The following is a 125,062-nucleotide window of genomic DNA, read 5'->3' as shown; positions in this document are numbered from 1 at the left end:
TATTTTTCTGCGTCATGAACATTTTGATTTCATTTATTAAATCAAAAAATCGTTTTAACTCAAATCCTCGACTTAACCATCTCAACTCATTATAATAAATCATTTGCCTATATTCACTTTCAATTTCTTCAGGCAATACAACAAATTCTGGATAATTCCCAGCTCGTTTCCACGTATAAAGTTTTTAGTTTTAACTATCGCTTCCATAACATCATCCGTTTCCAAACTTATGACACAAAGTGCTTCTTGACGATTAATGCATAGCACAAAAAGTGATCTAAAAATTTTCTTCTCTCACTATACTATACTTCTTAATTTTACCCCTACTCCATTTTCTCTTTTTTTAACAAGTGTAACAGCTGCACCATCACTTGTAAATCCAATCATTTTATTCCATTTTAATTTATTTTTATCTATTACAATTTTTAGTTCTGAAAACATTTTCTGTGCAACAGAAATCCTTTCATATGAACTATTTCCAGTAATTCCTCTACTAATTTCATATTCATTAGAAATTCCTCTTACGAAAATGGCCAAGCTGTGCAATACCTGTGATGTCAGTACTCTCGTCAACTGCGATTGATAATTCTGTAAAATCCATCATTTGATATAACTGACATCGTAAATCACTAGCGAAATAGCTAATACGTTCCGCTACTGTGTTGGCCAATATATTAATATTTTTAAAGAATTGTTATCTGTTAAGGATCTGTTAGGATGAAGTTAAGCAGATTTAATCAAATAATCTTTAACGAATTTACCGTTACTAAATGGGTTTGATCTTTTTGCAATGACGTGCGCGAGAGCAAAATTTGCATGAACTTCATTGAATGAATCATTGAATCATCGCATGTTGCTTTATTGAATTCATTTGCTTCTGTAAAAACATTCTGCTGTTGTTGTTTCAAACCAAATTTTAAATAGTGTAACTTTTATTAACTCAGTTTATCTTCCGACATTTAAAATTTTTCTTTATAATTGGTTTCGTAATGGCGACATAAGTTGCATTCTTTCGTAGCTAACATTCCCTTACTGCAAATAAAACGTATAATTGGTAAAGGTAAAATAATAATAAATAAACGTATAATAAACGTGGAATTAAAATGCAAACAACAACTTCATATCAGCCATAAAGCAACGGAAAAATTGAAAGGCTACACAGAACGTTGAAAGCAGCCATTGGAGCTCACAATACAGTCAAACGAAAAACTTACCAACTATACTCCTTGGTATACGCGATACCAACTGCTCCAACGCAGAAATGGTCTATGGTAAATCACTGAAGCTAACAGGAGAATTCTTTCAAGAACCAAAAACCAAATTAGAAACAGATACTTTCACCAGCGAACTCCGAAAACAAATGGAACAATTAAAACCATTTAGAAGTAAACAGATGTCATTTTTCCATGAGGATTTAAATTCGTTTTCTCGTGTATTTGTCAGAGTGGGAAGAGTGCAAAAAGGCATTAGAACCTCCTTATGAAGGACCTTTTCCTGTCGTTGCCAGAAATGGCAAATATTATACAGCAAGAATTAAAGGAAAAAGATGAATGTTTCCGTCGATCGATTAAAACAATATTATTTGTTAGCCTCTGAGGATGGTTCTCCAAACTTAGCAAATAAAGAAAAAACAAATATTCCATTAAACAGAGATGAAAATGGAAAGACGGATGATTTAAAATTTAAAACAACATGTAGTGGGAGAACAATTACTTTTCCAGCAAGTTATCAAGATTATGTGAATATTTAATGTTGTAAACTAATTTTTCATGTAATGATTGTAATGTTTTGTAAATAGCATTTATGTAATTTGTTGTAATGTAAGTATTTATGCAAGAACAATTATTTTTCTCCTTGTATCGCAACTATGTTGCTTGGAAGGGGAGTAGTGTAACCTCTACAAATCATTTAATAATATATCTATCATATATAATCTTTTCTTTTGTACAACTTTATGTAGACTGTGAGTGGCAACAGTAGAAACAAAAGTAGTCGTAAGGATGATGTTGTTTAAAAAAGAACGTCTTTAAAAAGTGAATAATAAATTGAATTGTTTTCTTTTAAATATAGTTGAGTTAAGCTATTCTTAAACAAGAAAAAATAACGTTTATAATGTAGCAACCGCTACAGAAACTACAGAATTGTAAATTGTGTGGTGTTATTTACCCAATAAATTAAAATGAATACTACATGCAGACCACATCACATAAGCTTTCAAAATGAATTGTCGTTATGTGTCATACTTTCTTATTTTAAGCGTTTACATATTGAGTTGCTTCTGTTTTTGAAGTTTTAAAACCTAGATGTTATTGTATTAATAGTGTGTTTGTGTTTCATATTCCGCTATAAACTATTTATTATTATTTATTATTAAAAGGCAGCTGTCATATCATTTTCAAAATTCTGTTGCAGGATGGAAAGATGGCTTAAAAAAGCATTCTAAAGCATTCTACTGCCGATTCTTCTGCTTTGGACTCAATAACTAGCTGTTTTACAAGGTATTTCTCCCGCTTTCTTAGCGAGCCTTCGTGGTGTAGTGGTCTGCACGCTCAGCGCGTAATTGAGAGGTCCGCGGTTCGATTTCCGGTGAAGGCGTTGATATATTTCATTTTGCCTGCTTCCAAAAATACCTAATGTCTGTACAGTTTTGCTAAAGAAGGTGATGGGGATGTGAGAGCTACAAATATACCTCAGAAGAAGTTACACCAGTTATTGCTTCTATAAGTAATCAAACCAGAGCAGTTACTATGTAAGTTATATGTTTTTAGCATTTATGAACAATAATGGTAGTCCTCAGTCTGTTATATGCAGCAAAGTTCTCCCAAACAGCTCTATGGCTCCAGCTAAAATGCATTGGCATTTGCAATTGGTTCATGGCGACTTCAAAGATAAAGATCTTCAATTATTTATTCGGGAAAAAAGTGGCGAACTCTTAAATTTAAAAAGTTTTATGGTCCAAACCACAGAAACGATGAACAAGCAACTGATGCTTCATACATAGTCAGCTATTAGATAGCTCAACGCATGAAGCGTATCAGTTGCGGGAACTGCCATGGAGATGGTAAAATGTATATTAGATGACGAATCAGCAAAAGAAATTGCGAAGATTCCACTTTGGAGTGATACGGTAGCTCAGCGCATCAGCAATTTAATAGAAAATATAACGAATGAACTTACTATTCTTCTGAAATCATGCAAATTTCTTTACAAATGGATGAATCTACCGGTATAGCAGGACATGCAATATTAATTGTCACTGTTAGATATCAGCACATAAACACATGGAGCATTTCCGTTCTGTAAATCTCTACTAACACGTGTTACTGGAGCGGAAATATCACATCTCTTCAATATTTTGGAAGCAGGAGAAGTGAAAAATGGTAAAATGTCCCATGGTATTTGATTCGTACTGATGTCTGTACCGATGGAGCAAAGGCAATAAGTGGCATCATTAATAGGGATGTACACTTAATTAAAAATATAGCAAAAACTGTTCTAGTAGGCACTTCATGATCTACAGGCAGGCACTTGCTGCAAAAAAATTACCCATCGATTATAAAATTGTTCTTGATGAGGCTGTCAAAATGATTAACTTCATAAAATCTTCTAAAAATACTAAATAATCGCGACACTAAATAATTTGAGCGAATCTTGACCACTAATAATGTTAGGATATGGGAAGTGAACATACATCTTTTCTTTTACATACCGAAGTCCGATGGTTATCTTGTAGAGACATTAGGTATTTTTAGAAGCAGGAAAGATGAAAAATTAGCAACGCCTTCGCCGGGAATCGAACCGCGGACCTCTGGAGTATTCGCTCAGCGTGCAGACCACCACACTACGAAGGCATGCCAAGAAGGTGGGAGAAACACCTTATAATCTCATGGAAAAATAGTAACCCGTAATTTTTGAGCTAAAGGAAGAGGTGCCCTTTGGAACATAATTTATAAGGTATTTCTCCAGCCTTCTTGTCGTACCTTCGTAGTGTAGTGGTCTGCGCACTGGGGGCGTATTACAGAGGTCCGTGGTTTGATTCCCGGGAAAGGTATTGCTCAATTTTTATCTTTCCTGCTTCAAAAAAATAAAAAAAAAAAATAAAAAAAAATAATAATAATAAAAAAAATACGCAATGTCTCTGCAGTGGCGCCCGAACTAAAATGGTAGTGGATGATGATTCTCTACACCCAGGATTTGGAGATTGGGTCCCGTAAAAACCCCAATCGCCCTTTAAAAGGGGGAAGTATATAAGGTATTTCTCCCGCATTCTTGACATGCCTTCGAAGTGTAGTGGTCTGCACACTGGGCGCGCGTATTCCAGAGGCCCGTGGTTCGATTCCCCATGAAGGAGTTGCTCATTTTTCACTTCTTCTGCTTCCCCCCCCCAAAAAAAATACCTAATGTCTTCACAAATTTCGAATTGAAAAACAGACTATCTGATAGAAATTGGCTGTTTACAGTTGCCTATATAAGCGGCAATTTTAGAAAAAATCAATGAACTTAATTTAATCCTTCAGGACAAACAAGTAAATGTATTTACTGCTGAAGAAAAGGTTCTTGCTTTTAAGAAAAATATAGAATTTTGGACAATTTGTGTGAGCTCCAAAGACTTTGATTGCTATCCAGCAATGAAGAACTTTCCGAAAAAAGAAGGTGTTGAAATAAAAGGAACATTTATTGAAGAAATTATTCAACACCCGAAAGTTTGAGTGAAGCCTTTAATTAATATTTTTCAATTGAAAAACAGATTAAATATCAAAATTCACTGTAGATGAAAACCCCATTTGTTGCCAATGCAAAACCTTCAAGTATGTCAGCAGAAGAATAAGAAACTTTTATTGAAATGACATGTGATTATTCGTTGGAAGAAACATTTAAATTAATGCCGTTAGTGGAATTCTGTTTCGATTTAAAAGATGAATATTCTAATCTGTCACAAAAGCATTAGCACTATTATCATTTGCAGCTAGCTATATGTGCTAGTAGGCGTTCTCAGCTTATGTGTCGAAAAAAAATAAATACCGCAACAGAATGGATGCCGAACCTGATATGAGGATAAAACTTTCATCCATAAAACCAAATACTAAATATATATGCGATAACAAAAAGCAGTACCACTCATCGCATTAAAATTTAAGTCCTTTTTAAATACCTTTTGTACGTTATTTTAAGATCTTTTGAATTCATTTTAAAATATTATTCGAAGCAAATAAATATTTTAATAAATAATTACCATTTCATTACACCAGGGGTTCCGCGAAAAAAGTAGACATTAAAAAGAGTTCCACTTGTCAAAAAGTTTAAGAAATGCTGCACTACACTAACTTGAATAATAAGCGAACTATTTTAACGCTATCAGTTAAAGTTTTACTTTCAGTTTAAAACATAATATCAGAAGATATGTCCATTGCCTTTGAAATAATAACTTACATGTATATCAAATGAATTTGATTTAATTTTATACAAAAGTACCCAGTATAGTCTAGAATGACTATGCCTGAGATTTCTAAGGGACGTTTCCTCAAATTACGTGTATTCTAACCATTCATATCTTACATACAGAAAGGCCCACCAGCGGCCGAGCGGTAAAGTCGCTGAACACTGGTAGTTCGGTCCGAGGTTCGAATCCCGCGAACAGGCTGGCTGCATGGGCGTTTTCGTGGCTTTCTCCATGTGTAACGTGTATACGAGCCAGTTTCCTTAGAAAGTCCTCCACGAAGGCATCCCTCCCCTTAGGCAGATAGCCCTCGAGGCTTTGCCATAATCACGTACATACAGAAGTATTGCTTTCTGTAAACATTTTATCTCTATTTTCTTGATTTTATTATAAGTGTAGACAAATTTATATTATTTTTGGTACGATATATAATTTCAAAAATTCCTCAAGTATAAATTTTAAAGTTCTAGTTAATTTTTGAATGATACTACAGAACATTATTATTCAATTATCTTTTTACAAGAGGATATGATAAACGTTCTAGCTAATTTTACTGCTAGCTAATTTTAGCTAATTTTTTGCTGATGGAAAATTCTTTAACTAAAAATTAAAACTTAATATACAAATACAAACCACAGGAAATAGCTGGTATGCAATAACAGAATACGAATTAAAATTAAAATTAGAAATTTATTTGAATTTTATTTAGCTTATTATGTATAAGAATAGGATTAACAAAATCAAACCCAAAAGAACTCTCAGTGACATCATATAAACTATATAATGTGTTAGTGGCACTGTATGAACTCCGGCATTCTGTAGAACACCTAAGGAATTTTATAGAATGCCAAAAACCGGCCGGCCCAACGTATGGAACGACTAAACATCTCGCACATTGCTTGGCATTCTATATAATGCCAAATGACAACCCGGCGAAGTATGAAATGCATCTTTATATTATATACAACGCCTACGGAAAGTATTTAATAATTCGTGCATTATGTTGGAGTTCTAATGAATATGACAAAGGTTAGTTTCTACCGACATGGAATTTCTGAAAAAATTTAAAATAATTATATACGAGATCAAAGTTCATTTTAAGTTCTAAGAACTTACTTAGAATTAGAGATACTCCTGACTACGAAATTCCTCTTTGATCAGTTGCAGTTGCTCAGTCCAATGGAAGTGGTCAAGGATTCGTCAAGTGTATGTGTTAAACAAATTATCGAAATATGAAATATCTTTGTATGAAAAAAGTAATGAAGTGACTTCAAAATATCACTCAAGCCTACCATGTTGCAACAAATGGGCTAATTTAAATTTATTTTTTTATATGAAAACTTTGTTTTCTTTAACAAAAAAGGCGCAAATTTTGTTTTGTACCGCTTTCGGTTTTCTTTATGTATTTTGAATAAAAAATTTTTAATGGTACTCTTTCATTATTCTTTCAAAATAACATTTGAACTTTTGAGGAACGAACGTTTTTGAGTAATGCCAGTTGCACTGAATGTGTAAAGATCTAATTAATGCATTCCGAAATTTTTAAAAAATTTTTTAGATTTACAAAGGCAAACTTACTTAACAAAGGCACATAGCTACATGCAACATCTGTATTAATAAAATATTAACTCCAGGCAATATGTAGGAGTTGAATATTAACTGCAGGTATTATCAACAAAAATTAAACTACAGACAGTCGTTCAGTCAGTTGGAGAACATATCTCGCTGTTCTCTGTATTTCTACTATAGTTTTGCGCATTTAGTTTATACAAGCAAGCCATTTACATAATTGAGCCCTCCCCGCTTACTATTTTCAGCTTTTTTCTTTTCTTTCTCCAATGTGATGTGCTGAAAAGAGGGACAATTTTAAACCTTTAATTCAAACGTTTTTTGTGTCAAAGATAAAACTCTATAATCTTAGCTACCTTACTATGTATTAAATGAGTAACAGCTGAAGAGAAGTAACAGTTTTAGCAAAGAAAGCTTTTCTTGGTTTCTAAAAATTGCATTAAAGGTTAAAGGAGTCTAGAAAATGAATACTAGGAATCTAAAAATAATTCGTTGCGATCTCCTTTAAGAATATTCGGAGAAATTCCATTTCTTTCAAAAACGGGAAAATACTGAAGCCATTTCCTCTTAAGTTGCGCTTGGATATGGAATATAAGTAGCTTTCTCCATATTCTTTCTGGTCGTCTAAAAGTGCTCTGTTGTATTATTTTTCACAATTTCGAGAATGATCGCTGCAACCGAAGGAAATTTTTATAAATCTTTGTTGGTTCATGGCTTTTTGAGTAGACCTGATATCTTACTGACTTCACATAAAGTAGTTTAGGACTTCGTAAACCAATAAAAGTGAAATTCAATAAAGGATTTTTATTCATGGGCTAGCACTTTTTGTCTCGTTCAGTTAAAACATTGGAATTGCTTTCCATTTTCCTGTTAGACTTCTCAAAAACTGCAACTTAAAATTTTAAGAAGTTGCAGCAAATGTGAAATGTTAACTAATTTTTTTTGTAAACGATCTGCTCTTCGTAATGAGCTTATAAGGAGTTTATATAATGAAACTTATAGTCTAAAGAAATGATGAACATTTTTAAAAAGAAAGAAAAAATTCATAAAAAGATTTGAAATTTAGGTAACGATGGCTTAATGATAACAAAATACACTGGTGTGCAAAACCTAAGCAACAGGTGTTCTTTTTGACATAAATCCACGAGATATCATCTGAGAGACATGATATTCAGAAATAAGAGACAGCATTTTATATTTAAACGATGACTAAACATAATTGCGCAAAAATGAATACAATGCATACAGTATGGAATTAAACAAAAACAGGCTTTATTGAACTCATAGTATCGTTATACATGATTGTCTGTATAAGAGAAAGAACAACAAGCAGATGTTCCTTGGTATGGGATATGCCATCCCCTTACTGCAATGGTTGCTTCTCACTGTCTCCCCACACTTAGCACCAGATTGTCCAAAAGATCTTGAGGTGAGAGTGCCGATTTCTCAATCAGCATCTGTTTCAGTTGTTGGGTGTTCGCCGGAGCATGTAATCGTGCCTCAAGGCGTCTTCCCAAAGCATCCCATACATGTTCTATGGGATTTAATTCAGGGGAGTACGCTGGCCAATCCATTCGAGTGATATCTTCACTTTTCAGTAGCTTCTGAACAGCAGGAGTCTGGTGTGGCCGTGCATTGTTATCCATAAAAACAAAGTCTGGTCCAATTGCACCTCGGAACAGATGCACATAGGGAAGGATCACGTCCTGACAATAGCGATCTCCGGTTACAGAACTTCTGTCGAAAATGTGGAGCTCTGTCCGCCCGTTCAGCATAATGCCTCCCCAGACGAGATCTCCAGAACACCGTAATGGTCTCTTTCCGTGATGTTACTGAGATTAAACCGTGTCCTTACCTCTCTCCAAATAAGTTTTGAGAATCGCTTGGGGCACTAAAACGACTCTCATCGGTAAGGAGGACACGACTCTATTGATGAGATGCCTAGTTTTTGCGCTCCTTGCACCACTCTAAACGGTGGCGTCGATGGCCAACTTTCAAAGGGATGCAGCACTCAGGACGGCGGGCGTATAGGCCATCTTTGTGAAGGTGTCTGGACACAGTAAACCACGACAATTGTCACCGGTTGCTGTACAGAGTTGCTGAGCTGTGGAGCTTGCTGACTGATTTTGGGCTCTTTTCGCCTGTAGGACGATACATCAGTTATCTGCTGCAGTTGTTGTCCTGGAGCGGCCACCACCAACCTTTCTAACCTACGGTTTGGAGGCTTTCCAAGTCCACGAAACGACACTTTTGTTGACTACGAAATCTTCAGCCACACGGGTCACACTACGCCCCTCCTCCAGCTGCTTTCCGATCATTCTTCCACTCGTGAAGTCATCCAGATGATTTCTTCTAGCCATATTTCACGAAAGATTTCACTTGCACTTGCAGCGAATGTCTTTAATTGCGACTTCTTCCTTCCTTTTATGGTAGTCTCGAGTGGAGCGCACGCGTTCTGCGTACGATCACGTAAACTGTGATGTTTCTATCCAGACATTTGCATATGCATGACCTTTCTACTGAATCGCGTGTTCATTGTATCGATAGCAAGAACCCCTTTTCTGCAACAGCATAGTTATCTGATTAAAATTTGAATTGTTGCTTAAGTTTTGCACACCAGTGTAGTTAAAAGGTGGGTAATGCTAATAAAATAGTTAAAAGGGTAAGTCTATTTCACATTGAGTAAACGGTTCTCTCGCTAATCTGGCTAGCTTCATCCCTTCCACTGTAATTTCGTTGCTATTTTCTGTAAAGACAGCCTCCAGAAGAATTAGAATCACTTACAACACTTGAACAGGCTGATAAGCAACATCCCCACGGTAATTAGCTGCTCTGTCGGTGAAGTAAGTTGATGCACATATCGAGCATCTATGAAATACTAACAAAACTTAGAGAGATTCTATATTTGTTAATGTGCAATTTATAGAACTCGCTAGTAAGAGGGTGACAGGTTTTGAAGGAATACTTGATAAGGAGATAGGAGACGACGACAGAGAGACAGGGAAAGAAAGAAAAAGAGAATGAGAGAAAGAAGGAAACTCAATAAGAAGGAAAAAGTAAGAAAAAGAAAATAAGAAAAAAGAAGAAAGAGATCTAAAATAATGTAATGGATTTAAGACAACGCCTGGTAAGTTGCAGGATGCTTTAATTATTGTGCTGCTAATATGACGGCAGCAGCTTTGGTGACTAATTTTTGCAGCCAAATTCCTGGTCCAAAATCACTGATACCCGAAGAATTGGAAACTATATTGACTGATATTGAAGCGGTGATAAATTGTCAAAACTTGACTTATATACAAGAATTGAGCCACAAGTTCTCTTACTTGCACATTTTCTGCTGCGACAGGCACTGCCTCGTGTAAACTGTTGAAGTGTGGAAATTCTTTTAAAAACGCATCTATATCGTGAAGAACTATTAGATAGCATTTGGAAAAAAAATCTGTAAACATTACTTGCTGAATCTGAAATCTACTAATTGTGTGACAAATCATCCTGAAAAACAGGATCTGAATGTGAACGATATCATGATAACACATGATGAACTCTTATCACGTAACTTATGGAGATAGGGAACAACAGTTCTGAACAATTTTACTGGTAGCGATGGACTAATTCGCAGTTGTGAACTAGCGATTGAAAAAGGCCTTTACAGTTATTAATTAAGTTAAAGAGACCTTTACAGTTATTAGTTAAGTTAGAATGCTAAAAATACTAATATTGTGTAATAGAAAATTGCTTACTGAATATATAATTTTAATATTTCACATTATTTATATGTACCTTTAATATTTAAAGTTGAAATGCATAATTATATTTAAAATTTAATTTAATTTTGAAAAATGTCAGGTTTTTGTTAATAATTTTAGTATTTTAGTTGCATTAATGAAGTGTTCCTTGTTTAATATTATAGAAATTCTTGATTAAAATTCCTGATGCTTGAACTGAAATGTCATGGGAATAATCCTTGATATAAATTAAAGTTCCTGATTACAAGTATTTGAATTTTTATTGAAATGCGTAATGATTTTTGAAGATTTTTATATATCGATGATAATCTTGATTATTCTGAACTACTGTTCAGCAGGGCCCAATGTGTAAGAAATTTTATAGTCTGAAAATCTATTTTAATTGCCCATACAGGGCGTAAATGCTTCATGCTTCATGTTTTTATTTTTTGGATATGGCAACGCCAGTAAATAATATTCATGATGAAACTGAATAAACCCTGAAGCTTGAAACCTGATATGTATATTCTTTGTCTTTTAATTATGCTCTATTTCGAATTAAAAATAATATTTCTTGAACGCGGATCGCATGGAACTTTTAGATTTACCATTTATTATTATAATTGTAACGTATTGTTATATTTATATACTTGCACAAGTGTACCAGAGTTTTGATATCGCAGAAGTATACACCATTTTTAAGTGCTTATCTAATGAATTATATCACATACCACACAGTATTATTTTGTTTGTACAAGTGTAATAGTTTATTGACATGTACCTATTTTCAAATGATTGCATGAGCATGTTTGTAGCAGTACTGTACTCCAAGAACCCCGAAAAACACAACTCTGTTTTTAAACCAAACGAACAACACATGCACTAGCCCCTTTAAATTAAGAGTTGGAACAATTAAAATAGGATGCTTTTAGCCTCATGGCTAACTTCATCCCTCTCACTGTACTTTCGTTGCTGTTTTCTGTAAAGGCAGCCTCCAGAACACATGTGTTCGGATTGTAAACGAAATTAGAATCACTGACAGGACTTGAACAGGCTGATAAGAAACATTCCCAAGGGAATAAGCTTCTCTGTCGGTGGTGTAAAGTGGTTCTCATATCGAGTACCTATGAGATACATACAAAATTTACAGAGATTCTATATTTACTAATGGGCAATTTATAGACGTCCCTAGTAAGACGGTGACGTGTTTTGATGGAATACTTGATTAGAAGATAGGAGATGACGACAGACAGACAGGGAAACAAAGAAAAAGAGAGCAAGAGAAAAAAAGAAACTCATTAAGAAAGAAAAAGTAAGGAAAAGCGAATAAGAGGAAAAAGAAAGAGGTGTAGGGTAATGCAATAGATTTAAGACAATTCTTGATAAGTCGCAGAATGCTTTCATTATTGCGCTGCTAATTCTGTAATAAGTTAATAAGTATTTGGAGTAGATTTATCATTTCATACTAAACTTTAAAACACATTTAAATGCAAGATTTCACATCACTTTTAAATGTAGTTTACTCCGCTTGATGAAAGCACAATGTATCTGTGAAACCTTTCTTTCGTAAGCGTAAATGACGCCAAGTAAAGATGTGGTTACCACTAATTTAAATGTAAAGTATTTTTAAGCTACAAATAAACAATCTATCAAATTAGACGAAATAACTCAAAAATTATACTACTAACGCATAACAAATGCATGAATGAAGTCATAAATACACAGACTATAAAAAGGATTTAATATACGCACAATTTAAATTCTACCAATGCGGTAGAATGTCCAATGCGGTTTTGAGAAAATAGTCAGCACATAATGCGTGCGAAACGCCTGATGTTCTGGAAGATTTAGTTGTCTTAGACTACACTGATAACAGGCAAAAAGACACCGATGTATAATAAGAAATGATGTAGTTATTTATTTAACATCTTAAAATCAGTTAAATTAAGAATTTTAGTTTTATTAATTAGTTTATTATCTTATGTTTTGACTTATACTTTTAGTTCTACTTTTCATTAGCTTTCACCAGGACGTAAATTATAGTATATAAAAACAGAATTCTTGGATGTTTGAAAGAGAAAGAGAGAGAGAGAGAGCTTTGGCAGTGACACTAACTTTTGTACTATTTCCTCGCTCAATTCTTGATTACGTTATTCGCCATTAGCTTTTCACCAGCTCAGTTACTCGTGTAATTAGACTAAAATTGAGCTAATGCTTGTTAAGTTGGGCATTTGTAAATCTCCAGCATCAAATTACTTTGCATTTTAACTAACGTTGTATGTTAGCTGAATTCCACAAACTACGGAGTTGACTTTTGTAAGCACAAGTCGTATATTTGTCAATATTTGTCAAGGTTACAGTTTAAAATAAAAAGGTTTGCTTAAACCTTCCCTTCTTAATTAAAAAAAAAAAAAAAAAAAAAAAAAAAAAATCTGAAATGTTTCAGATTTTAAATTACGTCCAAAGGTGCGTTTTTTAACATTTTGTGTGTTACCTTTCTTTATTAAATATCACGTTCCTCGCACTTAAACCATAAGATCCAGTGCAACAGCAATATCGCAAAATAGTTTTAAAACGAGCATATCTTTAGAATTTCCGATACAGAGACTCACGCGCTGGAGATAAAAATGATTTTTCTGCACAACGTTGCCATTGCTCGCTTTGAAATCCTTGAATTTGTTAATCAAAAATTCGTCAAAGTTTTAAAAAATAGGAAATCGATGATAAAACAAATTTCAAATTTCAAATTTGGTCTTCCACATGCTCATATTCGTTGGAGGATTACGTTATTCAAAATTCGATGACTCTATGTACCGTTATTTTATGACAATGTGAGAAATATACATACATTTACGCAGATTTTCATTATTTAATTTCTTCAAATATAATGCAGGACTCTAACATTTTATGGCAACAGTTTGAAAAGTGAACCGACATTTATCCGTCCGACGCAAAATGCCAAAACGAAACTAATAGTCCTTCTGGATTCAAATCCCTTTGGACTAAAAAAAAAAAAAAAGTTACTTTTATAAAGGCGGCGATAAGTTACCTGATAGCCTTAGTAGGGATCAAATCAAGCTATATAAAGGATGAAATCTTAAAAGTCTTCTAGGTTGAATGCATCACTAACATCTAAGCTTTCTTCTAATGTCGATTCAACGGACAGGATTTTTTTTATGTATTTAATAATAGATTGCAAGTGTAGAAAATATTATATTTTAAATTAATTAACAAAAATTGTTGCTGTATTTATTTTTTCATTATTGTCGTGTGAAATATCATGAGGCGCCAGCTGTATTGATTACTATGGGCGCCGAAAATGCTGCACTAAGAACCGAGTTTGAGTGTGAATATTAAGTTGAAATTCTCGAGGACTTTTATACGCTATAGAAACGATAGAAAACGTGTTAAATAACATAATAAAGTAATAAAAGAAAATTTTATTGCTAATCTATATTATTTCTTAGGAAATATTTGGCGAATATCTTATAGACCACTAAATATTAAGCTATTTTCATTTATTCTGATTCAAGTTCAATGCATCTTTGCCTTCTGTAATATTTACGATCAAATCTCTGTCTTGGCGGATCAAAAAATGCATTCCTATCGGGACTTTCATCTTTTTGTTCTAAGACTTCAATAAGGTACCTGAAAGTTAAAAACATTCGAAATAAGGAAACGGAAATACTTAAATCTCCAATATAAATGATCTAATATAAAAATCTATAATATCTCTAACAAAAAAATTCTATGATATGTAAATTAAATATTGGTATTTACAAGAAATGGCAATCTTGCTCCATACTTTCCAGACTTCACGTCTGAAAGCTGAAATACTGAGTCATTTAAATTTTGGCCGAAAAGTGCTTCGTCACTTTTGTTTCGTTCAAAAATTCTAGGAAGTTTTTCTTATTGTTTTAATTTTGATTTATGAATACGTTTCTCTCTTTCTCCAACTTTATATTGAAGGCTTGAGTGGAATTTCAAAGTTTTTGATATTTTACTACAAAATTTGTTTTATAGGCTTCTAGCCACTTGGCAAAATACGTTAGATAAAAATTTTACGGAGTTTAAGTTTTACATTTAAACTGACCTCTGTAAATATTTCTAATTTGTATTTTATCATTGTTTTAATTTTAATTTTTTTAAAATGTGCTGCATTATTTGTTTTGCTGCAGAGACTGAAATCCTGTCGGGCTAATCGATCGAATTTCTTCTTTTCCATAAAATTTTCCTTTCAATTTATGTTTTACTTTGTTACGAAATTTAATATTTTCTCTTCTTTAAATTCAATTTAGGGAACTTTTACACGATGGTATAATTTTGTTCTTCTAATTTATAAATTTTTTGTTTTATTAAAGAAAACTGTTGATTTTAATTTAGCAATAGTCTTTTTAATTTAGTTAGTTCTCCTGTTTGTTCTACATTTTTTATAATAATTTTTATAGACTACGTCTTTCCAAATTCATTCGTTACTTAATTTTACTAAATATAATTATGAAAAACTAAATCTTTTTATACCATAAAATTTTAATCATTTTCAAAAACAGTGTTAAATTTCTAAAATACGATTAAAAATATTACATATTTAATATTTCAAAATAATAAAAATGATTGGCAATTTCTATATGCTTATAGGATATAGTGTATATAAGGAAATAAAGAATAAAGGCATAAAGAAAACTACAAATTTTAATTTAGAAATAGTTTCCTTTTAACTCCTTATTTTAATTTGGTTTATCTTCCCCTTTCTATTCTAAATTGTTTGCAATAATTTTTATGAACTTCGTCTATCAAAATTAATTCGTCCATACTCATTCATTTCTGTAATCCTCTTACATTGCGGATGGCTTTCATTCAATCCCAGAGCTCGAAATTTAAACAAAGGAACCAAGTCTTTAAATATCACTGCTACTAATGCGCAGCCTCTTTTTTTTACTTCGCCTTGCTGCTAGCCGTGTACAGCTGTCTTTCCGCTTCTCCTTTGTCTAAGAATATTCAAGATGTACAAAAAACTGTGCGGTGCATCACTCACCCATAAATGAAACTATGTGAATCTGTTTATGCCTATGAAGCAATATGAGGTGACGAAGGAAAAAATAATTTCATCAAGTTTTTTCTTATCAAGTCACATAGTGATGTAAAATGTGCTGATATCACACGCAGAATGTTTCATGGGAACCTTAGATTTCCATTACAGTTTACATAGTTCATTAGTTATTAGTACTAAATCATATGAAGTTTAAAAAATATTCAAATTATGGGCTAAAAAACGGTACTAAACGTTATGTACACTAGTAGTCTCACAACGTACGGTACGTACGTCAATTATAGTCTCACAACATAAGGTGTCCTTCATATTTTAACGAGCAATAAAAAATTTGCAAGGCAACATTAAATAACCTTTGTATTTAAATATGACTGAATGAAGAACAAATAAATAATTTAATAAAAATGAAAGCATTCGGAAAATTAAATTTGGTTTTAAAAATATTCATCCTCGTTTTACTTCCTTGTTCGAAATAAAAAGTAATCGCGAAAAATTTCGGGTATCATATTTCAATTAAAATATTTTTGACCGCTATCGTATGCAGTTTTAAATTTTTACCTTGAAATCTTGCCTAAATCAAACGGCGAAACCTAGGTGTGCCCAGACTGGGTTCACCGATAATCTAGGACAACTGAGAGTCTGTATTCTTTGTTTCTCCGCATCTCATCGGTCAGTTCATTGACAACAATGCTCGTTTCAGCATTTCGAAGCTCTATTCAATCAGTGTGTCACTTTGGGCACACACACAGAATTAAAACGATAAGTGCTATCTTCAGAAAATTTTACTTGTGTACTCCTCTAGGCCTAATTAGACTGCCTACCTTTTTTTTTTTTTTTTTTTTAATCAAAACTTCGACTTTAAAAGGTAGTGTGCCAGAAAGGGTTAACGATGTTTTTGCTTGACATCTGTACCTAAGGACAGAATAAAAAACGACTCTTTCCCCCCCCCCAAAATTATAAAACTGATTTAAAATGAATTCTGAAAAGGTTTTTTTCGCGGCGTCTGTACGTACGTATGTATCTCGCGTAACTCAAAAAATGTGTAGCCTCAGAATGTTGAAATTTCGTATATAGGACTCCTATAATATGTAGATGTGCACCTCCCATTTGGTTGAACGCACCAAAAGTATATAAATAATATGTATAAATATATCCGCTCTGCTACTCGGCTCAGTGAGCTCAGTTTCTTTATTCTTATATGTTTGTAAATTGTGCATTTTTTGCTTTAAAAATGATTGAATTATGTTGTTCTTATCTTCTGGTTAAGGTTTTTATGCCTTTAGTTAACCTGAAGGAGATAATTGTGGAATTATCAACAATTTAAAAAGTTTTTTTGAAGTGAAACTATGCCTAAATTATGTTTAGCATGGCAGCCATATTTGTTTACATTTGAAATTTAGCAGAGTAGGGGATTTCTTGCCAATCTAGAGAAACTAAGCTTCACAACAACAAAGTAATGTCTTCTTCTTTTATTGCGTATTACATTATGCTTAATTCATTCTGGAATTATCATTTAAGTTATTAGCTTGTTTTTGCGTAGAAACTGTAATTTTAATAGTAAAAATTGTTTTTTTAATCATTTTAACTATTCTTGGCGTTTTATGTTTTTCTGTATTTTTCAATTTTTAATGAAAATATTTTGAATTTTTATGTATTTTTGCCTCGCCGCGAATTGAGAACTGAATTACTTAGTAGCGCATGCTCATTCAGCGCCGCTGTGAAAAACTGTTTCTCTATGTTTGAAAAACTGTTTCATTATGTGAAAAACTGTTTCATTATGTGAAAAACTGTTTCTTAATGTTTGAAAAACTGTTTCTTTATGTTTGGAAAACTGTTTCATTATGTGAAAAACTTCGTATGTGAAAAACTGTTTCTTTATGTGAAAATGTTTAATTTCTTTTAAACATCGTTTTAGATTTATTATAATATTTGAATAGAACATGTGGTGATTCTTCACATGATATAATTTTTGTTGACTCTGAGTTATAAAATGAATGAGATGTAACACTGTTAAGTGAACCTAGCGTCGAAGTGTCGCTATAGTAAATAAATATAGTGAACTTTAAATAGTGCATTTATTCTATTGTGGTTTATACGTTATGGACGAAGTAGACTTAATTCAAAATTCGTTAACTTTTAATTCAATATGTTTAAATGAAATGCAGTAAAATTGCGTATAATTTAATATTCCGTACAAGGAAGTCATGTGGTGTAGACATCAGATTTTTAACGAAAGAACGCAGGAAAAGATTGTTTCATATTTATTTGGCACGTCTTTTTTTGCCGGCAGATGTACCATGCAGGATTCCAAGCAGGATTACTTTGTTAGTTTTAAAGTATTAGATGTTTAGGATATTCACATGCAATGCTTTAGTTGCAGTTTACATTTCTTAACTCGCATTGATTCGCGGAGAAATATTATATGCAGATAAAGACAGTTATATTAAACGTTACATAACATTTCAGAAAAACATTTGAAAAAATTATTAGTTAGTTGACACGAAGAAATCTATTTTTTGTGATTTTTTTTAAATATCAGTGTAAGAAAGACCTTAAGGAAGAAAACCGGATCTAAAGAAACTTTTACAAACAAGAGCGGCCTATAGTGAGTTGAACAAAGGCTATCATGTCAAATTAAAAGCGAATTCCAAATTCCTTTCTTAAAAACTGTTTCCTGGTGATTTCGATGTGACTAAAAAAATGACATAAATTCTTTAAATCAGTCTCAAAATCACATTCTTAAAAACGTATGTATTGGGGCTTTAATCAGTGGGCTATGATAAATTTAGGGCTGGAACATGCACTTAAGAGGATAAAATGGGTTGAAATGGTTAGGAGGTTGAATGGTTAGGCCTAACGGCTAGTCTTATCAGACCTAAGGATTGGATTATTGGATTGGATTATTCAATTATCAGACCTAAGGAATTTAAGGAAAGGACCTAAGGAATCTAAGGCATATTAAAGAAAATACAGAATAGGAAATCAGAACAGTTCTGGCAGCAAGAAAAATCTTTAGCATCTCCAGTGACTCAATGTAGCTTTTAGAAATTAATCAAAATGTAAAATATTTTTTATTAACACAAAATTTCAAACTCAGCTTACATATCTTAAATACACGAGTTAAATTGATTTAAAATGGCAATGTTTCAATAATTAGGTCTTAAACAGCTCCAAAAATTTCAGCTCAGCTCCTCAACAATTTTACTTATAAGAATTCAAGATTTTAAATCACTTTTGACTTATTGAATCAATTCCTTTCTTTTCCTGTTTTTATTAAAAAGAAGGCATGCTTTTCTGCAGTACTAGTTTAGAAACAACTAATTTATGAAAGAATAGCATTAACAAAAGATGATTATGTCAAAACATAGAAAAGTTTAAAAAATATGAGACAATAAATCCTGCTGACAATAACTCTCCATTAATAAGAAAGAGAAAGAATGCTTTGAATATTAACATTGATTCGAAATATAGAAATACATGGCATAAAAATCTGCATATATTAAGGAAATTCAATCTATTAATTTAATGGAGGAATATTTTTAAAGTTTTAAAAGAATTTTGCTTTAAATTTTGTTTAATTTTCCTTCTGTATTTCGTTTCGTTTTCAGGCATTGAATAACGAGTAAGTGGTGTATTATTTATTTGCTCTGTTGAAACGAAATCTTATTGTAGACATATTTACCATGAATTTCTTAATCTGTGATAAACTGAAAGGTGCATTGGTCAGATTATATAAACAGATATGCTAACGATATTCATGTCACGTCGTCTAGATCACATTCACAAATTTTTAACTTTGAGTGTACAAAACCCTTTGGCAACTTATGAACCTCACTAGATAATAGTAATCTGACTATGCCACTGAGCTATTAAAGAAATCCTAATGAATTTATATTCCAGTTGGAGACCATTCTTAATAATGCATTTTTATTAATGAAGAATATGAACGTTAGGAATTCTACATCATTATAGTTGATCACGATACGTTTCATTTCATATATCAAAAAAGTGCAACGAGGGCAACTTGGCAAATTAAGTACCTAGAGTATTAATAACACCCAGGTCATATTTTCAAGATTAAAATTCTGAGTTTCATCTTTAAAGCAAATATCCTAAACCAGTTATTAGCTTCAGTAGATCAGGTGGTGAAAAAAGCTTGAATCAAGAAAGTACTGGGTTTAAATGGCGAAACGCTAAATATTAACAATTTATTTTTACTATTTTAATTAATTTCTTAATTTTCTTAAAGACATTTTTTAGCGTAAAATGTAATATATAATGATAATATAATTATAATGATAATTATCATAAATATAATTATTATGATAATTATCATAAATATAATTATAATGATAATTATCATTTGTTTGTTCAGATTTATTTAGGCTCGTAGCTGAAATTCAGTTTTTAATCAAGTTCCGATTTTCTTTAGATTTAAATTAGTTTAATTTAAAGTTATATTTTACAGAAAAATAAAGAAATGAAGAAAGAAAAACAAATACTTTGTTCCATAAAACATCCAAGCAATGCCCCTTCCCGTGATTATGACGTCATACAGGAAACGGAAACCAATTACAGCATAACTCAAGAGTACAATAATGGCCAATATTAGACTTGTTGGGAAAATCTTGGACAGCAGATAAGATAAAACCTATAAATGCAAGACAAGAAATCAACTCGAGTTTTGTTAAAAATTGCACGTCTTATTTCAAAATAGCACTTTTTTTATGCGCATGCTCGAAAATTAATAAAAATTTTGAAATGTAGAAAATATTGTATTGCACTCTTTAAGTGCACATTTGACAGAGCCAAAATGAGACTTCTAGCTTACTTAGAAGGACGTGATGATCGTCACTGATGTACACCAAAGCGCGTGTTGTGTGTTTTATCAGGTTGACAGCTTCGTATGATGAAATATGTATACGTAATAGCACGGTGAGATTACGGGAAGGAAGTATGAAACAATGAACCTATGAAAGATTTGAACTTACTAGTTGATTGGAAGTTCAAAATCAGACGGCATTTTCTAAAAAGAATTCTCCCGATCTATAAGTCTATAATATCTTTATAATGCAAAACTGCCAGATGGTACAGGCAAAGTAAAATAAAATATTTTTCTAGAGATTTTTTTAAGCTACACAAGAATTGAAGTTGTTAGGTATGCCGTATACATACATTTGTGGCTCTGAGCCACAGGCGTGCAAGATACATTTCGTTAATTACAGCCCATAAAACAGCATGCGCAGTTTTGTGCAGAAAATATCCGTTTGGAGATAATTATTTCTAATCAAAAACGGAGTTCTGAAGGTGAACCAACACTGAGCGATGCATTTGTTTATTTTGGCATTCTGGCCGGATCCATTAATTTTTTTTTCTCGCTTTATGATTGTTTAATTTAGAATCCTTCACACCTAAAACACTTTCAATATTATTATTAATTTTTTAGCACCGCCTGTTTTAAAAACTTATTCGTTTTAAAATATGATATTTTAACATAATTATATGACTAAATTTTATTTCGAAGTTGTTAAAAGATATTTAGTGGCAGCCACGTACCCTCACACAAGCTTGTTCGATATAATATATTAAAAAAAAATCTGAAAGCCTTCAGATTTTACATTACGTCTAAAGGTTTTTTTAACGTTTTGTGTGCTACCTTCAACAGAAATATCGCAAAATAATTTTAAAATGAACAAAGCTTTAGAATTTCTGATACAGTCTCGCGCTCTGGAAATGAAAATGATTTTTCCGTACGTTGTTGCCATTGCTCGCTTTGAAATAATTAAGTTTTTTAATCAAAAATTCGTTAACGTTTTACAAAATATGAAATAGATAATAAAACAAATTCGAAATTCCAAATTTGGGCTTCCAGTTGCCCATATTCGGGTGGAAACGTTCAATATTCAAAATCACAATGCGATAAACATACATACATTTATGCAGATTCTTCATTATTTAATTTAATTAAATATAACACGGAGCTCTAATATTTGGCGGCAACAATTTGAAAAGTGAACCGACATTTATAGTGAACCAATGCAAAATGCCGAAACGAAATTAATAGTCTTTCTGGGCAAACTGTCCCATTGGACTAATAAAATTTCTTTCTACGCAAAATACAACACTTAACTTATTGACAAAAATAAATGTTCTGTGTTCGCTCAGCTGAACAGTTTAAAATAAGTTACAGATAAGCATTTAAAGAAATAGAGTAAACAAGGAAGGATTTTGCTATTTACCATCTTAATATTAAAGGTAGCAAATAACTTGTTAAAAAAAAGAATCCAGAGTGCTTTTGACTGTTTTTTTATTTTTGGCACGTCTACAAATAAAGATATATTTCCTAGCGCAGATAAATGTTTACAGTTTACCGGATCAAATTCACTTAGCAAATGGTCATCCCTTCAGAATAAAATTCTGTGAGTGATAGCAGCGATGCTTTTCGTTATGCGAATTATAGTATTACACATACACGGAAGATTAAATAATATAGCTATATGATAGGTTTGCTTATAAATCAAACAATGTTACCAATTTCATAAACGAAGATTTCATAAACGCGATGGAAGATTATCACACTTTTTTCCCTCTCTCTCTATATATATAAGGATACACACACATAATATAAGCTAAAAATAACTATTTTTTTAAGTTGTTTTGTTGCTGTAGAAATGAACCTTGAGTACCATATTTATTTGGAAACAGTGATTTTGGCGAGGACGTGACATCGAGATTAGTGTGATCACCATTCTGTTCGGATAAAATTGGGAGAAAAAAGGTGCCAGTCAGTGGCATGAAATGTTTTCTTTGAGACATCTCTGACTTACTGTTATGGATTATCATTGCAAACATTACTTCATACAAATGAAATAGCTTGTTGCAGCGTTTATTTAATTATAAATATTTTATGATTTTCAAGTTTTTAAATTGCTTGGATTTATTTTAAAGGAACTTTTGCTTTATGACTCTGAGTGTATTTCACTCAAAAATATTATTTGTATTAGACTTACAAGAATCAATTGATTGAAAATTATGAAATTACAATTTTGTTTTATGTTTACTTATAAATCATGAGGAAAGAAAAGCAACCTTCATTACCAAATTTCTTAGAGCTCAGAATTCCTATTATGTGAAATTCATATATACAGGAAAATATTCCTAAGTTCAAAAAACATCCACTGAAATGTTTTCAAATTAGTTCCAATTGAAATATCGAAATTATTACGAAATGCACTCTCGAAAGACCATTCACTGGAACATACACACTTATTCCAATATTCTGACATTCCTGGAAACATTGGTATAGTTCGACCGCCTCATCTGCGACCATGAGCGCAAACACGCATGCGCCATTCGGACCGAATTATTCTCAAAATAGGGTGGAAGGAGGGGGACTTTCTTTTCCTCCAGTATAGTTCTTTTCGGAGAGCGTAATGGCAAACCGCACATTGAGTTGATCAATGTTAACGAATTCCGTTTAATGCGCATGCTCAGTGGTGTACCGTTGGCGTGGCAGGAAATACTGGCGACTATGCATAAGCAACCATTACACAAGCCTGTTCATCATGTAGGTCTTATCGACTATTTACAACACTACCGAAATTTATTTGTGCTTAATGCATTTGCTTCTGTTTCATTTCATTTCAGTTTATTTTGTTCATAAACGTTATATTTAATATCAGTTAGTTATAATAATTTCCTTGACTTTAATTCAGTAATTTAAACTGGATTTATTCTTTAATTTGCTAAAGTATATACACGAATGGAACATATAGTTATTTACCATACGCAATTGCTTTTATTCCTCACAAGTATATTCAGTAAAGATTTAGCTAATATATCCTGTAATGTTTCATTCTTAAACAAAAATGTTAATCATTCTTAAACAAAAATTTCAGTAGTTTACAATCGATAATTACCCTCTAAGTAATAAAGAAACTTACAACCTAACAAGTTTTAAACCCCGAACTGTTTACTCCCAGATAACAGAATATCAACCACATACTGTATTTATGTTCTTTTAAAATTGTACCAAAGTCGTAATTACGCCAAATTCTCTTCTGGGCATGCGCAGTATGCGCAATTCGTTTACCATTGATCAACTGGATGTGCAGTTTGCCATTACGCTTCCGGAGAACAGAAGACCTTTCACGTCGCAGCAAGTAATACCGGTCCTTTTGGACGAGTCTATGAGTTTTGGCAGAATGCCAACCAAGGTTGCGCTATAGACGGATAATTGCTTCGTACCTGTTCATAACTGACCGTCGCTTCTTGTTGGATAGCTTGAATTGTCTGAAAAAATTCACTTCGTAGAACCAGCTTGATAGAAAGTAATATAGTGTTTAAGGGGAAGAAATGTGACAAATAATATCATTGGAGGATGACACAAACCTATTTCTGATCAAGAAAACTTAAGTATCTTTCCTCTAATAGCCTAAATTCAAAATGTAATATCTCGCCGGATGGTTGTATGTTAAACAGACAACACAAACTAAGCTATCATGGTGTCGGTGTCGGTGTATTTAATTATGGCAAAGCACACTAGGGCTATCTGCCTAAGAGGAGGGATGCCTTTCGTGGAGGACTTTCTAAGGGAAACTGGCTCGTATACACGTTACACATGGGGAAAACCACGAAAACACCCATGCAGCCAGCCCGTTCGCGGGATTCGAACCTCGGACCGAACTACCAGTGTTCAGCGACTTTACCGCTCGGCCGCTGGTGGGCAAGCTATCATGGACAATGTCATTTCACATATACCTTGAGTAACATGCAACAGTGGAATAGAAAGAAAATTCAATCAGAGAAAAATTATCTATAACAATAGGAGGAAAATACAAGAATAATAGAAAGTTGATGATGATACTCTAAAATGAAATAACGAATTAAAAATGAAAAGTTATGCACGAGAAGAAACTATTTTATATTACTGGGAAAAATTATTTTTGCATTTGATTTCTTGTACTTTACCTTACCCTTCTCCCAAAAGGAATGCAAGAATGCTTTTTAATTCTTAGGAGTTAATCATACTTTATGCCAACATATTACGAAATTCACATTTGAAACATCGAAATCTGTATTTATCAGATCATCCAAGTTGTGTAAAATCATAACGAAACTTGTGTTTTGCTACGATGTTGAACACGTGGACCGTAAAATTGAATCACATAAACATATGTTATTCTACCAAAGGAGTTTCTTTTAATTATTTTTGATCATATACGGAATGCCTCTTGAACCCTACTATATTATCGAAACCTATGCATTTCTAATTAACTCTTTCTGAAGGATGAAGTTACCCATCGTTAAAGTTTGAAACTCTCTTTTATAATAGCCTTCTGAACTTCCACAAAAACTGTATTAAAATCGAATACTGTATTTAAGACATAAAAAGATTTCATCATCTGCTTGTAACGGCATAGCTAGGAAAAAAAATATATTTATTTTTGGTTCGTTATCATTACCGACTCATGTTTTTCAGTATTTTTCTACAAGCTTCTACAATGAAATAAGAGTATTATACTTCTAAAAAAGTAGTGTTGAGCACTTGGAAACATTTAACAATTGCATTTTATTTTTACATATACTTAATTATTTATTTTAAGCCCATTTAGAAACTTGTTTTATTTATTTATTATATTTTTTGTGCTTTGATATCTGAACTGATATTCTAAACTTCACAAAAACAGATCTCTTTCTTCGGCAAGGAGAAAAGTTTTTTTTCTTTAAATCTGTTTTCTGATTAAATTATTTCGCTGTAGAGTATACGTTTAGTTTCATTATCCAGTTGTTTTAAGTTAATTAGCTTCTCTGTCTTTCTCGCTTTCCATACTCTTGCTAGCATGCTAATTTTTAGTTCATGCGTATTCAAATGAAGCAGAAAAGAGAGGGCATTTAAAGGAAGGTTTTTAGATGTATAATCAGAGCATGTTCCGCTTGCTGAAGGCCATGTTTGCTAGTTTATTCTTTCGAGAGCAGTTTATCTACGGCGATATTCTCTCCATTTGGCGTGTCATACCAATTAGGGTTTTGAGCCAACTTGCGCTTATTGTATCTGCGTGGCCTTTTCGGTTAGCTTAGTTAGTATAATTACAATTCATTACGTTTTCGAGTTCAACCATAAATGCTGGCTAGTTCTGTAAGCACAAGACGTGTCTTTTATTACCTTTTGTCTGAGTTAAATAAAAGAGTCTTGCTGTAATTTTCAAGACATAAGCGATAGGTCAATTACATCTTAGGCACAGCTCTGATAGTTTTTATTACCAAAGAGAACGAGAATGTATATCACATAAAGAAACGCTTTCAGTTTTATCTTTTTTGTGTTAATTTTCTTTCAAGATATACGCCTTGCTTTAATGATATAAAAAGCGCTAAATTTTTACGTATACGGGTGAGTCAGTGAGTGAGTCAGTAATTATGGCGCAAAAACCAGAGATGATTATGACGCGCCAAACACAAGATGGGATGATTAAAATTGATGACATTAAAATTCAATAAATAAAAACAAGTAGATAAATGTACCAAATCCAGAGGATGAAGTCATATAAACACAAATTAAAAGCACACATTAAAATTCAAGACACAGTCTTCAAAACAAATTACATTGGTAATAAAAGCCAGTCTCTTTTAAATAATAAAATAAATTACAATTGACCTCTCTTCCGATTAAACGGTCGAGAGGTAAGTCACAGCCATTAAAACATTTCTGATGAAGATTATTAAAATATGGACACTCAATTAAAATATGTCGGACAGATAGACAAATATTACAATTTGAACAAACAGGCTCATTCTCAGCTTTTAAAAGGTAGCTATGTGTCACTCTAGTGTGACCAATTCTGAGGCGAGTCAAAAGAACTTCCTCCTTACGATGTTTGGTAGATTCCCAATGCTCAATTCTAGGTTTTACTTGTTTTAACTTGTTTTGAAGCTGAACATCCCAAATTTGCTGCCATTTTTTTCGGACCTATCCCTTGATGACACAGCAGATATCTCTAAAAGGGATAAGGCGACTAAAGTAGTTCAACAGTAGATTTGGCTGCGATATCTGCAAGCTCATTTCCCTTTATTCCAGCATGTCCAGGAACCCAGCAGTACAGGATTTCATATCCTCGAATCGTTAAGTTTATATGAATTTTGAGAACATCCACTACCACAGGATTCTGAGTGTTAGGAAAAGCTTCCAAAGATTTCAGAGCACTATACGAGTCTGTATAAACTATGAACTTTTTGTGGCAGAGCTTCGAGATGTACAAAAGACCATAATATATTGCAGTTAATTCAGATATTAGGACTGAGAAAGCATGGTGCAGGCTTCTGCCCTCTATGTAATCTTCAAATACAAACGCCATCCCAACATGATCATTTGACTTGGATCCATCTGTATATATCGGATAATAACTGCTATATTTGTGCCTGTGTTCAGGGAAGAGTTGTTTGTAAACGATCTCGTTTGTGCTTGCCTTCACGTGATGTTTGAAAACATCAAGAAGCTGGATCCGTGAATTTTCCCAAGGTGGAATTTCGAAAATCTGTACTGCTTGGGGGCGCATATCAGAGAGGGAATGTTCCTCAATGACAGGGCGAACTCTTAAAGCAAAGGTAGGAACGCAGGATGGACGCGTTTCAAATAAAACGTTACACGCATCATCGAGTAAGCAAAGCTTATTGGGATAGAATATTAAAATATTGCAAGAGGGACAATTGCTCACGCCTCAGATAAAGTGATGGTTCGTTACAGTCAACGTACAGGCTCTGGACGCGAGAGGTCCTGAAAGCTCCTGAACAAATCCGCAGAGCTTGATGGTGAACAGGATCCAGTTTTAACAATACTGATGGCCGAGCGGATCCATAAACAACTGAGGCATAGTCTAGTTTAGAGCGGACGAGCGCTCTGTAAATGCGAAGCATGGAGCAACGCTCTGCACCCCAGGAGGTGTTCGCCAACACTTTTAAAATATTTAGTGTTTTTAGACACTTCTTTCTCAGGTTTAAAACATGAGAAAGGAAGGTCAATTTTCGGTCGAACGTCACTCCTAAAAATTTTACTTCGGGCGTAACTGGAATAATTGTACCATTCAGATATAACTCAGGCTCAGGATGGAGACCTCGCTTCCTACAAAAGTGAACACACACAGTTTTCTGTTTGGAAAAAGTAAATCCCTGTTTGTTTGACTATTCTTGGATGTTATTCAGAGCCATCTGCAATTGCCTCTGTACGTATCTCATGTCTGCCCCTCGACAGCTAATCTGCAGATCATCAACATATAGAGATCCCAAGATGGTGGGAGGAAGTTCTTTTAGTACAGAGTTTATTTTTAAACTAAACAGGGTTACACTGAGCACACAGCCTTGAGGCACACCCTCTTCCTGTTCAAAAACATCTGACAGAACAGAGCCAATTCTTACTTGAAAAGTTCTAGTGTTCAAGAAATTTTGAATGAAAATTGGTAGGTTGCCGCGCAAGCCACTTTCATGAAGATCGCGAAGTATACCGTATCTCCATACCTTATCATAAGCTTTTTCAATGTCGAAAAATATCGAGACAAGGTGGCTTCTTCTTACAAATGCTTTTCGAATAGATGTCTCTAAGAGGAGCATGTTATCTACAGTTGTTCTTCCCTTTCGAAAACCGCTCTGATAAGGCGATATAATATCATTCTTTTCCAAGAAGTAGACTAGGCGGCTGTTTACCATCTTTTCAAACAGTTTGCATACGCAACTCGTAAGGGCAATTGGCCGATAGTTCGATGGATTCCTTGGATCTTTCCCTGGCTTAGCAATAGGAATTACAACAGCTCTCCTCCACGCACTGGGAAAAATACCCTCCTTCCACACTCTATTGTAAAGAGTGAGGACGGCAGTCAGTGACTTATAGGACAGATGTTTTAGCATTTCGTAATTCACGCCATCAAGACCCGGAGAAGACCTATGTGTCTGCAATAAAGCTCTCTTTAATTCCAGCATAGTAAATGCTCTATTGTAAGGCTCAGATTTGGACGAGTTGAATGCAATGGGATTTATTTCAGAGTGCTGCTTGATAGAGAGAAATGCAGGTGAATAGTTTCTGCTGGAAGAAACGGCAGCAAATGTCTCCCCGATAGTATTCGCAATTTCTTCTATGGAGCTAATCACTCGGCCATCTTTTTCCAAAAGGAAAGTGAGTGGTCTTTATATATCCCGCATGCTTTTCGAACTCTTTCCCAAACCCGCTTATTACGCGTGGAGGATGTTATTGACGACACATATGAAATCCAGGAATTCCTTTGGCTCTGCCTCCTTACTTTTCGTACATTTGCTTTGGCTCTTTTAAATGCAATGAGGTTTCGCAGAGTAGGATATCTACGAAAAATACCCCATGCTTTTTTCTGTTTTTTCAGTGCTTCATGACAATCGCGATTCCACCACGGTTTCGAATATTTCAGTATTTTTCCTGATGTTCTAGGAATGGAAAGCATAGCTGCCTCAATAATAGTATTTGTAACAGCTTCAACAGCATCATCGATATGCGCATCTTCTACCATTTCATCTGTGAGCTCTGCAATGGAAGAGAAGAGTTCCCAGTCTGCCCTATCGAGTATGAATCGAGGGGATCTCGACATGGGGTTTGCTCCTCTTCGTGCAAGAGATATAAAAATGGGATAGTGATCGCTGTTGTAAAGATCATTTACCACACTAAAAGTGCAAAATGGCAGCAGAGATGGTGAACAGATGGCAAGGTCGAGAGCTTGGAATGTCCTTGAAGGCTCATGGAAGTAAGTATTCTGCCCATTATTCAAGAGACAAAGGCTATGATCTTCGATCATCTGCTCAATTTGTCTTCCACGGCAATTTGTATCTTTACTACCCCAGAGCGGACTATGGCTGTTAAAATCTCCTATTATTATGAAAGGCTCAGATCATTTAAACCTTGCTGATCAATGTGCTCATTAGGAGGCAAATAAAGAGAAACGACTGAAAATACAATATGAAAGTTTACTTGTACAACGACAACTTGGAGAGAAGTCGTCAAAGGAAAGGAACTTGAGGGATAGTCCAGTGAGGTGAGGAGACATACACCTCCACTGGCATGCTCACCTGCAAGGTTATCCTTCCTGACGAGAGAAAATCTCCGAAGTTTTGCCTGTTGTTCTGGTTTTAGATTTGTTTCCTGTATTGCAAAGCATACAGGATGATACACATTAATTATAGATTTGATGTCTAGCAAATTTCGGTGGAAACCGCGACAGTTCCATGACACGAGGGTGGCCATTATGAATGGCTTTTGTTTTTCCTGTGCTGTTCTTTTGTTTTTCGTGGAAGTAGATGCCTGGGAACTTCCAGACCCTCTTCCACTTCCATAAAGTCTGAATCCGCAGATTCAGAAATCATCTCATCAAGAGAGCTATTGCTGCGACTTCTATTTTTATTTGATATTTTTTGTGTGGCAGTTTTGGGCTTACTTTGAATAACTGTTTCTTTTTTTTGTACTATATGGGTTGCATTTTCCTTTTTCTTGTTGGATGTAGACGGTTGGGTTTTATTTGGTAGGGTCTGTGTGCCTATTGATGTTTGGGTGGCAACTGTACGAGATGATTTAACAGCACTGGCGTATGATGTATTTGGTCGAAGCTGTGTGCTCTGGACTAGTCTTCTGGCTTCGGCGTAAGAGATGTTCCTTGTAACTTTTGTAGTCTGGATTTCTTTTTCCGATTTCCATTTTGGTCACAAGCGAGAAAATGCTGGGTGGTCACCCTTGCAATTTATACACAAAGGCACAGCGGTACAATTATCAGAATCGTGGCCAATCTGTGAGCATCGGGAGCACGTGAGGCTGCCACGACAAGACGTCTTAGAATGGCCGAAACGCTGGCATTGGAAACATCGCATAGGGCTTGGAATATAAGGTCTTACAGGAATATTTAGATATCCGGCCTTAATATTCTTAGGCAGATCAGGCGTGTTGAAGGTAAGGATCACGTGTTTCGTGTCTATCAACTTACCTTCTTTACGCATCTTGATCCGCCTTACACCGCAGACATTTTGTTCGGATAGCTCAGAAGCGATCTCTTCTTCAGAAACATACAGAAGGTCGAATTCTGAGATTACACCACGACAATAGTTCAGTGACTTATGTGGTGTTACAGTGACATTCGCTTGCCCAAGTTTAGTTATCTGAAGTAAAGAAGCAGACTGGGTGGCTGAGGTTGTATCAATAAGCAAGTCTCCGGAGCGGAGACGCTTTATATTTCTCGGCTCACCAATACAAGACTGGATGTATTTGTTTATTACGAAAGGAGACATCTTATGCATTTCGCCAAAAGGACTAGAGATGACTAGGAAACGGGGACTATTGTTATGATTTTTTTCCTTTGTATCTGTACGTAATTTTTTTGCAGTAGACTTTTCAGAACTAGGTTGAGTGACTGGTTTAGCAGCAGACGTTTCAGAAATAGGTTGAATGACTGGTTTAGCAGTAGATGCTTCAGAACTAGGTTGAGTGGCTGGTTTAGCAGTAGATGTTTCAGAACTAGGTTGAGTGACTGGTTTAGCAGACGTTTCAGAACTATGTTGAGTGACTGGAGTGACTTGAGTAACTGGAGTGACCTCGAAATCTTTAATTAATAATTAATCGAAATATATGTGATGAAGCCATATTGAAGAGAAGAAAGATTCGGGTCCGACGGCCCCGCCCACCACCAAAGCCCAACAAGGAAACACAGATTCGACCTATACGCAAACTGAAGCCCCACAGTCGGCTTTCCCGAAAGCAGGTACTCCCGAGAGCTTGACCCCAAGCCACTGACACAAGGACTAGTGACCAGCCGATTGACACCCGTGAGAACGACTAAGGTGCCTCCCGTTTAGCTGAAGCAGAGGCCAAAGTAGTGTGTTGGGGACAGTACCTCGCCCCTCAACTACCAGGACCCTCCTTTGCAGCGACATGGGTCTCCACGCACGGCAAACACGTGGGCAGTTTTCTCGCCTCTTGAAAACTAGACACAAGGTCTGTTCCAGTCTCTCGTGACGAGCCCCAAACTCCGTAAAGAGAAACCCCAAGGGAGAAGGGAAGGGAAAAAGTTCCAGCCAAGAGGAGAGGAGACAGAAAAGAGGAAAGATCACTGGGGCTCCAGGATCGTGACACCCGTCTCACCAAGAAGATGATCCCCTGAAGGGCTAGGGTACCTCGGGATTGCCACACCCGTACTCACAAAAGTGAGCCCCCCTGAGGGGTTTTACGTATACGAGGAAGGATAGATAAAGATGAATTGGATGTAATATTTAATCCTCTTAAGACTAAAGATGAAATCTGCCCGGGAAGATATTGTCCCTTTAGTCTCGAAAGGGTTAACACATTAAAAAGTTAATTAACCATGCACATTCTAATAATTAATATTTATCACAAAATGGATTTCTTGGATAACTCTTGCCGATTCAACAAGAGTGCTTTTCTTTTCTCTTTTCACTGAATTAGAGAGTTCACTTCTGGCCAAAAATACTGATGAATACTAGAAATTTCTCAGGTAATCTGTCCTTCGTAACAGGACAATATCCGCCTGCATTAACTTTTGTGGATTTTTCCATTCCTGACTTGAACAATTTACCAGGAATATTTTCATCTGAAGCAGATAGCCACGAATGCTACTCACTAATAAATAGTATTGGTCAAAAGAAAGAACAGGCTTTGCTTATGCATTCAAATGTTTAAACTTCCATATTTTGTGAACTATAGTACTTCGTAGGGTTACTCTCTGAAATTAATTAAAATTCTTAAATCCTACTAAAACAGTCAAGCGAGTTATCACTTTATCTGTGAAATTAACTACTGCATTTGGAGAAGATATATTTATGAAAAGGTTTACATTGAATAAAATGCATGACTTGGCCTTACAGTTTAATTCTCCGGACTTGCAGAATATCAGTAACAGAAAAGCTGAATTTAAAATTCAAGTTAATTCAATGCTGTAGGCTAAAACGCAAACAGTCTAACAAGCATTGGCTCAAATTATTGTGCGCGATTTGACTGCGGCTAACAAAATGGCTAACTCCGGATAATTAATTCAGAGACCTGGGTGAGAGAACCATACCATAGTGTCAGTGTTGCTGCCGAAAACTCTCTTCTAAACTTTTAAGAACACACTGATACTTAGATCATATTTAAACCCTAATGAGAGCTAACGAAAAGAAGTGACAGAAGTTCCAAATCATACGTTAATTAACATAGAATATACTTTACAATCTGATGACAGCGTTTTATATGACTTGTAAGAATATGACACAGGATCGACAATCTCTATGTCAGCCGACATTGACATGCCGATTCTATAAATGTGGTCTATAAATGTGGAATCTGGGTCTATAAATCGTATATGCATCCCTAGATGGGTTACAGTTATGTTACAGTACAATTTATGTTACAGTTTAATTTAAAGTGCAAGAAATGTTTTTATTTCTGTTCACGAACACATTTCATACTTCTATATTTCGTTTTCTTATTAATTGGAACCTCAAAGTAAGTTGTAATTCTTACCAGAAGAAAGAGATTCCCATCTGTGACATGAAGAGGGAAGAGGTACAAAAATTTGAAAGTTTTTTTATGAAGGTCTTAATTTGGAGAGTGATACAATAGATGTGATGAAATTAAAAAAGGCAAAAAAGTTTCTTTAGACCTTATTTTTGGGCAATGTAGAATTTTAATACTTTTTAATAATTAGCATATAGCACATCAAAAAGTATTACTTAGAACGAATATCAGGAAAGCTTAATGAAATGAAAAGAATATTTGTGGACTTATGAAATATTAACTGTTCTCTGTTACAACATTTAGCTAAGACTAATTAAAGAACTTTGTTACGAATATATATTGACTAGAATTTATATGCTTGGAAAAACAAATTTAGTTGTAATATCAGTAAAAGTACAATGGTGCAACTAACGACAAAGCAAATTCTTGCTGTATATCCACCAAGGTGACATGTGAAAATATTGTCAATACTTTAAGGCTGAATAAAGTTGTTAAACAAGTTGAAATGAAAGCAAAACAGAGAAATAAGAAACTAAAAAATTAAAAATTTATTAAACTGCGATGATATTTTTACATAAATCGGAAATTTTTGCTTAAAAGCGGAAAAAGACTGAAAATAGCTAGGCCTTGGACTAACAGGTGTTACGAGCATAATTTGTTAAAGAAACCTAAGAAATTCTTTTGCAAATAAAGGTAAGAAGTTAAAAATCTAAAATTTTCTTTCCAAAGCAATGCTTAACGTAATATAATTATTAGTCTATGTTCCGCGAACACTTAATTTAACTTAGGATTTTATTAAATGGTAGTGATATGATACGTGTAGGAAATAAGACTTAATGAAACAGTGGTTCAAGACAAGAATTTAATGTCCATTAAAAAAACTTAATAATGAAAATATTAAGAAGACTAGAATATTATTCATGTGAAAATACTTGGAAGTAACTAATAAATCTCTTTCATACCAATAAAAAGCAATATTCTTTTATATTTGGAGGCCCACCAGCGGCCGAGCGGTAAAATCGCTGAACACTGGTAGTTCGGTCCGAGGTTCGAATCCCGCGAACGGGCTGGCTGCATGGGCGCTTTCGTGGTTTTCCCCATGTGTAACGTGTATACGAGAACGCTTCCCTTAGAAAGTCCTCCACGAAAGGCATCCCTCCCCTTAGGCAGATAGCCCTAGTGTGCTTTGCCGTATTCTCAATACACCGATACACCACTTTTAAATTTGGAATTAAATATATGTAGCGACATATCTTTGCTCGTATGAAATAGATAAAAAATTAGGTATTCATATGTCAAGTAGAATTTAATTATTATAAGGTAAAAGTGATGGACAATTAATTATGAAATTTAAGCAGATGACGTATATTTATAAATACAAGTATAATTATAAATGTTTTGGAACCAGTTGTACTTAAAACATGTATTTGTGTTTATTAATTTACTGAATAATAATGCAGTAATCTGTAGTGAAAAATTTTTTTAAAATAATTTATATTCATAAATAAGCTAATATTAAGGAATAAATTGAAAAGCTAAAAAAAGCTTTCAATTTATTCCCTTTCATTCAACAGTGATACCATTTATAAGGTATTTCTCCCTTCTTGGCATGCCTTCGTGGTGTGCTGGTCTGCACGCTGGGCGCGTATTCCAGAGGTCCGTGGTTCGATTCCCGGCGAAGCGTTGCTAATTTTTCAATTCTCCTGCTTCCAAAAATGTACCTAATGTCTCTACACATTTAATGTATCACGAATGCATTTATAACTTTTTACAGTTCGTTCTAGAAGTAAAAGAGTGGAAAGAAAATGAAAAAGATGTAATTTAAAATGAAATAAAACAATAAGATGAAGAAGATAATAAAAATTTCCTCCCTTATCTTACTGCGAATAATTAATAGATATTTTAATTATTGTTATATCAATATTTGTAAATTATATTAACATTCATAAATTTAACTAATAAATAAAATAGTCATGAGTCTACAGTTCTTTAGTCTGCGATGCTATAATAGGTAGAAACTTACTAGGCACGAAATATGAAACTTGAACTTTCTGTTCCAAAAATAACTTTTATTTCAGACATTAAATTTCGATTGAATATGAGAATTATTTTAATTACAGTAAAGCTTACAGACAAAAGTACATTAAAATTAAATTTTCACTTTAAATTACATTGCGATAGGTATAGTTAATTTTGGTTGATAAATGTGTGTTTGCCAAGTCGTTCGTCAAAAGAGGCATATCGATTCTAGATTTATGCATTATGCTACTTATAACTCACCGATATCCATGTAATTAAAATATCAACACGGATCAGTTTCCATTCGCACTGGTGTCAGCCAGGACAAATGAATTAATCTGGGATGAGTACAGTTAAAACTGCTACCTTAAAATCTATATGTAGGGTACTCAACGAAACTATTCAATTAGTATGCAAATAAATTTTAAATATTCCACATAGCTGATAATCAGTACTTGGATATTTATTTAAATTGTCTGCTAAATGGATTGTATCTTATACAAGTTTACCTTTAAAACGATTAAAAAGAAAACAACGCTATTTTCTGTGAAGGATGATTCATTCGCTTCAAACAATGTACTAAATCTTTAATAATATAAAAAATGTAAATAGACGCTGTGTTAAAAGAGACACTAGGCAGATGTAAATTCAGAATCTGGTTCTAAATTCTCTTCTTTGTTTCTAAGATAACGCTAAGGAGAATTATATAGTATAAAAGAGATGAATAAATAAACAGAGAAAATTTCCTTGCTTCCCAAAGAGCATAATGTCAAACAAAAATTTCAGTAGACATAGGGGGCTAAGATGGCATCATAAAAGAGCCGAAGAATAGACGCGTTTTTATGTTTGAGAAGCGATTTTAATTTGCACGTTAGTGAATAACATGCGATTGTACATTTCAACGTATAATGTCACATTTTTAAATTAAAAAGGCAATCGGAAAAAAATCATAGGCAAAGTACAATGCGTAAAAAATTATTCATAAAAGAGCTTTGAATCTTCTTTAAAAATCATTACTTGAAACACAAGGGAAGTTTTATCCTATCTTATCAAAAAAATATAAAATAATCAAATCAAATCAAGAAAAGAAAATAAATTTTTATAATACTTGTTAAAGCGCGGTTTTAAGCATGTGGCATTTTTGTTTTGAGATTTATTAATTGTTAAAGTTACTGACTTGCTTCATTCCTGTATCTCTGGTTTCGTCACGTTCTCGCTGAGAATAATGCAAATTTGAGGGTCGAGAGGTTTAGTACAAACGGAAAGGAAGAAAGCAGTCGGACCTGCTATCCCAAGAAATAGTACATGTACAAGAAAGCAGCTGCTCTAGTGAATTAGAATTACCGGACATTTGCCCAGGCGGTAAGTTAATCTTAATTTAGAATTTAGTTTATACAACACAGAGTGTTGTAGCCTTGCTAGGAAATACTTAGACTGCAGATAACAGAATTTTACGTTCGGCTTTTCTTTGCAAACTAAGCAGATTACTATTTTGTCTTGTATTATTTTAATTTACGCTTCTAAGTCTTGAAGCAGAATAAAATTAAGTTCAATTTCACTTGACTGTTTATTTGTACTTTCACAGATAGATTAAATAAATTCCAAGCGATAATTAGCATCATAACTTTTCAGGCAATTCTGAGGAGTGAGAATAGGATCTAAGAATTTAAGTTAGTTAATTAGAAATAGCCCTTTAGCTGTTAAAATTAGATTAACGGGATGAGGGCATTTAAAAAGTCAATAAGTATTGTATTTCTTTGGTGACTTGCAAAAATGCATTAAAATTACTCAATGTTTTAAAGAATTTTGTTATTTAGGTCGCTTTGTTACAATTGTAGAAGTTGTCCCAATATAATCACCTGAACTCTGCACCGTTAGATTCCTTGTTTAGAATACATAAATAATGTCCAAAGAACCCTTGTACCTGTGACCTATAGTTTTCGAGATAAATGCAAACAAAAAGTATGACGTTATATTCATCACATCGCCTTTGAAGCAGGATGGTGCTCTGCCGCATTTCACCACTTCTGCACATGACTGGCGGGATATAGAATGCCCACGCCGCTGGATTGGATTCGAGGTCCGGTTCTATTGCCGCCAGCGTCGCAAAATCTGACATCTTCGAATTTTTTCCTATGCAGGCAATCGAAACCTAGTTACTACAGAAAGTAACATAGTTTATAGTTTTCATGCTACGTATGCTTTGGTGGACACGACGCTGCTGCAACGCGTGCAGTTGCCATTCCACGGTGAGTGTATGCATGCCTCGATATGCGCGGTGGATATTTCAAATGTCTTCTTATATAAAAATATTCTTATAAGGATGATCATGTTTCCAATAAAGTTTCATTATCCCTTGCACCGTATATGATGTAATACTTTTCTTTTGCATTTATCTAGAAACCTGTGTGTTTTACAGGTACAATTATTTGGGCAACTTTTCCTTCTGTAAGGAGCTGTGATATCCTTAACTCGTGGAAAGTATCAAGTGATAAGCCATCACTTTAAGCACGAATGACATTATGGATGTCTGTTTAAAATTCTGCAATTTTAAATTACTAAGCTGCCAGAAGTCACGAATATACAATTTAACTTGAATCGTAATTTTAAAAGAAATTGACACACAGCTATGTTATACACCTTTAATAGAATAACCGTTTCTCAGCTGAGCTTAGCAATAACGACTACTACCTTCAAATTTATTTCGAGTTCTTTTACGCATAAGGAGCCATCTGAGTTTAAATAACTTTTGCATGGCAAAATTCCTTGGAAAAATCTCATATGGTATCCATACGATTCATTTCTGCTTCATCTGCATCGTTATACTTTCTAAATTCATTTAATAGAGAATTATTTTAAAGATTTGCTAATTGTGTCATCGAACGTGTTTTTTAACGGTTCATTTTTCCACACATTAAGTATCACATCATTAAAAGATACATGACCTATTTCACTGATGACTATATCACTCATATTCAATGAGAGTGTCATATAAAATAACACACATATCCAAAATATTGATTTCAAAATCGAAGAACTGGTACATTCTTCTTGTTGAAAGACATTATTCACGTCTTGAATTGAAGCAGTCGTTTTGTATCCTATTAAATAAATAATCAGCCATAATCATTGCTTACTTTTGAAAAGAAGGATTGATACGCAAGCCTTGGAATAATTACTCCTTATTATACGATATATAAGCGAACTTATCATAGTATTGAATAATATCCCGTAGGAAATTAACTATTTAATAGGATAGTTATGTTGATTATGATCATGTTCAAAGTAAAATTAATATGTCCAATTAAATGGGCTATTAGCTTTCTTATGTGCTACAGAGGGTGTTGACACATTTTCAGAAAGATTTCGATAAAGAACCGAAAAAAAGCAAAATTTGGGAATAAAAATTTCTGGCAACAGCTTATGATTTGAAAGAGAAATATCTTAAGCAACATTATCAATCGGAAGGAGAAAAACCGTTATTGATTACATTTACATGGAAAGATGACTCCAAATGAATACCCGAAAAAGGCAAAAACTGTTTCTAATGTTTTTAAAGTTAAATCGTTGGTAACAAGAAAAAATCCACCGATGCACGAATCAATCACATCTGTCTTTAATCACATAAGTCTTTAAACACATCTGTAGCAACAATGAATAAAATAATAAACCAAAATTTACAGCTTTAGAAAGGTGAAAAACGTAATGTTCATCATTTTTTGCGGAGTCATATGGCTCAACGTAGAACAGTTTGCAGAACTCTTTATGAAAACTTTTTAGGAAGAGATAAATTGAAATACATTGTGACCCTTGGTGAAGCAAGGGAATATAAATCACTATAAAAAAGGTTTTTTATTATCGAAAACAAAGAGTAAAAAAATGTACAAATCTGGTTCCATAAGTTTCAGTAAAAGGTTTATGATTGTCGCAGGGTTCTTTTACAGTGGGAAATTAAAAATAAAATGAATGAAAAAAAAAATGCTAAAATAAAATCAACGTACTATGACGGGAATGTTTTCGTTCGAAATTTGCAGAAGAATCCCATTCTTTATTCTAATGACTTTAAAAGAGTGAAGCTTTATCAAGACAAAGCAACAAGTCATACTATACTTCGAAAATTTGCACTCCTTGAAAAACTGAAGACTGATACAGGTATTGAACATTTATTTTTTCAATGTATTTTTGCAAAGTCCTCTGATGTTTCACCTATAGATTATTGTGCCTATACTTTTCTGAAAAGAGCTCCTTCCAAACGCAAACACACTACGACTGATGGACTTTAATTTTTCCAAGTGGCAACAGTGCTGATTTTAAATAGTCAGAAATCCAGTATACAATTGAATGAAAAACTATTGCCAAAACCACATTTCTAAAAGAATGAAACTATTCAAAATGATGCGATAAAATCGATGCGGTGACTACGTTAGTAACTTCAGAGTGTTCAAGAGCAACGAGACACCCAAGAGTAAGATAGTTAGTACTGAAGATTAGGCAGGAATCAGTAGTGCACTAGATGACATGACAAAGGTCCTGTGCCAAAGCTACGACTGATGGACTCTGTAAAGAAAAAATTAATTAAACAGCCCTCAAAACCTTCTAAAATGCTGTATTCCTTCCTGATGGCTCCAAGCAGTGACACAGTGTCGCTTAGGGTATCATATAGTTTCAACTTTGCACCACTTTTATAAATAAGTAAGTAAAATTAAATGAATAAATTACTGGGTCGAAGTTGAAATAAATCTCAATATCAAAATACATTAAGGATTACTTTACGTGGAGTAAAATACTTAGTTTAAATATGATTTGAAATACTTAGGAAAAGCCGCTTCACGATTAATTCATAGCTTTTAATTAACATTTTTTAACATAATACTTCTTCCTCCTTAAGAAGTATTACTTCACAGTACGGCAATTCCTTGTAAAATCTAAATATCATGTCCTTATAATTTGAGTGAATTAATTAAGGCTAAGTTACATAGCCAATAAAATCATACTTCGTGTATTTTTCCTATGACCAAAAAATATAATTAGAATATAAATTCATTAATGATTTTGAAATATTTTTCAAAAATCGAATTACTTACATCAGTAATGATGATCGACACAGCATAACTCCAATGATCGTTTACATATTTGTACAATAGGAAACGAAATGTTAAGCTAAAAAAGAAAGATAAAATCGTTCGTGTAAGAATATGAGATGCATAGTTGGCGATGAATGCTGTTTCTGTGGCTCCAGAGACAAGTTTCCATTCGCTATTTTGACCCGATAAGAGGTGTAAAACGAGAACTATGGGAAGGAATACATCGAAAAAATTTTGATCTATACTAGTCATCGTTTTTGCTGGGTGAAAAAAACAATTTGGAAGCCTAGAACTGAATTTTCAGGGGATTTTGTAGTGATCTAATTTAAGTTAAATGAATGCAAACAATTTCTTTCCAGCTATTTAATATCACTGAATTTATCGCATTGTTTATTCTATTGCTCAAAACTTAACAACCTACTCTAACAGAGTAAAGCATATTGTTAAATTTCAAATGGATGCAAATACTCAGTTGAAACTCAGCGAAGAAAGAAAATTTGATTGTTGCAAATGCAAAGAAATGTTTAAGTGAATATCAACATTAACTTATGAAAAGCTTAAAGCTTTGAACAATAGGAGGGCAGTTAGGGATGCCAAATCTTTAACAGCAACTTTTCAACATTCAAGATACGCCATCGCCAACATTTTTCCCATAGTCTCAATTGCAGTGTTCCCACGATACGACTATACCTTTCATGCTTGTTCCCGTCCTTCTTTCAGTATTCATCACTTGCATTGCCAAGTCCCGGAGGACATTGCACTAAGATCTTTTTTTTATTCCATCGACGGGATCCAAAATGCCGAGAAGCACCTAAACCAGGGGCCAGCTATTTTGTCGATGGCGAAAATAAAATCAGTATTAACTTTGATCGAAGTACGCAGTGTAAGAAAATTAATGGAATACCAAGTTACCTTGCTTTTAATGGAAATTTTGAATAGAAATGTTAGGCCATTTGACTTTTATTTGATTAACATCAATTAATGATATTTTTATTCTAAGATGCAATTGTTAAGTCTTAATGAAGCTGAAAATGAATGAGAAAGCCCAAGCAAAGAGAACTAACTTCATCGCTCACGCTGTGGTTCTTAATACTGTTAAATAGTAAAAATAGGCCGTACAAAATGATGATTAGAAAATGTTTGACTTCTCTTTTATAGATTTATAAGAATATTAAAAGATCATAGCTGTTATAGACTTGCAAGAATGCTATCAGTTATTGAAATGCATGCGAAAACAGAAACAGAAAATAATTAATGCAATTCTTGCTCGCGCAAAGTATGAAAAGAAGTTTAAGAAGTGCGAGTTGTTATATCTGATGTTGATAAATATTCGAGTATAGCCTGAAATACGTGAGCATTATAATATGTGTTATAGGTTACACTCCTGATATATTAATTTTAATGAAAAGTATTTATTTAATTTATGAAAAAAATCAAATCCAGACTGAGAATTTTAATCAGAATACATTTCAATAATTAAGTAAGAAATTTAAATTTTATGCTCGCCATTTTTAAAGAAAGTTCCAATTAGTTAATCATTCCTTATCCTACAACAAAAATATTTCCTAAAATGCTCCTTTCATAGAATGCTAAAAAAAAGTCGTTTTCATATTATGCGAAATCTGTCGCTGAAGAAATTATCAAGAATTAAACATTTGATGTCATTTTTGCTAACAATAAAAGCATCTAATTTAGGTATTTTTAAAAGTGAATTACAAACTCGAATTATTTTTCAAATTTTCGTTATTCTACCAGTAATAATTTGAAACCAATATTTCTAAATTAATGTCTTTCTAAAAGACAACTTTTAGAACTTTTTATATTCGAAACTTTAACACGGTTTATGTCGTTTGGCAATGTTTGTATCTATTTTCTCTCTGATAATTTTGATTGTAGGAAGCTGCCATTAATTCGATTAATTTAGCTGTGAATTTTCTTTTCAACTTGACCATTCCTTTTCCATGCAGTATCTGCTTAAATGTTTAAGTTTCGTATTATTTTTACTAAAAGATGCTCCGTGACAAAATTTTCAAAATGAAGCCCTATCTTCTTAATTCATATTCATTTCTTGAACTAAAACCATGGGGGAACCTAACTACAAAAATCACCAAACTTTCAAGAGATGCTTAGTTGTGCTTTTTTGAAACTCCTATCTGTGTTCGTACCTTTCATTGTGTACGTCCGTCAACTGGGAGATAGTAGTGCACGAAATGTTGGCAATTAGTAGTGCAAATTAATACCTTTTTAGTTATTTATTACGTGTTCCTCCATTTGGAACTACACGAAAGAAATGGATACTCTGTGAAGGACCTTTTAAGGAAATCTGGATCGTATTCACGTTACATGTGGGAAAAACCATGAAAACACCCATGCAGCGAGCCCGTTCACAAGGACTCAAACCCCGCATTTGAATATCAGTGTTCAGCGGCCTTTACCGCTCGGCCGCTGGCGGACCCAAATTAATCATTTGATTTAAGTGTACGTATGCCAAATAAGTCTGCTCGAATGCCATTTGTTTTCATAGAATGCTTCGAAAACAAATTAAAAACAATTAATAAATACCTCTTTAATTGCTAAAACGTATGCTTCATTATATATTTTCTGAACCTTTAATCTGCAAATAAGTATTATTTTTTCTATTGAAAACCAATTTAGAGAAACGGATTTTTTGATGCTATAGCAATGACTTTGGGAATGCATTTTATTTAATTAAAGCCAGGATTAGCAAATATTATTTTGCTTTCAAAGTCAGCTGAACCAAGCTAAGTATTTTCCTATGATCAAATTAGATTCATACAGTCCTCTTTTAGTGGCTCATAAATATAAATCAATCTGTATATCTAATATCTATAAGTAATTTAAAAATTTTAAAAATGCTAAAATTTAAAATAGTATTTAAAAATTCCATTATTTTATTCATTTTTTTTTGGTCTTGAAAAAAAAAAGTCCATTGATTTCATATGACACATTGCTGGTAGTTATGGCTCTTAAACTGACGGGCCAGATTTCGAATTTCGGTAAGGCATGGAAATTTGTTTATTGAAGAAAAATTCAACCTTCGTTTGAAGTTGGTTTTAAAGAATAACTCTATGCTACAAAGAACACAACCAAGGGAGTCCTTATTTTTAAAGGAGCAAAAATAATCTGCTCTAGAGTCTGGTTTATGCCATTTAAACAGATGAAATAAAAACAAATAAATTGTAGCGCCATTTATCGAGAAAAATCGAAATCAAAATATTACAATTATGAGACAAGCGAAAATGGAAAACAAGCAAGTTGTCAGTGGATTCATTAAATAAAGCTGCCATAGTTTCGTGAAACAGAAGGAGTGAAGAAAATAAAATTCACCAATTGAAGAAATCTTTTAGATACATTTAGTGGAACTTAAATTAGAAGGATGGCATTAGTTTCATATCCATGAGAAATACTCTTTTGCTTTGGCTAAAGTGCGTTAATGACAAGAAATGCGATTTTTTCCAAGTAACATAAAATCTTAAGTATTTCTTGAGAATCAAAAAATGATTTTGTAACAGAGCAAACAAATGACATAGAAGTTGCATTTATGGAAAATCTGAATTATTTCAATTTTACATCTCATAGAATAAAAAAATAGGATAACAACAAAATTATTATTGTTATTTTAATGGAAGATCTTTCTTCTATTAAAATAACGATGGAATATGGCAAGTAATGGCAAGGGAAAAAACTTTCTAATAGTTTTAGTTTATAATCAAAGGATAAAAAGAAATCTTTCCCCTTAGACAGAATAACCTTGAATTAGAATAGAAGATAAACACACCAATGTGACAATTAAAATCGCGATAACAACCTTGTATTTAGCTTACATATGTACGCTAAATACAAGGTTGTCGCGATTTTAGTTACCCTTGAATTCTTTGCCATAATCAAATAAACCAAACCATCTTTGGTTTTGATACATTCTGCGGCTATTCTTGGTCCCTAGTGTATGAATTTTTATATAATGAATATAGTTTATTATAAAACATGGTATGCTAAAAAGGGTTTAAATTACTTTGGGCTTAGATTACTCTTTAAATCGTTGTTATGTAACTGTCGGGATACATTTTAATTGGAACAGAAAAGAAATGTACAATAGAAAAAAGTGTTTTCAATGTTACATATATATGAACTTTGTTTTATCTTTCCTGTCAATATAACAGAAAGATCATCGTTTCTGTGTTTTAGAAAACAAGATAATTAAAAAAACAAGGAATGAATTTTAACAAAATCCATTTGAGAATAAAACTATATAAAATTATTAAAGCTATGTTCACAGGCTTATAAACACTTCATCAAACTTTTCCATTTTGTAACTGCAGTTATAGTATATATTATTTATAGTATATAATTTATCAAGCAAAGGAGTAATTATAATTTTTAAAAAAACCAATTTTGGTCTAGAAAACATCTTGCGCAATATGCTGCAAAATAAGTAAAATATAAGAATTGTAGTAAGCTCGCCTAAAAGTTACCAAGAGCTGCTGCTCCAAAAGGTTCAACACGTTTTAAAAAAATTAATACATATGAAAATCAAACCATTAGACATGTAAAACATTAAAAAACAGAAAAAGATAAAAAGTAAGCGGAAAATGGTAAATTAGCTTGCAGGTCCAGCCCGTATGTTTTTGTATTTTTAGGACTAATAGCTCATCGCTATTTATTTTCGTTTTTATTTTGATTTTAATTTTCATTTTAGTCTAGATTTAGGAAGTTTAGGTATTGTTTAACATATTTTAACACCTTAATGTGTCATTCTGTGCGGACGCGGCGGGAAATTGGAACAGAGAATTGAGACTATTAAAATTTCCAAGACACTTTGTCTAAATTTTTAAAAAATTTTTAGCGAAAAAGTTTTAGTTGTCTGTTTTGGCGAAACGCGTAATGGGGTTAGCTTGATTCGACGTTCAAATAAATGAAATTTCCCTTGGAAAGCCAGTTTGGAAGTCGAATTGGGCTAATTTACCATTTTCCGCTTACTTTTTATCTTTTTCTGTTTTTTAATGTTTTACATGTCTAATGGTTTGATTTTCAGATGTATTAATTTTTTTAAAACGTGTTGAACCTTTTGGCGCAGCAGCTCTTGGTAACTTTTAGGCGAGCTTACTACAATTTTTATATTTATAGTATATATATATATATATATATTACTATTATTAGTTATAGTATATATACATTTCCATTTTGTAACTGCAGTTATAGTATACAACTGCAGTTACAAAATGGAAATATATACTGTCTATCTTCATGTTGCATTTCCTTAAAAGCGCATTTCTGTTATTTATGCTTATACCACTGTTCTTTAGGCATATGTTGTCTTCAGACATTCTGCATTTTATTATTGAGAATTATTATGAATAATGTTTGGAGATAAATTTAATAGGGCATGAAAATACTATTTTCCTTCTTATATAACATTTTAAAGAAAGAGTAAAAATACTATAGAAACAGATTATATTTACGGTTTGCATGTTATTTTATCACGAAAGATATTTCTTCGTCATCACCGTGAGTGTTTTCCGTTTTATTATATTCCTTCTATCAAAAATGAATGTGAAGAAAATCTAACAAAACTCGAAAAAATAGAGTGATCACTTTTAAATGGCTTTGCAATGTTTTCATCCAATAGGAGTTTCTTTACGTCACTGGTAAAGCTCCGCCTTTCGGATCCGTGTCTGAAATGAGAGAAGCTCAAGAGCAACGGATGCGGAGAGGAACCAGAGCTCTAGAGATCGCTGGGAGTAAAAATCATCTTTTCCTGCTTGGCCCGTAGCAAAGGGATAAAGTTCGGAAGAATTTGCAAGGGAAAATGCTGCCCGCTCTACAGGGAGGTAAGAATTTTGCGAAACTTCTAAAGGCCCATAAAAGGTGCACTAAACATTTTTTTTCTTTTCATATTCGCCTGTTTTTGGAACTTAGGAAATATTCCAATGTGATATAATACTAAAAATTAAAAACAGCATCTTTTTAACTTGAAATGAAATTTTACATTGTTTGAAATGGACAAAAAATTATTCTTAACATCTTTGGCTTCATTTGCATCATTTCAGATGTTGAATATGAATTTTAAGGTAAGTTTCAATGATAAATACTTCCTATTATTCCTTGGGTTAAAACAAATTTCATTTTTGTATAATTTAAGTTTGTATAATGATTTATGGAGCCAATTATCTAACGAGGGTCAACTGATGAGAAGGAAATTGTTCAATGAAAAACAATTTTTGATTATAAGAAGAATTAAATAGTTTTTAAATTAAAAAAGAAGAAAGAAGAATCAATAAACCGAGTTTTCATAACATTTCTGTTGCAGTTTTATTAAACAAAATTAAACCAAAATTAATATTGACTACATTTTATTTTAAGTAATTATGTCTATAAGTTCTCGCAAATATAACCGCATGGAAAATATTCATAAATATTATATATCAGTGCGCAAGAAGTTATAAACATTTTACCTAGGTATTCATTCTGATCTACTACCTCAATTACCTAGGAATTCTCAATAACCTAGCATTTCGTAAAAAAAACCACGATTCTTTACTAAGTAGCATATGTACTGCAATGATTCGAGATTTTATCATTCTGTTTTACCATTCACTGAGACTGGTAAATTAATACGACTTAAATAAAATGATGTCCTTAATGCAGAAAGAGCTTTCCTGAATTTAATTAATCAGGACATAAAATGTATTTATGTCCTGATTAATTAAATTCAGGAAAGTCTTGATTAATTAAATTCAATTCAGTCCTGATTAATAAAATTCACTTACGTTCATTTGTTTCACTGTTAATAATAATTAATGTTTTACTAAACATTTCATTGTCAAACATTGTAAATGACACTTACATAATCTGAGATTACAGTAATAATATTAAAGGGCTTGAACTTTACACTAATCTAAATAATAAATTCTTCTGAAAAAATATTTCTACCAAACACATTTAAAAAGTTTTATTCATTACATGCAAGTGGGTTTGACTATCCTGTGTTCCTACATTAAAGGATTTTTTTTGGGGTTATAGACACGTATGATTTTCTTCTCGTGTGAACAGACTTGTAAGAAAACCACGAACTCGTGTAGAAGGATTCTTTAACCTTGGCACCGCAGTGTCCTATCACTAAGGGCTCCGCTTGAAGTGGTGACTGAAAAGAATTTGACTCTATCGGACATACTAATAAATAATTATAGCTTTTATTCAGTCCAATTATTTAGTTCTTTAAAATTAATTCAATGTTTCTGACTTAAGTAATTCGGAAATTTAAGATAGCGACAACAACAGAAAGGAAGGATTAATTATAGAAGACATAATCGAAGTTTAAAATTCATATTCGTTCCTTACATAGACTGCGTAATGTATCCTTTCTGATTAATATATTTGATAACAAAAAATTTTAATGAATTTAAAAGCCTGTTTGGATAGGATAAAAAAATTAAGGTAAAGGGGAAAAGAATGGTGTTTTCTACCTATAATGAGTGATATGCTCTGGAATTGCTATTCTCTTCAAACGGAAGAGTGTACATAGAAGAAATAGGCTGAAAATATGTTTAAGATGAATAGATCCGCTCAGGAAAATAGTACTGAATTATTAGTTACATTAATAATTGTTTTATTATTATAATAACTTTGTAACTTTAATATATATAATTACTAATAGTTTTATAACTAATAACAAATAATTTTATACTTATATAATTACATATAATTATATAATTATTAACAATAATAATTAATAACTTTATAATTTATAATATATAATAACTAATAAACTTTATGCAGTAGTTCTAAAATACATGAAAGTTATTTTAAAGATTTTATACTACCTTTTTCGAAAATAGTTCTGTATAAACTTTATTAGGCAGAAACTTCTTTTTTGTGTTTGATTTCGATTACATATTGTACATTTACCAAGATCAGGTTCAGTTCTAAAATAAGCATGTTCTAATTTTGTGTGAAAAGTTAGATGTTATAATAATCTGCTGTATTACACACCTTTATTCGCGATTAAAACCTGTTTAAAGTAAAGATTCCAAGTAAAATATTCTGTTTCAATTTCAAACTAACTGCCGCTAATGAATAAAGATTTATCTTTTTTCTTTACTTGGAAGCGTTTTGTGCCAATGAAAAAGAAGGTAATGTGATTTACAAGGGTCAGTATAGGTCTAGCTCTAGGTCTAGGTTTAGGTCTAGGTCCAAGGTCTAGGTCTATATCATATATCTCTATATCATATATCAAATCCAGAATGAAGGAAATAATTCAGGCTTGCTCCTAAAAATAATTTTACATTATTATTTACGACTACTAACTTCTAATTTACAGGTAAAATGGTAGCAGAAATGTACTTTAACAATCAAGAGAGTTCAAAACACAGCCGTTTTCGTCCGAAACATGTTTTCTCTTAAATTAAATCAAATGATCTTACTGATGTTTTAAGACAGACGTTTCATAGTTGAAGAACCCCTAAGTGACATCGAAAGTGGTGAAATCCATATTTTTTTTTTTTTTTTTTCAAAAGAAGCAAAATTACGTCTGAAGAAGAGAGACCTGTCTCTAACACCTTTCAAAATTGATAGAGTTTAATTCAAAGTTTATGCCAAACTAACGATGCTTTTCTGTTTAATTTTTAATTTTACATTAATGTGTTTTTCTTCCAGTATTAGTATTAAGATCAGCAATTTAATTATTACATTAATGTTTAATTTAGCATTCCTGGAAATATTTTCATGAATATCTTTTCATCTCACATTGTGAAATCTTGAGTAAAAAGAAGATTAAAAAGAGTATGGGTGTCTTTCTATATTTCTTCAAATGGCTTGGTAAATTTTTTTGACGCAGCAGGTTTCGTTTCGTAATTTTTATATGCAATGAATATCATGATCATAGTGCAAAAAAAGAGAATTTTATAGGAATTTTCAAACTAGTATTCTTTCCTGCTTTAACGAAATGATTAACTTGTACATTTTAGAGATTTTCTAACCATTCGGAGATTGAAATTTGTTTGTATGGGTTGGTAACAAGTCAAACATTTTTTTTTCGGGGAAAGCTACTTATAAAGTTGATAGCTTATAGTTCTTTTAGTTGATTAAAAAACATTCAAACTGAGGTATATTTTCTCATTTTTTTATATATTAGAGATAAAAACATGACACGAAATTTTTGAAATAATGCTTTAAATGAGTTAACGGACCTATTATTAGTTCATTTATTACGATTTTCCCATATTAGGCATTTTAAAAAATTTAGTTTTATGAAATTTGAAAAAAATCTGTGCTTGACAGAATAGCAACATATTGCCATTTCTAGCGAAATTTCTTTGCTTTTAAAGTTACAAACTGATGCATCTTGTTCGGAATACTTGAAACTGATACGCTGTGCAGGTACAGGCAAAGTATGATGGACGTCAGTGATGTACCATGGGTCAACTGGTAATGATTTTCCACACTAATTAACTCTGAGAAATTGGAAGCTTTATAAGAGTCTACAAAGAAATGTTGAGATGACCTACCGAAGGTTTCCAAAGAATTTAGAGTTTACCTATAAGGGTACATCGTGCAGTCCCAATGTACACCCTGCATCCAAGTAATGATTTAGGACATGAAGAGATTACAATGCAGTTTCAGTATAACTTGAAATTCACAAATTAAGCTGAGAATATCTGTTTTGATATAACAAAAATAACAGATAAATATAATAAATAAAAGATAAATGTACTGAGGTAAATATAATAAATACTGGGAATACAATATTATAATAAACTATATTAATAACACTAAAAAGGTGTCTACGAGGTCAGATCGTTTGAGAGTAACATTGAAACACTGTGAGTAAGAATCTGAGAGCTAAGGGATTTGAAAATGCAAAAATTGGGAATGCAGAAATAATTTTGAAAAGAAAGCAGCACAATTTTACAAAACGATACTTAAAATTGTACGCTGGAGCAGGTTACTACAGTTTATAAAGTTAACAAATGGAATCCTTTTGAATATATTCACAGGATGTAAAAGTTCATTAAATTTACGCAGCATGAGGAACTTATACTTGACAAAAAACTAAGCCATAGGAAGAGACTGTAGGGAATAATTTATTAAAACTTTGGATACTTATATTTATCTTTAATTAGAAACCTTTGGAATGCCAGGATATCAGTTTGTGGAGATTTTGCGTGATTATCCTTAGTTAAGGAGCATGAAGCCAGATTTTTACATAATGATAAAGCAGTTGTAACCATGTACTATGGAAATGGTTTACTGACTATGGAAATTCTGCTCAAAAGACAGATTTGCGTACGCTTATTTTAAATACAAGAACAAACTTTAAATATTAATATTTTTTCCATGGAAAAAAATTAAATTCTTTTTTTAAAGTGTCTTGAATCAGTTTATAGTCATACGATAAAAAATTGTCTGAGGTATAATTAATTACTTTGCTGTGCGATGAAATTATTCAAGATCTAATCAACTAAACTTTTTCTCAAGGAAATCGGAGACTTTATGAAAATTGTTATTCCTGTATGCAGTTCAAAATTCTAAACTAAGGAATGCGAATTTCTGAAAAGTATTTTTAAGCCAGAGAAGCGTGAATATATACAAATGAGCTACAAAGCTTAATCGGTAGAAATCTTAAATTGAAAATGTTCACTGAAAGGAATTGCATTTTTTTACGACACTGTAAAGGCGACATTTTTGTCGTTACGTTTCTTCAGAAAAATATATTAAGTTATGAAATTATTTTTTTCAGGAAGAATTTTTCAATTACAAAACTGTGTTTTTGATGGAAAAGATCTTCAGTATATATTGTTTAGTCGATTAAGGCAGGGTTTCATAAACTGTGGGGTCGCGGTACATGCAGCAGGTGTTCGCCGAAAAGTTTAGCAGTTTGGATATTTCTTTAACTTATTCTAATAATTTTTCAATTACCACCAAATATTTTTATACACTGTATCTGAAAATGGATAAAAATAAGACAATACAGACAAAGAAAAATACGAAAATTTGTCGACGCATTTTTTTTATAATATAAACTTTCATTTTCCTTGATTTGCACGTGACGCTGTCATTTCGTCTCTTACTCATTTAAAATTTTCCCATTGTTCTGTGTCTTAAAATTAGAAATTTAAGTTAATGACCTAAAACTGCAATAGTATATTACAGTACAAGTGAAGTGGGGGTCGCGAAAAAATTTCAGTGATAAAAAAGGGTCGCGATTGAAAAAAGTTTAAGAAATCCTGGATTAAGGAAAAGAACTGGAGTGTTTATTTGCCTAAAGAAAAGATGTTTATGTACAGGAATGTTAAGAGAAACTGGGTCCCATTCATATAAAATATGGAGAAAATTAAGTAAATTAACAAGCCGTTCACGAAGGATGGAATCCGTGTACAACTGTCAGCTCTCAACGGTCGATTTTAACATAATTACAAACTATGTGCTAATCAAAATTTCCTTTGGAGAAGAATCATATAAAAATTTAAATTCCCATTTTTTACTGAATGATTTAATGTGACGAAACTGTCATACTCTTAACATGGCAGTATGACCGACCATTAAGTAGACCATTTACGCATTCTTTTTGAAACACATCGTGAGCTATGTTCATGTAAAAGTAAAAGTTTTTAATCAGTAAAATTCACATTTCAGATTTTTAACGGATCTCCACACTATCCTAAGCAGAAAGTTTTATTTCCTGGTCAGCTGTTTGGAGATTATACGTATATTTGAGCTTTAGAGATATTTTGTTCAAACTGATATATAATATGAATTCATAATGGAAATAGTACTTTAATTCAGTTCAGAATAAAGGAAATTTTAAAAAATTAATAAAAGACGTTTTTATAAAAGATAAGAATAAAGAATAAAAGTCATAACTGACGTCGAATAAGGTACTAGTACTGCTGCCAAACCCCATTAGTCCATGAAGAGTAAGAGTTTGAAGAGCTGAGGAATACTGACTTTGATTTGAGGTACTGGGCACCAGTGTTTACAGTTAGACACCTACTTAACATTATAAAACACATTGATGAAAGCAATTAGCTACATAATAGTGCATAGCTTCTCATCTCCTACTAATATTTTTTAGAGACTATTGCACTGGCCGACTGTATACGATCCTTGAATACTAGTACAATGTTCTGAATACATGTGAATGAGCCACATACAGATAGTTTCCGTGTTTATTTCTATGTACACTATGAATATGAGCCAATTTTTCTCAGAAATCCCGACATGTAAGTATCTCGTGCGTTAGGCAATTATTTCTCGTGCGCTTTGTGATAATTAATTAACTAACCAAGCATCGTCTCAAAACTATTTTCGTATTTTTATGTTCATCTGATCTACATAACATAGCAAACACAGTTATCTATGTTTTAGATGGTTTCCGAACTGTGGCCTAATGGGTGGAATCTGCATCAGGTAATCATATATCAACCACGAGTCAGCGAAAGTTGTCAAACTTGGGCATCATCAGGCTTTAAAAGCTTCGATTTTTTTTCTTTCGGGGGCAAAATGAAAATTAATCGTTTTAGATACTTAGAAAGAGAAATGGTAACATGTTATGCTTAGGGAAGGTTTTGAAGAGCAGTTTTATTTATAATTCTTCCGTGTTTTAACTGGTCGAAAAGAATATGGGGTCGGTTATGGTAAACGGAAGTTCTTATTTAAAAATTAGGCAAATAATGCTTTATCAATTATGTCTGCATGGAGAACTGGCTCATATTCGTAGTACATATAACTAAAAGGAGGAAAACGTCTTGAATCAGTTTATTGAGTTACGGAGGCTTAAAATCATAATGAAATGCAACCAATGAGTGATTTTTGTTTACTATGCGCTTGTGGGACATTCATATAAATTCTATTTCGAAATTTCTAGAGAAAGTGATTATAATAGCAACTGAAGTTTATGCTAGTTCTTTACAATTTAAAAGTTTGCCCTAGGTTTTAATTAAAATTTTTAAGAATAAATATTCTTCTACACAATACGGTTGCTAGGAATAAAAAAAGCCTTTAAAAGTATGTTACATACATATTATCTCATGCGCTGATGTAATAAAACTACAATCGTTGCTTTTCGAAAATGTATTAGAGTTTTGGCTTTTGCTGATACAAATTTTATTTTTCCGGTCCATAAAACATATCATAACAGTTTTTATGATAATCCAAAAAACTTCTGCCATCCGCAAAATACTGAATAAGAATTTCTAAGGTAATGTAAAAAAATTCGGAATAATAACGAGGATAATAGGTATAGTAACTGGCGCAAGAAAATATTATAAATAATAATGACTAAATTAAAGGAAAAACTTCCAATTTCTTGCTGAAATTTGTAACACAAGATTTTGCTCTTTAAGCTGTATTTAATCTGAGACAAATTTGAGAAACTAAATTGATTTGTATGAAACTATTAATACGGCATATATATTTTAATTTTGCCTATCAGTAAAGAAACTCGAAAAAAAGTTTTGACTAGAACAGGTAGATAACCCACGAAGGTATTTTTTTTTATCCATTTTACGCTAGTTAAAGGTTTAAGGAATTTCAATAGATTATATTAAGCGTATTTAATACTGGTCGTGACATCTTTTGTAGTTTTTGAATATTTTATACGCTTCTTAACTTTGTCGTTAATTATTTTCTCTTTAAATAATTAAAAAAAAAAACAAATTTTACATTTGTTATCTTTTATGAACATTCTGAGTGAGGATTTAATTAGTTTCTTTCTCATTAATTTAAATTAGCTTTTGCAAAAAAATACTCTAGTTTCTTCATTAATCTGAGAACTTAAACATCTCTGTACTTTCTTTGAGCAATACATTTAGTAACTTAAGATCAATGTAATTGTACAATATGCAGTTTTATACAATTTTTAAACTCACTGCTTCAATAAACAAAAGAAAACTATCACAATGAAGAGATTATTCAATGGTGAAATTAATTAGTGTGATCTGTCGAAGATTAAAATTTTAAATATTATACAATTTTACAAGCTATGTAGAATTATTTATAAGATTATTCAATTAAAGTAAAATAAGTTGATTAGTGGTTCTGACGTAAAATAATTATTAACAAAAAATTTTTAAATAAAAGAATATAAATAAATTTTAATCTAAAACTTACCAGTAAAAGCCAACTTTTTCGTTGCTTTGATCGATTGTAACAGTTTTAAATATTATTAAAATCTTGTAGTTTAAATAATTTTAATAGATGAAGATTAAGGTATTTGTGAATGGCAATACTTGAAACCAGACTTGAGTGCCACGTGCGACTCTCGCACGAAGAATGTAATTTATTTTTAAATGTTAGTATTCTTTCTTCTTGTTTTGTATGTCGCCATTTTGACTGCTAAATAAAGTTTTTTCTGTGTTCCATCATTGGAGTTGTTTCATATTGCCAAAGAAGTATCACACTATTAATAAATATAGGAAAAGTTCTAATAAATAATTTTTTTACAAAAATACCTTAAACATATATTATTTCGAATGCCCGTCAAATAATGTTTCGTTTGTTTTCAAGTTTTCTTTGTTTCTGTACAGTAAAGCGAGTTATTGTTAAAAGGTGTCATCCTCCTGTTTTCTAGTAAAGATTTAGTCTTTCAATCTTATTTGAGGATTTAAATCATTCCGTCAATATTTAACGATAAATGAACGAATAAGCGAGGTTGATGACGCGAATAATCATAGACCAGATCAGATTTACCGAATTTTTGTTCTTCAAAGGCAGAAAAAAGTTAACTACATTTGATACTCATGTCGTTTTTAGAGTTGGCAAAGTGTTAATCAGGGCAGCAATTATGCGCTTTAGTATATCATACGATGCATTGAAAGGCGTCATGATTACAGTCCGAAACTGATATTGAACTACAGAATTAAAGAGTTACATTAATATATGCGGTAACTAAAAAAATTAAAATCGTATAGAAGATAATATTCTAACTTGTACTTTAACGGGTCTGATATCATTACCAGTATGTTTTAGAAAGTACTGAAATTTCTCATCGCCAAATGAGGATTAAAATCGCAGTTTAGCAACTGGAATCGCAATGGCAAGCATTTAACACTGTGATATTTTCCTTAATATGTTATAGAAAGTTTCTAGTGTAAATATTTATAAAATCATTCATTCATAACTTTCATTCAATATTGCGTAAACGTTCTAATGAGCCGCGCGCATATTTCACAAATGCACATCGGCGTAGCCACTGAGAGAGGGGTTTCGAAAATGGACCAATGAGTTGCTATTGCTCTTGTGACGCTAAATCTTCGTGCATGTGAGCGTATGTTGTTTACGTTTTAATTTGCATTTGTTTCGCAGTTATAAATATATGGCGTAATATTAGAAAATCTCGTAGCGCTTTCGTTTTCTGAATTTGATTAATCGCTGACATTTCACTTTCGCGATTTTTATCACACATTAATATTAGGATTGATGTTCACAGCATAGTATGTGAATTAAGCTAATTCAAGAGTATATTTTTTTTAATGAGCTGAGAATGACTGAATATGTTACAATGAATGTAGTGTTTTCTTATTTCAGTGCTTGCATTCTTTTGATTTTAAAGTGTAAGATTCAGAATACATATGATCTGATTATATCCATTGTTAACATTAAAAATTATATGTGAATAAATTGAATACGATGAATTTACTCTGTTTGATGAGTATTTCTTGTGTAGACAGTATACATTTAAGAGTGAGCAGTTATTAAATGGAAAATTTAACATACTAAATGTATACGAATACAAATTAGTAAAGTTCACTTTGAATAAAATTCTGCGTTGGTTATTATTATAGAGCATCTTTTTCATATAGACTGCAATAAAAAGTGCTGACTTCTATTTACATATATAATTGGTGTAAATATTTTTCTCATACGCATAGTTTTATGTAAAGATTGCATTTGGGCTCAGAAGTTTATCACATATTTCTTTCTTCATCTTATTTACCACATATTAAGTAATCTTTCACATCGATATTTTTGCGAAGTATCCAACATGTGTTTGTATTTATTTCAACCAGGTAGTGAAATCTTCATAATTTCCTATAATTGATTTAACTTCGCAATGAAAAGTTTTAGAAGCAATCGACGATGCTTTAATTATTTTGTACAGAAAATTGCGTGGCAGAATATTTTCAACCATCTTGCTTAAATCTTAAAGCACGAAAGGTCATGTGACATGACAGAAATATTACTGGATGCTCATTGGTCCATCCTAGAAGCCACTCCCTCAGTGGCTACATAGATGTGCACTTGTGAAATATGCGAGCCGCGCTCTTGGCCAAATTTCAAGCCAGGATGTTCTGTATGCAAGAATTACGTTAACTGCTAAATTAGTACGAGTAATTTAGCAATTAACTTAATTAGTATGACTAAAACTAATACTAATTAATATTAGTAAAACTTATACTAATTAGTATGATCGATATTTGCAACTGCCTCAGCCATTTTTTAAAACAAGAACAAGATTAGAAAATTTGACCTTGAGGATGTAATGTGAGAGATCATAAAGTAACCTAATAAAATGCGATCTTTATCCTCATTTGGCATCTACAGCTCATACTAAGCATATGATATTTCTAATTTTTTTTTATCAACCATGAAAATCTGAAATAGTTAAAACAAGAGTAATAAGTAATATTTTTAAGAAAACTTGATTCTTGAATAGTAAACATTAATGCAAAATGGGGTTAAATACGTATGGAAATATTTAAGCTAAATGTAGTTTGAAAAACAAGATTTCAAACGCACAAAGTTGCTCAAATTTCACAGTTGTTGTTGTTTCAAAGTTGTTCAAAGTCATAAACGTTTTACTGAGTTCTGGAAAGATTTGAAGCACTAACGTTCTAGCAAATTCAGTAATTATGAAATTCTCTGGAAAAATTATTTTAAATTCTGTGGTTTCTTAATAATGTTTTAAATTATATTAGAGAATTGTGATGACTTCGTGGTTTAACAAGGCACCATTTAGCAAGACGAAACAAACATTTATTAAATATATAATTCAAATAATAATATAATAGTTACTCAGAGCAGTACGTCGCTCCTACCGCATAGTACAATCTACTACCTTCCTCTTCCGAGGCTAACATGCAACTCCTAATAAATACATTAACCCTTCTCGAAGAAGAGCTACCTGCGCCAAGCATGCTCTGTTGATCGCCAAACAGTTGCCAGATATCACAAGAATAATAATTCATTAATAGTAATTCATATCTAAATAATTCAGTGTCTGTTTTATAACATTAAGAGCCATACTTAAATCACAACCGAGTAGCATTTTGCTTTCATAAAAGTGCGATTTTTGAAGTCATTTTGTATTCAAGTTCTATGTGGTTTATAGAATTTATTTACATATAAAAATCATTAATATAAAAATATAAATTTTTATATTCTTAGAAAGAAAGTTACACTCATAAAGTTACACACAGATTCCTTTCCTATTATCAAGACCAATAAAATTCCGGTGACAAGCAGAGAATAATCTTTACATTTCTATATCATGCATAACATTTATAAATCATTAATAATACATTACATTTTCTTCATATAATGCCAAAGATCAGAAAGAATTTCGGGCTTAATGCTGCCGCCAGCTGTCGATGTTTCATATGAAGTCAAAATGAATGAGACTGCGCTTGCCGGATGACATACATTTATTATTTCTTAAACATAAAAGATAAATATCAGATCCTTAAGAGAGAGACGTTTTTAGCTTTATATTATTAAAATATCCCCACGTTCAATCGAATTTTAATGCTGCGGATATTGACTTAACAAGATAAAAGTAAGAACTGGCGACAGTCTTCTGACTATATTAGACAGAAATATTATTTCCTTCCGCCTAGCAGGAGTCTCGAAGGAATAAAACCTGCAAACAATGTAATTTGCGTCAGGTTTGACAGGGTGATTAATATTATGGTGGAATATTCTAATCTAGTATACGACATCCAAGAAAAATTTAACAATAAATTAGCTATGTTTTATTATTAAGACAATTTGTCCAGTAGGATATAGGTAAGATTCGATTTCAGAAATTTCAGAATTGAAAATAAACTTTTACCATAACTATATATGTTATATATATATATATACATACATAAATTTTTTGGCTTTTGCTTTCTTTTGTTTTTGCATATGGTTTGATCCGAATTAAATATGAAATTTATTTTAATGTGTTTTTAATTAATTTTGTATTATTACCGCCACTTGTTGCTGCTTTCAGCGTGCAACTGGCTTAGGTTTCGAATTACTTTGTATTTATTCATTATATATATAATATATACGTATGTTTGTACATATATACACACATATTTATGTGTTTTATCCATTTTATTTACGTAAAAGCTTCAACTGAAATTTTGCATGTATAAAATGGTAAAAAAGGAACCGAAAAATAAAATTTAAATCACTTTTACAACGATTCCTTGAAAGAATTATAACCCTGTAGTGTTCAGGTATTAATCACAACCAAGTAATCTTGAAGATATGACTATTTGGAAAACATGTGTGACAATCCTTTACTTTAGGAGGAAGATTTGAGGAAAAGTGTAATCATTTGGATGCAGACCTTAAAAGGATTGATTATAGAAGATAGATAAGTTCTTTAAATTTGGCAGTAAGCTAAACAATTCGGATAAATAAACATTATTTTTAGTTTTTCAAATAATATATTTTTATGATATTAGAGAATTCGTAGGCTTCAGTATTAATTATGTGTAATTTACTTCAAAGGCACGGATCATATAGTCAGATAAATTTCGCTTATACTAATGTTACCATCTTTAGAATCACGGAGAACATTTGAGCTCATATAGCAGAATTATTTATGTATTATACTCTATAGCTATCGATGCTTATTGTATTACATTTATTTATCTTACTTTATATTTCAGTAAATATAAAAGCTAAATATTTGAGCCATTTTTATGCTATCCTATCCTCGAAAGGATTTTATGTGTTCTATTTCTTTCTACGCTACTTATAGGAAAAAAAAGTGTAAAAAATAACTTATTCAGAATAAATGTTCCACGCAAAAATAATAATAAAAATTAGGCAACATGAAAAAATAAATATGTTTATTTATGAGATACGTTAGAATGTTTACTCGGTGTGTTTGTATGTTTACGGCGTGTCTGGGATATGGTCCTCTGGGTACAGGTTTTGAGCAGGGATGGGCAAACGTTTTCGGTCGCGGGCCAGAAATAAAATAAAAAAAAAGTTTGGCGCGCCAAAATAAATTTTACTAAAATTTTAAAAACAATAAATAATAATTTAAATATGTTAATGAGATGAATGAAATTGCGATTTCATTTTTATAAGTTCCTTATATTGAGGTTCAAAGACTCAATAACTGATTCTAAGGAACGAGGCTAAATGCTCATCTGTCAGTCTACTTCTGAAATAATTCTTTCTAAGGTTCATGGTTGAAAACACTTCTTCACATATATAAGATAAAGTAAACATAGCACTGCTTTTCTGGGCATGAGATATTAAATTTGGGAAACTAATTTCTGTAGTGATTTGTAAAACTCTTAACTTAATTTATTATATTTAGAACATATTTAGAAATAACAGTTTGAGATGATTGTTAGATTACAACTCAATTAATTCAAGCTGCAAATCTGACCTCACTGCTTCATAATTTACGTTGAAAGGCATGGTAAAAATATCTAGTTCTGTTTGAATAGCTCTGAAATCTTGAAATCTTCGTTCGAACTCAAAATGAAGTTTTTTTCAAGCCATCTTCATAATTTTTAGGCTTCTCTTCGTTTACTGAGGGTATTGAATTTAACCTCAGGAAATGAGACAAGTCGTTCTTAGCTAGCTGCCCAACAAACAGATTAAGGTTTAAGTTAAGATAATTAAGATTACGTTTTTTCTAAGAAGTCTAATTCACCTATATTGGATTCCCATATGTTTGCTCCATGAGAAAGAGATAACGCTTGTTGGCGCCAATCTACAGCTATAACTAACAAAGAACTTTCGCTTATAACACTTCACCGATTGAAAGCTGTCTGTGCCTGTTATTTCCGTCAATTTATGTTTGTAGAACAAAAGCAGAGAAAGTAAAAAGATGATCAGATTTTTGGATAAAAGGAAGAAAAAAATAATATTTAAACAAAGTAGAAAAGGAGACGGATATATAATATATAAATATATATATCTTTTAATTTGCCTCGAACCGGCAAAATAAAATTCTATTCGCGGGCCGGATAGAACCTTCTGCCGGGCCGGAGTTGGCCCGCAGGCCGTAGTTTGCCTATCCCTGGGTTAGAGTAACAAAAGTAATCGTTTTAAATTGGACATCTTTGTTACTTTGATGCTCTAAGTTTTGTCATAATGTCTAGTGATTTGGATTTCCCTAACATTTTGCTTCCTACAGATTAGGGAGATCCATTATTTCTTAAAAATTAAATTTTCTTTTTAGAAATTATCGAAAATCTGGCGATTCAAAACCTTTTATATTTGAAAAAGTATCTAATGAAAGGAAAAAGTCGAAAGGATCAGAAAATCATGCGAAATGCGAATGAAAATTATTGGGATTGTCTTTTTTTATTAATTATTATTTTAATGATATCGAGAAAGGAAAAATTGCTTTATAGCCTCTAATAATTTTTATTCAAGTAGTTTTCTAATACATTCAAACAATTTATTGATTTACGTGCTAACTATCTGTGGATAAAATACTTTCAGAAAAAATGAAGAATTTCTTTTAGTTTCACAATCGCGTTAGCTTTAGCCAAATAATGCATCTTCAGCATGTCCATATTCTAAAATCATTTTTAAAGAATTTCGTTCCAAAAGTTAGAATAAACTTTTCTGCCAATATACTTACCTACAACGAGAACGAAATCTCACAGTCATGAGAAAATTCTTAACAGTATAAACGCTGTCAAATAGTTCATCATTTGAAAGCTCTTCTCAGCAGACGACTTTGCTTGATTTTCAATAATTAAAATCAATTAACAAAATAATTCTGAAACTGAATCTTTGAATTTTTTCTTACACTACTATAAGATTATCTTCTCAGTACCTGAGTCACAGAGAAAAAATCAGATTTTATGCGATTAAAACATGTCATAAAAATTACTAAATTAAGCAATAAATGATGGTATTTGAAGTTATTTTGTACAATTAAACAAAATTGACTATTAAGATATATCTGTTTAACTTAGTGTGCTTTGAACGAATTCTCATCTTCGCTCTTACTAGACGTTTAAATTCTAAGAATACAGATAACAGGTAAAACGTAACAAAACAGCTTATCAAAAACTACGTCATCTGATGTAACTAAAAATTTTACGAAATTACTCATCGCTGCTTTTGTGAGATCTATAAAATTCAAGCGTTTATTGACGTACAATCCTGAAGCTAACTCTCAACGTTTCACTAATGCAGTTTATGCTACTGCGGCTTCTAACTCTAAAGCAACAACAAAAATTGCTCACCAAATCACAAATCGTCACACAGTGGATATCTCAGAGATAAAAAGTTTTATAACCAGCTGTTATAGCAGTCTTTCAAAGCTATAAATTAGCTTTCTATTTAAACTCAATATAATCTGCATTTTGATGAAGACTGCCGGACGAAACAGAAAGTACAGAAAAGAATTAATATAAAAATAACATACTAGATGAAACAAAGCTAAAAGCTTCATACCTTCGGGAGAACAAAATTCATTGCACCGATAATATTTGGAACGAAACATTTGTAAGATTTCACTTACAAATGTTTCAGTATTGTTCTGCTATTTCGCTTTTAATTAATTCAATTATGCCTATATCGAAGGACTGTAGTTTACTTTCGCGGTTTAAAGGGAAAAGAACTTGCAGATCTAAGACATCATAATTTGCTAGGAGAGCGGAAATAATTTCATTTAAATTCTGGAATTTTCATAGAATTTTTCTTGAGTTAAAAGGCATTTAAGATTTTCTTTTAATTACCAAAAGCTCGAGGGATTCTCTAGCATCAATAATTTGCGAAAGCAATTACGAATAAACTACAACTTCTTTTACAAGAAAAGATAATTTTGCATAACCAGGCATTCGAAAGCTCAGAAATGCCCGTTTGATGAAATCAAATTCTTTTAATCTGACTTCATTGAATGACACTGCTATTATTAAATCTTCCAATACATTTTCTAAATTTGGAATAGTATGTAATGATAAGTCGCGTTCTTCATTTTGCATTTTCCCCTTCTCTCTTGCTACCAAAAACATTTTAAATCTTCTGAGAGTGAAGAAATATGTTTGCGACAGTTTTATGGTTGGAAATATGTCTTGATCTCAATGGAAAGGATGTAAATGTCTTAAAGAAAGAGTCATGTGATCCAACGAAAAAGATACGATATCGAATATTCTTGTTATGAAGTCCATTTCTATGCCGAAAATGCCATAATGCGATTTCCTACGGGACTAAGTTAAAGTAGCGTAAGAAAAGGAATTCGAAAAGCTACAGAATTTGAGGATATATATCAGACCTTTGCTTTAGAAAGGATATAATGCAGAAATGCTTTTAAGGACGTTGAAGAACTGTTTACACTAAGCTTGAAAAATGCTTTCGTAATTATTACTTGCTTTAAAAACATATTCGTTTACTGAAGAATGCTTTCGGTTTTGTTAAATTTATTTAGATTTATTTTATCTTTTGTCTATCATTTTTTATTTATTTTGCGTTACTGTATATTTACCTGCTATTTATTACTAGATCTTGTTTTAATCATAACTTTACATATTTGTTTTTTGTTTTATTTTCTTATGTTTAATCTGTATTTTAATAATATACTCCAAGCTTCTTGATTCGGGACTCTAATGCTCTCAGATTTTAAAAGGGAAGTATTTCATACTAAATAATAATTCCGCCATTAATACAAGACCTCAAATTAAAAAGGTACTCTAATCTTGCTACTCAGTTTGACATTTTAATGCAGAACTCAAATAATTTAGAATATTCTACTATTAGTTCACAGCAATACGATGAAACAAATTCATAGAAGATGGCATTGTATTCATAAAAAGGCTGGAACTCAAGCGTCCTGCATTACTTTCATTTTAAAACATGAAGATTGATTTCAGAATTCGATACCAGAGACCTGATATCTTAGTCTGTAGTGAAGTTTTGAGAAGATTTCACCGCTCTGGTCGAGCGTCAACTTTTTTTATTTTTAAATCATATATAACTAATTAATTAAAAGATTTCAAAGCGTTAGAATCTTCAAGCTCGGGAACTTGTCCATTCTTTCATGGATATTTATTCAGTAGAGTAGCAACACAAAGACATCACAACCTCTTCTTCATAAACCTCAGGTAACCGTCGTACAAGCCTTTCTCTCCTTAAGTCCATTTCTTCTCATGAAACGATGATCTAACCTCACCTGGCGTTTAATTGTTGGGCTGTAATTTGGCGTTTCTTCGCTTCATCCCTAGCTTTCATTTGTATCATATCATATTTCTTCACCTTATAATTTGTAGTCATTTATATTTATTTAATTATTTTGTAGTATGTGTTGTAGAGTCATTAGGTATTTTTTGGAAGTAGGAGATGTGAAAAATGAGCAATGTCCTCGCCGGGACTCGAACCACGGACCTCTCGTATACGCGTCGTGTGTGCTGACCACTACACCACAAAGGCATGCTAAGAAGGCGGGAGAAATATCTTATAGTGTAACTGTACGGAGGTGGCATTAGAATTGTGTTAGTACCTTCAGAAGAACTGAAAATATAAGTTGCTGACGCCTTTAAATGCTTTTGTTGACAAAATATTGCCGCTTTATTGTTCAAAGTTGGTGATTCTAGTAATTTTGGTGATGTTTTGGAAGTTATCAGAAAATATATTTTCGTGAGTCTAAGAGCGACTCATTTTTTTTCTAAGCTTTTCTGTTAGCACTGGCTTTGTATAAATAAATGGCTTCAAAGAGCTGTAAATCTATTGAAATATTAGTATTCTTCATTGAAATATTAGTATTATTAGCGGAATAAATTTATTTCGTTGAGTTTACTTTTCGATGAGTTTAGCTATTGCTCCTTGAGTGATTCAACAATTGTGTTGGGTATTTGCTATTTTGAAGGCATTTATCCTGCTGTTTTTTACTGGTTTTAACTCTTAGTTTATTACTTTCTTTATTTCCTGCTTCATGAAATCCGTGTACAGTTAGTGAAAAAATCTGATGTGTGCACTGCATGACTTCCTTGCACGGAATATTAAATTACACCCATTTTCCCTGCATTTCATTTAAGCATATTGAATTTAATTAAATCTACGTCGATAGCGCATAAACCACAGTAGAATAAATGCACTCTTTAAAATTCACTATATTTATTTACTATATCGTCACTGTGGCGCTACTTCACTTAAGAGCGTTACATCTAATTCATTTTATAACTCATAGTTCACAAAAATTATATCACCAGAAGAATTATCTAATTGTTTCAACTGGTATAATAAATCTAAAACGATGTATAAAAGAAATTAGACAAATAAAAAGACACAGTTGTTGTTGCGAAACTTAGTTTCTTTAGATTGACAACAAATCCTCTGTTCTGGTTAAGTTTCAAATGTAAACAAATATGGTTGCTATGATAAAAAAAATTAGGCCTAGCCGCACTTATACAACTTTTAAGTTGTTGATAATTCTACAAATATTGTATACAAGTTAACTAAAGACACAAAAACATAAACAGGAAGAAAGGAAAAACATAATTCAATCATTTTTAAAGCAAAAAATGCACAATTTACCAACATATAAGAATAAAAAAACTGAGCTCACGGAGCCGAGTAACAGAGTGGGTATATGCATATATAGTATATAGTTTTACTTTTGGTGCTGCCGATTGCCACCAAAAAGGGAGATGCACAGCTACATCGTATAGCTGTTTTATATACAAAATTTCATTTTTCTGAGGCTATTCGTTTATGAGTTATGCGAGACACATACATACATACATATGAACATACGTACGTACAGACGCCGCCACAAAAAATTTTATTGTGAATCCATTTTAAATCAGTTTTATATTTTTTTGGGGGTAAAGAGTCCTTTATTTTGTCCATACGTACATATGTCACGCAAAAACATCGTTAAATTGCATTCGATAGCGGTCAAAATGGATATTTTTTTTTAAATATGATACCCGGAATTTTTCGTCATTACAATACTTCTTTTACTTCGTACAAAAACGTAAAAAATTAAAAGTCTGGGCCGCACAGCCAAGTCGCATTTATAGGTTTGTGGTCATGGATAGAATTGCTATAGAAAGATAATATGATGATGGACATAATACGAATTTCAGGTATAACGTATGTGTTATTATTTGCATGTCTTACCTATAGTAGGGACAAATAACATCTGTCGGCATGAAAAACCTATCATGGACCTGATGGCAGAAAAGGAGGAGTTTTTTAGAGGTTTTATGATCCAGGTTCGCAGTTTAAAGTGAGTGATTTAATGAAGGACTGCCATACATATTAAATCACAAATAAATCTGGTGCTATGCTATGATTTCCTTTAATCATTTACCTATGCAGTCCTAGCGGCTGCGCAGAAGGAAATGATTAGTGTTTGATACATCTTTTTATCCGACTACATGGATTTTTCTTCTCTTTTATTCATTACCTGGACTCCGTGAGACAGGAAGAAGTGCATTTCCTTGTATAAATCTGTCTCTACTGTAATGTATGATTAAATATGATTTATATATTGTATATGATGTATTTTCAAAGATGTTATTAAATTAAATATTAATATAAATTATATGTGTATTGTATCAGTATTTATTTTATTGTAAGTTAATAAACATATTGTTCCGACGTCCAAGTCAGACGCTGGTCCAAAAAAGTGATCTGATTATTAGTGAGACAGACCAAAGCGATACCAAGATATGTATTCCAGTCAGGTACTCGCCCAAGGAAAGATATTCGAATATCAGCGAGACAGCCCGAAACATCGTTCGAAAGTTCCTAGCCCAACGTATTTCTACTACTTCCTATCTACGCGAGACTTTTTGAAACTGAACTAAAAATATTTCGCTTGAAGCTTTGACTCTTGTACAGTTTCAAAAACTGGTTTTCGTATAAATTAACCATCAAATATCCCGAAAATAAAAATTTTAGAAAATGTTTCTTTCAAAGCGCTGTTGAGGGTAGCTTGTAGATGTGATACCGGGTTTACGGTGCCGCGCTTCCGACCATTAGTGTTAAATGACGATGTCACGAAGAGCGGCTAATATCGGAACCGCCAACATAGTCATACCCATTAATCTAAAAATTTCAGAAATGTATCATCTTTTGTCATTTGGAAAATGTATAGTTGCCATTAAGAAATAAACTATGTGCTATGCTGTTACTTTTCCAAATCATTGTTTAACTATTGCGTTAAGCAATGATTATGGATAAATTAACCTCTGCAGATTACAAGTAATTCTTTTTTGAAAAAAGACGAAGCAATCGAACGTTTAATTTCTGTCTACTAAAGTAATATTTATCTCACAGTATGTACAATAATTTATCTTAAAATTAAATTTGGCAGATACTGGAATTTTACGAACAAAAGGTTAAAAAGAAAGGCGATTGCACTCCGATATATGACTACATATTCATTTCAGCATTTAACTAATTATATGTCAAGAATTAATTTACTAAATATTAGAAGTTCTCGTTAAATAAAAGAAATTAAATGTATAAATTACACAAACAATTGTAGCCTAAGAGAAATTATCTACTATCTTACGAAACTGACATTTTATCAATTAAAAGTTTAATTTAAGTTTAAAGTTTAATTAAGTGTATTTCAGACTTTTTCTTAATTACTTAAATAATTTGATACATTAAAAAACAATAAGGACTTATTATTATCCCGTCGACAATGAAAGTTAGCTACCATCAAACCATCAAATATGGCGGAGACTCTGCCAAAAGTTGGGCCAGTTGTTCCTGTGGAATTCTGTAGAAACTGATGCATTTGATTTTAATAAACAATCAATATTTAACCCTCTTCGTTTTTGTCACTTCGTAAAAAAGGCTTTCGTCAATTTCTAATATTTTGTTAGAACCTCCGAATTTACTGGAGGCTCTATTTAGAAAGCTGTGAGTACAGACTTCCGGAGGTAATTGATATAATCTTATACTCTTTTGTGGGCCATATTCTACCGACCAAATCGTCACTTGCTTACGGTATGGTCCCAGAACTTTGAAAATAATCCACTGTTTGTCGTTTCGTAGAAAGCAAATCGGTAGAAACATTCGAGGTTATATTAAACCCGGAAGCGCAGATGTTATGAGTGTGCTGTTACGTCACGCTGATCCATAATTGGCTCTCAACTGCGCTGCTTAGAAAATGTTTCACTTTCGAAGGGATAATACGTAAGTAACAATTAATTTGCATGAAAATCTGAGCTGATTATTTTATGTTTTATTATTAATTGAATATATATCTAAAGCGAACATTCTTCGTCACTGCAAAAGTTTTCTGTAAAGTAGTATATTCCAAACTAATTAGCATATCTTTAAATAATTCGTTTTCTTTAAATGATGGTTTCTAAATAAAATAAAATTATTCTAGCTTTTGATAATTAGTTACCACAGATATACCTTGGAAATGAGGCAAAAGAAGTTTCGCGTTTTAAATTTAATATAAAATTATGTCCCCATGTAATAAATGTTTCTAAATCAAACTTTCAGTAAATAAATGCTATTAATTATAAAACTTAATCTTTAAATAATGATAGTTGCTTTAGTTAGAAATTTAGTTACATTACAATAAAATATGAACATAAATATAAAAAGGCTTCATTTTATGAATGGTAGATATTTTAATTAAAAACTAAATTCAAAATTGCATGTTTTATCGAATACGGCACGGCATGGGAGCACAATTTGCTTTAGAGAAGAAGATCCTTCGTTATAATACAAATATAAATAAAATGTTTACGGATCCGCGCAAACCTTTTTCTACCAAACTAATTAGCAATATTAATATTTCTGATCCATTAAAAAATATTGCTTAGAATGTTTTTGAAATATTCGAATCAATGCTCTGCAATCTAACTCAGTTTCAATAAGTCGAATCCTCCCGGAGCTTAGCTTGTGAGCATACATCATTAAAAGTCGAAGTCCACATTTGCATTCAGCAGAGAGCTGAAACGGAAAATTAACATAAATCCATTTTGTGTAAGGGGATCAATAAACTACTGATTAGAACGCCGGAAATCTTTATTAAATGTTTAGACACAGATGCCTCGGTGTTTAAACATGGTTTAAGTTTGAAGGCCAAATAGGGAGCGGGATTTTGAGTATGTCTTAAAACTTATTATCTGCTCTTAGTCATCGCTGTTTATACTATGCATTTAGCAGATGTATTAGATGTATTAGATTTAGCAACGTAGCAGATGCATGAAAACTGAGCAATTATATCATAATGAAGTATTAGTTAGCTAAGTAATATTTCTTTTGAGGATAAAATTGAAAAACACGTACATAGATTTTCCCCATACAAACCAGTATACGAATACAAAGCAGTTTCTCTTTAAAAGTCCTCCATGAAGGCATTTCTTATGTATTCATGCAGCGCGTGTTATCTCCCTTAGTCAGATAACACGCGCTTAGTTTGTGATATTGCAATACAAATCAATTTACTGGATATTAATTAAAACGCTTTATACGGCGTATTCCAAGATATGTATTTCCAGTTCTAGAGTTTCACAAAATAAAATAAATAAAATTGTGACACTGCAATTTTATAAATGTAAAACTGAATTCTTCATATTCTTCTTATAGAACAGAAAATCCAATCAATAAAATATTCATTACATTTTCAGAAGTTAAATATAAAAAAACTGCTTACATTTATAAACAAAATTTGAGGGATATATGAGAATAAACTTGTTAACTTATATCATTTTTGAACACGTAGTATCGAATAGACAAACTTAAATATTTTTCTTTCAGATTAAGGAAGAAACTAAAAATTATTCTATCTGGCGATTAGTTTTCAATACTGGTAAAATAGCAATCGTCATAAATTTAATTAACTGGACCTGTGAAACAACAAATCACAAAAGCAGTCAAGGGGACATGTGACATATCGACTGGCGAAATGCAACTATTTCGGGAGAAAGGTTATTACGGTATAATTTTTTTCAAAATAAACGTGTAATCTAAATTCTTTTCTTCATTTAAAATAGATAGCTTTTAGATTACATAAAACACATAAAAGTAAATTTAACGCTTAATGTTTTTAAAAACCAGTTGTTTAATTTCTCTTACCTTTTGAAGAATCTTTAGTGACAGTGTGCTAGTTTGGTACACTTCTTGGAAAAGAGACTTCTAAAGACATCTTCTCAGCTAATAAAACAGGTTCTAACAAAGAATGTTTATAAACATACTTTTTACCAGCTGATGTGGCTTTATTGTTGTCACACCAGACATCTGTCCTCTCTCAACTTGTAAGGATCTTAAGTTTTACTAACGTTTATTTTATTTTAAATCTTTACTATCACTTCTTATTTTCTACTTCCGGCCAGAATTATAAGCGTGAAGGAGTTTATGCAAAGTTGTCTGGCGAACGCCAAGTATTTAAGTGTGGCCTTTTTGCCAAGCAGAAGAGAGGAAGCCGTGAGTTCGAAGCAGGCCGCTTACCTTAGAAGTTACGCAGTTGCTACTTTGCCTTCCAGGCCAGAGGTTTTAATCCTCTTGATAAATTAAACGTATTGTAGTGTTCACAGTCTCTGTGCTACATACGCTTTCTGTTATTATAAGGCCAATCTTATTCTAAAGTTAAATTAGAGTTTAGTTTTATTTTGATATCTTTTAAGTTAGACCCCGAGTGGAGGGTCATTGTATTCCGAAGTACGGAAGTCATTGTATATAAAGAAAAAAAATAAAGGGTTTTGTATACCCTTCGTCTGTATCCTGTCTACTTACTACAATTAGTGAACATAGCTTTAGTAAGCTCTCTGTTCTAGTCAGGTCATTGTATGTTTCCGAAGAAGGTTAGAAGAAACATTGAACCTGATAGTGGCGCCCGACGAAGAATAACCATGGCCGAGTTTCAAGAAGAACCTGTGCTGCCTGCAGAAACAGCTCAGAATCCAGAAATGCCAGCTGCCGCCCTGGAAGGATTTGGGTATATTGTCCAGACCATGCGCGCTTCGATGAAACCAGAAGCAACGTTTAATGGAAACTCACAGGTAACCAGTTTTTTGGAAAAATTGGATGACCACTTCATGCTCTACCCCGTGCACGAGTTTCAAAAAGTTACCTTAGCTACCAGCGCTTTGAGGGGCCAAGCGCTTAACTGGTTCAAATGTATCGGCAGAAGTCTCTTGGGTCAAGCAGGAAGTCCCACCTATACCTACGAAAATTTCAAGACTGCCCTACTAAAAGCCTTCCCTGTTGTAAGGGATCGTGCGAAATTAGAAACAGAACTTTTCAGTATATATCAACAAAGAATGGAAAACATCTCGAGCTTTATTTTAAGAAAAATTCACGTTTTCAAGCTCTTGTATGGAAACCGTCCGGATCCTGAAATAATTCAAGTGATTTTGCCGCGGTTACTACCCCAAGTGCAAGACTTTATTGAATTGAGAAATCCGACTACACTGGAAAAATTATTTGAGCTAGCAATCCAGTTTGAAAGTAGAAGAACGGCGGACGTCGAAAGAAGACGCCAATATCAACAGCGAAACCAATTTGGTACGCCAAGACTACAGCAAACTCAAGCACATGGCTACGGAGAAAAAGCGAATCAGTGGGCAAGGAAACCCGAGCATTCAAAAACAGCCGGCGAACGTCGACAGTTCAATAGCAACCCAGGAAAAAAGTCTCAAGGCCAGTGGAGAAAGAAGGAAAGCACCGAAAGGAAAAATAATTTAAACTAAAACGGATTTCTGCTGACGAGAGGGTGCGGAAATCCGAAGGCCACGAAAACCCCTCTTCCTACAAGTTAAATACAGTAATGGTGAAAAATTTAACTCTTCCGAAGATTGAAGTCTTGGTAAATAATATCCCGGCCACCGCGCTCCTGGATACCGGCGCGCAGTGTTCCTGTGTGGCAGAAGTCTTTTTTAGAAAGTATTTTCGCAAATACCGCATATATAATGCGGATAATACAACAGTATTAGCGGCGCAAGGAGAACAATGTAAGTGCGTAGGTAAAGTACCTTTGTACATCCGTATCAAGGACGAACAAGTAAAGGTGATGTTTTTTATAGTAAAGAATTTGCAAGCACACTTAATACTAGGAATAGACTTTCTTTCAGACGCACAAGCTACACTGGATTTTAATGAAGCGTCTCTTAAGCTGACGATGAAACCAGTGCGTGTAGAAAAGGTTGAACCGCCAAGGTTAAATCTCGACCACCTGCCTAATGACGAGCAAGATAGAATCCGACAAGTGGTAAGTGAATTTGCTTCCTTATTTAGTGATATTCCAGGATTTACCCAGGTTACTAACCATAGTATTGACACCGGAGATGCATTGCCGGTTCGTCAAAAACCATACCGGTATGATAAGAATAAGGAAAAAATTATAGAATGGCATATTACCGATATGCTACGTAAAAAGATCGTAACGCATATCTCAAGTAGTTATGCTAGTCCGGTGGTTTTATGTAAGAAAAATAATGATTATCCTTTGGAGCATCCAAAAAGGTGGAGATTCGCTATTGATTACCGTAAATTAAATTCCATAACGAAATATCCGGTATATCCGTTACCGATTATAGAAGAAATTTTAAGGAACATAAAATCAACCAAATTTATGACAACTTTAGACTTAACGAATGGTTATTTTCAAATAGGGATCAGGCCTGAGGACGTGCCTAAGACTGCTTTTATAACCAAGTCTGGCACTTATGCATTTTTGCGTATGCCGTTTGGCCTTTCTGGGGCCCCAGCAACATTTCAGCGATGCATGGACATTGTGTTAAGACCTGTTCTTGGAAAGTCCACATTTATCTATTTAGACGATATCATTATTACTAGTGATAATCTCGACCAACATATACAGGATTTAAGACAGGTGTTTTCTTTATTAAATGAGGCCGGTCTAAAAGTTAATGTCGAAAAGTGTAAATTTGCAGCCCCTGAATAAAATATTTAGGTTACAAAATATCGCAAAAAGGGATCGAGACAGATGAATCAAAAATAATCGCTGTACAAAAGTATCCGACTCCAAACACGGCAAAGAAGCTCTCTTCTTTTCTAGGACTTTGTTCATATTATAGGTCCTTTATAAAAGATTTTGCGGCTATCGCTGAGCCATTGTTAAAATTAAAAAGGAAAAAGGCAAGATTCTCGTGGACGGCCGAAGCCAATAGTGCTTTCGAAAAATTAAAACAAGCATTAACGCAAGCCCCTGTGTTGAAATTTCCTGAAAAGGATGAAAATTTAGAAATTTCAGCGGATGCTTCGGATTATGCGGTAGGAGCGGTACTTTCGCAAAATCAGCAGCCAGTAGCATTTTTTACCCGAACTTTAAATCAAACACAAAGAAACTATTCCGCGACCGAGAGAGAGGCACTTGCAGTTCTGTTAGCAGTGCAAAAGTTCCGAGTCTATTTTGGAAAGGCGCCAATAACAGTGTATTCTGATCATGCGGCGGTAACTAGATTGTACTCAGGGAAAAACTCATCCCCAAGGTTAATAAGATGGGCACTCAAGCTACAAGAATATAATCTGGTAATCAAGCACACCCCCGGAAAGGAAAATATCGTAGCAGATGCCCTATCCAGAATTAAAATAGATGAAGAAGGTAATACTGTAAAGGTGGCAATGCTCACAGCATGTACAATAAATTCCCGAGAAACTGTAATAACCGAACTGGGTAAGGATCCTGAGTTTGGAAACATTTATGAGTATTTAAAGGATCCTGAAAATTTTAGCCACCAAGATATTGTGGCGATAAGAAATAGGGCGGCCCATTACGAACTAATAGATGGTCTATTATTTTATACAAAAACTACGAATTCCAACAACGAATTTCGACCTGTTATCCCAGCTAGTCTTAGATTAAATATCCTGCAAGAGCTCCATGACAGCCCTTTAGCTTCTCATGCTGGTATTCGAAAAACTACTCAACGCGTACGCGAGGCAGTCTACTTTCCTGAACTGCAAAAGTTAACAAGGGCGTATGTCCAGTACTGCCCAACATGTCAAGCCGTTAATTATATTAATTTCCGCCCGGCCGGGTTTCTAAATAGTATTAAATCCGAATTTCCAAATGAAATAATCGGCATCGATTTATTGGGCCCTTTCCCAAAAAGTCAGTTAAACAAAAGTCGCTATCTCCTTGTTATAGTTGATCATTTTAGTAAATGGACCGAAATTGTTCCCTTAAAACGAGCCTCCGCGAAATTAGTTACTGATTCTATTTTAAATAAATATATTTTAAAATACGGGGCGCCCCTAAAAGTTATATCGGATAATGGTCCTCAATTTGTAAGTAATATATTTGAAGACATGTGCCAAAAACTGGGCATACGTCATTTAAAAATGGTCCCGTATCGGCCGCAATCAAATATAGCGGAACGGGTCAACAGAAATATAGTGAAAATTATCCGTAGTTATGTTAAAAATTTTCATAAAAGCTGGGATAACTATGTCAATGAATTTGCTTTCGCCCTTAGGACCGCAAAACATGATACAACGGGCAAAACTCCTGCTGAGTTATTTCTAGGCAGAAAGGTTATAACACCGTTAGATAAACTATTTTATGTGCAACAAAGAGCCCCAGAATTTAAAATGGGTGATATAGAAAAACTAATAAAAGAAGCAAAAAAGAATACGGAAGTAGCACAAAGAAAACAAAAATTGTATTATGACTTGAAACGACGGGGAGTAACTTATAAAGTAGGGGATGAAGTACTAAAAATTAAGCATTCACTTTCTTCAGCACCAGAAGATAAAACTGCCAAATTTTTTCCACGCTTTGAAGGACCATATGTTATAGAAAAAATAACTCACGCTGTTGTAGTGTTAAAGGCAAGAAATGGTGAAACCTGTTCCGCAAACATTGACCAGATAAAACCATTCTATGACCGTAATAAAATGCAAATCTTTTCAGATCTTTTGCAGGATCCGGTACGGCAGACACCGCAGGTACAAGTTCCAGAGGTGGGAAAACGACAAGTACAAGGGCAAGCCAATGAGAGACAGAAGCAAGTGAAAAGAAAATTGCCCCGCGGAAAAATTGAAGGTACAAAGTAAAAGAAGCCGTTCCACCGTCCAAAAAACAGAGTTCACTAACACCCCCAGAATGAAGAAGGGAGAAGGACGACGTATGTGGAAAAGACCGGGAGAAAGGACGGCAACTATAACCCGGCTGTGAAACGGAAGATTGACTCATCCGACAGAACTCTCCGCAGCAAAAGTCGCCGAACTGCGGAAGGGCCATCAGCGGCGGAGGAAAAAGTACAAGAAAAATTTGAACGGCCAACAACGAGGTCCAAGCAGGATCACGACAGAAGTTTCCCGGTTCCACCAAGACCAGCTGCCATCAAACGGCCAAGACCACAAGCAGAGGAGAAAAAGAAGGTATTCAAGGGTGACCGAACTGGTGAAAAAAGGAAGCTTCCAGAGGAAGGCACTGAAGGGCGAGCCCGTACAAGAAGGAGGATAAATCAAACTACGATCTGCAATACCTTTAAAGACTGGGCCCAGAAAAGGATGTCTGAATATTACAAAGATAAGTAAAATTTTATGTTACTTTACAAACTTAAGTTAATCTTTCATTCTTACTGCAAGTGGCAGATTTCAAGAAGTTTTACCTCATGCGAGGTCTACCTTTATCGCCAAAAGGGCGAGAAATGAGTTGTGACCGATTTTCTTATTATGTTTTTCAATTACTCGCGCGTAAAACTAAAGTCGATGTATAATAGCGTTGTATAAAGACTTAAATATTGTAAAAAGTTATTGTATAAATTTTATTTAAAACATTCTAACAAGAAAGAAGTTTTAGTCTGAAAGACTTTTTGAAATGTAGTATTATTTCAATGTAGAAAGAATTGGCACTTGCTTTGAAAAGAATAGAAGTTAACAATGTACTACTAATGTATGTTTTCAAATGTGTAAAATTAACGGCATCTTGATATGTTCTTGTATACATGTGAACTGTTATTTTGAATGTTTAGAAATAACGTGATATGGTAAAAGTGAAAGTAATGTTAAAAAATTTGTTATTCGTGTGACTGTAAAGATTAAATCATGGTGAATATGTGTTAAAGGTTGAATGATGTAGTTAGGCTCTCTGACGCTACACTTTAGAGTTAGCCACTTTCAGAATAGTACCTCAGGGTCTAGAGTTGAAATTAGGGTGTGTTAAGAGGTCTCGTATGTTGAATTTTAACACATTAGTGTTTTGATTGTAGGAGGAAGTGTTGAACACATAGACAGAAACACATTCGTGTTTGGTGTTTTTACAACACATGTCAGAGAGCACGGGGAGAGATAATTAAAATAGTCATGAATGAAATAAGAATGTTAAGAAAAGTATATTCTATATGTTATTTGCAATGTCATTCTGTAACATTTCATTAAACTAGTTTTCCTTCCAGATCTCTGGAAGGAACCAGAATTGAATAAAGCTCCTGTTTTGATGCAGTACAGATGAAAAAGAAAAAAAGATTGTTGTATATTCCGGGAGCTGCTATTGTAACAAATTTCTTTCTTTTAAAATTTTCTAGTTTCTAGCTAAGTTATGATTGTAAAAGTTTGGCCTCGCGTTAGTTTCTAGAGCTAAAAGTTTTCAACAAGGTCGTTTTAGATCTCAGTTTCAAACTAATTAACTCTGGCGGGAAGTATGTAAGGATCTTAAGTTTTACTAACGTTTATTTTATTTTAAATCTTTACTATCACTTCTTATTTTCTACTTCTGGCCAGAATTATAAGCGTGAAGGAGTTTATGCAAAGTTGTCTGGCGAACGCCAAGTATTTAAGTGTGGCCTTTTCGCCAAGCAGAAGAGAGGAAGCCGTGAGTTCGAAGCAGGCCGCTTACCTTAGAAGTTACGCAGTTGCTACTTTGCCTTCCAGGCCAGAGGTTTTAATCCTCTTGATAAATTAAACGTATTGTAGTGTTCACAGTCTCTGTGCTACATACGCTTTCTGTTATTATAAAGCCAATCTTATTCTAAAGTTAAATTAGAGTTTAGTTTTATTTTGATATCTTTTAAGTTAGACCCCGAGTGGAGGGTCATTGTATTCCGAAGTACGGAAGTCATTGTATATAAAGAAAAAAAATAAAGGGTTTTGTATACCCTTCGTCTGTATCCTGTCTACTTACTACAATTAGTGAACATAGCTTTAGTAAGCTCTCTGTTCTAGTCAGGTCATTGTATGTTTCCGAAGAAGGTTAGAAGAAACATTGAACCTGATAAACTGGCTAAAAAATGCTTGTTTACATTTTTTAATGAAAGATTTCGGTCTTAAAACTTCTGAACATGGATAAATTATATATTTTTGGATTCGTCTCAGGCTACTTTATGATTTTAGCCCAAAACTAAATATTTGAATATTCGAAAGTTCTTATGTCATGTGTCCCCAGTTAATCTCTGCAAACTTCTACATATTAAAATTAATTTGCAGAGATACCGAGATATCGTACGTAACTGTATAGAGCGTTTTATATTCAAACTTATTAGCTCATAAAGAGCAATTTACTAATTAACCTTCTATTCTTAATATAGAACTTATCGAAGCATCTGAATGTAAATTTTGCTTTTCCGAAACTCAGGCTACTGTTGATATCTGATCAGAATCTCTATCTGTAATATTAACAATAGTATATGACACACAGTTTGCATGCCATATTGATTATAAGTTACAGTTTACAGCAGGGATGTCAAACTCATAGGTACACTTGGGCCCAAACAAACAAAGTTTAACTTTAGGCGGGCAGAAAAAAAAAAAAAAATCAATATTCATAGAAACGTAGATTTATTTCGAATAATACAATAATAAACATATATATATATATTTATATAGAAAAGAACAAGAAAAATTTAATGTTTACGTCCTGATACTTGACATCTCTTCTCTGCTATTATCTTTCCTATTTCGGGAGAAATTTTGTTTGCAGTGATAACTTTCAACGCTGACCCAAGGTGAGCATCATTAATACGGTTTCTAATAGGAGACTTATTACCTTTCATGACTGAAAATAACTGCTCGCACCGATAAGTGCTACCAAACATGGAAATAATTTCATATGCGAATTTTCGAATATTTTCAAACCTGGCTGGTAAATATTTGTAAAATTCAGGCACGCCCACTTCAATGAATTTTGCTTTCAAATTTGAGTTGCATTGAATCTCGATCACCTCCAGTTGCATATGGCTAGGTACTGAGTCAATACTTATCGAGAAAATCGAAGAAAACAAACAAAAAAAAAATTGTCTTCGAGGGAACTAAAATCATTAAACCTCGTTTCAAATTCAGTTGTTAAATTTGCAATTTTTTCTGCGTATTTTTGATACGAACAAGTCTCATCTAAACTTGATTTATTTATGCTGCACGTCGGGAAGTGCGTCAAATCTTCATTTTTAAGTTGTTTTTCCCAAAGAACTAGTTGACATTTGAATGCTTTAATTATGTCAAACATGTTCGTAATGATATGATCTTTTCCTTGTAACGATAAATTTAAATCGGTTAAGTGTTTGGTTATACCAACCAAGAAAGATAAATCTTGTATCCATATTGGATCGTAAAACAAACTTACGTCTTGATTTTTCGTTTTTAAAAACTGACATATTTCTTCTTTCAAATCCCAGAATTGTTTGAGAATCTTGGAGCAAGATAACCAACGTACCTCGGTATAGTAGGACAAATCCGAATATTCACTATCTAACTCACTTAAGAAAACAGTGAATTGACGCTGATTTAAACCTCGAGATCTTATAAAATTTATAACTTTTTTTATATATGACAAAACATTCTCCATATTTATTACTTTCGTGTATAGAACTTCTTGATGTATAATACAATGCATATGATGAATGTTTGAATCGTGAATTTCACTAAGTGTTTTTCTTAGTAATGCTACGAAGCCATTGTTTTTCCCGGTCATTGATGGAGCGCCATCTGTAGCTACAGAATTTAATTTTGCCAAAAGTAGATTGTATTTCTGCAGAAGTCCAAAAGCACAAGTAAATATATCTTCTCCTGTGGTAGTACTAGGCATCGGTATTAGTTCCAGTAATTCCTCAAAAATGTTAAAATTCTTGTCACAAGAACGAAGAAACACTGATAATTGAGCTTTGCCACTAATGTCCGTGCTCTCGTCACAGGCAATGGAGAAACTTTCGAAACTAGATGATTTTGCTTTGATCTGATCACTTAAATTCGCGGCTAAATCAGTAACTCTTTCCGCAACTGTATTTCGAGACAATGAAATTGATTGAAAAGCCTTCACATTTCCAGGACAAACAATTTCTCCAGCTTTCATTAGGCATTCCTTGATGAAATCACCGTCAGTAAAAGGCTTTGAATGTTTAGCTATCAACTCGGACAAGACGTAGCTTGCATGTACCGCCGCTTCACTTTCTTGCAATACTTTACTAAACACGGACTGTTGCTTTTTCACTCCTAACTTGAGCTCTTTCAACTTTTCTTCTCTCAATAATCCTTCATAATTGTTATATTTCGATTTGTGTTGTTCGTAATGACGTTTAATATTATATAACTTTGGTACATTAATAGTATTATTACATATCAAGCAGATTATTTTATCTTTTATTTCACAGCAAAAATATTCTAATTCCCATTTTACTTGGAATATTCTATGTTCGTCAGCGATTTTTCGTTTAATTTTACTACCACTTGGTTTTGATATAGATATACTGAATACAAAGGGCTGGAATAAACACGGTTAACGTTAAAAAGTTAACAAAAATTTATTCTTTCCACAGGAGATAAATCAAAATGCTGAAATATTTCTTCAAAAATATTCTAACAATATCACAAAATGTCAAACGTTTAGCAAAAATCAATTCAAAACAGATAAACTAATTCTATCTCACAGCGAAATCGCTACAAATCAATCACAGCATTAAGTAAACAAACAGTTCGCTAGAACTACAGCTACTACTGAGATGAGTTGTTTGTTCTCGGCTTTTATAAGCTTTATAATTAATTTCTCGAATATACTGGAAACATCTATAAATATCTGGATTTTTGTGGATGGCAATAGCAATTACGAGATATTTATTTATTAGGTATTAAATGCACGCGCTGTTCTATTTTTAACCTTCCAACGCAGCTGTCTTTTCAAAAATCGTCTGCGTTTCTAAGGCAACATGAAGCAAATCTAATTACAATTCTAAATAAAAAAAAACTAAATAAATAAATAACTATGAAATCCGTAACAATATGAATTAAGTAATAGTTAATAATAAAGCAAAGTGCATGCACATGCATGCACCAATATATCGTATAAAACTATGACTGGAAAACTGAGACCATGAGTTCGGCCACATTCGGCTGTCGGGGGATGCGTACAAGTTCTGAGTGCACGTGTCCCCCAAAAGCGGAAGGTAGCTGAACGCAAGCTACTCACACGCATTTGAAATTTAAGTAGTGTGTGTGTCAACTTGTAAGGATCTTAAGTTTTACTAACGTTTATTTTATTTTAAATCTTTACTATCACTTCTTATTTTCTACTTCCGGCCAGAATTATAAGCGTTAATGTATTTATGTAAAGTTTGTCTGGCGAACGCCAAGTATTTAAGTTGTGGCTTTTTGCCAAGCGAGAGAGAGGAAGCAGTTAGTCGAAGCAGGCCGCTTACCTTAGAAGTTTTACTCAGTTGCTGGTTGCCTTCCAGGCCAGAGGTTTAATCCTCTTGATAACTTTAAACGTATTGTAGTGTTCACAGTTCGCTGTACTACATACGGCTTCCTGTTAATATAAGGCCAATCTTCCACGTTTATTATTTTAAAGTTAAATTAGAGTTTAGTTTTATTTTTATATTTTTACGTTTAGACCACAAGTAGTGGGTCTGTGTATTCCGAAGTACGGAAGTTATTGTAAATAGAGAAAAATAAAGGGTTTTGTATACCCTTCTTGTGTATCCTGTCTACTTCCCACAGTGATTGAACATAGCTTTAGTAAGCTCTCTGTTCCGAGTCAGGTCCTTGCATGTTCCCGAAGAAAGTAAGACGGAACATTGAACCTGATAAACTCGCTGTGAGTAATCTAACAACACTGAATAAATTATCGTTAATTACTTAGCAGTAAACATTTCATTTTTTTCTTCGTCGATATGTTATTTTATTATTGTATATTATTATTTGCCGATATATTGGCCGGGCCGCAAAAATATTTGTTAAAATTCTTGTCGTTGTGGGCCGCATGCGGCCCGCGGGCCGCGAGTTTGACATCCTTGGTTTATAGGGTAAGGAAAATTGATCTTTTATATGTAGGTAGAAAGGTGACAAGTAGTAATAAACTAATGATAAAACGAATATATTGTAATAATTAAGTATGAATGCTTACTTTATTTTAGTTTAATAAAATAAAAGATTTTATTTTAGTAATAAATTACTACAGTTGTCATAAAATTTTTATTGCCTTCAGTACTTAATTCATGTTCATAATATATTCTTGGAACCATTGTTGCACTAAACATTTTTATGGTACCTATCAATTATACTTTCCCTTATGAATTTTCTTTGATTTTATGGAAGGAATGAAGTTGTAAGTTATTTTACGGGATTCTCTGAGTCATGTAACTTTTTTAATGTCATATTAGACACGATGAAAAACAACTGTCACTGTTTATTTCAATGTTTATTTTACATGATTTAACAAGTTTTTCAAGTAGAGATAGATGATAAGAGGCATTGTGCTCAAAACTCAAAACATCCGAGCACTTTTATTTAGTTCTCTCATTGCCGAAAATTGTACGTGAAATCAACCCTTCTTTGTTTGGTAACATATTTGCAAATTAAAATTTTTAAAAACAAATTTTGCATTTATTCTAAGACCATGAAACGGTAATATAGAATGTTGTTACCGTAATATAGATTGTAGACTAAACACATGTTATGCATTCGTGTTTTAAAGTCTTTTCAGTATGTTTGGAAGGTGTATAGGGCATTTTTGTGACGTCCGTACTTAAGTACTATGTATGTATCTCGCATAACTCAAAAACGATTAACCGTAGAGCTTTGACATTTTGTTGATATTTTCTCAATCATTGGTCACAGTCATATATGTCCAATTACAAAAGTGTTTTAAATGACGGAAATATTCATGTTTGGCAATATCAAATTAAAATAAAACTAATTAAATAAAATTACAAGAAGTTTGTCTTCTGTACGACCAAAATTGACCAGGATATTTAACCTACGAATTTGCAGTTTTTGATGTCATTTTCAACTTGACGTAAGGTATTGGTTAGGAATACGTTTAAATGGAGTGCAGCAAAAAATATGTATAACCTTAATAGACCGTACAAGAAAGTCATGTGTTGTCGATGTTTTATGTATTGTTTAAGTTGCATGTTTTGATTCGTATGTTTTTAATGAGATTTGTATCCAGAAAATAAATACAAATCATTCTGCACAATTGAAGATAAATATTCCAGGGATACACAATAAATGCATCACCTTTATCCAAAGCAGAAAGAGAGAAAAACCAAAGCATAAAGCAGTTATTTTGTCTCCCCAGTCTGACTATTACTGTCTCTTTCTTGGAGTACATGCCATTCTTAATATAAAGGAATCTAACCTGGAGATTAGGTTTGGATTTAGGAAATACAGAATTCTCTACAGATAAGAAACTTAGTTTTGGATGGCGAGATGTAATGACAGACACTACTGACTTATTTCAAGAGTTGTATATCTGAGGAGAAAATGTTCTTGATAATCTTTATTTGATTATGGCAATGCAAGCAGTGATATCTGCTTAAAGACGGGGATGCCTAAGTAATGATTTATAAAAGAAAATAAATAATTTTAAATAAAAGAAATATTAGTAAGGTAAGTTAACGAAGGGCCAAAAAGACGTCTCTAGATGAGACTTAATTTAAAAATCTTTGTGAATATTTTATGACCTATGCTAAAAATATAATTCTCTGTTTATTAATATTATTATTTTTAAAACTGTAACATTCATTATTTATGGACATAAAGTGTCAGTATATATGCATATGATGAATGTACTGAACGTAATTAAAAATAAACCAAAATGGAGTGTTAAAAATGCTCCTATATTTTAAAATGTTTAATATGGTTTGCAGCCAATCATATGAAGCCTTTGATTATCAGCTGGGAATTGTACTCTGTAATTGATACTCTAATAAGTTGGTATTTACTCTGTTAAGCTAAGCTGGGAATTGCAGGTGAATACGTATAAGAGCTAAACAGTTATATTCATAATAACCAAATGCTCAAATAATAAAATAAAGAGGATAAACCTGCTATGATTTTTTATGGGAAAGTGCATCACTAAAGGAAGTGTCACTAAAGTCACTAAAGTAAATCACTAAAGGAAGTGTTTCTTATGGGTATTTTCTTATGGGATTTTTCTTATGGTTTATACCCCCTCACAGTTATAAAAACGCCAAATTAATTCTCCATAAACTCCAAAGTGCCATAGAAATTATCAATATTGTGGATGCAATTGACAATGGACTTGCGCTCTAATAATAAAAGACAACATAACATAGGGACGGGAAATTGCTATGCAAAAATTTCATCTTTTAATGGAAACGGAATCCGAAAATAAAAATCGGGGCTTATTAACTATTTGCAAAAACATGGGATAGATATTATGCTTATACATGAAACTCATCTTAGAGCAAGTGATAAATTCAAAATCCATGGATCATTTATCGAAATGACAGAAGACACAACAGAGGAGATGGAACCGCAATACTCACATCAGAAATCATATCAAAAGTTCCAGATATTTACTTCTAACTCCATAGCATATTGAAATTACAGCCGTCCTTGTTTATGTAATAACAAATGAAGCTTTTCTTTTAATTACAGCCTATAATTCTCCAAACAATATTATGACTAATTTTGGATTTGGAAAATCTCACAAATGCGCGTTATCCAACACTTATTGCTGGGGACTTAAATACAAAAAATCCTATTTGGAATTTCAGAAATATATATACAAACGGCAGAATTCTTCAAAATTATGCTGTTCAAAGTACAATCAAGGTGCTTGGACCTACTCGTTCTACCAGAATTCACTGTACTGGATCTGCAGAAATATTGAACATTTTAATCATTAAAGGAAATTTTCCCACTCCTTTTCTAGAAGTTAAACAAAAGACCTTAATTATGACCACTTCCCTGTGCAAATCACTTTTATGGACTTTATCCTTCGATAGCCACTAATAGGAAAATTATCAACTCGAACAAGTTTCATAGTTCTCTGCCTCATACTACGTGCAGTCTCCCATTAACGGACATTGCTAAAATTGAAACTGAAATTACTAAATTCTTAAAGAAAGAACTCTTTGGAATTCTCTACAAAAGAAACTACCTGAAGTGATTCTAAAGCACTTCCGGACTTTATTCTTGATAAAATGAAAATTAAAAACAGAGTAAGGAAGCAATGGAAACTAACTAGAGACCCTAATATCAAAAGAACTCTTAATAATCTTGTAAAAGAAATTGATGAATTTTTAAAACATGACATTAAATCCAAAACAATATGGAAAATTGCAAAATCACTCAGAAATGAAGTCACTAATCAAGTTAGCTCTGTAAAACACAATAATCAAACAGCTCAATCTGAGGAAGAAATTGGGAATCTTTTCAGCCGAAATTTTAGAAGAAATCTTTACCCCAAACTCCACCATTCATAATGAACATATCCAACATGTTTTAGAAGAAAATTCCTTCATACTGAAAAAATCGACAATTATGTTATCAAATCTTCCTCTCCCAGAGAAATCAAAGATATTATTTGCAAGCTTATATCAGGAAAGCGCAGGGGTTCGATCAGATTTCAGACAAAGTCTTAAAAGAATTTTCCAGAAAATATATTATTCTCATCAACAATATTATCAATGCTTGCATACGCAACCTCTATTTTCCCCAGCAGTGAAAACATGCGGTCATTGTAAACTTTCCCAAACCTGGAAAAATTCTAAAAATCCTCTTAATTACAGACAGATAAGCCTGCTTCCATGCATTGAGAAAATTTTTGAATGTGTAGTTCAAAAAAGAATCATCACTTTTCTCTCAAGTAAATATATACTTGAAAATAATCAATTTGGTTTTCGCCAAGGTACCACAATACTACCATACAAGCACCTAAAGTAATTGAAATAGGCCGAAGCTTTTACTAAGAAAAAGGCAGTTGCAGCTTGCTTCTTAAACGTCGAAAATGCGTTTGATACAATTTGGCAACAAGGTCTCCTATACAGGTTACATGATATTTTCTCAATTAATCCCATGAAATTAATCAAGTCATATCCATATAATAAGAGTTTCCAGATTAAAATTGGGGATAATCTCTCCAGGAAGAAAAGGATTCGTAGTGAAGTACCACAGGGATTCGCCTTCACGCCGATTCTATTTAATCTCTATGTTAATGACATGCATGAACCCCTCATTAGTAAAATAGCAAAATATGCTGATGATTCCGTAATCCTGGCACTCTCATCGAAATCCACAACTTGCCATAGATCACCTCCACTTCAGTATTATTATAGTAACTCACTGGTGCAATCTCTGGAGGATAAAATTGTATTAAATGTAAATATCGTATTATACTTTTTCAACGTTACAAGAAATTCTATCCAGTAAATACAGAAATCAAAATTAATCAAAAAAAGTTCTTGTCGTTACCTAATAAATATCTTGGCGTGATACTAGATCAAGAATTCAAATTCAATGAACTTGTAGATTTACGATCTTAATAAAACTAATAGAACTTACATGGTATCATTGTCAGAAAATCTAAATTGGTTTTATAAATTAAGAGAACTCTGTACCTAACGTTAGAAAACAAAATTCTTAGGGTCATCTCTAATGCTCCATAATTTGTCAGAAAGCGACAAATTCATGCGAATTTACAAATTGCACATGCAATGGATTATATTTTTGCAGCTTCTCACAATTTCTTTCAAAATATTCAAAATTCCAGTTATGAACATATTAAAAATCTTGTTAACTACGATCTTACCGTGGAACATACTTATAAAAGGCCTAGAACAGTTCACCACAGTAATAAATATTGATTTTGTGAAATGTGCAGTTTGCATTTTTTTTTTCGCATTTTACGTTTTCTTTATCACCCATCGTGGAGTTCCTCCACCTTCATTTAACTACTGCTCCTTTTACTCTACCACGAATCTAAAGACACTCAGTTTGGATTTATACTCGTAATTCTACATTGGGCAGTTTTAACGTTATTTAGCCATTTAAAATTCCTGTAAGTACAATCATCAATTTTAGTTTCAACTCTATTTATGTACCTTTTATCTATATAACATTAGCATACTGCCCCCATGCAATTTATTTATTTCATTGAAATTCCTGTTTTAATGTATTAATCATCTCATCAATAACTGTTTTATTTCAATCTACCAATACTGCTACTAACTCGGACAGCTTTATTTTCACTATCATTTGGATTCTGGGTACTTTTACTCGTTCGTGTATTTTCTATTAAATGCAATACATTTGGCGCTCAGAGCGCTTTGTTTTTCTATATGACCACTGGCCAAGTGCACCCCATCGATAAGTAAAAATCCTTGGGTTGAATGCTTGAACCTCCAAGTCACAAGTCACAAAGATCCCCCCCCAAGAAACAACAACAATGCTGTTGTTTTAATTTTCTTCAAGCCTAATTTTTTGAAAAATACCTGTAAAATTTACTTTAAATATAATACGTTTGTAGGTTTCTTAAAATTTGCTTTTAAGTGATATTTTTATCTTTGGGATTGTGTCTCCAAATCAACATCACGGAATACTGGAATTATTTACTGGTGGTTTGAAAAAAAAAAAACTACAATAATAACTAAGAAAAGACATGGTTTAAAAAAACATGATTTCTAAATCAACATAGTGAGTGACCAATAAAAGCACATTACAGAAGGCAACTGAAGATTAATTTCGGAATGTCGGAGTGCTAAATTTTATTTTTATTAAAAGAAATATTTCAGAATTCCGGAATTTTCCACAGTATAATCAATAGTTATACCTCAGACTACTAAGAATGTTAAACACAACGCAATGCAAAGCGGATCTAAAGAGAAAGATAAAACTCGGATACGTCTCGAATCAACATTAAGAAATCGCAACAACAATAACTAAGCAACTGAGAGAAGATGTTCTCTATCTGCGCTTTTCAACTGGCCGCCGAAATATTTTTGGTACTTTCTGCTTCTCAAAATTACAGAAAAGCAATATCAGAATTGATTTACGGTTACAGCTAATATAATTGTCAGTTACATTTGTTCAGTTACAATACTTATTACGGTGATACAGAAACCGAACCAAAACGTTATCCAATAGTCGTCAAATTTGGCAGCAAAATAAGTCGCCAAAACAGTTGTCAGCTTGTCTATAACTAGCCAAATTACCGAGATACCCATTTACTCAATGTTAAATGCACTTGCCCCTGTATTCTTACTTTTCCGGCGTATCTTTCTCTTAAAATGTGTCTCGTGCTACATACACAACACAGAAAAATACAATAATTTTACTTATAATTCTACTAAAATTACTTATCTAAGTACGAAATTCGTAACAATATTATTATTAAACCGAGGAAAGATGTTTATGTTGTGCAGTTTTGGGATTTAGCCCAGATGTTAAGTTCTGTCTCCAAGGTTCTACTTGTACGATATCATGAACATTATTATCCGTCACGTATCAAAAAGAACTCTCAGGAAAGGTTAAATATTAAAGAAGTTAATACTAAGGAAAAGGAATCGGCGTAACTCAAGTAAATTTGCAGGACTGTTGCTTCGAGTTTTAAACAGAACATTCTTCTTCATTTTTGGCAGCGAAATTATAAATTTACATGTATTTTAAGTAAATTGAACTTTTCTGTGTCTGACCTTCAACTAATAAATTCGGAGTCCGATTTAAAGACAGGATCACTTGTTACAGACAGGATCTTCTGAAATATCTATAGTATTTCTTGTCAGTGTGGCTTAACGCAGATTGGTCAGATAAAGGCAACCTCAATATTTCACATTGAAGAGAAACTTGAGTTCGTAAAAGCGAAAGTCATAAATCTTCCATTTCACATGATTCCTGACCAAAAAATTCCCAATTTCAGCTCCCTTCAGCCAAAATGTATTCAAATAGTGTCCTGTTGACGGATCAGGTTTCCTTTCACATCTATAAAAAATCGGATATGGACACCAGACGTCCTTGTATTGTCCTGTTAAATATTTTTTTAGAACAACAATAAACTGCTATTAAATACTGTTAGATATTTACAACGATAAACCGTTACTAAATATTACTGGATGTTTATTAGTAGGCTAATAACATATATAAACTGTTATTATACATGTAGTTAGACTTCGTTCTAAATTTTTTAAAATATTTACATTGCTAAAGCATGAATATTTTTGTCATTTAAAACACTACTTCTCTAACTGAAACTATATGACTACGGCCAAAGATTGCGAAAATAAAGGCATGCCAAAGGCGTACGTCACTCAAAAAATCGTCAAATGGATTCGAGAGCTGTCCAAATGATTATTTCTTTGAAATATGATACCCGGTATTTTTCGCGATTACAGTACTTCCTTTACTTCGTATATGGAAGTTAAAACTTTAGGTTCTGGTTAGTGATGCTAATTTTCTTTTACTTAAACATTCCTGAAATTTTTTTTAGTTGATTACTTCGTCAATAGACGGAAGCAATGGTTTCGTTTTCTGTTATTGATTATACTTAAGGAATTTTTCTGTTTTTCCTTTGTAGGCATTTATTTCTTTTTCGGTCATTCCCGCTCCGGCAGCTAAGGAATAAGTTTCTACCTAACTTTTGAAATTATAATGCTGGAGCTGTACTTGCTACGCTGCTTCTTGTTCGCTTTTAGTTTTTAATAAATACCCGCGATATTTTTTATTTAGATATAAGCCTAGAAATAAAATTCCCACATTGCAGATATTTCTCAGTTCATAATGAACCGGATTTTCGTTAGTGACATTTTCGAAATTACTTGCATGTGCAAATAACGTAGAAAATCCCAATGCGGCATTTGGGATAAAATTAATTAATAACGCCCAAGGGTCTTGTATACTTTGAACGCAATATATCTATGTTCCGCGGCTCGTTTTCTGTTTTTAACTTTTGGCTAATAAATTTAATTGTCATGTATTTAACAAATCGTAAATCTTTAGAACAAGGATATAAAAAATGGCTTCCAAGCGCTCCATTAATTGGTTCTTTCTCACGCTGAGAGTTTAACACAGCGCAGAGAATTCCTATTTCTTACCATTCCTCAAAAGACAATTGTCCTAGAAGTACAATGAAAAAAGTTTGAAATCAGATGTTTTGTTTTGTTATTGCAGATTTTTATTCTGTGACTAGCTTCTCTTACGGGATTTTATTTGATTTTTGCTTTTACTTTCCTTGGATTGTATCGGTAGAACGTCGTTTACTTTAAGAGGACTTTTTTTTAACTGCTCATTTTCCCTCGATATTTTTTGACTTTTGCCGCTTTTTTTTCGTTTTCGTTCGATGGTCTCAGTGATTGCTTCATTAATATCAGTTTGTATTTCACAGAATTTTAAGGCTGTTTATTAAAAAAATGATGGGTTTTTATACCATTCGAGTAACCACACGTTTTAAAAATGAAGTGAAACTAACTCCTATTAAAAAATAACTCAACCCTTAAAAGCATCTTTTTATACCTTTATCTAATCTAGATATATATCTGTACGATGAACAAAGCAGAATGATGAGAAGCATATGTTGGCAACATAACGCGAAGTGTGAAAAAAAAAAGGTGCTGAGTATTTAGTAGCAGCCATACTTATAAAATTAATTCTTTGTGGAAATTTTGATATGTGATTGGATAACAACTGTTGCAGGAGAACTACAAGCATGGAACAGATAAAATTTGAAAGAAAAAATATTATAAACAATATAAAAACAGTTTCTACTTTTAGGACAGAAAGGATTTAAATGAGGACTTAAAAGGCCTGTTGCCAAATTGAAGTTATTAATTTCCTTTCATGTTTTGTATCTTACGCGTATTTTCTATATTTTTTTGTGTGAATCTGGCGTGCTTTATTACGAAATTATTAGCAGACAATAAATTAAAACTCAGTGGCAAAGGTTGACCATAATGACAAACACCACAAGCGGGTCAAATAAAAGCTTATAAAAAACGGGAATAAAAAAGTTCTAGAAAATTGATTAATTAATAATTTTGTTATCATTTTTGCTTTAAAAGAGGATGAATGGTTTGTTTTATAATACTGAAAATTTGAAATCTCTATAACACATATATTTTTGAGTGCTGTAACTTTAAAGTTCCATATAAGAATATAATAATATAATATTGCATATTGGAAAAAATTACGAAAATTATCTTTTAAAAGTAAATGTTACGATTATAAATAAATCAGTGGTCGCCAAATAACCTGCTTACCACCATTTGTGTATCATTATTATAAAAAATATCAGGCAAAAATTAATGAAAATTTTGATCGAACAGCAAAATTTCTGACAAACATTTGCTTTTCAATTTGAGTATTTCTTATTTTCCATTGAATTATGGTTTTTAATAAAAATGCTTACTTAACGTTGCACAAGATTTGTAATCCACGCTTTCGAAATGGCGCTTTGAGAAGATCAGGGCCCTGCTGAGCGGTTGGTAAAAGCGGCTTGCAAGCGTAAATCGCTATTCGCCGCGCGTATTTTATTTATGGAGCTGTAGATGGAATCGCAGTAACTGCTCAAAGATGGTACTCGGAAATCGTTCTGGCTTACTCTGAAATGAATCTCTGAATTACGTTCTGAATGACGACTTACTCTATTAAAATAATTTTATCTACCTCGTGCTGTGCACCAGATCACAGCTCCATTTACGCTCACACATATCGTTGCAAAATCTGCTAATTTAGTTACCGTCTATCTGCCTGCATATTTTGCCAAATAATTTTGAATCACATTGTATACACGCATATTTAATAAATACTATTAAATAAGTTAATTTTTTCCTGTTGATTTTCTCCACCATGGAAGAACGCCCGAACCCTGCTGAGATTACATACTTTCTAATACCTTATTTTATCCTGATGTCATTTGAAGTAAATTAAATCTTATCTTGAAAGAAATTATACCATTTTTAAAATTTCACATGAAATACATAGATAAAGGAGTATAACATTCTGCAGGATTAGAGCAACCTTCCCTTGTTTTGAATTTAAACATTTAAAACCACAAAATATTTATTGCATATAGTAATTGAAATATTCTTTTTTAATCACTATTTTTACTGCAATGCAGATAAATTTTTCAATTCAAATTTCTTGCTTATTATTTAAACGGTAGAGTGATTAGGAAAGCCGACTGCGATACCAAAGGACCCGGGTTCGAATCCCGGATTAGGCATGGATATAAATTGTCTTTCTCCTCATAGGAGGTAGCGGTAGTTGCCTATTAAGTACCTCCATAATAAAATGATCACCCCTTCTGGTCTCAGTAGTGGCGAAATCCTAAAAACGGCTAGGGCCTGCCATAAAAAAATTAAGTAATTATGATATTTTAATTTTATCGTTCATATGAAGTGAAGTTCGGTTTCGAATCTATCTAAATTTACAGACGTAAACGCAGATCTCATAGTATACGTATAGATCTATATCTATGATTGTGTGTAATAATTTAAGAATATATGTATATACGCAAAAGGTATAAAATATGATAGCAAATTTCTAAATTTAATTTAGCAATAGTGCTTTTTATTTCTCATTCTAATTTGAGTACTTGCTGCTACTGTGCTAAAACATCTAACTGTTTATAATATATGAATCGAAAGTAAGTAATCTCAATATTAATTCTCCTCATGTTATCTTATGTAACGGGTAACACTGTTGATATATTTTTTCTCCCAAGTCGGTTAAAAAAAGCTTGATTATTTTAAGGTTATTTTAAGGTTATTCCTTTGCTGAATGCATACTTACTTTCCGACTTTCCCTTACTCTTCTAGCACACTTCACTCATCTCGGTGACGTCTAAAGATGTAATGAGTTACAAAAAATTATGGGGTGCATATTGCACTCATAATGATGTATGAAGAACAATATAAGTAGCCAGAATTAGTTTTCCAGCAATAAATTATGTATGTAACAGACCTATTTAAGTGTAATTGAACTATTTTATTCACGCCATGAACTCATGAACTGTAACCGAACTATTTTATTTAAACGCCATCTCGTGGCGATATGAAAAAACGTCAGTCGACCTCCAGCCGCCATGATGATAGCTTACTATGTTATGTTATTCTCAATGTTTGATGTTCCATTTCGTTTATGTTTCATTTTTATATATATTTCTTTTGTTTGTAACCGTTCCTGTGTGCTCTGTTAATAAATCCTTTTAAAGCTAGCCGGCATTAGTGTCTATTGAGGAACGGCTACATCACATTGGCCGTGGCTTCCTTTAAAGCAAATAGTTCTGTCCACTTCGTAGCACAGTCCTGCACAATAAAAATCCATTTTTCACCAGACGGTGTTTCAGGAAGGGGACCGAAAAGATCAATTGACAAGGTTTCAAAACGTTGAGCATAGACTGGAATTTGAAGTAAGCCAGATGGCTTTTGATTAGTGGTTTCTCCCCCTACTTTGAAGACAGTGTGATATTTGTTAAGCAATGCATCAGTTGCAAGCCGTTGGGCTGTAGTTAATTGCTGTCCTTCATTTTCTCGTAGTCGGCAGTTGTTTACAACAACTGGGGTTTCTTCCAGTACTTGGGATTGATGAGGTTTCACGAAGCTATATTTTCTTCGAGGTTCATCAGAAAAGTTCCACTTATTTTCAGCAAGATTTAAAACAATTTTAGCTTTTTGAAGAAAGTCAGTTCCTAACAGAGTCGAGTTATTTTTGGCATCAGGCAACACAAGGAGCGGAGTTTTGAACTCTCTGCCTTCGAGAAGAATGATTTGATCGGTGCGAAGTACCTCTTTTTCAGATACCAAACCATCAGCGAAAGACACCTGTAGTGTTGCCTTTTCAAATACTGCATCTTGTTTTTGCAGAATATGATAGAGGGATTCACTTGCAATTGAGTGACTAGCACCAGTGTCGGCGAAAGCTGTACCGGAAACACCACCAATACTAATTCGAAATACAGCAGTCCGAGGGGAAGATAAACAGGATCGGATTTGGATAGTGCCAAAATTTGTTGAATTTGAAGTCTTTGGGGGGTTACAGTCTGAACATTTAGACTTGATAAAACCAGTTTTTCCGCACCCATAGCATGTTAAAGGAGGTCGCGTTCCTTCTGTTTGTTGCTGACCACGATTTAAAAAGGTTTTATGAGTTCCCTGTATGTCACTTGTTCGATTTTCTACTTTGTGTTTGGATGGATTAGTCGGTTTGTAAGAACAGTTTCGCCTGCCAGGAAGTACAGTTTTATAGTTCGTATTTTTAACACGTGCAGCTTCATAATCATCCAATTTCTGTACTAATTCAGATGAACTCTTTGTTTTTCCCCATGTATCAATAAAATGCTCCTTAAGGTCACTACTGACTCTTCTTTTAAGCTGATCCGTCAGGACCAAGTCTTTGAGTGATTCAAAGTCTGTAACATCGAGACTATGAAGCCAATCTTCGAGATAATTGTTTAATTCGTAAGTAAAATCTTTCCATAAAGACCCAGGGTGTTTTTGGTGTGTAGTAAGTTTAATTCGAAATGATTCAGCATTTAATTTGAATCTTTGTAGCAGAATCTTCTTGATGTAAGAATAATCTTCTAATTTGTCTTTTGGTTCTCTTAAAATAATTTGCGAAATGTCTATAGGCAGAAGAGGTAGGAGATGAGTGATGTAATCTATTTGTTTTATATTAACTTTCTCACATTGTCTTTCAAAAATTTGCAGGTAGGTTGCAATGTCAGAAGTTCCTGTAAATTTAGGGATTAGGTGTTGAATATTTGTACCAATAGCTGCATTTGAAGCAAAGGCGGCATAGTTAGGGTTTGAGCTAGCAGCTGCCAGGTTTAATTTTAAACGTTCCAATTCTAATAAAAGTTCTTGTTCTTTTCTTTGACGTGTCTCCAGATCGTTGCTTTCACGTTGTTTTTGTTGTCTAGTTTCGATTAAAGTTTCCAGAAGATTCCTGGTAAAAGCCTCATCATAAGTGTCAGAATTGACAATAAGATCTTTAAGGTCTATTACTCGCATAGTGTCGTTTACAGTGAAACCCAGTTCTGCAGCGAGAGTTTTTAAATCCTCTTTTCGTGCTTTGGCAAGGTAAGCCATAATTATATGAGAGGTCAGGGGGGAGGGAAAAGATGAAGTTGAATTTGTTTTTATTTCGATTTTATTCACAATACAGTATTTTAGAATTAATAATTATACCTTTAAGTAAAATGTATATACCCCTATTAAACAGCATGTATGAATGTAAACAATGTTACTCGTACATTTATATACCACTATTAAACAGTATTTATAAATGTAAACAATAATACTCACAAAGTTTATTATTTCGAAGTCGTAAAAATATCATAAAATGCCCTCATAAATTCAACTTGTATCAAGAAAATAACATATAATAAATTGCTCAAAAATTGTTTACTAGTTAGCAAAACATACAAAACATACATAAATGTCTTACCATAAGCTTTTATATTTAAGCTGAATTCTTCGAAATCTTAATCTTAACAAAATATTAAGCTGATTAAGCAACACACACTTAGTAACTCTTTTACTTTATTTAAATAGTCATTCGATTTTATTCATAATTATTTTCCTTCGCTTCAAGAAATACTTTTTAAGACATGCATTCATTAAAGGAAAAAAAATCGTATTTTCTTAAAGTATTATACTATAATCATCTCAAAATGTTCGTCGAAAGATAAATCAACAAGTACAATATTTTATTTTATGTAGAATAAAACATTTAATAAGGAACAACAGCACTCAAAGGAAAAAAAAATAATGAAAGATTTGACGTAAACACATCATAAATCATCGCTAGTCTAAACATTTCCGCGGGGGGAAAACATCTGCTGCTGTATGCAGAAGCGAAACTAATAAATTCTAATGAACAACGTCCATGAATATATTCAAACTTTAACATCAAAACATGTATTCAGTGAAACAATATTATTCACAAATTAATTTACTATGCGAATTAACATTTTAAAATAACAAATTACAATTCAAGAAATAACGTTTGGTTAACAGAAAGCTGTTTGCTTTCGTTTAATACTCTTATGTAGTATCAATAAATGAGATTTCAGTAAAGAATTTACATTTGCTTTAAGAAGCAGCTTATAATAAATAATCAGTTTAAAAGAACTTTAAACTCAGATTAAACGATAATGTAAACGAAACTTATCTTTTCCGTTGAAATTGTCCAGTTGATGATTCGATATGCTAGCAGCACGGTATGACAATTTTAATTCCAGAATTGGTTTCCAGAATATTTGACCAGTAGTCCACACCTGAAAAGAAACTGAGCCGATCTCCAGCAACTAAAAGTTAAATTCGGGAGTAAGAGCTTGTTAAAGCCAAACAGAAATTCTAAACATTTTGTTGCACCATTTTGGATTCAAATTTAGTTGGGCGCCAATGTGATGTAGCCGTTCCTCAATAGACACTAATGCCGGCTAGCTTTAAAAGGATTTATTAACAGAGCACACAGGAACGGTTACAAACAAAAGAAATATATATAAAAATGAAACATAAACGAAATGGAACATCAAACATTGAGAATAACATAACATAGTAAGCTATCATCATGGCGGCTGGAGGTCGACTGACGTTTTTTCATATCGCCACGAGATGGCGTTTAAATAAAATAGTTCGGTTACAGTTCATGAGTTCATGGCGTGAATAAAATAGTTCAATTACACTTAAATAGGTCTGTTACGTGTATTATTTCCGGCTACGTCTATCCATTTCATTTTTATGACCTACGCAGAAAAGCCTTTGCCAGATTGTTGCTATGCCACCATCTCTTATTCATTTTAACTACCGTCCAATCATCAGGATATTTACAAAATGTATTGCACATACACACACACATATATATATAAACAAGAGCTTAAAGATTTCATAGGTGTACATATTACCAAAATAAACATTATTGTAATTATATAAATAGCACTAAATTAAATAGAAAATGAAAATATTTAAATTAAAGTGATGCATACGAATAAAACATAGGTATAATAATATAAATCTGAAATAAGTTTAAAAATGAGTTTTTTCCATTTCAAAAGCTATAAATAATTGTACATATAATTACATCGAATATCAAGTCTTAGCCCCACCTTTCTGTAGTAAAACGTATGGAGATGTTTACTGCGTATTCGTACTCATCTCTGACCACTTAGTTCCATATTTTAAGGGGTCGACCCAAATCATCCTCCAACTTTCCATATCACTGCTTATTCTTTTCTCGTGGAAAGATAGGCGCAGAAGAAAGATCTCTAAGGAGCCCGTGAAAGGACTTACAACACCAGATTCTCTTGATCGAACCCTGATCAACATTATACTCGTACATACAGTCACGTAATTCGCATGTACTTGCATCGATTATATTTGGCTGCGGAGAAAGCAGACACAAATTTATATTTTAAACTTTAAAGTTTTAGTACACATTATTCCTTTCTATCGCATTTAGCATCATCGTCAGCCATACTAAAATTTTCATTCTTTGATGACGAATGAGTGGCTTTGTTTAAACGTGATTTGGATTTCCGATCGGAAAAAATTAAAATTCTTATACAGCTGATATTTTTAGAATCCCATTAACCACAAGAAAGTAAGATGCTTTTTTTTTTATTAAGCGCATCCGTTTATTTCTGCCTACCCAGTTCCTCCTGCGACTGATATTATTCATTTATTAATATTAATACAAAGGGAATAGATTGCTTCTCAAGTCGATTCTAATTTAAAGTTTTCGGGAAGGATTCCAAACGGAATCATCTCGAGTGAAAGTAAAAATAATTTTTGAAATTGGATTCATTCTTTTCTTATGCTTTGTTTTTTAATGGCTTGGAAATCTTAGTTCAGCCAAAGTTTTCTATCTGTTCCATACTAAATGAGGCGAGAGTGAGAAAGAAAATCGCTCAGGCAACAGCAGTTTGCGTGCAGTTTTCTTTCATGTTTTTTTTTATTTTTTAATCCTTCTTTACACCCATGAAATATAATCCAAAATAACAAGCTTGAGTTGTAGCCACTGTGCAACGCAGCTGAGAATATTAAAGATATTGCTCGCATTGTTTTGTTCCATTTTTTTTCGTTTAGTGCCAATAGCATTCCTGAAAAATCACATTTCATTTTGGCAATAGTTCGGTTATGTAATGGAAAAATTCTTTCTGCAAATTACTAGAGCACCAACAACGAAAAAAAAGTTTTTCGACTATTTTAAGATGTTTTTCTTGTTGAAAGATTCTATTCTATTAAAATCTTTTGTTATTTTATTTACAAAAAATTTTTATAAAGTTAATAAATTTAAATTTGGAAATCGTAAACAAATTCAGATTGGAAAAAAAGTTTATTTTGGAAATAATAAATAAGTCTTAATAAATTTAACTTTGGGAAAAAAAGCTTCTACATCAATATTTTCGTGTTTTGATAGACCTGTGATTATGTGCTTAAAGAAAAACAACGCGCCAGAGATATGGTAAGTTAAATATACAAGGTATTCAAAACATTTTGCACAAAATTTACTAAATATGTGTGGGTGATTGGTCATAGATACATATTCTCAGTGTAAATAGCGAATAAGGTAAGATCGGTTTTCAAACAGCGATAATTTTGGTTGTGCGACACTTTTTAAAAATATTATACGAAACTAAGATTTTATATGGGTTTGGTATGGGAAACATCAGTAAAAATACGATTTTTTGTTATGTCCAAAATTAATTCAATCACAGTTAATCCGAGTGCAGTTGAAAAACGCAGGAAAGAAGAATAACCCATAGTGTAATTAACAGCATAATTAATATAGTGTAATTAACAATAAAAAGTCTATTGCTATTTATCGGTATTTTCTAACAGATTGACCTAGTTTAAGTTCATTTCGTAATAAAAATTAAATTAGAATTCCATAAATAGCTTAAATTTAAGCATCCTTAGAAATTACGAAATTAAGTTATGAATGGCATTATAGGAGATTATTTATAATGAAACTTGAATCTAAACTGACGTAAAAAAATCGGTTAGAATTTTGTTTAGTCGTACAACGTTTATATATCCTTGATCTCCATCATTCCGCAATAAGCAAATATCGTGTTCGTTCCGCAATAAGCAAATATCGTGTTCGTTCCGCAATAAGCAAATATCGTGTTTTTCACGCAAGGATAATTTAATCCACAATTTGGTTAATCCGTTGCTGGTTAGTCAGAAGTCGACAGCAGTTTAAATGAAAAATATCCATCATTAAGACATCCGAAATCCGAATTAATTTTCCGAAATATTTATTAAATATTATATTATCCGAAATATTATTAAAGATGTTATACCAACCAGTGGCGAAGTGGCTAGCGCGTCGCGGAGTTGCACCACTGGTTCGGGTTTCGATCCCCAGGCTGGGTAAGGTTGATTCAGTCTTTCGTCTCTTAAGCTGGTCGATAAAATGAGTACCAAGTTCGGTTGGGGACTAAACACCGAGGGTTCTGAGACAAGCTGGTCACTTGCCCAGGGCATATGCTGATGCACTCCGGGGCCCAAACGTCAAGAAAGCAGAAAAAGCGCACTGTAGGCTGTGGCCCACTAGGACTGTTGCGCCACTGAATTTAAGTTTATTAAAATGTTTACTATCTGAGATGTTTGAAAACCGTTCTAAGGGACATTAGCGGTAGCTACCAAATAAACATTCGCGTGCGCATTTCTAAAAAGCATTTCTAGGAATTATTACACATTAAAATTACTTGTAAGAATACTGAAATTCTAAAATTTATTTCCAATACCTTTCTTAAGGAAAATCGTATTGATTAGAATATCGTGAAAAGGGGATGTGTAAAAACTGAATTTCGCATATTTTTACTGTTTTAAAGATTAAACTATTTCAATATGAACACCTACATTTTTTTAATTCATTTCTCAAACTGAAACAGATTCAGCGAGTATCCGCTGAAGAAATATTTCGTCACGAAACTGTTTAGAAACTAAATTAATATTTGAATATTGTGAATATAAATCGTTAGTAAATTCGAATCACTTTTCTCGATGATCACTTGTTTTCTAAAATAAGTGTTTTTAGATGAGTGCAATCGTTCCTAGAGGGCGTTGCCATATCTAAGAACTAAGATCCGAACTGAGTGTTAGATGTGTGTCTTTTTATTGTGAATGTATTGTTTATAAACATCGAGCCCTAGGACTCAAGCCATCATTTCGCGGGTACTCCAGTATTTCTTCGCAATGTTGTAAAAACCTCTGAAAAAAGAGGAATTACTAAGAAAATTAACTTTGTAAGGAATGCCTTGGACATGTATCTTTGAATCGCACTGTCCAAGTTCCCAGAAACCATTAATTGACAAGAATCATTCCTATATACAGCTTGGGAATCTACAAAACCTAACTGAAAAAGAAGAACACTTAAGCAAAGGTCTTGTCATAGTACGCAACAACAGCCGGTTCTAAGAGCGTCAGGAAACAGGGAAGTCCTTACATTAAGAACGGACGAACTTCATTGATTGAAAAGCGAGGGTTGCAAGAGGTTTCTAAAGGATAAAGATTGTAGGCTACCAACCGAATAATCGTTTTAGTTCAAAAACAGAAACTTAAATCTCAAAAAGGGTTAATTACCCTTTATTTCTCAAAATAAGAACTTCACAGGTGTCTCCTTTCTCAAAGCGTACAGCAAAGCCTCCACTTGGGCTTGAACTCAAAATAATAAGAAATAAAAGTTAACTAATGCTTAACTAAAAGGATATAGCCCAAGCTATCAAGATTTCTACGTAGTTGGCCCTTAAATATTAATTAAGCTGGCGAAGCTATCAAGGGCCTGAAATACGGCCGAGTGCAGAACTAACTTAGAGAGTGTAGCCAAAAGGCGAACACGCGTTAGTCAGAAACTCTGGCTTTTTAAGGAAGTCAGTGGAACTTCGACTTAAATACCGCTCTTACTCATTTGCATTAAACGCGATTCTGGAAACACTTTCTGGTAGGAAATTTTAAGCTGAAATTAGGAGAGCCAGGAAATGATCTTTAACTAAAGATAACTGTTAAAAACTTAGGATAAACCTTACAAGGGTTTTTTCTTTTTAAAGGGAGGGGGAAGGGAAAATTCCTCCATTGTCGTAATCAGGTGTACTACGATATAGAAATACGATTGTGAATCTACGAAGGTAAGCTCCGTTTTGCAATAGTGACAAAGAACATTATTTTCTAAACATCATTTATTTTTGGAATTTACAAAGAATTATGTGATGACAACCAATTATTCACAGTTGTGTTCATTTCTCCATGAGTATATTGTATTTTCCTATGCCCCCAGATAAAATATCCTGATTGTGTGAATTTGAATCTCATGTATCTGCACCAGGTCGTCAAGGCTTACAGATAGCTGACATGAGCGCGATTCATCATGGACATGTTCCCGAACTTCCTTGAAAACTCTTACCCCTTTTGCATTTTTTTCTCACTCATTGCATTCTCACTGCATATTTCATGTATACGGTAATATACGTATATCCACAGTTTTACGTTTCTAGCTTTAAAAATATGGTGAATGACTATATAGTCATTCGCCAGATTTTTCACTTGATTTTCTTAATTCACCAGAAATTTCCTTCATTTTCATAAACACATTTATGTCACACTACGAAGCATGCAAACTGATGCCATGAATGCAAGTGACACCGAATTCTGTGCAATGAATGCCGGCAGCCAGCACAAATACTCATTCTCATGCATTTGCAAGATTTCAAATGGTATTTACAATCGGACCTTTCTAAAAAATATTCGTATGAGGCGTACATGCATTTAAATCTAGTATTTATCCAAAAGTCCTTTAAAGAGTTTGCTTTTAAGAATCGAATCTGCTGGATATTCTAGAACAAACCTGAGCAGGTCTAATCTCATGTTGTCATTTCCGATTGTCATGTTTTATGAACACTAACGAATACTGCTATTACACTCTGGCTATGGTTCCCAAGGAATGAATGGACTACTTACGTTTTTGTATCTTTTCTATGAATAGTTACACGATTATGAGTTAAGAATTACTCCACGAAGACATCCTTTCTGAGGTAGGTAGCTCTTGAGTCATTTCTTGTAATCAGTATAATAAAATGTATCACATATGTTTATGATTGTGTGAGAATAGAATACCGAATTCTTCTTTTTTTTGTGATTTATCATATATGCATGGGGACATGTATAGGGACTATACATGTGTACATATGAACGTCTCAGTACGGATGTTTGTTACTAGCTTTAAGTTAGTTTTAGTAAATTACATTTGCAACTTCATTATTTCCCATTAACAACAACAACAAAAAAGAGTTTCTTTAAATCCGGAAAAAATTCAAATCTGTAAAACGATCACGATTTCTTAAAACGTTTGCTCTGAATTATTATGCGGAAATATTTTAAAAAATTAACTAAAATTTACTGAATATCATTGAAAACTCGAGGTTCTCCTGAATCGATGTGAATCTAGAAATTTATAAATGTAAAACTCTTTTTCCGCATAGCTACAAGAACAAAAGAAACATATCGTTTTACATTAATTAGTGACTTTATCAACTTCTAAGGAAAGAGAATTTCGTGTACATGTAATGTCTACCACGTAGCATATCATTTAACGTATTGCATTTAGCGTAGAATATAAATTACTTTGAGAATTTAATTATAGTATAATAAACACTATCTCTCATGGAATTGGGTTTGGGTATGCAGTTGTTTAACAACGATGCATCAATGGTTTAAATACGCATCCGTAGTTTTCGAGAATATAGTAATTTCAAGTAATTTATCTCTGCAACCGTGAATTGACGATAATTGCAACTAAATCATTAAATGCTCTTAACAGTTTCGTACATTCTAAGTACGACGGATTCCATTCTGGTGGGAGTAAATTACAGAAGTCGAAGGTAAACAGAAGTTAATTAGTTACTAACATCACACTGATATTAATGACTGTTCCTGAGAAGTTTTAAAGTAGTGTCTTTGGAACAGAATATCTCTGTAACGTTTATATTCGCTCCCGAGATGAATAATTATCTACCATTCTGTTGACAAAAATCCTTAGGAGGCTTAAAAGTTATAAATATAACTTGCCTGCAACGCTGTAAAAAAAAGTTATATTTTTCCTATGATATTTATCCTTCAGTCTGGTTTGCAAATGAAATCATTGCTCGGCATCAGATTATTATTTTAATTTCACGAATTTCAATTAATGATACTATAAGGTATTTCTCCCACCTTCTTAGCGTGCCTTCGTCTAATGTCGTCTACAGTGGCGCTCGAAATAAAAAAGGGTTTTGGATGATGATTCTCCACACCCAGAATTTGGCGATTGGGTCCCCTAAAAACCCCAGTCGCCTTTTAAAAGGGCGTAATATAAGGTATTTCCCCCACTTTCTTGGCGTGCCTTCGTGGTGTAGTGGCTCTGCACGCTGGGCCGGTATTCCAGAGGTCCGTGGTTCGATTTCCGGCGAAGGCGATTGCTAATTTTTTATCTCTTCGGCTTTTCCAACGAACCTAATGTGTCTACAATACACACGGCGTTATTAAAATATAAGAGAAAGGTTTGTTAATAATTACAACAAATCACTGGATAGACAACAAAAGGCGAATGAAAAAAATGCCTTCATGCAAAATCTTACTGAAGAAAAGTGACTTGTATCCTTGTTATATGATCACTCAATTTAAAAAGTAATGCAATGAAAAATGTTTCATAAATCGTCTTGTATAAAAAATTACTAGTACAGAGTTAAATACATATCCTCTTTAACTGCTAGGAGTATTCATATGAAAAATGTTTGGTCGCTCAAACTTTCGAAACATTCCTGAAATCTCATATTGAAATTTTTTATTATAAAATAAATTTGAGATCTGATATTTAAGATGTTAAATAATGACCAAGACTTTCTGTTTCAAGTCTGTTGTATTGAATGATCTTTGGTCGTGTTGTTATATGATATCTGCCACTTTGTAATTAATTCCCTATTATTAGACAGCAATGATCACATAAATAAGAATAAGATGCTTTAAATTTGAAAGAAGATACGTATTAAAAGGTATTGTAGAATATAAATATGGGTAAGTTTTGCCATTTTTCAGCTCTCGAGCCTCATTTGTTAAGTAAGGAAGAAGGATGAGTGAAAGTGTTTATACTCAAGTCAGATGCATTTCTAGAATGTTCTGAAAGCTCTTTAATTTAGTTGGCCCTTGTGACTAAAATTAAAGTTTCCTACTACATGCTCTTGATGAAAAGTGACCATTTGTTGTGCAGTTTAACATGATTCAGCAGTGTACTGAATTACTGTAATTATTCATAAATTGAATTACTATAATTATTCATAAAATGTATTGAGTAGATTATTTATTTACATCAAAATGCATGAAGGTAGTTTGATTAAGAGGTAGGAATACTTTTTTTGTGAAGGTCTTCTAAAAACTGGGCTCGTATTTGAGATGGTGGCAAACTTACCTAAAACCGAAACAGGAAGCTAACTTAGTCACCGCGAATCACACAACTGTCATCTGGAAATAAGAATAAACTGCCAATTTATGCCAAAATATAAGAAGGTTGACTGCTTAAAAGGAACAAATACTTTTCCGCAGAAGAGTTTCAAACAGGAACTAGTTCATGTTTGAAACATAGGCAAAACTTCTCAGAATCAGAGCGCAGCAAGTTCGCTTAGACACGGCAAATTTCAGTGCTGTAGTATGGACATAATCGTAAACTACCAATGTACTGACCACTGGTAGGATCGTTGATTGCGTTAGATGCTCACTATGTACTATAAAAATATGTATAATTATACCTACGTTATATGTTTGCTGCACTCACTATCGACTATAGTTCAAATTTCGGATGATTCTTAAATTTGGTCAAATATATTATAGGTGATATATTTTCAGGCTAACATATTTTCTTTTTTCTAATTATTTAGTTTCATTGCCAAAAGAGCTGTATACATATTTTCAAGTGGCAATCATGGGTTTTAATACCCATGTAAGGTAATGTTAGCTATTCAAAGTGTTGGATTTGTGAATTAGACACTAACGGTAATTCTATCTAATGGCTTGCCATACTGCAACTACAAGAGCTGGAACGATTTGAGATAATTTAGATGCATGATTTCAATATGCAGTGCAGCCGCACAAAGACACAATCATCTTGGTTTTGTATGGCGGTACAGAAACAAGATTCATTTGGGATAAAAAAAAGGTCACTCAGTTTGTGAGTGCATGTGAGTCGAACAATCTACTGCTGCAGCTGCAAACGCCTGTGCTAAATAGCTAAAGCTAGTTGAATGGCTTCCTTAGTTAATTAGGCTTCTTGCGAAAAACTCAATGAAGATGAACACAGCCTTTGTTGCAACTATACACTTTCAAATTCTTACGTTTGTGTGCGATATGTGACTATGCAACTCGCACGGGTAATGCGCGTAATGCTTGTGATATTGGGTCTTGGCGTGATAGGTCATTGGGATATGATCAAGCGCTCCTTTCATTCCATCCGGATCCGCCGAATCAATGCTTGCATGCTAGTGTTCGAATTTCTATAAAATTTCGCACCATGATAATCAGCAGTTCCACTGCATTACAGTTCTCACATGATCAGATTCAAAATGCTGGTTTGAAGTTTTTATATATATATTGAATTTGTTTCTACGCAAATGAATACCCAGATACATGATTCTCGTATGAAAAATACACATTCTTTTTCTCCTGTTTTACACTGATTCTAAGCAACCAATGATATGCGAACGTACGGCGTTGCTAATCATCTGCATGTCCTGAAATTTCAGGTCTTATGAAGGCTTTCTTGTAATTTTAATGAATAGCAATTTATTTGCACAGATAATCTAACATAAGTTGTATAAATAATCTTTTGTCTTTGCATGTGTCCAGGAGGAGAATTGCACCTTTCGCCACAAAGTCCTCCTCATCCATGAAGAATAAAACACTCGTTTTATTAAAAAATTAATTTTCTAATTCATCTTTCCCATTTTCGTACCGAAAACATCATTAAAATATAATTAAGAAGATTAAAAACGTCCGTTTGTTTCCTTATTAATTTGCAGCTGTTTCTTTTTTCTAAGAAATCTGCCAACGTAAGCACTGAGTTACCATATCCCTAAATTTTAATAAATATCTGGGTATATTCTCAGAGAAAAATTAGTCTTTGCTTTCTAGGAGGCTTAATTAAATTTTGTTAGGCTATCAAATATTGCTGCACTGTAGAAAGCTAAAAAGTATCATTGCGTTAGTTTCTTTGGATTCATTAATAATTTATGATGATATTGTTTAATTCCAGTTAAGGATTACTAATGCTGAAAAAAAGCAAACCTTGTTTTATCCCTGGGAAAACATTTGCGAGAAAAAGACCTACCAAATTAATTTATACGAGGGTCTTCACAGAATGCTTAATGTTTCTAGCTATATATATTTTACAAGCTAACTTGAACCATTCATGATTTATTGAAACAATAAATAGGATAGATTTGGCTAGAACCGGAATGCTTTATGAGAGAAAAATATTTCGTTGTTAGAAAGAGTACGAAAAAGTAAAAAGATAACAGCCTTTATAATGTGTTAGATTAAATAAATAATTATTTTAAATTTAGGTTTTACTTTTATTTAAATTTAACTATATCTTTTTTACAGTAGAGAGGAAAGGACACATTAAAAAAATTGTACCATAAACGTGTGTTTCTATACCAAAAAAAAAAAAAAAAAAAAAAAAAAAAGCAGATTTATTTATTTGAAATTTATTCTTTTAACGCTGTTATTACCCTTTATCTTTTTATAGATTTTCAATGTTGAATAAAATTTCGATAATAGCTGACAAAACCAGGCTTTTTTTAAATTTTGTGGCTGAAATTACACGAAAACTTTGTACTGAAAACTTTTCAGATAATTACTAGTTATGTATGACAAAGCTGGAAATTTCTGTGATTCTTTTTTTCATTGCTACTGAATATCTATGATGTTGAGTTTTATCTCTTTGCACTGTATATGATTGCAAACATAAAAATTATTTTATTAACACTTTTCTGAATAAATATCTACATGAATTGGATATTTAAAAACAATTTATTCCCATATTTTTAATTAATCACGACTTTGCAGGACTAAGCTTTCAATAACTATGCCAGTATTTTATACCAGCAATCACTTTACTTAAACTGAAAGGGAGGAACCATTTCGAATGAAATATATTTTCGAACAACTAATGGGGAACATTATTAAATAAAAGTACATATAGTATCATACTATGCTTGTCTTGAGCTGCTAAATTCAACCAGTTTCCTAAAGTGGGAAGTGTGTGTGTGTTTTCGAGACGCATTATTTTCGACAATTATATTATTTCTAAATAAAGTCTGCTTAAAATTAACATAAATTTTTTTTAAACTTCTTATTTTCATTTAAATTACATGAAGGAGATCATATATACCCATAATTCCAAGATAAGCTGGAAGTTTTAATTACAGTAAGTAGTTTTAAATATTGAGCAAATGTTCCATGGAAGGAGTTGGAAAAACATGAAACGAAATTTAGAATTTTGTATTTCATGTTTTAAATGAATGAACTCTTATAAAAAGCATGAAATTGGAAGAAAATTCGTAATATCTTATTTTTAACTGAGCGTTTGTGGTTTATATCTCAAACAGAGATCTCACATATTTCTGCATACAATGAACAGAGTTCACACGCGGACACACACACACATATATATACATATATTACATATAAAATGAATAAATACAAAGCGAAAAATATAGCTCAAACCCTAATCCAATTATGCGCTGAATTTCGTTTGAAAGACATTTTATCAAATTTAAAAATAGCGTTTTAGTGGAGCAGTCTAAGAAATAAACAGCTAACTATAAAACTGTACATTTCATACTACTTTACCAAAATTTAATTTCCTTACTCATTCAAAATGTTTGCATTTCTTTACACCTTCAATTTGGTAATTAATACCAGACAACTGAAAATGAAATACTTTACGCTGTACTGAATGACAACACATTGTCTCATGAAAAATAAAAAAATATTTTATTTCAGGCGGAGGTAATACATTTCTTTTGAATTATAGAGTTCTTGATTAAATCTGAAACACAAATATCTTATGCTTTGCCGTGAGGCAACCCATTTCTTTGAAATCACTGAGTTTTCTGATCAAACTTGAAACATATATATCATATACGCTCTGCCGAAGGGCAACGCATTGCTTTTCGATTGCTGAGTTAACAAAAAATTTCTTAAGTTCACATGAAACATAAAATTAATAAAAAGCCATTTCAAAATTCAAAATTATGTCTTTAAGGAGCATAGGAAGGGGTACTATGCGTATTCAAAATTTGATGGCTCCAGTAACCACTGTCTTCCCATAATATGAGGAACATATTTACATATGTACGTGCATACAGACTCTTCATTATTTAATAAAAGAAACAAATTGGAATTTTAGCAATATTAATCTAATAACAAAAAGAAATTTTATTGGGTTTTTTGAATTCATCAATATTTTACAATCATTGTAGATTTCATTCCTTTTACATCAATCTAAATATTTCAAATAATAGTTAATTTTATTCTGAAATGAACAATCGGGAAATAAATTGAAATATTCAGGTTCTTTGAAAAGTTTCCGCCTTTCGAGTACCCTCAGAAAAGACGGATCCATATTCTTGTACCAATATCCGCATAATACAACTAATGTTTTAGATACACCGACAGCATGATGAAAGATTTATTTACAGTACGGCGTTAAGAGATATTTTCGGTTCTCTTCTCTTTCTCACTTACAGTCAGTATTAGAAGTCTTCGTGTTTGCTTTCGATAATTACTTTTTGCTTTGTTTGCTCAAGAAACGCTATCTAAAAGCTGTACTCTTCGCTATATGCTTTCATCTACCCTGATCAATTCCTGTGAGTATAAAAACAGTGTACTTGTTAAACAAATGAGAGAAGATAGCACACAGGATGCGGTGACCTTGCATATCAAATAGCAGTGTAAATGAAGGGATGCGGTTTTACTAAACCAATTCGAGCAAATATATAAAATACCGAAGAACATGTCAATTGCTTTTTAATTTCAAAATATGAAGAATGAAGATGATTATGTTAAGAGGTAAACACTATATGCTATTATTTTATAGTAGGTACTTCAAGCCTTTGTGACCATCCCTCATTTAAGATCGTAACCTGTGCCGTCATCACCACACGGTACGTAATACAGCTTCATCGTCATTTGAGACTGCAGTTCTAGTCAACGGAAATGAAGTGAAAAATGTCAGGCGCCACGACCGTCTTTTTGTAGGTGTTGGGACCATGGTTATCAGGCAAACTATTAGGGAAAATAGACTCTGAATTCCCTATTCTGAAGTAACAAACAATAAACATAAAACGCTAATTTTCCTTTATAAAATTAACAGCCTGGAACTCAGGGAACCTTTAAAAGATAGTGATTATTTAAATGCATTAAATTGCAACAATTATGTTCTTCATGATACTTCTACTGAATTTCAAACTTCTGCTGCAAACTTCAAACTTCTGCAGCACAAATCTTTACAAAGTTTTGTGCTAACACTTTTTTTTTGTATTTTGTTTCATTTTATTTTGACGAAGGGAGTAGGATTAGGAAAATTCAAATAAGCGAAGGATGTTATAAAAATATGCGAAGATCCGATTTTCGAATTTCGAAAAGATTTCAGGATTTGATCTTCGAGGGTTGGAATATTCTATCACTAGAATATAACATTAGAAAAATAATATTTGCTGAGAAACTAAAGAAAGTTGATATTAAAACATCTGATATTTTTGACATTAACTTTTTTTATAACGTGAATAACATTTGCAATAGATATTTCATCCGATTGATATTGCAATTAATACTCTCTAAACTGACATATAGAGTCAATGCCTACAATAGGTTAAAAATGCACGCTTTATGTTTCAGATCTCTTAAACATAAAAAACTGCTTAACTTACCTATCTTTAAAAACAATTAAAAAACGTTTTTTAATAAGTGCATTATGTATTATTCTTTTTGCATTTAGCTTAAATTAGTAAGTTATCGTGACTTAAATAAGATAAAATTTGTCGCAAGAGAAAATTGCCTTGTATACAGTTACAAAATTTTTTAAATTTCAGTAAATCGTTAAAACCTGTAATTTCGCCTTTAATTAGTGAATTTTTGTTAAACTAACAGTGTTAAAAGATGTTGCATAGGCAATTCAAAGGAAAAACTTGGATTGAAAGTTTATTCAGTTAAAGATTTCATGTGTTATATCTATTTGAGAAACAATTTATAAAACCAACCTGTCATTTATCAGATCACAGTTTACAAAACAAATATACCATTCCTTATAAAAAAAGTAAATAAATAAATTTAAAAAAAATCTGAAATTAAGATTTTATATTAATCAAAAATGGGAGTTTTTTAATTTTCACACACATACACGTTTCAACAACATTTGGGCTAATGTTCCTTTGGGATAAAAATATTTAAATACAGTGTATCTTTAGAATTTCCGACAGACAATTTCGGGCGTTGGAGGTAAAAGTATCTGTTCCCGTACAGAGTTGCCAACGTTCTCTTTGAAATAGCTGAGTTTGTTAATAAAAAATTCGTTTTTACAAAATAAATATGAAGTAGATAATACAATTCGAAATTTAAATTTCGGTCATCCAGGTGCTCATATTCGAGTGCAGAAGTACGTTATTAAAAATTTTATGGCTCTAGGTACTCATAAATACATGCAGGTTCTCCATTATTTAATTTCTTTAAATGCAGTATAGGGAGATAATATTTGGTGAAAACAATTTAAAAGGAGATTCGCCGTTTATAGTGGCATGCTACAAAATGCCGTTTTGAGACTAATAGCCCTTCTGGCCTACCGCACCTTTGAAATAATAAAAATAAAATAATAATAAAAAAGAACTGAAATCTTTCAGATTTTATATTACGCCCAAAGAGGCGTTTTTTTTAACGTTTTGTGTGTTACCTTTATTTATTAAATATCATGTTCTTCGCACTTAAACCATAAAATTCAGTCCGACAGCAAAATCGCAAAATATTTAATAAAGCATATCTTAGAACTTCCAATACATGTCTTGCGCGCTGGAGATAAAAATGTTTTGTTTTCCCGTACAGTGTTGCAATTGCTCGCTTTGAAATTGTTGAGTTTCTTAATCAAAACTCCTAAATGCTTTACAAAATATGAAATAGATAGAAAAACAAATTCCCAATTTAGGCTTTCAGATACCCATATTCGGATGGAGATGTACGTGATTCAAAATTTGATGGCTCTAGATACCGTTTCTTTATCACAAGGCGAGAAATATGCGTACATTTATGCAGATTCTCCATTATTTATTTTTTTTTAAATATATAATAGAGGGCCATAATATTTGGTGGCAACAATTTCAAAAGTGATTCGAGGTTTATAGTGAATCGACGCAAAATACCAAAACAAAACTAATAGCCCTTCTGAGCTAACACTCCTTTTGGGCTAATAAAAAACATAAAAGCTTTCAGATTTTTTTATTTTATTGTTATTTTTTATTTTATATTACTTCAGGTATCATATTTCAATGAAAATATCCATTTTGACCGCTATTGAATGCAATTTAACAATGTGTTTGCGAGACATCTGTACGTAAGGACAGAATAAAGGATTCTTCCCCCCCAAAAAAATTATAAATCTGATTTAAAATGAATTTTGAAGAGATATTTTCGTGGCGTCTGTACGAAAGTATTTCGCATAACTCAAAAACGAGTAGCCTCAGAACGCTGAAATTTTGTACATAGGACTGCTATAACATGTAGATGTGCACCTCCCATTTTGGTTGCAATCCGCCGCACTTTATATATATATGTGTATACTATATAAAAGTATATATATATATATATATATATATATATATCCATTCTATTACTCGGCTCAGTGAGCTCAATTTCTTTATTCTTATACGTCACTAAATTGTGAATTTTTTTATTTAAAAATGATTCATATTTTCTGGTTAAGATTTTTATGCCTTTAGTTAACTAGTATGCACTAATTGTGGAATTATCAACAATTCAAAAGTTCTTTAAGTGCGACTAAGCCTAATTTTTGATTACCATGGCAGCCATGTTTGATACATTTTAAACTTAGCATAATAGTGGATTCGTTGTCAATCTAGAGAAACTAAGCTTCGCAACAAGAAAGTAACGTCTTCTTTTATTATTGCAAATTATGCTTAATTCAGTCTGAAATTCTCATTCAAGTTATTAGCTTGTTTTGGCGTAGAAACTGTAATTTTAATTTTAAGAATTTTTTAAAATTGTTTTAACTGCATGGTGTTTTATATTTTTCTATATCTTTCAAATTTTAAGGAAAATATTTTGAATTTTTATGTATTTTTACCGCGTCGCAAAGTGAGAACTGAATTAATTAGTAGCTCATGCGCATTAAGTAAGCGTTGAATCGCCTGCGAGAATTGTATCTTTTTTATTTCTTTAATTTCTTTTATGCATCGTTTTAAATTTACTATAGTATTTCGTTAGAACTTGTAGTAATTCTTCAAATTATGTAACTTTTGTGCATTCTGAGTTATCAAATGAATGTCAATGCTGTTAAGTGAACGTAGCGCCGACGTGTCGCTATGGTAAATAAATATAGTGGACTTTAAAGAGTGAATTTATTCTATTGTGGTTCATGCGTTATCCACGAAGTAGATTTAATTCAAAAATTCGTTAACTGTTAATTCAATATGTTTAAATGAAGTGCTGGAAAACAGCGTATAATTTAATATTCCGTGCGAGGAAATATTGTGGTGTAGATATAAGATTTTTTATATATCTTGTATGTATGGCGCATAAGTTTCTGAAGAATCGCAGTTAGAAAATGAAAGCTTCTGTAACGGATCATAGACCAGGGGGGGGGCAAAGTGCGGCTCGCGAGCTTGATGCGGCTCTCACAGGCAATTTGTGCGGCTCATGCATCTATAATAATAAAAGCAAGTGTAATGTGTCTGTCTGTCTGTCTGACCGAGCTCTCCAGCCAAATCTATCGCACGCAGGGACCTGGAATTTTTTATACGGAAGCACAAAGGGGCTGGCCACCAGACCTCGAAGCCCGATTTTCGATTTTTGAATTAGAAAAATTTTAAAAAAATTATTTATAATTAATTAATCACGGTTTTTTTGACTCACTGATATTATTATTTGTTTTCAAATAACGTTCGATTGTAACAATTGATTTCTTTATTCTAGCGTTAGTTTGCTGTTTTGACGATACATTAAATCGATTAATTACAATTCATTTCTTTTTTGTAGCTTGTGGGGGGGGAAGAGAGAGAGACAGTCTACATGTCCTACACTACTATTCCTGCGCTATTCACTTATCTGCATTTTCTAAATGCACGGGCAACGCCGGGCGGGTACACCTAGTATAATATATATGTATGAAATATGGTAAACTAAAACTATTCAGTGTCCAAAAGGAAGTAATTAATTAGTTTAGACTCATTTTAGAAAGTCATCAGGGATTTCTTTGTATTTAAAACTCCTCCACTACGTTTATAATGATGTAAATATGAGTTTGTGGCTTTTAGAAAACCTAGATGCGGCTCTCGAACATTCCTGAATTCAAACGTGCGGCTCTTACTGACATGAAGTTTGGCCAATCCTGTCATAGACTTTTTCGTTTACGGCAAAGTTTTTTTTAAGTTAGCAGGAAAGTGCTAAACAACGAGGGTTGTTACTTCCGTTTCAAACGAAGCGGTCAGTTTGCGGGCTGCTGCGTTTTCTTCCCCTGGTGTGTTGAACAAGGAGAGTATTTCTAAGGGCGGCGATATTTGGCCGAGCTTTTTATGGGTTGGAAACATTCATCTGTTGCGCGGGAAAGAAGGGTTTGTCATCTTAAGATGATAGTTCTGAATTTCTTCGAATTTTGGTCGTTGTTTATCACCTCTGTTTTAGTTGGCTAGAGGGAGTTCAAGTTTTGTTTAAGACTAGATAAATTTAGTTTTAGCGTTGTTTGAGCCAATAGTGAATTAGAGGCGCTCTGAATTTTATGCGTCACCGATCTTTCAAAAGCCGTTGCACGATAGGCAGGAGCAGATTTTGATGAGCCTTTGCTGTTTGGAATCTTTGACGGCGTCCCCCTTGGGGCCGGCCGCGGTCTGATGACCAGTTCCCGTGTTTGGCCTTCTGCAGGACCAAACCGTGGCGACAGCGGATTTTTTTTTTGTGGAGTCCTTACCAACTTTTCTGAGAGGGAGTGGAGAAGAAACGCGGCGGCCCTCCGAGGATCGAGCGCGATTTGCAGAAAAGATATCACCACGTCCCCTTGCTTCGCGTGGCGGACTCCCTTCTGGACAGACGTCGGCGAAGTTTTTTTTCTCCTTTCCTGCTGCATATTGGTTTCGATTCCTCACGGTCGTTTATTTTTAATTCCTTGTTGAAAGAAATATAGATTTTCAGATGAAAATACGGAAAAAGAGAGTGGCTTCTGTTCCAGTTCTAATTTCGAAGATTTCGCCCTGAAGATGCAGATTAGTGATGAGATTATGGACTGTCGTCATCTCCACATGCCTTTTATCTACAGCGTCAGCACGAACATTTCAAAGGCTGATTTTAGAGTTAAAATGCTGCTAGACAGAGTAGTGCTGGAACTATGAGAAAATTCTCGTTGTGCTTTGAACAGACATCAGTATCGGTTTTCCTGACAACGATGAAGTGGAACTATGAGATAATTCTCGTTGTGCCTTGAACAGACTTCAGTATGAGTTTTCCTGACAACGATGAATTTTTGGCCGTTATTGTTTCGCCGATTTGTCACTGGATCCGTGCAGCTCGCCGACTTCCTCAGACTTGTGCACGCGGATTCCGAGAGTGAATTTTTGTTTCCCCTCGTTTTGTCTAAATTAGAGGGAGTGAAGTTATGTTTTTTTTACTGTTTAACGGTCATGTTTATTTAATTTCGGTGTGTCTTATATTAAATATTTCTGAAGAGAAATTTTGAATGAAGTAATTGTAATTTCAGTGTTATATCAAGTAATTTAATATTTACTAAATATCAGAAGATAAAATTGTTTGTAGTATTCATGCTCCTAATGAGAGATAAGTGATTTAATGTGACATAATAAGTAAATTTTAAGATTTATGTTTTGTAGGGCCAGCTATCTAAAATTAATGATGGAATATTTAATAAATGTGTTTATTGATTTAATTATTGTATGTTTTATTTTGAGTTTTATTTTTGGTCTACTGTAGGTCACCCATGTGTTCCTTACGGAAACCTGGTTATTCAATTCGAACCTGGGTAAATCTTATTGCGGTACTAGAAAAAATTAATTTTAGGTGTTTGAAGAATTCTCTATTGGGTTTAAAATGTAAAGTGTTTTAGTGGCTATCTCTAGAGTGATACTGAAATTTATGTGTTTTAAGAAAGTTAGGGAATCTAGTTTTATTTTAGTGAGAGATAGTGGATTGATGAATCTGTTACGGAAATGTATTTTTCATTTTGTTTTGATAAATAGTGTTTGATTTTACCAAAATACCAGGGAGGATATTTGCTTTTCATTATTTTTCTTTCATTTAAAGATGTGAGAGTTGATCTGAAAAACTTTATTATTTTTCAGAGTTGATGGTTTTTAAGTGAATTTTATATAACCGAAAGAAGCTCTGTATTCAAAAAACTTAATGAGTAAGAATAAGTTTCTTTTTAAGTGAGAGTAGTTTTTTATTTTTATTTTTATTTATTTATTTTTATTTTTTTTTGTCGCGGCACCGAGTAAGAAGTCACTTTAAAAGTAAAAAGTATCCTGAACCTTTATTTTTTCTGTTGTTGATTAAAGTAGAATTATCTTTAACTTCAAGTAAGTTTTGTATTCTCTAAACTTAAAGTTTGAAGATTTATTACGAGAGAGAGTTTTGTTTGTTTTTTCTGTCACGGCAGCGAGAAAGAAATAAGACAGTTAAAAATGAAAAAGTAATTTTTATTAAATTTTTTCTACGTAACAGGATCTTACTATAGAGAAATTGAATAAATGGAATCAGGAAAATAGATAAAACACAAATACATTTAGTATTAATTTGGTTTTGCAAAAACCATATACGTCACTTAGTATTAATTTGGTTTTGCAAAAACCATATACGTCACATGGCTATCAATGTCGTAGGAAGTTTAAAAAATGACTAAGGCATTAAACTATAAATTTAAACGTAGTAAAGAGAAACAAAAGTAATGGAGCATTTTCTAAAATATCACTTTCTTGGTATGGCAGAAAATTACCGTTCTTCAAAAAAGACGTAATGTCATTTGCTAAATTTCATGGGCAGAAAAGTTTTTGAGCTTTTTCGCACAGAAAGGGAACAGAAAACATGTAGCAGAATTCTTATTAAGTGTGGAGATAAAAAACTCAAGGACTTAGTTCTTAATCTAAAGCGACGCAGGATATTAACATTTCTAGTCATTAAGATAAAGGCCATCAACGACTCGCTTTCTTTTTTTGTTCGCCCTTTACTGATTGCTGTACACGATAAATCTTTTGTGCCTAGATGCCGTTTTAGACAAAATTAGTTTTATTGGTAGACTGGAGACTTTTTCTTTGAGGTGAACATATTCGTAAACGTCTCTCGAAATGTCATGGGAATGCAATGTGTTATTAGTACGCATATTTCTACTGATTTCTTTAAATTTGCTATGCTAAATTGAAGTGCTTAAGGACTATGTTTTGAAAATAGATGTTGGTTTTACCTTACATAACTTACACCTCCAAGTATAATATAACTTATTCATTTAATAAATGAGCGTTATTCATTTCTAGTGTCTTTTACGAATTTAAATTCGATGAAAGTCTGAAAAAGAAACTTTCAATGCATGAAACAAGCTTTGAACACGTTATTTCGAAAGTATATAAATATTAATGCATAAGAGGATAATCTGTATTTACTTTCCTTGAATTTTTGATAGGGCTACAGGAAAGAAAATAATAGACTAAATAATTCGTGAAAAAATTTCTCTTTGCACTTAAAAGTTTACTCTTCTAGCTTTGTCCTTAAATTTTTTCACTTATTTTTCTCATTCCTATTACTCCCTTTTTAATTTCCTATTACTCCCTCTTTAATTTAAGAATGTTTATTATTAGCACGAATAAGAAATTTGTTTTCACAATCGTGTCAGAAAAAGACTATGCAATAAAAATTTATCAGTTAACTTCAGAGATACTTTAAGTATTAAAATAGTGTCAAATAGATCGTTCCTGATAACAGCGATTATAACAATAAAAGTACGAACATCTAGGCAAAATCTTGGATGCCCAGCTTCTTTATTCACTTTAAAATGTACTGATTATTTGATTATTAACTATGAAGAATAAAGGGGAATTGAAAAGAATTAAAATTCATAAAATCTAGCAAAAAAAAAAAAAAAAAAAAAAAAAAAAAAAAAAAAAAGTGGAAAATTTAACAAATAATACCCAACGAGCTGGATAGACTTTGATAAAATATAAGGGTTACTTAAATGAATTAAATAATGCAATGAAATTTTAGCAAACTATAAAAAGTGATTTCACTTTTAAGAAGAAAGGAAATGAGGAATTTTTTAATATTGGAGAATTTGCTATATTTTTTGAGAATTTAGTTTTTTTGAGAAATTCCAACATGGGCATAGAACATTGATGTTAGTATGTGCCACTAATTCAACGTCAGTCTCTTGAGATTTGTTTTCTTCTTCAATAAAATTACGTAACAATAATGTATGTACAGTGGAACCTAAAAATACGAACACCTCTATATACGAGAAATTCGAGATGCGAGGAAAGCATGAGAGAAAAATTCGTCTCAAAATACGAGCACTGATTCGAGCACCGAACCAGGCTGTTGGTATGCGTGGCGCATTTCCCGATCCGGCTCGATTCAGGGAATAGTCAAATTACTTAGTTGTCTTTAATCTACGTGTTTCTGCGCATGTAAGTTAATTGCTTTTTACTTTTAATGTGAAAATAATTATTTCACGATGCCTCCCAAGACGATTGTTGCCTCAGATAGTGCTGCAAAGATAAAGGAGGAAGCCATGGCCGTTAAAATTAAGAAAGAAATCATTGATAAACATAATCGTAAGAGTGACGGAACTGGCGAACGCTTACGACCGTTCGACACCAACGATCTGCAATATTCTGAAGGAGAAAGACGAAATTAAGAAACTTGATGTTGCCAAAGGAGTTACTGTTACATCCAAACACCGTCCCAAACTCCTAGAAGACGTTGAGAAGTTGTTGGTGTGGATAATGAGAAGCAGTTAAAAGGCGATTCGGCTTTGGAAGCTATCATTTGCGCTAAGGCTATGAACTTGTACTTGGTTTTTCTCAGAAAAACACTAGGGTACGTCGACTGAACATGAGATGGAAATGGCAGTTTTTTGGGTTATAGAAAGGATTAACTGAATTTCCATTATTTTTAACGGGGAAGTTTATTTTTAGATACGAGAAATTCACTATACGAGTTCAAAGCTGAAACAAATTAAACTCATATCTCGAGGTTCTACTGTATATGTTATAAACAATTTCCAGATACAGCTGAAGTTGACACGTAAATTTACTAGAAGTTAAACTATTTGAGAGCAGAAGTTAAGTGATTGAGTGGAAAACTGATCCCTGTGAATAAAATCACTTACATTTTCTTTCTTTCCGTTTTCTATTAAACTTCAGAAAGAATTTAAAACCAACTTTGAATCAACCAGGGTTTCCATGTTATCACATTCACATGGCACTTTGAAAGAATGAGGCCTCTTCCATTAACGGATGATCTGAAACAGAAAAGTTTTGGAAACCATCTGCATTGCAGTAAAGTAAGATCGAAAATCTCTTTTTATTTCCTCCTTCCTAAACCAGTAAGTTTAGCTTTTGAAAGGTTAAGCTCTTTACCTATTATTCGGAAAAATGGTCGAAATTCATTATAGTCGAAGACGTCTCTGATCTTCAATCTGATCTGTCATTAAACTGGCCAGTCGTCATTGACCATTGATCCTTTTTAATTCTTTAGCACGTTTACTTCCTATTTTTTGGATGCAAATAACTGCTCTTTATTTTGTAAAGACTGTCTTAACTATTTGAAGCACAAAACAATTTCTACTCCCCAAATCATCGCTGGGATTATTGCGTTCTTCTTAATTAATAACTCACAGGTTAATGCTACATTTTCTTTTGTTAAGCTGAATGTACTTAATTTAATTTACGTAGTAACTCACAGTTATTAAATACAGTAGAAAAGTAAAGTCTTTAATGTTTAAAGAAGTGACTTTCTAACTGAAGACTTCGTATTCTGCTCCATTTTGTGGAAATAAATCTAATTAGTTATGATGGAAGGTCATAATGGTTCTTTTTTTCGAATTTTGTTTTACAGTTATTATTGGAATTTTGAAATGTTCTGCTAAAGGTTCCTACGATGCATAAAGAATCTTCTTAGACTTTCAAATTAGTTATCTTTTGATCAAGATCGAACCCTTTTTCTTTTCTGCGTTTCTGAAACTGGAAAATCGCAACATTAAGACTTATATGGACTTATATGAATTGCAATAGTGCACTAATAGCACATAAGTATTAAATGAAAAGCATTCATGCTCATCACTATCACACATACCATCAATTTTTATCAGAAATTCTTTCTTCGATTTAAAGAAAATGATTTAACTACGCGCTACTCTAATGAACAAAATTTGGCAAAATGTTCTGAGACATCACGAGAACTCAGAATACAGGCATACGTTCGATGGCTTAGACAGAGACAAAAGAAATATGCTGTAAAATTTCCCCGTTCTGGAAGAATTTGGCTTAGACCTTCAATATCAAACTTTTTTTTTTATTTCTGTTGGCTTTAAGTCTCGATAAATAACCTCTGATAAGAACGAGAAAATATCAGCCATATTATAACGTGCTGTTTTTAGCATATGAGTATGTCATATTTATAACCTAAAGCAATAGATATAAGATTTAAAAACGAAATGGGAAGACTAAGATAATAGCATATATATATATATATATATATATATATATATATATATAATACTTCAATTTGATTCTCAGGGAAGCCTATTATTAGCACACGCTATTGGATAGAAGTCCGATTTATAAAAGTAAGCTTCAAGCCTCATCGAGACATTGAGCTGTCGCAAATGCAGCGTCTGTACAAAATAAGGACACTACTGACCACTATCTCCTCCAAGAGAAGTGTGCGCCCCAGCATCATAAATCCTTTCTCCCCACTCACCCTTGGGTCTGTGTAAAGAGTGACCACTCGTCATCCATGGTCATTTTCCTTATGGAAGCTACTCCCTTGTCTCCACCGCTGTCCTTCAGTGTGGTCACTTCCTATATGCCTCGTAAAAAAGACCATAAAAATTTCCAGTGAAGGACACTGGCAAAACAAATGAATGAGCCATCGTAAAGAGAACCCGAAGTAGAAGAACATCAATCTACCTTTTATATTTTTTATATTTTCTGTTTTGCAGTGCCACCCAGAGAAAAGAAACTTTCTTTAAATTTATCGCCAACCTTCACCTTTCTCAGGCTTTATCAAAAGAAGCCCTTGATGGTAAAAATTAATAAAAAAAAGAAAACCCACAAGCAATTTTATGTAGTCCTGTGAACTAAAATAATCATTAAATAAATATTATGAGAAATTTTATAAAATCTTAAAGGAAACATACGCGAATTAACTAGCCGACTGCATTAACTACGATTAATGAAAATATAGAAACATGCAAGTCAGTTTATTTGAATATTTGAGCCGTTGTGCAATTTCGCTGCTGTTTTCTAAATAATTGCGGGATTGTTTGCAATAATCGAGTTAAGTCAATGTATATTTTGAGAAAAATGGCGTTGTAGATTTAATATAAAATAGGCTCATAGAACCTGCAAATAAACACAGCACAATTCTGTAACAGTGCCATTTCTAAGACATCGAATTAGTAACTTAAACAATTAACAGAAAATATTATTTCAACTTTACGAAAAAAAGGCCTGTGTGTAGTAGTTTAGTAGGCTTAGAAACAGATTTCAAGGAAAATGTCGTCTACTTATTGCAACTATAGTAACTATGATTTACAGATATTGCTGCAATGAAAAATACTTAGTGAAAGCTATAGCTTCAAAATCTAAACATTGAATTTTTTTTTGTTTGGTACGTTTGCACAGAGACCTTCAGCAATGTAACATGAAGCAATTGTCAACATAACAGGTTTATTTTAACTAGCACTATTTTTATATTAAATTTTTTTTATGCTTTTGTTCTGTACAGTCAGCTCCTCCAGAAATGTGAATTAAGTGGGTTTTAAATAGGGTGTAAGATTGGAAGTAAGGATATAGGTTTGGCAACAGAGCTAGTCACGTTGTTCTTTTGTGTTTTTTTCCCACTTGTAACACTTTCTGGTTTTGGATGAATGCTTTTTAACTTTTTGCTAATATTTGTGCTCACAATCGAGTTAACGATTGTGAACCTTTTGTTGGAAGCGGATCAGGTAAATTCAATTCCCATTTTAGTTGAGAAAGGAATGATTCAGAGATTTCTCTCTCATGTAAACACTGACTTTATTTTTTGTTTAATTTATTATATTAATTATATTTATTTAATTATATTAATTGACTAAGATTTCCTGTCCTAGTTAGACTGCTCTTTCATACAGAACTTCAAACTGTCCAACAGATTCGTATAATTTTGAGTTAACGATTAGGACTGAGTGTTTTAACTTTTGATTTCGGAACTTCATTTGAGCTATATATAAGGCCACGCCATTCGCATCGTAAATAGTAGGAGGCCCTTACAGTTGATTAGCCGGATGCTATTAGGCTGAACCTTGACTGGGATTTATACTCAGGAACTTCAATAGTTCCATGATTACAGTCATACCTTTGAGTTATCGAAGATAACATCAGACATTGATTAATTTTTCTCCATCTCACTTCACACGACTTGATCGGTATGGCTATGATCAAACATGGCAGCCTCATGTTCTCTTAATTTCGAGATCTTTTATTCTGTGACCAGTGTCCTGCATTGACATGTGGCTTCGTTTTTTATGCATTCTTAAAATTTGTGATCTGTGGAATACTGAAAGAAGTTTTGCGATAGTCATTTTCCAGATCGCAGTGCTGTTCGAAATTTGAAATGCAGTCAGTCGTTATACATTATTCAGCAGGAAATTAAATAGGAAGAAAAAGCAGCTATGAAATAGTAAAGAATATAATTAGCATTTTAATAACGTATTGCTTTTGTTTTAAAATTTGTAAATAAAAGTACGATACACCTTTTTCAAATTTTGATCGATTTACGTTTCGGAAACTGTTTAAAAATCAGTTTTTCTTCCATGGAGAGTATAAAAAATGTTAAAGGCCAGTGCTTTTCTCTTCCATCTGGATCATGAATAATGTAAAACCACAGAGAGCGAATTTTTGACTTGCAGAATTGCTTCTTAACGGTTCAGCGATTTAAAGATTTAATACGAGAACCAATTTGAATGGAAGTTTAAAAAATTCTCTCATTTTAATATGAGAACCAACTTTTTTTATGAAAAATCGAAAAGAGATTTCATTTGAGACGGTTTTTAGGTGTGTATGAGCGGTGTTTTTCCTAAGAAAGAGCAAAAATAAAACGTTCCTACCTTTTTCTCGAATATGAGTTATTTAAATAACCGTTTGACTTGTTTAACATATGAAAAGGAATACAGTTTTTCAGGAAATGTTTGGTTAAAGTAGAGGTTAGTATGTCTCCATATAAATTTGCTATTATCTATTATTCTTTGTATTTTCCTTTCCTATTACAGAACTCCTCAAAATGAATAACTGCAATGATACAACAATGAATAAACTACAAGAGAGAATGTGCACGTAAATAATTTATAATTAGTTGGACTCATGCGAAAGATTTGTGTGAAAAGGTTTTCATTTTTATAACATTCTTGCCATAGAATAGACTGAAAATGAATAGCGCTATATCTGTTGTACTATTAATGGTGCACATATTGAAATTAATTAATTTTATCTAAGATCCTTTTGAGGGACTGAATTAAATAAAAGAACCTGCAATTGATTTCACACAATACAGACTTCACAAAACTCATAAAATCTTACTGTTTCTTTTCGGAGACTATATATATATATATATATATAAAATGATAACTTTAAGGCTGCTTAAAATGTAAACCTCATGTGACATGCTTCATCAACTGATGATGGTATTTAACACTTTAATTGATATTTCACAAACAACTGATGATGATATTTCACACAAGAGTTAATCGCCATACCAGCAGACTAGGCTAAGAAACAATGCAGCCTAACAATTTCAGTGGAAAGGAAACTGTCTTAATGTTGTCTTGAGCTAATTAAAAGAAAGTCCAAAGAGCCATTCATTTTCTTCACGGCTTTAGTGATCGGGAACATTTATCTCATTAAGTTGCGAATTTTTTAATCATTATAACTGATTTCAGATGGTATTTAGAGCACCTTTCAGGAATAGCACCTCTTCATACTTTAGCAAAAACTGAACATGCAAAAGCCACAGTCCTCAAATTAAAAAAAATCCTGCATATTACATGATGAAATATTTAATCCAAACAATTTTGAAACTTCATTCAACCCCTACAGAAGACATCCTGCCTCTAATCTTAAAATATATAGCACAATAAAACCTCCAACCAGTCATATATCTCCACCAATAATATATACAGATGGATCGAAAATGGACTTAGGAGTTGGCTGTGCATATATAATACAAATAGATCAAATCCAGAAAATAACTCTCCAAAATCGACTCGCCAAGGAAAATAGTATCTTCCAAGCAGAACTACACGCACTTCGAATGGCAATAGAATACTCAATCGATAACAATTTACAAAAAATCAATATTTTTTCAGATAGTCAATCAGCAATATTAACTCTACAAAATCCCAAACATACATCTGAAATAATTCAAGATATTTTTAATAAAATTATCCAATATAAATTATCCAAATATCAAATAAAATTATCCAAATATCAAATAAAATTATCCAAATATCACCAAACATTTATTGGATAAAGGCTCACACCGGAGTTCTTGGTAACGAAGAAGCCGATTCAGCAGCCAAATCAGCTACTACGAACAATAATATCCCTTCAAGAAAAATCTCCTGACCGAAATCATATTTCAAGAAATATCTACATAAAATCATCCTCCTCCAAATGTGGGAAGAAGAATGGACAACAATAAATACAGAAAGACAATTACATCAAATAGCACCTCATGTAAATGATACATGTGCAATGGTCAATGGTTATATAAACCGCTTTTTAACTGGACATGGGCCATTTCCCACATACTTCTTCAGAATAAACATCTCTAACTCTGAGCAATGTGTATGTGGGAATAAAGGTGATCCAATCCATTATATTACTCAATGTCCATTAACAAAACCAACTCATATTAAATTGCCTAATTCAAATATCAGTGCCTTCCTTCGTTTTGCAATTAACAACAAACATTTAAAAAATAAAATAGAAAATACAATCAAATATCTATCTTCAATAGGCAAAAATTTATGTGAGCACTAAAGTAATTAATGTCAAAATTCATTTTTGAAGCTGCAATTCATCTAAAACTCTTATTATGTAATTATCTTAAAAAACAAACCCTTGCAATAATAACGATATAGTAAAAAAGGTAAAAGAAGAGGAAGAAAGTACGGATTCGTATAATAAACTTTATCTCAAGGAACTAACTTTAAAAATAAACCGAAGTGTAGTGGTACTATACCTACATTACTTACAGTAAACATTGGGTGTCCCGCTACACTTCCGCCTGAACCTGGTATTTAGAGCTGGTTTAGTTGTATTTCGATAAGACAGATTCAGTTATATTTCAATAAGACTACTGCATTTTGCTGCTATTATGTACAATTATGTCATTATTGTAAATCCTAAGACTGGAAAAGGGTTTCCAAAGAAAGTGGGTTGATCACGCGGTCACTAAGTTTGACATCTCTTGATTTCTTTACCTGAAACTTTTTACAGTCAGAAGTGTGCGATGTGAAGATGAGAAGCATTGTCTAACTGAAACTTTACATTTCAAATGTTTTGAATAAATTACCCTGTTGTGCTTGGAAAAGTTATCAGATCAACTTAGGAAATGTGGGAGAATTTGGATAGAAATACAAGAGGATATGTAGCTGTATAATAAGAGGATATACGAAGCTAATTGGGGAATAAATTAACATCTCGTTTTGAATTCGAATCATATATATTGGCAACATGTTTCTAAAATAAGGTAAAATGAATGAAAGATTTAGTTTTTGTAACAGAATATTATTGCAAATTTCTATAAATATTTGTATTTGTTTTCAAATTATACTGTTTTTTACTGGTTGCATTCTAGACAAAACTTTCAGAGTATGATCGAATTACTGGCCAGGCGATTTGTATTTAAATGCTTAATTCTTGTATATAATTAGAGTATAAGTATTATATGTAAACAATTATTGTTATTAATTACGTAGAAAAACAAATACTTTTTGGCAATTATTAAGAGAGAACCAGGCAAATGCTTTTATTGAAATGTAGAATTCTTCTTGTTAACTATTTTTTGTTTAGGACAAATTCTAAACCTTTTAATTTCAGCAATATTAACTCTACAAAATCCCAAACATACATCTGAAATAATTCAAGATATTTTTAATAAAATTATCCAATATAAATTATCCAAATATCAAATAAAATTATTTAAATATCACCAAACATTTATTGGATAAAGGCTCACATCGGTATATATCTTATCATCGGGATAAAGGCTCACAAGTCAAATTTCTAATACACAGTTGCCGTTAAATATTTTATAAATTTGTTATATCATTTTTAAATATTAACTCGGGAGCTTAAAGAAAAAGTATTTCAAGAATTTTTATAATTAGCTCCCGTGAAAGATTTTTGTATGAACTTTTATCCAGCTATATTCTTTTGTCTGCAGGTACTTTAACTATTAACGCTCCTGACATATGTACTGCCTTGGCATTTTACATAACGCCTTCTTTTCATACACTACGGGTAATGTATGCATAAAATATATTTAACACCTCAGAATCTGTAATTTAAATTTTCTAAAGCAAATGACAGGGAAAATGTTCGATTAAAATGTTTCATTTAGTTCTAAGGAGAAATATTAAAGTCTTATTTCGAAAATTTTATCTAAATACTCTATTTTTGAGCACATTTATTTCCAAAAATTCTTAAAATGTGTGCCATTTATTCATACTTAAAAATGTATATAAATTCAGACAGAGTTTATTTACTTTTTCGACTTGCATGTTAGTATATACCTGTTTAGTATTGCATTCATATGTTGGACTCTTTCTCTAATTTTTAGA

General features: G+C 32.7%; 1 long non-coding RNA gene across 4 annotated transcripts; it reads right to left on the bottom strand.

Moving 5' to 3' along the window:
* Positions 1-14,156: 14,156 nt before the first annotated feature.
* LOC118191799 (uncharacterized) lies at positions 14,157-91,914 on the bottom strand. Of its 4 annotated transcripts, none has more exons than XR_004758670.2 (3): positions 91,499-91,914; positions 20,284-20,432; positions 14,157-14,379 (listed from the first exon to the last, which is right to left on the bottom strand). It is a non-coding gene; the product is annotated as an uncharacterized LOC118191799 (long non-coding RNA). The 4 variants fall into 4 exon arrangements; XR_004758669.2 differs by lacking the exon at positions 91,499-91,914 and adding an exon at positions 57,930-58,012; XR_015040542.1 differs by lacking the exon at positions 91,499-91,914 and adding an exon at positions 54,515-54,573.
* Positions 91,915-125,062: the final 33,148 nt, after the last annotated feature.

Source organism: Stegodyphus dumicola, chromosome 4 (genome assembly GCF_044657685.1).
Source record: "Stegodyphus dumicola isolate Sdum_Otavi_A_Nest chromosome 4, ASM4465768v1".
Classification (NCBI taxonomy): domain Eukaryota; kingdom Metazoa; phylum Arthropoda; class Arachnida; order Araneae; family Eresidae; genus Stegodyphus; species Stegodyphus dumicola.
Note: the sequence above shows the minus strand (reverse complement) of the source record. Positions and strands in the feature narration are given on the sequence as shown.